This window comes from Chaetodon auriga, chromosome 1 (assembly GCF_051107435.1).
Source record: "Chaetodon auriga isolate fChaAug3 chromosome 1, fChaAug3.hap1, whole genome shotgun sequence".
Lineage (NCBI taxonomy): Eukaryota > Metazoa > Chordata > Actinopteri > Chaetodontiformes > Chaetodontidae > Chaetodon > Chaetodon auriga.
This window is the reverse complement of record NC_135074.1, coordinates 31,138,471-31,270,000: the sequence shown is the minus strand read 5'-3', so window position 1 is coordinate 31,270,000 and position 131,530 is coordinate 31,138,471. Positions and strand designations below refer to the sequence as shown.

The 131,530-nt window shown below is 43.4% G+C and overlaps 10 protein-coding genes across 14 annotated transcripts; 4 read left to right on the top strand and 6 right to left on the bottom strand.

Annotated features, from left to right (window-relative positions):
• Positions 1 to 12,872: 12,872 nt before the first annotated feature.
• Positions 12,873 to 17,007, top strand: LOC143325574 (interleukin-17C-like). Its single transcript, XM_076738748.1, has 3 exons — positions 12,873 to 12,977; positions 13,078 to 13,331; positions 16,210 to 17,007. Exons 1-3 carry the CDS (start codon positions 12,948 to 12,950, stop codon positions 16,445 to 16,447), a joined length of 522 nt encoding a protein of 173 aa, XP_076594863.1. The 5' UTR covers positions 12,873 to 12,947; the 3' UTR covers positions 16,448 to 17,007.
• Positions 17,008 to 21,147: 4,140 nt separating this feature from the next.
• On the top strand, positions 21,148 to 28,099 carry kiaa0895l. Of its 3 annotated transcripts, none has more exons than XM_076734791.1 (7): positions 21,148 to 21,332; positions 21,680 to 22,457; positions 22,543 to 22,686; positions 23,229 to 23,361; positions 24,278 to 24,583; positions 25,979 to 26,076; positions 26,501 to 28,099. In XM_076734791.1, the coding sequence occupies exons 2-7, from the start codon at positions 21,720 to 21,722 to the stop codon at positions 26,660 to 26,662; spliced, it is 1,581 nt and encodes a 526-aa protein (XP_076590906.1). In that variant the 5' UTR covers positions 21,148 to 21,332; positions 21,680 to 21,719; the 3' UTR covers positions 26,663 to 28,099. The 3 variants fall into 3 exon arrangements, with proteins under 3 accessions (XP_076590906.1, XP_076590915.1, XP_076590896.1); XM_076734800.1 differs by having other exon boundaries at positions 21,677 to 22,457; XM_076734781.1 differs by having other exon boundaries at positions 21,618 to 22,457.
• A 2,698-nt stretch (positions 28,100 to 30,797) lies between these two features.
• LOC143323121 (casein kinase II subunit alpha'-like) lies at positions 30,798 to 39,383 on the bottom strand. 2 transcript variants are annotated; one of them, XM_076734761.1, is made up of 13 exons: positions 39,130 to 39,383; positions 37,152 to 37,531; positions 36,468 to 36,579; positions 35,079 to 35,180; positions 34,845 to 34,895; positions 34,602 to 34,661; positions 34,240 to 34,323; positions 33,842 to 33,952; positions 33,620 to 33,721; positions 33,042 to 33,142; positions 32,480 to 32,628; positions 31,713 to 31,800; positions 30,798 to 31,511 (listed from the first exon to the last, which is right to left on the bottom strand). In XM_076734761.1, the coding sequence occupies exons 2-12, from the start codon at positions 37,256 to 37,258 to the stop codon at positions 31,727 to 31,729; spliced, it is 1,053 nt and encodes a 350-aa protein (XP_076590876.1). In that variant the 5' UTR covers positions 37,259 to 37,531; positions 39,130 to 39,383; the 3' UTR covers positions 30,798 to 31,511; positions 31,713 to 31,726. The 2 variants fall into 2 exon arrangements, with proteins under 2 accessions (XP_076590876.1, XP_076590883.1); XM_076734768.1 differs by lacking the exon at positions 34,845 to 34,895 and having other exon boundaries at positions 39,130 to 39,363.
• A 288-nt stretch (positions 39,384 to 39,671) lies between these two features.
• znf319a (zinc finger protein 319a) lies at positions 39,672 to 44,530 on the bottom strand. The gene is made up of 2 exons (XM_076734748.1): positions 44,189 to 44,530; positions 39,672 to 43,094 (listed from the first exon to the last, which is right to left on the bottom strand). The coding sequence occupies exon 2, from the start codon at positions 42,935 to 42,937 to the stop codon at positions 41,174 to 41,176; it is 1,764 nt and encodes a 587-aa protein (XP_076590863.1). The 5' UTR covers positions 42,938 to 43,094; positions 44,189 to 44,530; the 3' UTR covers positions 39,672 to 41,173.
• Positions 44,531 to 47,413: 2,883 nt separating this feature from the next.
• Positions 47,414 to 64,274, bottom strand: jph3a (junctophilin 3a). Its single transcript, XM_076734864.1, has 5 exons — positions 62,925 to 64,274; positions 54,368 to 55,148; positions 53,660 to 53,784; positions 50,385 to 51,631; positions 47,414 to 49,202 (listed from the first exon to the last, which is right to left on the bottom strand). Exons 1-5 carry the CDS (start codon positions 63,304 to 63,306, stop codon positions 49,122 to 49,124), a joined length of 2,616 nt encoding a protein of 871 aa, XP_076590979.1. The 5' UTR covers positions 63,307 to 64,274; the 3' UTR covers positions 47,414 to 49,121.
• A 4,979-nt stretch (positions 64,275 to 69,253) lies between these two features.
• psmd13 (proteasome 26S subunit, non-ATPase 13) lies at positions 69,254 to 74,608 on the bottom strand. Its single transcript, XM_076734718.1, has 13 exons — positions 74,388 to 74,608; positions 73,329 to 73,407; positions 72,888 to 72,922; positions 72,736 to 72,791; positions 72,603 to 72,646; positions 72,305 to 72,391; positions 72,052 to 72,223; positions 71,868 to 71,947; positions 71,642 to 71,767; positions 71,242 to 71,304; positions 70,670 to 70,750; positions 70,308 to 70,424; positions 69,254 to 69,578 (listed from the first exon to the last, which is right to left on the bottom strand). The coding sequence occupies exons 1-13, from the start codon at positions 74,486 to 74,488 to the stop codon at positions 69,483 to 69,485; spliced, it is 1,137 nt and encodes a 378-aa protein (XP_076590833.1). The 5' UTR covers positions 74,489 to 74,608; the 3' UTR covers positions 69,254 to 69,482.
• On the top strand, positions 74,606 to 78,147 carry sirt3 (sirtuin 3). Of its 2 annotated transcripts, none has more exons than XM_076734730.1 (8): positions 74,606 to 75,154; positions 75,226 to 75,277; positions 75,591 to 75,764; positions 75,857 to 76,089; positions 76,182 to 76,282; positions 76,778 to 76,939; positions 77,043 to 77,252; positions 77,427 to 78,147. In XM_076734730.1, exons 1-8 carry the CDS (start codon positions 75,100 to 75,102, stop codon positions 77,448 to 77,450), a joined length of 1,011 nt encoding a protein of 336 aa, XP_076590845.1. In that variant the 5' UTR covers positions 74,606 to 75,099; the 3' UTR covers positions 77,451 to 78,147. The 2 variants fall into 2 exon arrangements, with proteins under 2 accessions (XP_076590845.1, XP_076590853.1); XM_076734738.1 differs by having other exon boundaries at positions 74,847 to 74,920; positions 77,427 to 77,901.
• Positions 78,148 to 79,699: 1,552 nt separating this feature from the next.
• Positions 79,700 to 91,276, bottom strand: drd4b (dopamine receptor D4b). The gene is made up of 4 exons (XM_076738735.1): positions 90,736 to 91,276; positions 89,289 to 89,401; positions 87,882 to 88,477; positions 79,700 to 82,329 (listed from the first exon to the last, which is right to left on the bottom strand). Exons 1-4 carry the CDS (start codon positions 90,982 to 90,984, stop codon positions 82,127 to 82,129), a joined length of 1,161 nt encoding a protein of 386 aa, XP_076594850.1. The 5' UTR covers positions 90,985 to 91,276; the 3' UTR covers positions 79,700 to 82,126.
• An 8,785-nt stretch (positions 91,277 to 100,061) lies between these two features.
• On the top strand, positions 100,062 to 109,573 carry cdhr5a (cadherin-related family member 5a). Its single transcript, XM_076734691.1, has 14 exons — positions 100,062 to 100,266; positions 101,468 to 101,640; positions 102,142 to 102,201; positions 102,293 to 102,382; positions 102,746 to 102,832; positions 103,420 to 103,524; positions 103,776 to 103,961; positions 104,384 to 104,474; positions 104,727 to 104,824; positions 104,948 to 105,154; positions 105,791 to 105,904; positions 105,990 to 106,056; positions 106,246 to 106,406; positions 107,394 to 109,573. Exons 1-14 carry the CDS (start codon positions 100,095 to 100,097, stop codon positions 107,988 to 107,990), a joined length of 2,208 nt encoding a protein of 735 aa, XP_076590806.1. The 5' UTR covers positions 100,062 to 100,094; the 3' UTR covers positions 107,991 to 109,573.
• Positions 109,574 to 110,411: 838 nt separating this feature from the next.
• On the bottom strand, positions 110,412 to 118,104 carry ctsd (cathepsin D). Its single transcript, XM_076734704.1, has 9 exons — positions 117,812 to 118,104; positions 115,248 to 115,404; positions 113,696 to 113,819; positions 113,475 to 113,593; positions 113,191 to 113,390; positions 112,235 to 112,357; positions 111,762 to 111,906; positions 111,222 to 111,320; positions 110,412 to 110,957 (listed from the first exon to the last, which is right to left on the bottom strand). Exons 1-9 carry the CDS (start codon positions 117,871 to 117,873, stop codon positions 110,796 to 110,798), a joined length of 1,191 nt encoding a protein of 396 aa, XP_076590819.1. The 5' UTR covers positions 117,874 to 118,104; the 3' UTR covers positions 110,412 to 110,795.
• Positions 118,105 to 131,530: the final 13,426 nt, after the last annotated feature.

Here is a 131,530-nt window from a genome sequence, read left to right as displayed (position 1 = left end):
TTAGATTCTTGGAGTAATCATTGAGGACAATCCTCATTTCTAATAATGTCGAGATGACACCGTGGAAAATACAAATACACAAAATCAACAGGTAAAATCATGTAGAGCAGCTACAGGCAGGTAATGGTAATTCCTCACAATGTAAGAGGTTTCAGAGGATTCAGTTTTAGGTCACACTGTGAGAGAGTCTGCTGCTCGAACACTAGAAGGAGTCCGTCCAGGGTCAGTCCCAGTACAAGGAACCTGATGAATCAGCCAGCCACTGGATTAAAATGGACCGGGGTTCCAACACGGCACAGATGTACTGTATGATCATTTTCCAACCACAACCATCACAGAGGACATGGTGTTGTATCTGTGACCAGCAATAAGCCTCAGGGCCGAAGGCTGAACACAATCCAGAGACCAGAACTGATGGAAGGTCGATTCAATCCTCCTGCTAATCGAAAGCTTTCTGAAAAGCTTCAAAGTGCCTAGCCCAAAAAATGAAGATGAGTCTAACAAAGAAACATGAAATAATCCAAACAGAAAACATGAGATTGAAATTTATAAAACAGAGCGAAATGAACAGTGGAGCTGTGAACAGTGTCGTCACTAATGATTTTAAACGTTCAGTGAAACAATATAACCAGCTCGTAATAATACGGTGGTCTGGGTACGACAGTGATTCATGGCAGGTGAACGTATTATATGTGTGAACCTGAACCTGAAGCACCTGAGGAAGAAACTCCTCCTCATCCTCTCTGTCGTGGCCTTCAGGCAGCAGTAAACAGCACGGAGACGAGTCTGCGCTCGTCCTGAACCCTCTGGTGTCCTGCAGGCCTGAGAGCTGAGGTCCGATGGTGCTGCTCGACCTGCAGCTGCTTCCACCAAAACAGCCCAACTGTGGTTTGGGTCAGGCCCCCCCACAGGGTCACAGGATAAATCTTAGGGGCGTGTACGAGGTAGACGTGACCAGTTCAGTGATTTTAATGGTATAAAGGAAACACAGCTCGCGGGCAAATCAAACAGAATCTGACAATCAGTGGAATTGGGGAACGAGGGACAGGTGAGCAGGTAGACGTAGGAGCCAAGCGGCTGGGACTGATGTCTGAGGCCATCTGGTGGAGGGATGGAGGATGGCAAGTGTGGAGAGCTCCTGTGTGATGAGTAGGCTGAAGACAATGAGAGGTGGACAAAAGAAGCAAAAACCCTGCATTTCTTACTTTTCTCAAATTTCAGTCTTTAACTGAAGCCATGTGAGGAGCTAACGGGGTCCTGCTCTCTGTGGTGGACCTGCTAACAGCTCGGAGACGCTCATAGAAGACGTGCCTCTCATCCAACAGCCTTCTTCAGTTCTGACCCACTGCTGGGGAGTCCCAGGCGTTTATCCTCCTGCATCGTTGAGTCACATGTGAGTCGTTGACCCACCCGGCCATCATGTGAGCTGTTAGGGTCCCATGATGGCCTTTGATGGACTTTTGACCACCCCAAGGACAAAACAGCCAGGCGCAAGCAGAGCAATGCAGCGATGAATTCACAGACTTGTATTTTGGGGAAACAAGACAACCGTTTGACAAGCGCCTGGTACACCTCAGGAGGACGACACCTCAGGTCAAGACTCAGCAGTCCACCTGCATCTGAGAAACTGAGCTTCTGCCCAATGATGACAGAGATTTTTTTAAACATTGTTTGTGTGGATGGGACTTTCAGAGAATGAAGGAGGAAAAACCTTGTTTTAAAAACAGGCCCGTGTCTTGTTTAATGGACAGATGTGCAACCCAGCTGAACAAAATGGGTTAAAATAGAAATGAATGAAATTCTAAACAGCTGAACTATTGACTTAAGTTTTAAGTTAATGCTTTTATTGCTCTTACCAGATATTACAGTTGTGACGACAAGGTCAAATGTTTTGTTTCATTCATTTCCACTCATGCAAAATTGTTTTGTAGTGCAGGAAAAAAAAGAAGAGAAGTCGCCAGGTTGAGTTGGAGGTAGTGGCTCCTTGTATCAACGTCAAGCTTCACAAAGAAAAAAAACTGAGAAACTGTAGGAAATAAGTCAAGATGGTTATTGAGGTCGAGCAGTTATCAGACGACAGTGAAAAGGCTGCAGTCCACATGTCTCCGTCAGGTCTCTTAGATCCACTGAAGAGGATCCAACGATCCCAGCAGGTGATGAGCCTCCCAGCTTGATTTCCAGGAACCCAGATCCGTACTGCCCCCCAGACTGGCAGATCAGACCTCGATCTGCTCTGAACTCAGATTTGACTTTGACCAAAGTCCTCAGTGATCATCAGACACTGACTTCAAACTGTGGAGAAGTTCCACATAGAGACAGCTGATACAGGTTTATTGTTCATATCCACGTTAATGTGATGCAACTGAATGCTGCTCATCTGTAAACTGAAGATGCAGTTAACTGGACTCACTTGCATTGCGTTTATGGTTATATCCCCAAAAACGCAGCTCCTCCTGAACCTCGAGCGAGGTGCACAAACTCGGAGGTGGGTTACATTTGACCTGATTGTTTCCTGTCATCACCTGCACAAAGATAAAAACAAGTGCGCCCAGGACTGAACAAATTATGCACAGCACTGTTTTCCAGAGCGTCCATGCAGCTCAGGCCGAACACGTGCGTCCGTCCTGCCTGTTTCCACTTCATGCGCCTCAGTTGTGACAGTTTTGTTTTGCTGTGTGCCCTGCAGGCCCAGCTGCTAATCCACACAAGCAGCAGCCTGAGAGACACGCCGGAGGGATTAAGACAAATCTTTCCCCGAGTACACAGCAGAGAGTCTGATCCTGTCGTGTTACTGGATCTCATTATTTCCCTCTAACATCATTTGCTTTTATTCAGAATGAAATCTGTGCCAACTTCACAGTCAGTGTTTCTCAGGACTTGTGTCACCTGTAGCCTAAATTTCTGGTTGGCTGCACCGTGAAGTAAAAGGAAATAACACACTCATACCTTCTCACTTCAGATGATGCATTTCTGTACAAATGCACTAATTAAAGGAGTATGTCGTAACTAAACATGTCAGATAAATGTAGTGAAGTACAAAGCACAAGTACAAGTACTTCACATTTGTAGTTAAGCACAGTCCTTGAGTAAGTGCACTTAATTACATCCCAGCACTCAGCGTGTTAACATCAGGTTGTGGAGTTAATTAGATGACTGAGTGTTCGTCCAGTATGTGTGATGTTTTCACTGTCGTTGCAGCACCAGAGGCCTGTAAACTCACTCTGACTTTTCCATGAAAAAACAAACGAATCCCTGATGAACTCTCAGAGGCTGCACAGCTGGTGCTGGTTGAATAATGTGTTTGTTAGCATGTTACAGAGGAGGGCTGTGCACAAAACAAGATGTTTTTATTGAAAACAGAATGGAGAGCGAGCTCAGCCATGAGATCTTCCTTCAGTGTTTCACAGGAAACTATTACAAAGGTGATCAGACAGACGTAAATAAACTGAAGCATCCGGCTCTAAAACCTGCTTCAAATAGACGGGGTAATTAAAATAATGCGCCCACTGCATCACTCTCCATTCGCTGAATGAATAAATTACAGACTACTTTTCCAGAGGAGTTCAGAAGACTGATAGACGACGATCACCTGAAGATCAATATCAGCTCAACCAATCAGCTTGTGGTGGACTGCAATGCTTCAAATATGGATGTTGCTACGAAGAAGCTACGAACTGTAAAACGCCGACGCTGCAGAACAGAAGATCTGAACCATCAGCACAGTTTGAACATGGACGCCAAAGACTAGAGTCACCAGGTCAGCGTCTGAGCAGAGGGGCAGTATGGTCCCAGTCTGCCTTCTGTTCCTGAGAGATGGTGCATACGAATGTTCGCTTCCACACGTACGTACGCGACCACGATCTGAGAAACCTTCAGAACGACAGTTTTTAAATGAGCTCGTGGGTTTTTCAGCCCCCTTCAGTATCTTCTAGACAAAGTGACGGTTATTTCTGTGACCTGAATGTTGAGAGAGAAGAGGCACAAACTGGGGTGCGACCCAGACCAGTTTGTCCATTGAACTCACTGAGAACAAACTGGTTTGAACTCAGGACTTCATCCTGTCTGCATTGACTTCGTGCTCACTGGAAGCTGAAAGCAGCTTCCTGATGTTTGCCTGATGAATTACGATTGCAGCGCATGTTCCTCACCTCGAACAACAGAAGAACAACAAACCGTAGGTGCCTGCTTCCCTCGCCGTTGTGTTTGGTTTTCCTTCTCATGCTTTCACTCCACCCTGCTGTAACTCGGTGTGTGAGTCATGTGAGGGGATTCTCCGTTTGTGATGATGACGCACACACACAGACGCCCCTGACAGCTCAGCTTCTGGTGGTCTCTGCGTGACCTCACTGGACCCACGCCTTAGCAACCAGGACGCTTGTTTCCAGCTTCCGTAACGCCCAAAGCTGAGGAATTTCATTTTGGCAAAAACGCTGTGACATCACACGTGACCTCAAACACAGTCAGGACAACTTCCTCAAATCAGCTGAGCTCCGTCCAGGGAGCGAGCGAGTGTGAGTCACTGTGCTTCCATGAATGTAAAACATCAGATACGACTGTTTCCTTTGGCACCGTCGTGTGATCCGTGCTGAGTGAATCGTCCTTCATTCGGTTTCTTTTTAGTCTGATCTCAACATTTCTAAAATGTTGCTTTTACGTGTCCTTCTTAATACGTGTGAACACCGTCTCTTTAACCAGTGCTGGAAGTACCTTTACTCAAAGATTGTGCTTGTTTTTTAGAAGATTTGTCATGCACCAACAAATTCCTGGAATGTGTAAAATCGTACTTGGCAATAAAGCTTTTTTCTGATTCTTTTTCTGATTCTGACCACATTAGACTGACAGCTTTAGTCAGTAGCAACATACAAAGAGCTTATTAAGTGAAAATTCAGTTAAAATACCAAACTGTATAGACAAGTAATGATGAAATGATTAGTCAATTAATTAACTGAATGACAGAAAATGATTTATATTGATCAGAATTGGCTTTATTGGCCAAGTATGTGCGCGCATGCAAGTTAAATATAGTACAGGTGTCACTATTTCAGTGATTCAGAGATTAAATCAACCTCTTAAACAACCTCTGTGTCAGTTAATCTACGTGCTGACAGACTGACTGACGCACTTTGTTATACACAAAAACACAGAAAAACACAGCTGCATCCATATTAATACACACCCTGTCATGCAGGAAGGATCATTCTGGATCTGTATTATTTTGCAAACAAGCCTTGAAGTATAAAAAAAAAAACAACCTCAGCAAGAAACTGCGATCAAAATCCCTGAAAGAATTAGAGATTTTTTAACTGAGATCAGACCTGCAGTGAATCCAAAGCATTTCATTGTCATTGTTGTGACATTAAGGAGGCGACAGGTGACATTCATTTTATGTTATAAAGTGCGCACATTTTACAAGTTACACAAGCACTTTATTAACGCGCACACACACGTTAGTACCATGCACACACATATCTGTTGAGGAACAATATGTAGGATTCAATAACATTTCAAAACGTTGTCTACCATTTTTAAATATCTTTAATTAATTACTGATTTATTGATTAGTAAATCACAGACTGTAAAAAAGTGCAGGTATTCAGCAGATATGTACAGGCAGTGTGACACACAGGTATACTGAGAAAAATGAATACCTTCCTGTACTTTTTTGTAAAAAGATAAACATGAGCTCCGTAAAAACTGTTGATCTGCACAGATTTGCTGTGGATATGACGGCTGGGTAGGGGTCCTGGGTTTGTCAGCCTCTGCCTCAGTCCTGTTATCCCAGTCTGCATCTCGCTCCCTTCAGCCACATTCCCTCCTCCACCCACCCACCAGCGCAGACCCTCACGCCTGTCCCAGTCACCTGACTCTCAGGTACACCTGCTCAGCTGTTTCCATCTGTGGACACAACCTGTTCCTACTTCTCCCCTCTGGTGGGCGCTACAGAGCTCTGTAAGCCAAAGCAACCACCTACAAGAACAGGGTCATCCTGCAGGCCGGTGAACAGTTAAATCAGGGTCACTGACAGTGTCGCACCAAACATGCACTTACCTCCATTATAGACTATATTTTATAATATTTTAACGTGCAGTTTTTAACCTGTACATATCAACACACTGCCATTGTCATGTAAATCCTGCACACTGTATATAATCTACATAGACATGTATTCATGCATGTACTGTACATGATCATCCCCGACATGTGCGTATATTCATTCAATGGTTATTTCTTTGGGCTATTTGTGTTGTTTGCTACTGCAGAACACTTCAGGCCGGAAGACAAAAGAAATCTGTCTGATGCATCTGCAAATATGTGTTTTCATTACATCCAAAAAATACATCTTAAAAGTCATGATTTTTTTTTGTTTAAAAATTAAGATTTTTTTGTAATTTATAGTCTGCGCTGTAGAGTCTGTGTGTCCAAACATGGCAAATAAACACCACGTTAGCTGATATCAGGATGTAAACATATGCTTGTTTTTCTTTTCATTTGTGTGAAGTGGCCCTTTAAGCACTTCGGGAGTCTAGTCTGGATACAAGACTGGAGGATTTGTAGGTTATCATGATATCATGAGTCACATGGGAGGGTGAGATTCTCACGCTCAGAGAGGAAACAACTAAACATGACTGACTGCACACTGCAGGTGTTCAGCACAATCACTAATAAATCTTTAACACTTTTCATTTCCTGCCAGCACAGGACGTGGAAATGTGTTGCATTCATTGACACCGTGTGCTGGTGATCATCTGCCTACATTTGATCAAACAGTTTTATAACTTAACCTGCAGCTTGAACTCTGAGCTCTGCGATCAGCTGCTCGTCTTACCGTTGACTTGTGTGAATGTGTTGGTATACGCTGTGTGCGACGGTACGATGTCATCAGAGAGTTCAATGATCGAACCAAATCTTTGCCACTCTCCATGTTTTCATCTCATACATCTGCACGAGGTTCACTCAATCACATATAAACATTACGATGACTTGGGCTCATTGTGTGTGCTTTGGATCAGCTGGTAGTTAGCACTGTCACTGTGAGCATGTTAGCATTTGCTACTTAGCATGTAGCTAAAAGCAGCTCTGTGCATCAGCTCTACAGGCCTAAAAAATCTGATGTTTCAATCACGTTTTACTCTTTCCTGCATTTTAACAGGAAAGAGAAAAAAAAGAAATGTAAATGTAAATTGAAATTTGTCATCGAGCTTGAAAAAAATCTGGATTTTATTTTTTTCCTTTTTCCTGGAAACACTGCAGTTTACAGATGACCTGTGACTTTGTGCAGGCTAGCTTGAAGATGCTATACATTACATTACATTTTTACCTGGTTGCATGTTGTGACCTGGTATTTTCCCTCTGGACCATTAAGATTATTATTTTATTGTTATCATTATCATAGGGTTGGCTACCCCGGTGGATAAATTCCAGTGGATGGAAAATTTCTCTCATCCAATCATGCTTGTGGACTGATACGCATTGTTGGGTGTGTTAGCACAGAAACAACAGAGGCTCTCCATAAACACCATTGTAATATTTCCTGTTTTTTTCTGATTTGAAGGTTCTTTCCCAAAAACCAAAGACCATTTAAAAGAAACCAAAGGTCCATGAACACCCAATTGCCTTGGAACAATGAAAGTAATTAGAGCCAACAGAAGTTAGTCACAGTGATATGAAGCGTCACTGTTTGAGAGGTTTGTGTATTGTTTCAGCCTGTTGCTGCTCCTCTTCCTCCTCCTCCTCCTGCTCCTCCTCTTCTTTCTCCTGTCTTGTGTTTTTTCCTTTGCAGCTTGCCTACAGGTAGAGATGGGTGGAGCCATTGGACCTGTTGTTGTGGCCTGGCTTCTATAGGTCAGGTTTTTTTTCTCTTTCTCCTCATTAAGCCTGTTGTTTCCTCAGTGTTTTGCCTTCATAGCACCTCACACACAGTACATTACAACCTCCGCTGACTACACATTCATGTATTCTGTTGCTTTTGTCCTCGTTTCAGATAATATATTGTTTAAATTACGTTAAGTCTTGCTGTTACTTTGCTGTTTGGTGCACAGTTTAAGAGCTGTGTCATGAATTAACAGCTGCCAAAAGTTCCAGGTTTCACATTTGTCTCTTTGAAATCACCGTAAATTCAAACAAGCAAATTCCACACCGACCACAGAATAAAGGAAATAAGTGATTAAACTTCAGTGTTGTTGACAACTGGAATTTCCTTTCTGAGCTCAGCTACAAGCTACAAGTTGATCTGCTTTACGTCCCAGGTTTCATAGTCAGTCTTTTCGGGGGAAAAACAAACTGTCACTGTTGTCACAGCAACATTACAGGTACAACATCCAGATAAAAATAGCACCACAGAGCAGATAGCAGTCAGCTAATGTTACATAGCCGTTGCATCAGACGAGTGAACACTTGACAAAGAAGCTGAGTCATCTGGTGAAATAAAGGAGTACGAGCCAGCTCTGCCAGTGATCTCACTCTGTGTGTCTAAATGCAGGCAACAAACATTTATACTGACGGGGAGGAGACTGCTGTGGCATTGCATCACACCACTGACTTGACTGATCTCTACTGAGAAACATGTCCAGGAATGTCAGCTATGCGAGCTAAAGTAAGAGCCGGTCAAGGTCTGCGAAACTGTAACTGTTTGCGGTCTGGCATCAAAAAGTCCTGGTGAATTTATGGTGAAACGGTTTCTGCTGCCTGTAACATCCTAATTTCCCCAACAGGGGATTAATAAAGTGTTTTCTTATCAGACCCTTTTCTTGAATGTAGGGCTCTTAATCACATTTCCTCAAACTTGCAGGGCTCCTGTTCGTGACCTCTGACTGCACAGCTGCCAAACCCAGATAGGAGAAGCTCTGTCAAAATGTAAAAATGCGGATCTGCGTCACCTTTTGTTCATGCTACTCAACTACTACTTAATCTTACAATCTGTGAGGCACAAGGTTCCCTTCCTCTGTGCAGAAACTACTCTGGGCTTTTAAAAAGTTTAAGTTAAAACACACGCTGAAGTCAAACCCACGGCCCCGACGGCACGAGGCATCAGACTGTTTCAGCTCGTATTAAAGGTGAAGGCAAGGAGCTGCAGAGAAAAACAGGCGGGATTCATTCGTCTTGGTGGGGGTCAGTATAGAGGAAACTCTTCCTCAGCTGGAAGATGCTGCCTCAGCACATGCTGCCACCTCTTGGGAGCAGGATGGCTGGAAATGTCCCCAGAAGTTACTCCACCTCGGGTATTTGACAAAAAGTTCCATGTCAGACGCATGCAGAAGTCACCGCAGACTGTTTGACTTGTGCTTGATCCAGCAGGTGTTTGTGTTTCAGGTTTGTATCAGTGCAAGAAATCAGTCTAGATAAAAGGTGTGTGTGTGTGTGTGTGTGCACGCGCGTGTGTGTGTGTGTGTGTGTGTGTGTATGTGTGCAGTACAGCAAACTGCATTGGACCTCAGGACATTTATAATACTGATGACAGTCAGTAGGCTGAGCTACTTCTCTGCCATAAAACCTTTACAGCAACCTCCAAAACTCATTATCGAGGTCAGTGTTGTGCATGAAGGCAGTAAAGTGCACGTTTGGCGAACTGAATATACTGAATACCCCCACAGCGCCGGTATGACTGCAGCAACTGGCACTTCAGTCACATGAGGCTGTGAGAGGCTGTTAAAGTGGATGAAATCCGGTGAAAGGACAGGACTGACGTTTGGATTTTACTGCTGTAGGTGTTTCAGGTGGAGCTCATTTGAATTACTTTACATCCTGTCGGCTGCTTTAATCTACAGCAATGGATCATATTCTAGAGAAGCACGTATCTCTAAAAAGTTTGATGAGCTCAGAACAAACAGTTCGTCTCGTGAGCTGTAAGAGTCTACAGCCTCACCAGCAGCTCCATGAGGCTGCACTTAGCCACAGTTCAAGCTAAATGCTAACGTCAAATCTAAACAACGCTGATGTGCATCATAATGTGCGATTGTTCATTCCGAAAGGAAAAATCTCAGATGGTAAATCATTGGTGAGGACTGCCATGGAGAGCTTCACCAGCTCAAAACTGCAACTTCATCATGTAGCTGTGGAAAGTCCCCTTCAACACCCGGCATCCAGCGAGCGGCCTACCTGACCTGAAGGCATTAAAAGACAGATCTGAGATCTAGACAGGAAGTCAGCTCACCTGTGAAGCTGAAATTATACTTTCTGTGTCAGTCTGCATAAATATTTCATCAGAGGGTCTCCGAGGACGTCGGAGACCACGCGCCATTATGGAACCTACGAAATCCACGTGCACATGTGTGGAGCATGTTGTCCGAGATGGGACTTCACTTGTTTAACAGACTGTTTGAAAAGTTGTGTTTTGGGGCTTGTGTTGGATATTCAGACGTTTACAGACTCAAAGAAGTGACAGTGCCAAAGGGCTAAGGGTTTCTAAATATAGGCTGCAAAACATATATATATGCACCAGGTTCAGAGGGGGAGGAGATAGTTTAGAGTATGGAAGCGCAGCACAGCAGAATTGGTGTGTGTGTCGTCACGCTGCGTGGGCCGCTCCAGCTCGGGGTCAAAGTCTGCAGAGTGCTTTGGTTTCATTTCTGCTGGAGCCGAGGCAGCAGGCGCACATATCACCAGCGAAAGCACCTCTGAATGTCCTCTGATAACAAAGGAGGGGGCACAAATATGAGATGACGCTCCTGATGACATCTTCAGTACGCAGGAAAAACACAAGAAATAAAAGCAGACGGGGAAGTGGAAAAATCCTGAAAGCATGCAATAAAGAGGAAACTGTAAATGTGTCCAGATGCTGATTTATTTATTTGTGGGTGTGAGCACATTTCTAGATCGACAGGTGGAGAAGTGGTACCACAGTGTAGAAATACTCTGTTACAAGTAAAAGTAATAATGAATATTTAAAAAAAAAAAAAAAACAAATATTAGCTTAAGAATATGCTGATTATGAGGTAAAGAGGATGGAAACTGCTGGCTCAATCGTAACAACACTATTTTATAAGATTATCATTTTTGTGTCTTTCATGGAAAATCTTAATCTTTCAGGTAACTTAATGTAATGGAGTAAAAGTGCAGTATTTCCGGGACGCCCCCCTGTGGAGGTCCTCCAGGCCGCAGCCCAACTCATCATCTACATTATAGATTCATTAGTGAATGCTGTGAGAGACAGAAAAGCAGTAAAAATTCCCATTGGAGAAGCATTTTTTGCTGAAAGAAAAATGATTAATCGATCATTAAAATTGTTGCCAATTAATTTTCTGGCAATTGACCCATAAAATGAAGTGACTTTCAGCTGCAGAGGGATTATATTGTATATCCCATCTGGCCTGTGAACACCTCGGGATCATGAACACCTCGTAATTTAAATAAACTCAATATCTTTAAGTACAACTTCATGCCACATGTAGTCAGCTAATAACAGACCATAATATGCATTATGTCCAAGATCAAAGGGAAAAAGGGTTTATTAATGTACGTGACTTTAACTCTTCCTGTGAAAAAGAAAACATCAGCGTCATCACAGAAGAAGCTACGACTGCTGGAACTATTATCAATCCTTTCATCTCTCTTCATGTCATTTTTGAAATCCTGTGGTTTTTAATTGATTTTATTCAGGTGTTTTTATTTCTTTTAGGTTTGAAATGTCATTCTCACACTTTGACTGTCTGAAGCGCTCTGGACTGCCTCAATAAAGCTGAGGATAAGGTGAGAATAATAATAATAAACTTCATTTTATTGCCCCATTCAGCCACAAACTCTTCACCCGGTTTACAAATGGACAAGCTGACCTCTTGTGTGCAATCACAGATGATAGTGGAGGAAGTATTCAGATCCTGTACTAGTAAAAGTACTAATACTTCACTGATGCCACACCAAAATCTCTAAATACATCAAGAACAACGAAAGAGTAAAGCCCAGCATGTCATTTATTCTCTGATTAGACTCTTGGGACATTACGGTGACAAAGTCCAAAGCTGCAACGATTAAAAGTGTCTGCAGAGAAAACATCGTCAGTATAGTTTTATTACAGCAGAATACGCCATCGTATACTCACACAGGCGGTATCTGTGCCACCGATTATGCAGAAAACATAAAGGAGAGCTCAAGCAGAGACAGCTGGAGGAAATATTCAGATGCTTCACTTCAGTACAAGTACTAATACCACTACAAGTAAAAGTCCCGCACTGAAAATGTTACTTCAGGAAAACTTTGTGAGTATAATCAGGAAAAAATGTTTCAAGTATTAAAAGAAAACCTTGTCAGTGCAGTAAAATGTCCTCTGTGACTGTTCTGTCTCATCGAAGTAGATTATTGTGACTCATGCCTTCGTGAAAAAGCAGAATTCTGTTTCACTTTGGACGAATCAGCTGATGATTTCCTCCATGAATCCATCGATCGTTTGCTTTGGAGACATCCTGAGACCAGTGAGAATGTTTGTTTTGTCACGATGTTTGTTTGGTCCAAACAATTAAAACACATCGAATATTTTAATCAGAACAGGTGTCTGCCAATCGATTAACTGATTAATCGACTCACCTCATCAGCTGCACTTCTGTTTTTTCACATTTTATAAACTCTAAATGATTAATATTCAAAGCTCCTATTTGTGAAGTAACTAAAGATGTCAAGTAATTGAAGTAAAAAGTACTGGATTCCCCTCTGAGATGTGGAGCAGAAGCAGAAAGTGGCCTAAAAACAAAAGTATAAGTAGTCTATCTCAAATGTGTACTTAAGTACAGCGTGAGTAAATGTACTTAGTTACAAGTCAGGTGTGATCGATGAAGGCACCTCCCGGAGGAGAGGGGCGGGGTCTCAAGCTCGCGTTTCTCTGTGATTCAGTCAAAGGAAATAGCGTTAGTGAGTTTAAGGATTTTCCAGCAGCTTCCATCAGCGTTCAGGTATGGATACTGTATATATACTGGATCCAGTGGAGCTGCTGGTCTCAGTCAAACCGGTCCGGGTTCAGGATGACGAGTCTCCGTCTGCAGATGGTGCCTGTGAGTGTGAACCAGAAGGAGCGCTGTCCGACAGAAACTGAACGGTTTCATCTGTCAGCGGAGTTTCCGCACAGTTTCACATGTTTCGTTGTGTTTGCAGATCTTCCTCTGGTCGCTGCTGATCCTCAACAGCCAGCCCTCTTCTTCATCTTCCTCTTCCTCTGGCGGCGGCTCCAGGTGCATGAGCGAAGACGAGATGAATAATCGTGTGGACAAGTTTCAGAGGCGCTACTGGGACAAACTGTTGGTTCATAAAAACCAGCAGCCGCTGCGGGACGCGAGGACATGCGCACAGACCGCCGCGGAAATGCACGGAGACATATGCAACCGCTCCGTGTCACCGTGGAGGTACAGGTGAGACAAGTACGGAGACCGCGGGGGGACAAAATGCGCAATGCTGTCACGAGTGAGCCCAAAAACTGTGTATCACAAGAGAGGTGGAGGAAGTACTCAGAATGTTACATTAGTAAAAGTACAAATGCTGCAGAGGTGAAGAAGTACTTAGACCAGTTACTTTAGTAGAAGTACTAATACTACAGAGGTGGAGGAAGTACTCAGACCAGTTATTTTTGTAAAAGTACTAATACTGCAGAAGTGGATGCAGTAGTCAGAATTCGGTTTCTGGCAAGTACTCACATCTTTAACTTAAGTGAAAGTACCAACACTATAATGGTGAAAGAAATACTCAGATCTTTTAGCTATGTAAAGTAGCAGTACCACAATGTAGTACTCTCCAGTGTGTAATACTCTTTTATAAGTAAAGGTCATTCCTTCAAAATTTTGCAGAGTAGTAGAAAAGTATCAGCATCAAAATATGCTTAAAATACCTCAAGTAAAAGTACACATTATGCAGAATAGCCAAGAAGTAGAACAATAAATACTACATCTCTATTTGATTTGTAGAGTACAAGTATCAAGTAGTAGAAAATGTAAATTCTCATGCACCTGAAGGTAGCAGTAAATGTACTTACCACTACTGCAATACTGTGAGTGAGCTTACTGTGATAACAGCAGTAGCTGTGGCTGCAGTAACCACTGTTTTGATTTATCAGCCGGTTTATTAAACGTCAGAATATCGGGAACAGTTCAAATCAGGATTTCTTAAAGCTGAAGTCATTAAATTTGGCCTTTTGTCCAAAACCTGAACACATCCAACCAAGACAAAGACGAGCGTCGATATCCAGAGATTTAACCGATTATTACACACTCAGATGGATTCTTTATTCCTGAATTTTCATCTCTCTGCTCTGATTAATTACTTAGTAATTGATTGATTGTGATCACTCAATCAGACAGATCCTAAAAGATGGGTCACGTGACAGTACAGGTCTTTAAAGGTCCACTTAGTCCCTGGTTACTGAGTCACTAACAGAGAGAGAGACAGACAGAGAGACTAGTGTTGTGTTGTTCGTGAACGATTCGTTCAAAAGAACGAGCCGCTGCAGGCAGGCAGGGAGGGAGGGACCGCGAAGCGCCGACTGCGCCGCGTCACCGACGCCTGAATCACTCAGTGAACTACACTCTCCTGAATCATTTTCCTCTGAGGGATACACTTTCATGGCGACCGTTATTCCCCGATGTTTTAACAGATTTAGTTTCCAGATAAACAAACTTAAAACGTTATGCTGGCAGTAATGAGAAGAGAGTGAGACTCAGCAGCTGTAGCAGGCACGAGGCAGGAGCGACGGAGGGAGATGGGGGTGTGTTGTGTTCTAGTGTACCTCGGAGAAAACTAACTTTTTTTTAAACTCTGCTAAATTTGCCACCGCAACAACTCACGTACAGTAGGACACAGCATGTAACAAATAGTGTATAAAACCCGCAGTCTGAGAAAACGCGTGACTGTCTGATCATCTCATTGCGACAATTTGCGAGGGAACGGTGCATATTCAGTATGAATCCTTCACTGAATGTACTGTGGAGGATACGTTCAGTGAACGGATCCTCACTGAGCCCAATTTGCCGAGTAGACCAGTTAAATAGCATACCATAGGATAGGACACTTAAAACATCATGATTTATAATATAGTTATATATAGTTTTATATTTACAAATGTGTTTGTCAAAGCAACACAGTCACAACACTCTCGTCTCCCGGTCCTGGAAGCTGTGCACTGAACTGAAACCTGAACTGTTCAGCCGTATATCAGTTCGGGAGTCGCAGGCTCCTCCTGCCAAGCAGAATGATTCGGTGATTCGGTGAACGAATCTTTTGAACGAATCTTTCTAGTGAACTGATTCTAGTGATTCAGTACATCTAAAAGAACTGGCGTGCCCATCACTAAGAGAGACAGAGGGACTGTCACCAGAGCAGCGTAACGTCAGTTAAAGGCTAATTTTCATCCAATATTAATATGTGGAAAAACAACAGACTGAACGTATCTGTGGTTTGGGAATTTCGGGTGACCTCATACAAGCCGGAGTTGTGTGCTCGGTGTGTGGTCGTGTCAGAGGCTGCAGAGCAGACCTCAAACCTCCCTCTCCACACCACAACGGTGACAGGGAGCTCAAACTGAAACCCAGTGACACCGAAAAAAGTCCAGCTGTCTTTTTCTTTGGGGACTCTTGCAGCAGCTTTCTGAATGTACGTGGAGGTTCAGGCAGGTCAGGTTTTATCTCCGTCGTGGTTTTATTCCGTCCTCCATGCAGCTTTCTGTTAAAAGAACAGTCAAGGCGTGTATTCTCTGCAGGGCAGAGCGCCCCCTCTGGAGGCCTCTGAAACCGGTGGAACCTGCACTGTCCGGCACGGCCGTGGTCGGCTCCGGCGGCTTGTGCTTCCTTGGAGAGACCTGAGAAAAGACCTTGACGGCAGTCTTGCCTGAGATGGAGGCAGTAGTTTTTCGTGTATCCTCAGTTTTATTTTTTAGGTGATGTTAGACTGTTACCGACTTGATATGGCTGTTAAAATCAACATAATGCCAACACTTATGACTTAGTTTCATAGAGCAGTTTATTCAAAATCCATATCTGTACCATTGACTGAAAACCATTTGTTTTTGTGGAGCAGGAGCATAAAACTGGATGATGCAATACAGCTAATTAATGACAGCTGGCTTCCTTAGGGTGGCAGTGGTTCAGTCCTTTAGGTCTTGGCTTGGGGACCGGAGGGTATCTGGTCTGAGTTCAACTGGCAGCTGGAGAGATGCCAGTTGACCTCCAGGACACCTCTGAAGTGCCCTGGAGCGACTTTGTGAGTTACTGATGTCTGTTCTGTCCAATTGTCTCCCATCAGCCTCGATAAAGAAGTCGACAGGATCCCTCTTGAGATCGCCGTCGCCGAGTGCCTTTGTCAGGGCTGCATCATCAACCTGCGTGAAGAGCTGAGCTACAACTCTGTGCCGGTGTTCGCTCAGCTGATGGTCCTGAGGAGGTATAAGTGCCAACGTGACCCTGGCAAATATGTGCTGAAAAGGGATTTTATCAAAGTGGCTGTGGCCTGCACTTGTGTTGTGCCCAACTATGCAAAATGATCAAAGAAACTATAGCAAACACACACTGACACCAGAGACCAGAGCTTTACTGTACCTCTTTATTAACCAAGTTAACCAAAACAAAATAATCCATCTTGTATCTTGTAGTCAAATTAATCTATTTCTACATCATCTAGTGTCAGTAAGTAGTTATTTGTTGCAGCTTAGTGTTTGATTGTGGAAAATGTCTATTTTTTTATCTGTCCAGCACTGATACCTGAAAGTCTAATGGCGTCAGCCTCACCTGCACTTTGTGTTTGGCAGTTAAACTAAAATGGTGCTCATTTATCTGCTGGAGTTCAGCGTGCTGCTCCCACTGTGGCCATGTTTATGTTAGCATTAGCATTTAGCTCAAAGCACTGCCTCACAGATCTGCTAGCATGGCTGTAGACTAGCTAGTTAGTCTAATTTGAATGTTAACAAATAATTACGAGGTAAATAACAAATATAATAATTTGATCTTTTGGATGAGTCTGGTCCAGATGACCTGTCAAACTGTCCAATAGCTAATGAAATCCTCCACACAGGCAGGACTGCAGCAAGTGATCGTTTTCATGATCAATTATTCTGTTTTTGAGATTAATCATTCACTCTGTAAAATGTTACAAATACTTTAGAAGGTCTGAAAATGCCCAGGTTCATGTTTCCGTCAACAGTAACTGACTGATGGTCCAAACACTCCCAAAGATCAAACAGATTTTTTAAACCTTTGAAATATTTATTTTAGAGCAATAGTTTGCACTTACTGATCAATGTGAAATTTAGCATCATGTTGTATCAAATGTTCATTTTACGCCACGAAGGCGCGCAGCTAGAAGTGAACAGTTAAAGGAACAGTTCAACGTTTTGGGAATGAGAAGATCAATGCTGTGCTCAGTCTGTACGGTAAATATGAAATATGAATGTAGCGGAGCAAAATAGCAAAGAAGCATAAAAAGGGAATACTTGAGTACAGAACTTGAGTAAATGTAGTTTGTTAAATCAGCCTCTGAAATCAGCATCATGTCTTTTGTTTAAGCTGTCTGTTTGACTCGAGCCCGCGTAAAAAGCTAAACTTACTGTAAACAGAGTTAGGCTAGCTGTGTCCCTTCCCTGTCTTTATGCTAAAATTAGCTAAGCTAACGGTCTCCGTAGCATCGCGGCGGATCGATCTTCTCATCTGACTCGCTGCAAAAGAGTGAATCAGCGTGTTGTTGAAAATGTGAAAATATTCCTTTAAAGTAGGACAGTGTTAGGAAAACACACATTATGTACAAGTTATACGCAAGTTACGTTAATCCTTAAACACACTTTAATGGATTACTTTGAAAAACACTGTTAAGCAGTGTGTGAAGTTTTGTGCTGTGTGTTTCATATGAAGTAAGCCTCATTCGGCTTTTTATTCTCCTCTCTGAGAGAACTTTTTATTATCATTGTTTTATTTAAATTGCATTTTTATTGTGATCAAAGGGAATTCGACAGCTGTGAATGACCTCCTGCCTCCTTTAAAACTCACCCATGAATGTCGGCCTCTGCTGGACAAAAGGTGTAAGACACCTCTGGAGGTTAAAATGTGACTGGATTTATGATGACGCTGCCTCACACCGAAGACATTTGATGATGTCCTGTCAAAGTTTTTGGGTTTTTTTTTTTTGTAACCTCTGATCAGAGGCATAAACGCAGACACGAGACAGAAAAATGCTGAGTTCCTCACATTTTTATGGCATGATTGTCACGTTTTGTTTTGTGTCGTGTGAATTTTGTATGCCACAGCTCGTCCCCTCTGAAATATTTGTTCAGTGCACTTTTAAACTATTTACCAGAAATAAAGGTTTCTTTGAGCCATTTGTTCTGTTATGTCTTTCGTACGGCCAGTCAGTTTCATTTAATTCTTTTTGAAGTAGAAAACAATCAGAAATGAATCTCTAAGCTATAAATTATTGTCATATACATACTTCATCACTGAGATAATATGTATGTAAACTCCCAAATATACAGATGAAAAAACTCATTCCTAAGGAAATGTTTTGTGTTTGATTATTTTTGACATATTGCATCACTGTTGAGTGGTAAGTAGTTATTGATCAGCCGGTGACGTTGTGGTCTTACCTGGTGGTTCCATGCTAATAGGTCAAAAGTTAGTGAATCAGAGGAAGGTTCTGTGTCAAGAAGAAGAATATAAAACTGTATTTTTAAACATTTTGAGACAGCTGCTAGTGACAGATTTTTCCTGACTGTAGTTTTTATTGAAAAGTATAATCCAAATAAAGAGTGACATTATATGATTGAATGATAGATGCAAAGACTTAAATATACAAGCATCTCCGTTAAAATCAATAACAACAGACACACAGACAAACAATTCCAGCATGGCTTCTGGTCTGATCGGCACAATGACGTCATTTGTTTGTTGTCAGAATATGTTCAGGCACAACAGCGCTTTGGTTGGATTTCAGGAAACATCGTAATTTTGGGTTAAAAACAACAAGAATCATCGTCTGTGGTCACACTTGAAAAAACCCACATTGACTGCAGCTGGAAACAAACAGGAAGCTTTGTGTCCACATCCATTGATCCTCGTCCAGCGGCTCTGTGCACTAATTAAAAATCTCTGATGAACCTGGAACACTCTCACAACTTCAGCTACTTTCTGCTTCTGCTCTCTGCATCTGTACTTTTACTTCAGTAAAGGATCTGATTACTTTCCCCACCGCTGAGGAAGTTAATGAATCCAACAAATCGAGCCCACATCGCTTCAACCAGGACAGCAGTACTTTAACATCTGCAGTAATTATACACATCCAGACACTTTAAGGTTTTAATTAAAGTGATTTTAGATTCTGTACAATGTGACAGCCTAAGTGAATAATTAACATAATGTTAAACCAACAAATATGACATCATGACATATCACATACACACTCAGTGTCATACACACACTCAGTCATACACACACTCAGTCATACACACACTCAGTCATGAATAACTGAACAAACCGCTGTGAGGTCTTCATCAAGCAGGTTTTGTCATGTTATTGGGTTGCAGTGCACAAAATGTCCACAGCAGTGTCTCTGCTGGACAACAAGAGCTAAACTTTCACGTCATCACAAGCTCACAGGAAGCAAAGTGGCTTTAAGCCTCCATCTAATTCAGACTGTCAACAAACCAACAAAACATCAACATAATGAAGCGTTATTGAGATTAATAACTAACGTAATCACTGGACTTCAAATTGTGATCCCTCATGCTCCTGTTATTGAAAAATTAATCACATTACTGTGAAACGTGTCATGAATATGCAGATTTTATTTTGAAGAGGTTATCGCTGGTTAAGTGTCTCCACAGACATTCAGTGAAAAGCTTGTGTTTCACCTGAAACGCGTCTCTCTGTCGGCCGATGATGAACACGTGAACACACCTGCAGAGGTACGTGAAGTGCACACGTCAGCCTTTTCATCACCGATTTCCAAACTCTTCTCAGCTTTGAGATGTTTGTTTTCTTCATACATGCACAGTCACCGACCCTGCAGCTGAGGACAGTTTCTCATCCTCTTATACGGAATAATATAATCTAAATATTCATAACTCATCTCTTGTCTCCTGTTTAACTTTAAAATCTGAGACAGGAGGTGAAAATGTTTTTTTCATATCGCAAAATCAGGATGAAACCACATGAAAAAACTGACTAAATTCAGTGACAAGCTGAGAAAATTCATCAGTAATTTCTCACATTTCATTACATTTATTGATATGGAATGTGGCCATTATAATAATACAACAACAGAGACACATTAAAAGTGTTTTGATGAGGAGCCAAAGTTCATCAGATCACACACATACTATCCAAGCCACAGACGTGATAAAAAGTTGTTGTGATAAAAAATCCATAAATAAAGTTCATTGACTGTCATGTCCAATCTGTGAGCTCCTCCTTCAGTGCAGCAGGTCTCTCAGATCAAAGGTCGACAAAAGCCAAAGAGCAGATCCTGATTTTTATCTAACGGTCTCCTCCCTCTGAGGTCAGTGATCACGTTTGATGACCACGTCGATCAGTCGGTTTGATGATCGTGGCACATCTGGTTTTCCACAGTTTAACACATACAGTACTAATGGTCAGCTGAAACACTTCTTTTGGTCTAGAAGGCATCTTTTCTCCGAGCCATCCACACGTGACAGAGCTGTAGTTCAAATCAGAAACCAGGCCGAGGCCTCGCAGTACAGACCAGACCTCCTGAGCTCTGCCACAGTCCATCAGATGGTGTTTCTGTGGCTCATCAGCATGACAGTAAATCATCCTGAACAGCTCCATGAGACAACAGCTGGAACCGAGAGGAAGAAGCTCTCTGAGCGCTTTTTATTTCTCAGTATTTTTATCCCCTCAGTGCTTTTTATTTCAGATACATTTTTATATTTAATTTACCCACCATGTGTAAAGTCACTTCTCTTTTTTCTTGCTGGCCCCAGCATTAAATCACATCTTTAAATTAATGGTTTAAAAAGTTTTTTTTCTCGTTGATCTGCTTTTATTTCTGCCTGAAAGCTGGCAAAACAGATTTTGTCTCAGCGAGTGTATAATGGAGACATGAAGACTGCTGGACATTAATCCCTGATTGAGATTTATAGGCTTCCGTCTCCCTTGCGTTTGTACGTCATGACGCAGGGGAGCGTCACTCACGTCGCACGCGGCGTATGGCGTCATATCTTCCAACACATCCGCCGCTTCCTTGCCGGCCCGGGCAGGCGCCTCAGGCCCCGCTCCACTGCGAACCGTTACCCGCATATTTTTACCGTCCTCCGCTAAAACACAGCTCCTCCGCGCGGACTGCGAGGAGCTGCGGCCGCTATGAGTGAATGAAACGGCTGAAATCGACGGAAGCTGAGCGGAAGTCCCGGGACTCGCTGCTCGGTGAGTATTTGCGGGAGTTGCTGTTGGTTCGGGGAGTTAAAGGGCTCCTGGTTCTTGTTTGTCTCCTTCAGAATGAATCACTGTGAACTTTCATGTCAGCCGTTTGTTCCAGTGTCTCTGTGGAGATTTCCACATTAAAGTGCCAGTTTTTCTTCTTTCATCATAAGTTAACGTCAGCTGGACGCTCAGTGGAGCCTGCAGACACTCAGATGTCCTGATGGTCTGATGTCTCTTTGTCCATCTGTCTGAGTCTTTCTGACCTGCTGCCGTTCATTGTCTCAGCAGCTCAGTCACATCACCTCCACCAGAGCGAGCAGTTTACATCCACCTGTCTGTTCTGTCAGCAGTGTTGGGGCTGGAGGTGGTGGAGGTGCGGCGGCGGCGGTGATGGTGTTGGACTCAGGTGAAGTCTTCATGGATCAGGTTGAGGGTGAAAGTGTTGGGAGCAGCAGGGACCTGTTGGTGCCAGACGTCCGGGCAGATCCGCCGAAAACCACCAGCAGCTCAGCGGCCAAAGCGGCGGCCAAGAGGAGTAATGTCGCCAAGAAGGGGAAGGTGTCCCACAACGGACTTCCAGCCCAGACGAACAGCAGCCAGGGCGTAGAGAGGCGGTCATCATCATCATCATCACGAGGCGGGGCCGCGTCCAGGCCGCCGCTCCGCCGGCCCCTCAGCCTGGAGATGACACCCCAGCGCCTGCGAGGGTCTCAGGAGCAGATGGCGGACAGGCGGATCGTGCAGCCTCCTTGGCGCAGCGGTTTTTCGGCCGCCCCCTCGCCCCCGGCTCGCAGCCTGACCAGCCCCAGCCTGGGCGCGGGCGGCTGGATGCGCCGCAGCGAGAGCACCTGCTCGGTCAACTACTCCCTGGGGCTCCGGGCCGGCAGGGGCCAGATGCGACCAGCCACCTCCATGCCACATATAGCGAAGGGGCCGGGGGCCGCGACGCCGCCCGCCCCCTCCAGGCCCTGCCTGCTGGTCGCCCTCAGGCCTCTGAACCTGGAGCAGGAGAAGCGGACTTTCTTCCAGTCCGATTACAAGTATGAGCCTCAGTTCGAGTACGCTCAGCCTGAGCCAAGGAGTGTGCTGGAGAAGTACAGGGAGGGCTCAGGCCTCTTCCTGGAGCAGGTACGGCACCTCACACACCTGAGTCACCTGTGAGCTCACGTGATGATGATGATGATGATGATAATGAGATTTCTGTTTTCTGCAGGCGGTTGGAATCATGGAGTGCGTCCTGAGGAAGTTTGGCTCCTACGAGAACTTTGAGGAGGTGACGGGTGGCAGCATCCTTCCTAAGAGTCAAGTCTGGGCGGCTGTACGCAAATACCTGCAGAAAGAAGGCTGTGTGGGAGAGGTGAGTGCAGAGCAGCACGCAGCACACACACGGTCGACTCACCTGTGCACCAGCTGTCCAATCACAGGCCTCTCAGACAGTTTGACATGTCTGAGCAGGAAAACTACTAAAAACATCAAGACAGTAAGTGATGACAGCGAGCCAGCATACGACCAGGACCCTGAAACTGAAGTGGAATTCAGCCACTGTCTGTGTCTGTGTCTGTGTCTGTGTGTGTGTGTGTGTGTGTGTGTGTGTGTGTGTGTGTGAGTGAGAGAGACAACATGGCAAAATGCCATTCTAGCAGTCTTACCTGTCTTAAGGCTCCATCTCACCTTAGCCCACATCAGTCATCAATATGCTCGGCAATAAGCAGCATATTTTAACTCTTTAACTCTCATTTTTTACTCATTTTGTATACTTATACTGCTTTTTATGGAAGTTGAACCTGGTGACTTTCACCAGAACATTCAATCCTAAAACATGGCATTATGGGAGTTGTTGTTTTTATTGTTAAGTAAATCTTTCTGTGTGTGCGTGTGTGTGTGTGTGTGCGTGTCCAGGTTGTGGTGCGTCTGTCTGACGAGCTGCTGTCTCAGGCGGTGATGGTGGTGGAGAGCTGTCGTCCCACTCTGACCATCAACCTGGCCGGAGCTCGACAGCACTGGCTGGAGGGGATGCTGAGACACGAGATCGGTAACCTTCATCACACGCGAGATGCAGATCAGACGTTAACACAAGCGTCAGATGTTGAATTCACACACGGTGAAGGGTGGAGGGTCCGTAGTATTTTATAAGATCTGAAGCTCAAAGATTCGGTCGAGTTCTGTGAGTTTACAAAGTGAAGTTTTCCTCTTAAACTCGTCTGATGTCTGACAGAGGTAATGAGGCTGAAGCAGAACTTGATGTTTCCTCTCCGTCAATCGATAACTCTCTTTATGAGTGTTGTATATTATTGCCTAACAGCAGCTCTTCGTAGAAGCTGCTGCTCTTTGATCCTGACGGGCTTCATAATTAAATCATGTCGCTCCTCTTCAGTCCATCACTCCGCTTCGTTCACCAAACGACTTCAGACAGTTTGGCTTCATCAGGATGCTGCCTGAGGCTGCTTCTTCATATACAAAGCATTGATCTGTCATGTGATCGATAAATCACCAGAGATGCAAAAGTTTCCAGTCATCATTTAAAAAATATTCACTATGAAATCTCTGCACTTCATACGAAAATGATCCTTAACCATAAATACAGAGTTTAACATTAAAATCAGCTTTTCCCATCTGAAGCCATCAATGAGAAAAAAATTTTAAACAAAAAGTTTGGTTTTCTTTCAACATAGTTATTTGTATTTAAATCATCACTTCAATATAAAAAATAAATATAATAATGAAAAGAAGTACATAACGATGGTCAGAAAAAATCAAAGTAAAATAAAGAATAATGATCAGTGAAAATGAATGTAAAATGAATAACGATCAGATAAAAGGAAAATAAACAAACAGATAAATTTAATAATGATCAGATAAAATAATAAATGAATGATGATAAATGAAATGTGAAATAAAATCATTCTGGTCATTTTGATTGGTTGTATTGATGTTTGTGCTCTCCTCAGGTACACATTATCTGCGAGGGGTGAACAACAACCTGCAGCCGTGGGCCACCTCTGAAGGCAGGAAGCAGTTTGGCCTCAAACCGGCCAATCCCACAGAGGAGGGCCTGGCCAGCCTGCACAGCGTGCTGCTACGGAAACAGCCCTACCTTTGGCGCGCCGCTCTGCTCTACTACACGGTGTACAACGCCACCAGCATGAGCTTCAGCCAGCTCTTCAGCCACATCGCTCGCTTCGTCCAGGACCCGGACGTCCGCTGGGAGTACTGCCTGCGAGCCAAGAGGGGACAGACGGACACCTCGAAGCCCGGTGAGCGCGCACACACACACACACACACACACACACACACACACACACACACACAAAACCTTACCCTAGCCTTAACCCAAGTCTTCATCCTAAAATTTAATGATTTTTTTTAATGTACATAAGGAAGGTAAGTCCCCACAGTGTATATCTTCCCAAGAGTAATACACACACACACACACACACACACACACACACACCGTGGGTTATAAAGCCTTACCTTAGCCGTAATCCAAGTCTTCATCGTAAAATCCAATGATTTACGTCCCTATAATGTACAACAGCAAGGCGAGTCCCCACAATGTATATAAACAGACCAGTTTCCCACATCAAGCGTAATACACACACACACACACACACACACACACACACAGGATGTAGCCTTACCTTAGCCTTAACCCAAGTCTTCATCCGAAAATTGAATGATTTATGTCCCTGTAACGTACAACAGGAAGGCAAGTCCCCACAATGTATATAAACAGATGTATTTTGCACATCAAGAGTAATATATACACACACACACACACACACACACACACACACACACACCACAGGATGTAAAGTCTTACATTACCCTTAACCCAAGTGTTCATCCTAAAATTCAATGATTTATGTCCCTGTAACGTTCAACAGGAAGGCAAGTCCCCACAATGTATGTAAACAGATATATCTCCCCACAACAATACTAATACACACTCACACCAGGGGATGTAAATCCTTACCTTAGCCTTAACCCAATTCTTCACCTTAAAATTCAATGACTTACGTCCTCATGACGTACAAAAGGAAGGCGAGTACCCACAATGTATGTAAACAGATTTATGTACCTACAACAGGAGCAGTACCTGTACACACACACAGCGCACGTGAAGTCAGGCATTCTTCAAAGAAGGGGAAAAAACTAAATAACATGAATATGCTTTCCTGATCCTTAAACTTTTTGCCTCACAGGCAACATAGCTCCTGTCCTGCCCTGTGATTGGTGGAGACTGTACCTGGAGTCTGAGAGTCTGCGGATACTGCTCAGAGCTCGAAAAAATACTGCCATAAATGAATAAATGAAAATAACTCATTCTGGTGTTCAATTAACATGATTAACATGGTTGTCCCATAATTTTAGCACGTATCGTCATCAACACACTGATCTTTCTTAAAACCACATTTAGTTTTCAGTGACAGAGTTCATACTTTATGACAGATAAAGATGGTATTTGTATCTTTAACCAGTGTCCTTTACTTGTGTGTCTTTGTTTGATGTTGAATTCTGGGGAGTTGGCAGTGTTTTAGTCAGGCCTGAATTACATCTGCAGGTACAACCTCATGGCAGAGGGTCGATGTAGCCTGAGAGTCCAAACCTGGGGTTTAAACCCTCCTGTCTGCTGCATGTTTTTGTCTCAGGCTGCTTCAGTAAAGATCAGGTTTATCTGGATGGGATCCTCCGAATCCTTCGGCATCGAAGGACCATTGACTTCAAGACGTTGACTTCTTTAGGCAAGGTCAGTGTAGACAGCATCAAATAACACAACACATCCAGACTTTTTTGGAATCAAAGTTTTATTATATTTTCAGTTAAGAGACAACTGTATAGAACTGTATTAATCCACAAACTACACAGCTTCATAGGAAGTCATTAAAATTAGTTCCACCTTCACAGCTGTAACATTAAAGTGATGCACACACTGATTCATTAGTAATTATAATGAATATTTATTTAAGTCTGACACGGGACATTCTGCATAATGAGAACTTTTTACTTTTTTTACTTTATACTAACTTGAGTAAAATGCAGTTTTACTCATAACAGAGTACTTCTACACGGTGGTGTTGATTCTTTGACATATGAGTGTTGCGGTAGACTTCTGTCAGGCCCTGGAGGAGTTTCCCCTGCGTGTCCAGGTAAACTCCTTCTTCCTGCTGCAGGTGTCTTATGAGGACGTGGAGAGGCTGAGGCAGCTGGCGGTCTTCCCACGGACCAGAATCCCACACTTCATGCGAGACCAGGAGCGGTACCTGCAACATCTGGATCACATCGTCGCCGTCAACGAACTGGACGACTCAGCGCTGCAACGTCTGCTCCCCTGACCATCCTGCCCCGCCCCCGACACCCCGCACCACCCGAGTCCAAGAGGTGAAGGATGCCAGTACACAGACTGTATAACGTGGTGCGCTGAATATCACTTAAAACATCCAGTGTTATTGATGCTTTATTCGGGCGATTTTTCTAAAACTTGAATGACGCGAACAAAAGGGACGTACACACTAACACCTCTATCTACATTTCACTTTTGTCCAGTGCATGTTTATGTGGCTTCTTCACAGAGCCGAGTACAGTTCAAGTGCCCCCCGCCCCCTTCGCCTTTACTCCTACTATGAAGTTACCTCAATACTACAACTCTACGATGTAACCAACATATATATGTAGACTCACACATAATCACCGCATCCAGCGCCTGTACAGGACTCTGCTAACATGTCGTGTACAAGCATTCATAATCACACGCTTTATTTATGCAATTATTTAAGATTCTTTTTTTACTTTAAGAGAACAAACTGAATGTCTCTGGTATTAGCTTTATACCTTTTTTTTAGACGACATTGTTTTATGCCTTAGATTGTTTGCATTTCAAAAAGGACACCAAGGACACGTCGTTTAAAACCCTGAGGAAGACAACTGAGACCATGAATCTTTAATATATCAAGTGCCAGTGGACTCAGTCAAGTATTACAAAATTCCCCAGGGTGGTTTTTAAAATATCAGTGTTATTAATTAGATAATCAGCTGTGTTGTTTCTGTCTTAACAGCGTCCTTGGTGGTCTTTTGATATCAATATGCTACTGTGATGTGACCCGTCCCCAAGCTCCCCCCTCTGCAGCAACCAAACTTTCTTTTGCAACGTTAAAGGAGAAGTTAAAAGCTAATTAGCTTTCTTGCATAAAGTTAGATGAGAAGATTGATGGATGTGTGTTCAGTATGTAGCTGAGGCCAACGTTGAGACTTTCAAAACCAAAAACTCCACGAGCGTAAGGAACAGATTAACAGTGTGATTGTCTGCTCTAACATTAGCATGTATGGCGAACAAGTTAATATTCACAGTAGCAACTGAGCATTACCTTCAAAGGCAAAGAGCAAGCTCTTAACTGATTAGTTTGAGATGTGTTCACGACCAGAACATCAACTAAAAGTGAGGTATTTCCTGAATGCTATCTGAGTTTATGCTAATGTTAGCAGCTCTGTCCTGCTCTTTGCTGGATTTAGGAAAGTTCACGCTCAGCAACCCAAGCCAAACTGGTAACCCAGGTTAGAGTTAATGTTTGCCAAACACATCAGTTAGTCCCTGTACTAAAAACCCTTTAACACGTCATCTTAAAAGTGACAACATCATGAACAAACTTTGTATTGTATACAAAGTATACAAAGCTTACATACTTTGTATACAAAGTATGTAAGCTAAGTGAACGAGGTTATCTTAGACTGAAATAAGAGTTTGATTTTATATTTTTCTTTCTTTATTTCCATGTTTTCTACATGGATGATCGGCTGGTGAGGATGCTGACTTTTGGCCTTGGACATGTAGCTTTAGCATCAGGCTATTAGCACAATATTGTGTATGCAGCCATCAAGTGCATTAACTCTTTTTACAGGGCTCCCATCTTAAAAAGATTCAGCTGGAGAAGGCGTATTAACCTATTTATGGAGCTAACATTTGCTAAATTAGTGATCTGATACAATCTGCTAATGACAGTTGTCTTTTCAGCCGTCACAATCAAAGGTCACTCGTTAAAAATGAAAAACTGTTTTTGTTTATCTGCCTGAAATCATAAATTTTCAAGAACTGCTATGGTAAACCTGCCACTGTTATCATTCTAAAGTGCAGGTGTGCAGAATGTGAAGCTCCACAGGCATAGCAACAGTCACTAAGGGGGGCGGGACTTAGCGTACAGTCAATCTGCCACTTTTTGACGGGTAATGTGCAGGACTGTTTCCCATCCAAGAAATAATCCCACATATAACCAGTTATGAACTGGACAACTGACTGTAGCTTTATATTTAATAGCCAGATGTGAGAATGCTATTGATCTTCTCATCTAACTCTATGCAAGAAAATGAATGATTGAATTTCCCAAGAAGTAGAACTGTTCCTTTAACATGTAGATGAAGTGCCAAAGTGGCATTTTTAACACTGTTGGGTTGTTTGAGAAGCAGCCAGTCTTTGTAGTTCCTCATCCAGACTGGCTGAAGAGGATGCGGGGCGTTGTGGGCGTGCCTTCGATGGGTGTAGAGCTCATCTGCTGTAGCTAGCCGTGTGTTTGTAGGCTGCTTTTTACTGTGTTTGACACTTAAAACTTCAGATGTCAGTCAGGGCATTCATTTTGGGCCAAGCCGTCTGTGAGCAGAATTAAAACCAGGTCACTACTTAAGGATGTGGGATAAACCGCATCAGTAGTCCCACTTTTTAACCTGGATAAAAACCACTTGACCAAAATGTGAATTCTACTTCTGTGATGCATTTTAAATACTTGGATTTGAAGATGAACATGTAATTGAAATTTCCTCTGCTGTGTTTACAATTTCAGCCATTTGGTAAGCAGATATGTTTTAAGTCTGAGCGGGTTGTCCTCAGCTGACCTCACCAACCTCGGCCTGGATTCGCCTAAACGAATGCACCTATTTGTAAAGCACGAATGTTGCACAAGTGTTTTATGTTCTGGAAAACACCTTAAATTTCCAGTTTATTTATTAAAAAGTACACACACTCAATGAGCTCTCTGGTCTGTTTCATGTGGCACCAAAACGAGGACCGGGGTCCTGTTTTTCAAATGTGCTTTAACTCACTAACTCTGGTGTTTTCAGGCTAAAACAACTTTTTTTTGTGCTGCGAACTCCAGATAGAGGGCAGGAAATGATTTTCTGCATAGGAAACACTATAACACACACTCAAAATGCAGATGTTTTGCATTGTTTACGGTTGCTCAGCTCAATCAAACCAAGGAACTATGAGGAGATTTTATTGAGTACCAAAAGTTGTCGTTCATAAGGGTCTTGTTAACTCGGGAGGGAGGAGCTGAGTCGGATAACGGTGGAAATGCTGTAACATTAGCTGTTGTTTTAAATCTATGGTGATAGATTTAAAGTCATAGCTACAAGCAACACGACTAACACTTATTAAATCAGTGTTAACGGTTTCACATGAGACAGCTGAACGTAAATAACGTACTCTTTTTTGTTTAGCAATGATTGACGTCTTTAGTGGTGTTTCACCCGACCTTTGCGAGTGGTTAGCCTAGCCAACAACCATAATGTAAGCGTCAAAGTTTGCTGCTCCATTAATCCACAGGGGAAAAAAAATCTTCACGCTCTTAAAAAAATCCATTGCAGTTTTCACTTCCTGCCCTCCATCTGAATTTAATGTCACGTGACTGCAAACAACCTATTGTCACTCCATAAAAAGTCCAATAGCATGCAGCTGTTTGAAAAGGGGCGGGGCAAGTGCAAAACCCACGACACAGACACAGGAAGTTACTTTTTAGATGCGTCGTCTCATTTCTGAACCATCTCCAACTGAATTCATCCTCTCACAGCAACTCGCCCTTTCTCAGGTGCGAATCACCGTTTCCTCTCGAAATTTTCGCTCAGCTTTTGTCCAGTTTGCCGCCTCATATTTCTCTCCTGTAAAGCTCGTTGTTTCATGGGAAGAATATCATGTGACTGATGACATCAGAGGCTTCAATGGTCTCTGGTCATTCGGAAAGCGTTTTAGTTTGGTCAGTTTATGTTTTACAGCTAAACTGTGGTCGGCACATACGAGGAGAATAATTAGAAAGACGTTCATGTGTGAGAACATTTCAACACGGTAACGAGTAATGATGTAAGAAAAGTTATTGGCTAATTTAATATCACTCTTCAATCATATCCTGTATTTAACGTCACCTAAATATTAACCATGACGTTAAACCCACGGAGGCACTCGTGTTTCATGTCAGCAAAGATTTTATATTTAGTCTTTTTGGACAACGTATAATTATTCTGCTGAAGCATTTTGCACAATAATATCTGTATTTGTTGCAAAACTTGAGATCACTGATGGAAAAGTTCAGTGTTTCTGCAGGTTTCACCAAGTTAAATGTAAGACTGATGAAGACCTTTTAATACCTCATAGAATATATTACTTGTTTCACAGCCAAACTATGAAAAGTGATGGAAAACCAGCAGCGATGATTTGATCTACAGTTATTTTTATTCTCATACAACATTTTTCAATACATCCCAGCTTAAATTCACTTGACTTGGGCCTGAAATATCAGTATATAAAATGAATGGATAGATTAAAGAAATTAAAATGATTATTTTTTAAGTTCGTTTGGCTGAAATCGACTCAAACTTCCGTCCGTCCATTTTCGTCCGTTGATATCAGAGGAGGCAGAGTTTCACCTTCTCCGATCAGTCCTGAGACAATAAAAGTCCAACACACACGTCTTTAAATAAAAATGGTTTATTCTCTTTCAATATAGCTTTTGTTCTATCCATAGCAGAAAAGAGCCTCCATGCCACTCAGTGCTAAAACCTGGAACTGGATCTCAGGTCGCCACAGCATCGTAATAACGGACAAACGTCTTTACAGCACAACACCGGCTTGATACTGATCCAACAACAGTCGATTTGCTCATTTCAAAAACAGGTTGAAGGGAGTGTTGGGGGGGCAGGAAGAAGGAGGAGGAGGAGGAGGAAGGGGGTTCAGGTCTGATTTCAGATCTGGTTTATCTGCGACACGGACCGAGCAGCGCAGATTCTCCGGGTTTTGTTGGGAGAAGTTGAATCCGTGCGTGTTTGTGTATGCTGCAAAATTGACATCTTGCTCCAGTATGGCTGTTGGTGTGGAGGCAGAAGTTTCTGCCACGAAAAGGTCACAAGTTGAGGTAACAAAGATTCTTCCTGATTGGACGGAGTAGAAAAACAAACAATCAGAGGTGAAACGCTGATCATCTGCTGGTTTTTAGACATGTTAGCAGGGTGAAAACAATAATCCAAGACCCACAAAAATGTGTGTGAAGACCGTTTTAGTTCTGGCCATCTGTACCTTCAACACCAGAAAACGAGCGTCTGTGTTTTAAAGGCGCGTGCTGTGTGCATTACCTGCTCTCTGGTTATCATGTTGCATTGGAGCTGCTTATGGCCTTTGTGCCGTCTGTGTTGGCGTTTGCGTGTTCCTTCACCACAGGATCTGAGGACAAAGACGAGCAGAAGGTAAATGACGTAAACACGGCGAAGTCTCGTGCTGGTGCCTGTTCTATGAGGCAGGATTCGGGGTTAACGAGGCAGCTTCAGAAGAAGCACGAACACCTTCTACTCATACGATATGAAAGGAGCCTACTTACTGCTTTGAATTATGTTTCTATATTTATTTTTCAGCAGCTGAGAATCAGGCTAAAGCTGTCACACACGTCACGAGAAGACGTCTAAGTAACTCCTGAATTGAACACACAGCTGTGCCTTCAGTCAGATCTACCTGTGCCCAGCGATGCTGCAGTCACACCATCATCCTGTTAACTTGCACTTTCACATTTTTGCCAGCTGTCCTTCCTGCGTTTGGCAGATGTGCTGCTTTTAGCCTGGATTCTGTGTTTAGCTTCCTCACCTGCTCCAAAAACACTCTAATATCAGTTCACTGCTGCTGCATGTTTTTCAGTTCAGTTCAAGTTTCCTGTAAATCTGTTGAAGTTCAATCCAGATTACTGACCCGACAATTAAGCTTCACTACATCCACGTCTCACTGTTTCAGCTCTCTGCTATTCTGTGGACGACTGTCGCACATCCTTTAACAGTAACTGCCTGCACCCCATTTTTCATGCTTTTGAACATGTTCCCGGTGGTTTGACAGCCAGTGTGTGTGTGGTGCTCACAGAAGTACGGGTGCTGCATGGCCTCAGCTGCCGTCAGCCTCTGCTGGTGGTCGTAGCGCAGCAGCTTGTCCAGCAGGTCCAGAGCCTCCGGACTCACCAGGTGCTGGTTCTCCGACTGGATGAACTGCTCCCAGCGCTTCCGTGTTTGCCTGCAAACAAACGACCCACACTTAACCTGACTGAGCTAATCATTATTTTTATATTAACAGTGGATCAACTGACTGTATGTCATGTGAAAGGAGTCGTTCATAGTGGCAAACAAACAGAGAATTATTAGCAGACTGCAGAACTGTTCAGCATCTTTCAGCTCATTGTTTTGGTTTTGCTGCCCACAACTTCACTGTTTCGGTTCAGGCTCATCAACTTCCTGTCCAAAAAGTTCCTGTTCAGCAGCAGAAAGCAGCTGTTCGAGCAAACAAGCTCTAAAGCCCAGTGAACACCGCCTGCTCAGCAGTTAGAGACCAAGTTACTGAAGACCAAAATATCTGAATGAGTTTCTGCTGAGTAGCTGTTCGATTTCAGTCTGAAAACGATCCCTTTTCCGCTCTCTGCTGATACTCACTGTCCCAGCAGGTCTTTGAAGCGAGTGTCCAGTTCTATGTGATATTTGTGAAGGTAACCGAAAAGCTCATCGGTGCCGAGAACCTTCGCAATGCGGACCAGCTGGAGGACAAGACACACGCACATTTAATACATTAGTTACAGACTCATGACAATTACAGTATTTTCACGTGCTGCAAGACGGGACGAGCCTGAAGTACTGAAAGAAACGAATGAATTCTCTCCACTAAGACTCCAGAGGCCTTTTAATTTGAAATGGATTTGTTTGTATTCACAGCAACATTCAGTAACTAACATTTAACAGCAAACAGGAGCAGATGAGAAAACAAGGAGACTCACACTGAACTATGACCAAATACACTCCTCAAATATCAAACAGAGGATGAGAAATAAAGCCCGTCTCTAAGATAAGCCTGCTTCACATGAACGCTTTGTATCCTCTGCAGTTGAGGTAAATAAAGGCCCCGGCCGCTATTTGAGAATGTGTGTCAATATGTCAAAGCAAATAAATTTCTGTCCTGATCTGTAGTCCCTGATTTTAGGTAGAAATGGCATCATAATCTTTGGAGGATACGTTACCTGGTCGTAGTTGTCCTGGCCATGAAAAAATGGTTCCTTCAGAAAGATCATGCTGGCCAACATGCAGCCTAGACTCCACATGTCCAGACTATAGTCATACATCTGGGGAGGGGGGACAAATCAGACACCGATGGAATTATTCAAAGGAAACCAGAGACTGTACAGAAAACAAACTCCTCATGGAGGGGTGTTCGGAGTAGAGCGATCTGTAGCAGCAGGTACCTGATAGTCCACTAGCAGCTCGGGGCCTTTGAAATAGCGCGAGGCCACCCTGACGTTGTATTCCTGAGCGGGATGGTAAAATTCTGCCAAACCCCAATCTATAAGACGCAGCTGTGACACAGAGGAAATACACATTAAAGTGGTTTACATGACACGTTAAACTGCTCCTGGCTGGAATCATAATATGAAACTCAAAGACTTCAAACAAATAGTAAGAATGAATACATCCTTTACTCTGGTGCCTTTATGAACTGTCCTCTAAAAAAACATCTGATACGGACAAAATCGTATATGTTACTCAAAGATAATGCAGACTTTTACTCTCTTCTAGCTCTGTTTTTGGTCTCCACAAATCCTGTGAGCAAACCCTGATTCATGTACTTCATAATTCTTGATACCTTTCTCAGCTGGTGGTCGATCATCACGTTGTGGGGCTTCACGTCCCGGTGCATGATCCCCATACTGTGACAGTAGTCCAGAGCCTTAGAGAAGAGACAGAGAGCGATTCAGCACTGCAGACGACAACCAGCATCTGAGCCACAGCTGCACTTTACTGATGCTGCTTTGAACAAAACGAGCATTACGTTACACTCTGCTTCCTGTCAATCACAGGAGGTCATTCCTCTGAACGACCCCGACGTACCAACTTCACTGTCACGTTCGCAGCAGGTTTGGCACCATGTTTGATTTTAAAAGTGGTCTTTAAACAGATCTATAAATAGCCATAAGACTGGGGGCGATGTAAACAAGATGTTCGTACCTTGAGCAGCTCATACATGTAGTAACGGATATCATAGTCTGTCAGCTTCTGGTAAAGCTCCTGTGGAACCACATGAAGACGTCAGTCAATAGTTTCATGGTGTCAGCAGTTCAAAGGCCTCTGTGCATGTACAACATTAACTGGAGGGTTATTTGTGTTATTAATAATGGATATCAATGGCTTTGCATGAATGGGAACTCTGCTGGTAGTTCAGCATGTATGATGTCGGCCAAACTTAAGTACCTTAAAATCTGTGTTATTGATGCACTCAAAGACAAGCGCTGGTGTTCTGGACTGCAAAGAGAGGACAACACAAGGCTTAACTGAGGAGAACAGCAGGTCGGTGGTGATCATTGTCACTGCATGGACACACACACACAATCACACACACACACACACACCAACACTCACACACAAGTGGATTACTACAGCTGGCATGCCGACATGCATTAAAGTGACGGCAGGACTCTGGCTCACCACCGGGTCTTTGACCGTGTCGACCAGGCGGATGATGTTGGTTCCTCCACGCAGGTTTTCAAGAATTTTGATTTCCCGTTTGATCTTCTTCTTCTTGACGGGCTGAAATAAAGACAAACATTCAATGTAACTAAAATAACCAAAAGATTAAATAAAGTACTGCAGAGGGAACCAAACGCTTGATGCCTAAACACACAGAAGGCAGAATATTTGAAGTGCAGTATTACAAATCCTTCTCAACAAATACAAAACTAGGTGTACTACGAAGTGAGCTGGCCACAGTCTGCTGATTAACATGATCTAAAACTCCAATCAGAGATAACGGGGTCACGACGGTGGTCATTAAGTGTCTCTGTTAACCCAGTTTTTCTTCATCGGGCTCTCTGGACCTTCCTGTGAAAAGAGGCGTTTGGTGACTCATTTGACTCCTTCAGCAAAGAGAACAGGTCGTTTTAACGGGGAGCTGAATGATTACAGCAAAAGCAGCGCTGCTCATCATTCTTTGGATGATCTGCTGCTTAAACTGTTCAAATCAAGTGAAGCAAACAGGATATAAGATTTTCTGCATCACCAGCTGAATGTGGCCGAAGACCTCAGCGCAGTGCTGTAATTACCCAGTGACATTACTCACGTACGCTTCAGTGGGTTTGCATATATAACTCTCAGCCCAGAGTGTGTCGCTCATAGAGAATATCATCAGGAAAAGAGTTAATGGTGATCTGAAGCTGTGAACTGGACCTCCAGGTTAAATGAGAGCCACCTGTGTGACATCGAAAACTCTGACTTCAGGCTCAACATACCTTTCTAAGCCATTAATCTCTCTTTGTAGGACACGCAAGAATTAAATGTTCCTTTTCCACTTGACCGGCAGGCGTCTCCACGGAGCGATGCGGAGCCTCAGAGCATCCTTTTTTTAAACTCACTGACAGTAAGTTTGTCTCAGACAGCGTCATCCATCAGTGCTTCTCAGTCTGTCAAATGCACAGACTTTGACCAGACTCGTTCCAGAAGAACGCTGTGCTGGAAAAAACGAGTATTTATACTGCAGAGATCTTCTGAAGCGCTGCTGGTGAGTCAACACCATCAGACCTGACGGAGCTCGACGGACGGATGAATGAAACTAACTTTTCTAAAACTGTGAGGGGCTGAACCTGCTGAGGGTGGGGGCACCGCCTGCCTGCAGGGAGAGTCTTAGTGCTAAGCCTAAAAATAAGTGCACTTCTAACAAGAGTCCTAGTCACATAAACTGTGAGAGGAAATAAAGAGCACAGTCCTCACTGACGTAACACATGGAGAACACCTCAAGAGGCACAAGCAGACACTGAAGAGAGGCTGTGGAAGCTCTGCCAGGTGGAGGAAAGGCGAGAAACTCTCAAATAAGGAGCTCACCTTGAGGATCTTCACCACCACCTTCTCATTGTTGGTCACATTTATGGCCTCAAACACTTCACTGTATTTCCCTCGACCCAGTTTACGCACCAGCTGATAGTTGTCTTGATTGCTGAGAAAGAGCAGAAACAAAGGAAGTGAACTTAAGACCATGACAACAAACATCTGCTTTTCTAAAACAGCTGATCAATCATCAGCGAGAAGATGAGCTAAAACTGTTAGCCAATTAGACAACAATTCTGATATCTGCCGACTCCTTTAAGACATGTATGAAGCAAAAAACACCAAATATTCTCTGCTTCCAGCTTCTCCAAAATCTGAAACTGATGGTGAAACAAAATCTGAAGACATCAAAAAACTAATCAAAACATTCATTGACAGTGAAAAGCATCACTACTTACAGCCCTAAGAAGATCCTGTTTGGGAATTTTAAGCCTTAAATTATTTTCATTATCACTATTCTCTCAGTTATTTTTCAGTGAATCTGTTTTTAGACGGTCAAATGTTTGCAGAGACTGATGTGATCTCTTCACGCTGCTTGTTTTGTCTGACCAACAGTTTAACACTAAACAGGATTAAATGTGTGATAATAAAGCATCCATTCAGTCTGCTTTGTAAAACGCTCGACTGTGACCTGAAGAGACGAAGGAGCCGAATGGCTTTAAGGCAGCGTAACAGCCGTACCTCCAGTTTGGCACGTGTGCATCATAATCCCAGTACTCTCGGTTCTTCTGTGTGTTGACGTCGGTGTACACCCGAGCCTTGCTGCTGGCCGGTGTGGATCCGGGCATCGCTAGCTTTGAGGCTCCGTGTCGAGGACCTTCACCTCCCTCTGAACACTTGTTGGCTCGATACCGGAAGGCAGCGCACCGACTCTCCAGAATATGCGGCTCTAAGACGCCTGTGCTGTGCTTACCATGGGCTTTGGCTGCTTGCGCCCTCTGATGAAAGGCGTCAGGCCGGTCTGACGCAGCTGCTGTGCAGACCGACAGAGCTACAATGACTGAGTGTGTGAAGCCCCTGAGCAGGATGTTGATGGGCAGGATGGGATGAAGACCCGCCAGCTGCATGACGACAGGAGAGAGGAGAGAGAAGAGGCTGAACGGAGGACAGAGGTGCAGTTAAAAAGGATGTAAAAACAATCAGGCTGACGATGGAGGGCTGCAAGTAACGAACAATTCCACGATTGATTCATCTGACGTGAATCATTTGGTCTGTAAAATGATAAAAACTCTCCCTCAGCCTGAGGTGAAGGAATCAAACTGCTTTAATTCAAGCATCAAACTAGACCCCAAAGATATTTACTTTCTGTTTATGTATGAGAACGTCTCTGAAGATGAAACAAGAGAAACTTTGACATTTTTGTTATAAAATCAATCAGAATAGTTACCAATTAATTTCCAGTCAATTAACTGTTCAATCAACTAATCTTTGCAGATCTGTTTGTTTGATTCTCTGTTGTCACGCTGCTTTGAGTCTTTTTTGTTTGGTTTTGTGTGGTTTGTCAAACTTGTTGTATTAGATTTTGCTGCCTTTTTCCTGTCAGGCCCACGTCAGACCAGGACGACCTGAAAAACCGCAGTGCTGTCAGACTTAAACCAGATACACATGGAGACGAGAAACTCTAAAAACCGTGTGACAGAGAACGAGCAGCCAGTCAGTCAGTGTGAGATACTGAATCCTGTCAGAGCCGGAGACCACACGCCACTTTATTCTGATCCCATTGTCACATTTTAGAAAACTCTACTCTGAAAAAGGACAGTATCACTGCTTTTCACCATCAAGAACAAACCTGAGACCTGTCAGACCTACACGTGACAAACATGGACCCTGAAGACGAGAAAAAAGGGGCCACCTGTGACCAAAATACAATCCACAAACCCTGAACCTGGACTAGATTAACAAAGAAACTCAAATCCACTTTCAGATTTCTAACGCATTTGTTCCATCCTCTTTTCAAACCTTTATTTAATGGCCATTTCACTGCATTTCCTCCACCCAGACCACGACAGTCCAGGTGGAGTCCAAACACTACAGTGCTCACAGATGACAAGCCTGAACCAGATTAACGTGGATCCTCTGCAGACCGTTTAAAACCCAGTTTCACGTTTGTAAAAACCAGTATAAACAGGAAAAATAGTGATTTCGGTTATGAGAGCAGACCAATCTGTCAGACCTGGACTAGATTAACAGAGAGACTCTCCTGGTTCGAGTCTAATTTTCTGTCTCAGGCGGGGATCACGTTTGTCTCCACAAAGCCCACAAACCGTTTTATTTCAGCCCAAAAAGCTGCATGTGGAGCCCGTCACGACACGGGCTCTTCTGGGCCTTTTTCACCAGCAGAGAGCTGCTGTTCACACTGAGACGAGACCAGTTAACAACAATCTCCGCGAGATATTTCCACATTCAAACAGACCTGAGAGGACCAGCATCATTCACGACCATCAAAGCACCAAGCTAGCACTTACTTACGGTGACCTAGCTTAACTTAATTTAGCTAAACATTAAATAATAAAAATGCAACCTTAAATGAAGAAATACAGATTCGTGTAGATTGTAAATTCCTGTATTACACAAAACAGTTATGAGCTACGGACTACTTATTAGTGCCGACATTTCTGAAATGTCAAAACAATAATGGGGCTAAAGTTAGCCGGCTAACCTCGTCGCAGAAATATCCGAGCTCAGAGGAAGTCCGCCCGACATGAACGTTAGCTCGTTAGCACCTCGTTAGCGGAACGTTGCTCTCCGTAAAACGATGCAGCACCATCAGGGTTGAAGTTATTAATAATGTATGAAATATCAGCAGAATCTGTGACTTAATAATTTCATCAGATGGGTGGTGGTGGTGGTGCATCTAGCAGCGGTTCGTTAGCAGGATGGGCTTCCTTTTTGCGGTAAACATCACCCGGAAGTAAATCAAGTGTGTCAGTGACCTGCAACCTGCCAGTGACCGAAAATATAGAGAATAAAATATAAATCCGGGTACGAATATATGAATGTACTGTATTAAAAAATAATTCATATAATATATATGCAATTTCAATATTGGTTTGACTTGATTGACACGACAGATAACCAGCAGTGAGAGCAGAACTTAAACAAAAATCCTGCATTGTAAAATGAGTGAGAACATGAAATTAATCCTAAGTTAACAGGACAAAACACCTGCAGCAGAGTTAGAAACGATGAAACCTTTGTTTTCATAAGGGTGGTTTATTTTAATTGTCTGTATACAGTATGAACAGGAGTCTATATTGATTTGTGTAAATCCAACGCTTCGTTCCACTCGTTTTGAAGCAGACTCACCGGACTTAAACCATGGCACAACCACACGGCCCCCGTCCCGTCCCGTCCCACCCCGACTCTAATCCCCTCTGCCTGACGTCTTTAAACTCCAAAACCCTTCTTTTAAATATACTGCAAAGATTGTACAGAATATAGAAACCCACACAGTTAACTAAAGTACACAAATATTTTACTTTATGCCCGGCATAAACCAACACATAAATCGCAACTTTGAGGCTACTTGGATTCACCTGCCGGACGTCTGCGTGGACCAGACGCAGGCCAGAATCCTGTGAGGATGTTACAAGGCCAATTCTTCAAAATAAAATAAAAATAATATTACATTTGTTAGATCTATCGCACAGTAACTACTGCAGCTAGTTTGTGGCAAGTGAGCATATGTTTAGGAGTCTTATCTGGTTAAACCTCACGATCCAACTGGAACTGAAACTAAAGTGCTTGCAAAATACCGCAAGCTCATTCGTGGTGAATACAAAAGCAGGTAACAGAAGCACTATACAGTTTTCAATGTTTACATAAGCGTATACACACAATCTATAATATAACAGAGTAGACTATGCCATGAATCAGTAGTCATAAATATTACATTGTGCATGTTCTATTGCACATGCCAAGTGTTTGTATGACATGATAGGTATGGGTTAGTTACCTAGATGTCATTTGTTTTAATACAAAGATGCAACAACACAGATTTCATAGGACACAGGCTATACATTTTCACAAATCCACTTTTTTCTTCTTCTTCATCTTCTTAGGATGTTTTCCTAAATGAACCAAACCTATAATACAACAGTGATATTAAAGTGTGATAAATATTCATGCACAAACAGATGATACTACCTAAGATCTAGCATGTGAAAAGATACTGCTGCACAAGCCAGCCGCTGTGAACGGATGGGAGGTTTCATCTATACTGGACATGAAGACGAACAGAACACAGAATGAGTGGTGGGTAAAAAAGGCACATGGATTTCAGAGGAGCTTACACATGAGCACACACATCTGACAACTGTCTGCAACTTCTTTGCATCTTTCTCAACAGAATCAACAGTTACAAAACAGACAATCACATGCAACCACACAACGAGGTCCCACACTCGGTACTAAACAAAACCAAGATCTTCCCACATTTTACATTAAACGCCTTTTTCACGCTGTTCAAGTTTTTTTCCACGCGTTCCAAAGTAAGTCGAGGGGTCCTGATCGATCGCCTGTTGATTTGAGGTGTTTTGCCATTTACTCAACAAAGGATGAGGATGAGTCTTAACATTACTAAAAACCATTAAACATAATTAGCAGGTGCGTGTTATAAACTACAAATGGGCGAGCGGAGGCTGGCACGCTTGCTTTGAGGGCGAGCGTCACGTTTGCTGCCCAGGATTGAAGAGCTGTTCAGTTCACGGGATGCAGGGAGCTTCAGGGAAACTCTCCCCCTCCGCAGTGTGCTGGACCGTGTGCTCCTGCAGAGCCGTGAGGTCAACAAAACGCTCGCCGCACCACACACACTTAAACTGCGTCTCCCGCGAGTGCACGCTCTGGTGCTTGGCGAGGTGCTCGCGTTGCTTGAAGCTCTTGTCGCAGCTGGCGCACTTGAAAGGTTTCTCCCCGGTGTGAACTCGCCGATGGCGCTGCAGCTCGGACGAGTACCGGAAGCGCTTTTCACAGTCGGGACATTTCAGCGGCTTCTCGCGGGTCGGGTCGCAGCGGTGCTGGACGAACTCGGAGGACGACACAAAGCGCTTGTCGCACAGCGAGCATTTCAGCGGCTTCTCTGTGCAGTGAGAGTTTTGGTGGCGCTGCAGCGTCGAATTCTTTTTGTAACCTTTGCCACACACGTCACACTTGTAGGGCTTCTCCACTTCCCCGCCACATTTGTGCCTCAGCAGTTCTCCTGATTGGCTGAAAGACTTCTGGCAGGACGCACACTTGAACAGACTTTCCATACCGTGAACCTGCTGGTGGTAAAGTAGGTGGGATGGCTGAAGAAAGCCCTTATCGCAGAGATTGCACTTGAAGGGTCGATCAGCTGGATTTTTGTGAGTGCGACGGTGGCGTACGAGAGCGTACTGTTGTTTGAAGCTCATCTGGCACTCCTCGCACTGGAAAGGTCGCTCCTCCGAGTGGGTGCGTTCGTGCTGCCGCAGGTCGGACGGGCGCTTGAAGCTCTTCCCGCAGGAACCGCAGCGGAAAGGTCTCTCCCCTTCAGGCTGGCACTGATGGTGCAGGAGCTCAGACGACTCCTTAAAGTGCATCTCACACAAATTGCACTTGAACAGGTGCTCGCCAGAATGAGCGTACATGTGCCGCACGAGGTGAGAGCGGTGTTTGAAGCTCTTCTCGCACACGGCACATTTGTACGGCCGCTCGGAGCTGTGTGTGCGCTGGTGGTGCGCCAAGTGTGACGACTGGCTGAAGCTTTTGTCACACGTGTCACATTTGTATGGCTTCTCACCAGTGTGTACTCTCTCGTGGCGGGTCAGCTCTGACAAATGCCGGAAGGACTTATGGCACACCGAGCACTTATATGGCCTGTCTGGTGCAGAGGCCTCAAATGCAGGGGGAGATGAGGCACTGATCGCCGCGCCGCCACTGGACGTCTCGCCAGTGGAGGGCTGCTGAGGATTGGCCGCTGACGAGGTCGGGGTGACGTTTCCGGAACCCGGCCGGTACGTTTTTTCGCAGATGGAGCACTTCATGGGGTTGTTTCCGTTGCCGTGCGAATTGTGATGCTGCGCCAAAGAGGTGAGCAGAGAGAAGCCCATCTTACAAACACCACACACAAAAGGTTTCTGCTCCACCTGCACACACTGATGCTCCAGAAGGTCCGTCGCCTGGCTGAAGATCTTCATACACTGTGTACACTGGAACGATCGGTCCTGGTTCACCATGCACTGGTGTTCGTGAGGGTTGGCCAGGTGAGAGATGTCATGGCCGCAGGCCCCACACTTGTGCCCCCTCTCGCCCCCTACCTGCAAGGAGGCCTGCTGTGCTTGAACCGAGAGCTGCTGGCCATGCTGGGGCTGCTGCAGGGACGCATCTGGCTGCAAGACAACTCCGTACACGGCGCATCCCAGAGGGTTGTCAGTTCCCTGGGGGAGCGTGTGCACAACAGAGGGTGGAGCCACCGCATGTTGCTGCTGCTGCTGCCACGCCTCTGTCATCCTTCCACATGCAGGGACTCAGCGCTCAGCAGATGATTTGGGCTTCAGTGCCAAACTGAGAGGGTGGATGTGGCTTTAGAAAAGGTGAGCAGCACACCAAGAGTGGCTGTGTGCTGTATGTGTGTTCACACAGGTCCTTTGAGACAGGTGAGAAAACCTGAAGGAATAAACACAAACAACATCTTACTAAATAAACTTCAAATGCACAGAATGTTACTTCAATGAGCGCACACAGTGCAGGCTGTTAATATTAAAGCACACTGCTGATGAGCTGTCAGACACGATCCATCATAAATAACGAAAGAGACAGCAGCGCTGGCTTGAAGGGCTGTGTGGTTTACTGAGGTTTGTGTTTCAGGAGGGAAAGACGCTGATCGGTCAGACTGATGTGTGAGTGACTGCTGGCTGTCAGGTCCTGTTTGCGGTGAGAGAACTGAAACAAACCACCAAACTAACGTTAGCTCCGCGGGCCTAAAGCTTGGTCCTGGGTTATTCAGGAAACGAATCTAAAAAGTACTCTATAAACAGTATTACTTGGCAGGCAGATACTGTGGTGACATGCACAGACCCAAGGCACTTTCCTAAATGGATACCCGCAAAAATAACCCCAGAGAAAGCTCCATCAACACCAGAATTTAGGATCAGTCTATTTCCTGAAACGCTAAACGGGCACGTAATGGCTCCATCTTTACAAAACGCGTATTTTACACTTTGCGTGATGCAAATGGCTTCGTGATATCGACTCTGCTCTCTCTGACTTTGGCTGTAGATAAATATCATTTCCTTCGGGTTTTTAATTGATAGTGTCTCTTCCAGGATGCAACTACCCGACGTTAGCTTGTCAGCTGCGGCGGCGTAGCTAGCAGCTAACGGCTAGCAGCTAGCTTCAGCTAACGTTGCTACACACTGGACTTCCTTTGAGATTATAACCATCCATGTCTCATAAAAAAAACATAAAAACCGGCGGTTTTGTTGCGCTAAAAACTGCAGATATTAACTTAAGTTCATCAAGGCAAAAGCGACAGAAGCACCGCAGCCTGCAAGCAACCGTCGCTTCGCCTGAGACGCCGCTTTATGAAAGGCCACAATAACGTCGACTGGTCTAATGTTTGATACGAGCCTCCACTGAAAACGGACCCCAAATCAAACTAGGCCTCCCCGCAGCTGCGGGGGAAAATTCAGCTTCTGGAGCGGAGCCCCGCACATCTGCAAAAACGATCCTTCACAAAAAACACAACCGCGGTAACTTACTCAAGCAGCTTAGCGATGGTTTTCACTGCCGTCTTCAGGCGGAGGTCGACAACCTTCAGGATATTTGGGACTCGGAGGACCGGCGGTGGAGGGGATGCGGTGGAAGCCGGACGCCATCCTCCTGCAGACGGACGGACACCGGAAACCGCCTCGCAGTGAGCTGTCGCAGCGGAGCCGCTGCCGCTACAGCCGCCCCACGCAGGAGGTCAGACCAGAAGCTCCAGACAGACCGAAGAGGAGATAAACTGCTATCCGAGTTCGTTTCAAGATAATTCAGATAAACACAAAGGCCAAACGAGCCTGTGAGATATTAGCAAATACATTTCCTGAGTGGGACAGTAGGGGGCGGTGTTTCACTCCTTCAAGTCAACAGTCTCACCTGTAACCATCATTTTCAGCCATTTACAGGTAAAACACATCAGACTGAAGAGGTGGAAAGCACTCAGATCTTTTAGTTAAGCAAAAATAACGATACCACAAATTGTACTTAAATATCAAAAGTACAAGTACTCATTATGCAAAATGACTCCAGTCAAAGTTACACTGATGATGTATTCAGGACTGATTCATTCTAAACAGCGTCTACTAAGGTGAACATATGCTGTTGGGTTGTGCCGTTTATAACAATATATTTTTATTAAACTGATCATATGTTTCAACATATAAAATATTAATCTGAGAAGTAAGTAGTAACTGAAACTGTCACATAAATGTAATGGAGTAAAAAGTACAATATTTCCAATGCACTTACCTTAATACATAATAAATGTGTTTTCTTCTCAGAAATGGGATAATATGGAAATACTCATGTACAAATACCTCTGTAGTCTTACTAGCTGAGTCCACATGAGGCCTGAACCTGGATCTGTCAGACTGTAACCCACATGAGTCGAACTGCAGCCAAGTGAAGACTGTGGTTGAGTCTTCCCTGATGAAGACATTTATTTATATTTAATTTTTAATCTATATTAAATTATTAAATATCTAATTCTATAGAACATTTACAGTGTTTGCTACCATTACTCCACTACTTTTCAGGGGTAAATATTGTGCTTACATGATAATTAGTTGACAGATTTCATTATGACTTACGTTGCAGATTTCAGACTTAAAAAAAAAAACCTATAATTAGAAAAGAAAATCTCATTGTTTTCCAGTGCATCAAACAACACCTGCTTCAACACATTAGCGTTTTTCTCATCCACACATTTCATTGAACCGTTGACACTGTTAACCTACATATGAATAGTAAAACAAACTCTTATCACTCACAGTCGGCATTTTATCTGTTTAATGGGTATTTTTACTTTTCTGCTTTAAGTACATTTAATTGATAGTAATTAAACGCAGGACTTGTACTGGAATTGTAGTATTTCAAATATTTTTGGTATATTTTTACTTAACAGATTTTTTCCAGCACTGTATAAAAAGTCATGGATTAAAATCGTGCAATGCAGCTCAACAGACAAATGGTTTTCCCAGTTTGGTGTGGAACAACCTGACAGACCTCAACCCCATCCAGCACCTTTGGGATGAGCTGGAACACCGACTGTGAGCCAGACCTGATCCCCCAAGACGAGTGCTGGACCTCAGTACGGCTTCTTGTGTCAGAATGGGAGAAAATCGTGCAGCAGGCTCTAAAATCTGGTTTAAAGGCTGAAATCAGAGGAGCGGAGGCTGTTTGAACAGCACATATGGGTGTAATGGCCGGGGTGTCCACATACTTCTGTCCATGTTGGAAGTTTAAAGACAAAACAATATTTTGTCTCTGTTGCTCTGTGCCTTCACTCACCTTGTCAAGTGTTCTGATTTTATTCAGCGTTAGTGTGGACACAGTAAAAGTACAGCTGTTGAATATTGAAGTATTCCTGTGAACAGTAAATGGTTGACATTGTGTCATCATGCCTGGTTGGATCTCTGTTTATTTCAGCTCATCTGGACGGAGCACAGACGTCCTCGCCCTTCCCACAGTGCTTTGCAGTATTTTGAGAGCGGATGATATTGTGGTTAAGGTTCATGTAACCATCATGCTGTATTCATGTATTCACCACCTCCTGTACTGCAGAGAACCAGGTGTCCAGATACTTTCTCCAAGGTCCCGTATTACACTCATTTTCAGGCTCATATTTTAATTTTGGGTATCTGCTATAAAATGTTTACTTGCTTTGATGTTAAAAAAATACATTATTTTTCTCATACTGCTTCTTTCTGCAGCACCTCTGTTCACCCTTTGTCTGAAACGCTCCACTGGAGTGCCTGTCTCTTTAAGGCCCCCCCTTCTCAAAAAGTTTAGTCTGCTCTGATTGGTCAGCTCTCACAGGCCTGAGAAGGCACCGCCCACCATGTTTCCATCCTGCGGTGCAGGGGGCGTGGCCAACTGCACATCTGTGACATCACAACCTTGACGGCTCGTTTAAAGGCACAGTTTCTGAAGATGGGCAGTGTGTCAGTGTACTGAGCTTTTTGATATTTTCACAGTATTTATACATCGTATTGACCTACTTTATGATCAGAAAACAAATGGAAATCTCACCTTCTGCAATACGGGACTTATACTTACCCAGTGTTTACATATCGCTGAAAGTTCTGAAGAGACAGAAACACTTCAGATTTAACCTGATTTGAGAATGACACGTTTGTCTTTAACCTTTTGACTTTTCAGCCATCACTCAACTGTCTGTTGAATATTAAGGCTACAGCCAGTAGACCGTTAGCTTAGCTTAGCATAAAGACCGGGAACAGGGGGAAACAGCTAGCCTGGTTCTGTCCAGGCAGACACCATGCATTTCCCAAAAATGTTGAATTAATCCTTTAGCATCAACGTGGTAACGTTCCCACTATGATCACACTCCTGAAGACTCCTTTTCTTCCTCCAATCGTTTGAAAGCTGAGAAACTTGCACCTGCTGGAACCCCGAATAACATGACATTCATTTTTTTCATTTCCTTTTTCAGAAATGTAGTTTGCTGACTCTTTGGCCGTGCGACGCGCATAAAATCCTCAGTGTGTGTGATCTTATGTCATGCTAATGTTATGTATTGTGATGTAGTGCATTTTCTGCAACATGGATGGAGAAACTGTCGATAAAATAACCAGACTGGAATGGACTCAAAAATCACTAAAAATCCCTCCTGCTCATCGATTTGTTCGTCACCACTTTTTTGAAAACTGCCTGGTTTGATGGAACGGGCGAGACGACAGCAATAACCACACAGAACTCGTTAATTTCAAACATCTCATTATTTTCTCCACATTAACTTCGAAACAACCTCATAAACCAAAGAGTAAGAAAGAGCATGCTCGGGCATGCAATGATGTCACAACATGATGATGCCACTGGGTGCGAAGTATAAAACAGACAGTAGCAGAGTTTCTTTTTATATCATTCATAAACTCAGGACATTTCGGTATCCACTGAGAGTTAAAAGCTAGCGTTTATTTTACACTGCTCTCCACGTCTCACGTAGCCTTGTGTTGCTGGATAAAAGAGACGAGAGGGAGAAACTCACAAACTGACACCAGATTGAGCAGGCTGAACAAACATGCTGAAAAAAATCTCATCCGGCCCAAAAAGTGTCTGGAAATGACACCGTAGAAACCCCATTTTTCCCTTTTTGACTGGTCCAAAAGGGGGACTGGGAGAGAGACAAAACAGTGCATGCCATTTCAGGGTGGAGGGAGGTTTGTGGGGTGGGTGGAGGGGCTGGTGGAGGGGCGGAGGGTCACCTTTCTTAGTGTTGAAGGCTACTCGTCTCCTCTTAGCCTGCCCACGCGGGGCGTTTCGTTTGGGGGTCGGGGGTTTAAATAAATCAGAGACGAGAAATGAATAAATACGAGGCACTCAGCATTCTCTCTGTCTTGCAAACTGCAAAAAGTAACAAACTTGAATAATAATAATGACACATACACATATATAGTAGAATTAGTGGTTATAACATAACAGTCTCAAGGCTGTACAAAGGGGCAAGGCTGAATCCTCCTCAGTGTGTCAGCAGTGTGTGTGTGTGTGTGTGTGTGTGTGTGTGTGAATGCGTGTGTTTGTGTGCGTTCTCTTAACAGTAAATTCAGAAAAGCTCCTCGAGGTTTAGACTCAGGGGTCGCCGACTTTTGATCGAACGTGAATCCGATGCGGTCAGATTCTGTGATTTGATTTGGACGTGAGGTGGCGCCGCCGATTTCCAAATCTGTGCCGATAGGAAGTGACGACCGGGGCGGAGTGCGTACGAATGAGGACAGAAACAGTGATGTTAAAGGGATAGAAAATGCACTTTTAAAACCCCACACAGCCTCATGCAATGGTTGTGTGCGTTCGTGTAGTTCGTAGTGGAAAAAAGAAAAGAAGGATGACGGAGCCCTTTAAAATGGATCTACTCTTGCAGCATAGTTCTGTATGTAGCGCATAGTGCGAATAGGAGTTAGAGACTCGGGGGTGGGGCCACGGGGGGGAGGGGGGAAAGGCAGAAGGGGTTATTGTCTGCAGGGGTTAGGATGGACTGTGTGCACCGTGCTCTTGGTTAGCATGTTCCTCATGATAACCAGGAAACAAGGGTTGCCATATTCTCGTCTAGAGTGATGGAAAAATGGGCAAAACTGTCTGTGCCATCTCCAGTCCAGTTAACAGTAGCTGACGGACACCCATGCACGTGTGTCCCGATACACCGCGCTAGTTTAAAGCTGCACTCTTTACTTTCTTACTTTCTTTTCTATGGTTGCAAGCTCAAAATAAGCATCTGAAAAGGAACGGTGCTTTCATAGAAACTCGAATGGGCTTCGACACAGGTGAAAAGACCGGGAGCAACGATAGAAAGGCTCTGCTGTGTCCGTCACTCGGGCTGCGGGCTCCAGTCGAATAGGCAGAACGTCCGTCTCAGGAAGTAATAATATAATATACCGTAGTTACCAATAAGTCTTAGTAGATCATACCTGTATAAGCTTAAATAAAGAAGTGAATGAAAAGAATGGCTACTCCAATATTGAGTAAAATGACCATAACCACCAGGATAGAGCTGGAGCCCTGAAAGACAAGAGAGCAGAGAAGAAGAGGCGGTTAGTTCACGCACGCCGTCTGTCCGTGGACGCAAACATCCAACACGAAACACAGAACCAACGGCAGTAACAAAGTGAAAAAAAGTTTCTATAGTAACAACAACAACAACAATAAAACCTGCAGGCGAGCAGAACTTCTGATCTGTCTGTTTCTGAGTACATTTACTCAACTACTGTACATAAGTATAATTTTGATGTACTCTGAGTTTACTTGAGTATTTAAATTTTATGCTGCTTAATACTTTTACTTGTACTACATTATCGGACTTTACAAATAAAACACAGGATCAGTTTATGAAAAATGAGCTCTGGATTAAACTCGAGCAGTACTTGAAGAGGTTAAACTGTTCTCTAACTCCAACTCGCTGGTTCGTCTGAGGGTTCAGTCAAAAGTTTCACGATGATCCAAACCTGCTGACTAAGTACATCTACTCAAATACTGCACTTACTTCCTTGTACTTTACCTGAATCCATTTTATGTTATGTTATACTTCTACTTCACTACATTTCAGAGGCAAATACTGCAGTTTTTACTGCACTACATTTATTTACTATTTATTTATTTAACTGAGCTGCAACATTAAAATAGACACATTAATGCACCAATCAGTCATATCTGTTATTGTGAATTTTACTGAAGTAAAATGTGTAACATGTTGATTGCAGGATTTTTTCTGGTATGTCTACAGTCAACTCTTTCCATCAATGATCGATTGGTATTTGGTTTTGGTGTTTATTTCTGTCTTTGTAAAACAGCCAGAAGCTACATTTCCTTTAGTTTGATGGTTGTAAACTTTGTTTATGCTTTCAGTTTATGACATATCGCCTCTTGCATAAGCACACTTACAATAGTGTGCAATAATTGAATTGTCTTAAAGGGAAAGTTGTAAATTTTGGAAATGTGGTTATTTAAGGTTGCATGAGAAGACTGACGTTGGTCTCATGTCTGTATGTGAAGTACCACGCGGTTAGCTTAGCTTAGCATAAAGAGTGGCAGCAGAGGGAAACTGCTAGCAGCAGTCTCACAGTTATTCCTCGATGATTCAGTTGTTATAATGAATTAAAATCCTCACTGGTCCAAACAAACAGACAGACAGACAGACAGACAGTATCGGTCAAACACACTGTGACTGTGACTGTGACGACTCACTGAGTTTGATTTGAGGGTGAGATGCTCTCCTTCCTGCTCCAGAGTGATGGGCTGAGACTTGAGGGGTGGGGAGAGGGTGAGGTCCCTGTGCAGCGGCCACTCCTCCAGCTCTGCCCCCACATTCAGGTTGTCCAGCATCTGTACAGAGTCCATGGATCCCTCTCTGACCGGCCGAAGGCCTCGGGATCGCAGCCTGTTGTTTTTGGGGGCCGGGGACTCCGGGCCCAGCCCCCGAGACGCCTGCGAGTCCGGACACTGCAGCCTCATGTCGACCGTGTAGTCGTTCATTCGCTCCTCGTCCTGCTCCGTGAGGCGCGAGTGGGCGGGGCTCCACCGGAGGGCGCTCTCAGCAGTCCAGCCCCCGGTGAGGCCGTCTAGCCTTTGGTCGATTACAGCATGCTCGTTAAGCTTGTGGTTGGACGGGTTGTGCTGCTTTGGGTGGTGGTTGGAGTAGACATGCTCTCGAGGGTTGTAACTAGAAGAGACGTGGTCCTTCGCATTGTGATTAGAGGAGATATAATCTTGGGACTTGTGATTGGAAGAAGCATGCTCAGAAGTCTTGTGATTGGACATGTTATGTTCCAAGGCCTTGTGATTGGATAAAATGTGCACCTGCGGCTTGTAGTTGGAAGAGGCATGCTCGCAGGCCTTGTGATTGGTGGAAGAATGATCCCATGTTTTGTGATTGGAGGACGAGTACTCCCTTGACTTGTGATTGGAAGAGGCATGCTTGGAGGACTTTTGGTTGGACAAGGAGTGCTCCCACGCTCTGTAGGAGGAAGCGTGCTCCCGGGACTTGTGATTGGACAAGGATTTCTCCCGCGGTTTGTGGTTGGACAAAGGGGCTTGCTCGTGGCCGTTAATCTGGCCCTCCTGCTCCTCCAGGAGGGACGGCGTGGTGGAGCGGCTGCTGCCTCCTCGGTCCGGATACATGTCGTCAGTCCAATTGTTAGCCCCTCCCCTCGGCAGATCCATCCCCCGCCCCTCCACCAGCACCTGGATCTCGGCCCCGCCCTGATCGTCCACGGCGCTCTGGCGCATGAAGCAGGCGTTTCTGGGACGATGGGCGTGCTTGGGTGGGCTGTGGGGGGGCGAGGTGGGCACGCTTAGCACGGGGCTGAGATCAGGTGTTATTACAGGTGGCGTGGTGTCCGGCGTGCACAGCTCCGGACTGTCTGTTCCCGTGGAGATCACCTCGTGGTCTTTGTCCTTGGCGTCCTGGTGCTTGGGCCTCTGACATTCAAGCCCTATGAAAACAGTTGGTGAACAGCACCGATGAAGCGATTTGGCACCAATCCACCGCGAGCCCATCAGACCAACGGTGTGTGTGTCAGCGTGTGTGTGTCAGCGTGTGTTATTAGCATGCAGGGTAACAAAAAGCGAGAAAAGCTGCATTCAAACTGGATCTTGTGCTGAGAATCACTGCTGGCTTACAGAGGATCAGGGACGAGAACACGTTCAGTCTATCAATGTCAACGTAAACACTGAGCCCCGCACACGCTGTAAATCCACCTATTTGATGTTTTCTCTATTAATTATTTAACAGTCCAAGTTCTCACTCATGTTTTTATGGAGATTTTAAACAAAGACAATGAGTGAAATTCAGTCATTTGCATAATTTGCTGCCTTTTTTATTCAGTCACGACTTGTGACTAATTTCTGACACCCGGGTCTCTGGGCAAGACTGAAGCAACAACAAGTGGATAAATTTGGCAATAAATCAATTTATTGTTACTGCTGCTCGTTAAGAAGCTTAAACTGAGCAAAAGAAGAAATACATAATCAATGCAGTAAATGTATTTCTATGTATATTTTTAGACTAAATGTAGCATAGTATTACACAAACAGTATTGTAACAGTATGAAGGCACCACATTCGTATTAGAAAGAGTCCCGCTCAGTGGAGGAATGTAACTAAGTACATTTTCTCAAGTATTGTACTAAAGTACAATTTTGTACTTTAAGTATTTGTATTTTCTGCTACTTTCTACTTCGATTCATTTCAGAGAAACATCATATTTTTTACTTCATTACATTTATTTGATAACTTTAGTTACTATTTAAAATGTAATCAGCACATAAATGATGTATTATTACGTATATTTCCTTTTTTAGTGCAGGACTTTTACTTGGAACAGAGTATTTCTACATTGAGGTATTACTAAATATTTGAGTACTTCTTCCACTGGTGAAACAGTATTATTTAGATTTCATTTTCACATAAATTTGAGCTTAATTGTGAAATAAACATACTCAACATCTACGTCAGGCATGTCAAACTCATTCCACAAAGGGCCGAGTGGCTGGTTTTCTTTCCAACCAAGCAGCAGCACACCAGACTTGACTCATTTCATTGGCTGAGCTCAGTCTTCAGACAGCCGATTGGTCAGACTGCGTGCTCTTGATTGGTTGGAGGAAAACCCTGCAGCCACACGGCCCTCTGTGGAATGAGTCTGACATGCCTGATCTACGACTTGGTGAAGTTTAAAGCTGCGTTTGAAATGGATCAGATGTGAGTCTCTTCTAGTGACGAACACACACAGTTATCAGCCGACTCAGCTCTGCAGACCATTTCAACGTTTTTCCGGATGGAAACTTTTCTGTTGTGGTTGAGTCTCACGGCTCTCATCATGGTTGTCGTCTTGTTTTGTTTTTAGTGAAAAAGCTGTACGTATGGACTTCTGTTTAAGGGTTTAATATAACCTACAGATTTCCCTCCCATTGACTGATTTGTATGAAAACAGTCACTGCTTTATGACTGCACCTACTGATTATCGTCATCATCCATTCACCTGCTGACTATGGTCTCGACTCCAGCGAATCATCGCTTTGTTTCCCGCAGACCAAAGTGATGAATTCGGATTGTTTCATTCAGCCAGCAGCCCAAACCCCAAAGATAATCAATTTAATATCACACCGGACAAAGAAAAGCATCAAATCCTCACATTTAAGAAGCAAATGTGACTAGAATGATTAACCGATGATCAAAACAGTAGCTCTCAGTATCAGCTAATTGATTAATGGATTCAGCGTGGCAGCTACACAGTGATTACATCATCAGTATGTAATAATATTCAGCAGTGTCCCTGTAATAATATCAGCGCTGGTACTGTTTGTATGTTTATTCTAAATGTATTTTTACATCATATCACACATCAAAGCCAGCAGTAAAAAATCTCCATATAACACACGAATGTGTCTGATGGTGCAAGAAGCAGCATGTGCTGAAACTGACCGGATTAAAATCGGACACTTGCGTGCTTGTCGTCCACTCACCGTTCCCGTAGATGTGGAAGGAGGGAGAGAGCTCTTTGGCAGCGATGCGGGCCAGTCGACACTCCTCCATGGCCTTCTGCGCCACTCCTTCAGCTGCCTCCGCCTTCCCACGAGCGTGGCTCATCCTGAGCAGGACAGGTAGAAACACTGCAGTCAAACGGGCTCGAGCTATAAAAGTCACTATTGATTCTGCATCTATGAAGATCCAGAATCAATATGAAGATTTAAGCCAAATCTGCTCTCAGCTTTTCTTTTAAAAACATCACACCCAGGAAATATATTTAGCTTATTGAAGCTTAGATATTCTGTAATATCCAGCATTTATTCTACTGACTGGGTTGTGTTATTTTTTCTGACATAAAAACATGAAGACATTTAATTGAGAGGTCATTTTTAACGACCGTGACTTCCTCATTTTAACCTCTAAACCAAACATGTCAGTGTTTGCTTTGTGTTCAATTATCTGACTTTATGTTAGAGACTTTATGTTCAGGGTCAGATGCTTAAAACAGCTTTTGGATCCAGACGTATGGAAAACTCTGTACCACAAATAAATGTTTCTGCCTTTAATAGATGTTTATTGATTATATCTGAGGGTTTTTTATTGGTTTGTTTGGTGATGCATGCTGAGATTTAAGTGACTTCTCCTGAATTTTGGTACCAAAATGATTCCATACTTGGTGTCCACTGCCTACATGTTTTCCTGACCTTGACATGGCGATCTCCGCCTTCTGCTTGGCGATGTCTGCGGCCTTCTCGGCAGCTTCGACGGCCCGGTCCACCTTCTCTCTGATTTTACTGGCCCTCAGTGGGATCAGGTTCTTGCGTTTGCCGCTCACCAACACATTCTGTTTGTACTTTCCTTCCTCCTTGGTGCCATCGGGGAAGGTGGTGCATCCATATCCGTGCCTCTTGTTCCCCGCCCATTCACCTTCGTAATGCAGGCCGTCCGAGCGCCGGCTCACGCCCCAGCCGGCCCTCTGGTCGCTCCGCCACTCGCCGGCGTACATTTCTGTGACAGTGGCGTCTACGGGAGCGCCCTGTTCGCTCTCACTGGTGTTGGAGTGGATGTCAGATGCAGCAGAGCTGACGGTGCTCATGCCGGCCTCGCTGCAGAAGGAGCTCTGCTTGCTGAGCTGACTGGCCAGGGAGCTTTTGGACTCAGAGCGCCGCAGCTTCAGTCCGCTCAGGATGGACTGGCGGAAGCGGCCTTTCCTCTTCCTCTGGCGTTCGGCTTCACTTGGAGCCGTCAGCGCGAACCCGCCTCGTCCCACAGGGCTCCCGGCCAGCCCGGCCACCACCCCGTCCGTGGGCGTGTTGGCGGTGCCGTCCTCCAGCACAGCCGGAGGGCCGTGGCTGTGCTCGGAGCGGAGGGAGTTTATGGATGTTCGCAGAGGGAAGAGGATGACGGCCGCCATGCCGTACGGTACGCTCTGCCGCACGCCATAGCCATGACGCATCCCGCCGAGCCACTGGCCCTGGTAGGTTCCTGAGAGACAAACAGGGACACAGTGAGAGTCAGGATGGGAATCTTTCCTTGTTTCCATCCTTGAGAGCTGCATGAAATATCTCAACAACTCCTGGACAGACGTCATGAAACATACAGGTATTCACGGTGCCCAAAGTTTTCATGTAGCACCACCACCAGGCCTAAATCTTAATTTTCCCAGTACTTTGACTTCTGACTAAATATCAGTAAAACCAATGAAGTTCCCATCAGCCTCAGCTGTGTTTAGTGCTAACTACAAAATGTTATCCTGTAAACACACTAAACTAAGATGTGGAAAACTTCATCCGTGACATGACGATCCATCCAGAGGAAAAGCACGATTCATGCTCTGGGGATTGTTTCTACTGAATTTCGTGGCAATCCATCTGATAGTTGGGATATTTCAGTCTGAACCAAAGTGGTGGAGCAACACTGCCGTCCCCAGAGAGCATGCTGATAGCATGCAGCTAGCACGACTAAAAAGTACTAAGAGAGCCAACAGTGTCTGCTGACGAGGACTGACAAAAGGATTACAGACGAATATTCACCGAATGTTCTGCAGTGAGAGGTTCCTGTGTTACATGTATAGACCACAGGCGTCTGTCTGTCCGTGTTCTGTAAAAGTTGATGTGGTTCCTCGCAGGAATAAAGTCTTTGAAATAATTCAGAGCCACACTGAGGCTCAGTATTGGCACAACATGTTAGGCTGTGAAAAGAAATCAAAGAAACGCTCGAAATAAACCCAGAATAACAGCAGATATTTGGCTTTTCCTCGACTCCAGAAAAGTACATATGTACTTTCTTAAAACTGTCCAAGTGCTAGTATTTACCCGGACCTACGTAACCTAAACCCCAACCTGACGTCTGTGTGACCGAGCTGCTTCAGGTTTGACACATTAGACAGAGTGGGAGTACAGAGAGAGATGACTACTGCGTGCACAGTGGAGAAGTATTCAGATCCTTCACTGAAGAAAAAGTACTAATACCACAGTGTAAACTCGACTGCTCTGTTACAAATAAAAGTCCTGAAGTATAATCAGGAAAATGTACTTCATGCATTGAAAGTAACAGTATTCATTAGGCAGTAAAGTGTCCCCTGTGTCTGTTGTCCTCTTGTCTCTGGTCTCATTAGATTTCTGTGTCTCCTCATTCATGTCAAAGCAGGATTTTCCTGTTGGAGTTGGTTGAGGTGGAGCTCATCTTCAACTGTTCTGTAAAGGACCCAAACTAATGATTCTTTTCATTCTGGATCAATCTGCTGATTATCATCAATCGATTGATCGTTTGGTTTGGAAACATCGTTAAAATAGTGAAAAATGTGGTCACAGTGCCCAAAGTGACGCCTGCACCATGTTTGTTTAGTCTGAAGCTCAACGTTATGACAAATACGCTCAAATCATTCAAAGGAAAAGCAGCAAATCTTCATATTTGAGAAGCTGGAACATGAAATGTTTTTACCATGAATGATTATCAGAGTACTCGTCAATTTTCTAGTTAATTTTCTATCAATCCACTGATTGTTTCAGCTGTGCTCGCATAAACTGGCTGCTAGTTTAATTTATAACGAAACATCTTATTTTAGGAACTCTTCATATGTTTTTGTATTCATACATTTTATTTGTAACGTAACTAAAACTGTCAGATAAATATTGAGGAGTAAAAAGAACAATTTTCCTCTCGAAAGTATAAAGTGGCATGAAAAGAAAAGACTCAAATAAAGTACAAGTACCTCAGATCAGTTCTTAAGTACAGAGGTGAGTAAATGTACCTTCTTATGTTATATTCCACCCCTGGGTGTGCTGAAGTGTGAGCCAACAGTTTGTAAAACAAAGGAAAAGTTGCTCTAAAATGTGAATTTTCACCAAAAACCAAAATAAACCTTTTCTTGTATTCAAACATTAAAATCAATCAGTCCAGTTTAGACCACAGAGGTTCCCACAAGTCCCGTCCTCCATCTATCAATGAAGGAATAAATGTCAGCCGACACCCAGACCTCCTGCAGGGAGGAGCAGAGCCTCCTGCGGGGAGGAGCAGAGCCTCCTGCGGGGAGGAGCAGAGCCTCCTGCGGGGAGGAGCAGAGCCTCCTGGAGAGACTTTGACACAGAGCAGATCTGCTGCAGGGGGAGGTCAACATCTTCCACCCTCCATCCTCGGCTCACATCCCAGAGGTGGTCAGAGCAGGAGGCGAAGAGCGTTTCACGTTTCTGGGCAGGAAACCCGACAGCCTCCTGTGCGACTCGCAGCTCGTCAGTTTCATTTACAGGAGCTGACGAAGCCGCGGAGCTTCACCTCATTTCAACAGCTGTCTACACTTCATACGATCTGGACTCCTCGCGTCCTGAGAGGGACCCACAGATCCAAACCCAAAGACGTTCACTTCACAATGACAGAAAACAGAGACGAGCAGCACAACGTTTCCTGTTTCTCCTGCGATTATCCAGATAGTTTTTAACATTTCAGATTAACTTATTGAGTAATCGACTAATCGTTTCGGCACAAACTGAAACTACAAATGTCTTAAGGTTTGAAAACATGAAGCTACAAACATTAAACATGAAACAGATCAGTATTTGTAGACGTGCACAATAAGACTTGGCTAAATGTTACCATCGAAGGTAAAAATCAGTCTCCATGTGGATGTGCTCTGTGACGACGAAACACACCAATTTTAATCTTCTGTCTCACTTTCAAATGTTTTCATGTCTTTATTTGTCCTCTCTCTGATCACTGCACACCTTGGCTCATTCTTATAATTAGGAGCCATACGTTGAACATAACTACATGCATTTGGCTTCATATATCTAATGCCTGTTTCCTATGAGGCCTGGCAGGTTTCATGAAGAAAATACAGCCAAGGCTGATGAGAAAAGATCAATGATTTATTCACTTATATTAGAAATCTTTTCTAATACTAGAAGTCAAAGTAGCATCTAGTCAGGTAAATGGTGTGTTGACATAACTGAAACAAAACTGAGTGCTTCATTTACTGTAGAAGTATTTTTCTTCCCATAAAAGCAGCACAAACACATTTTTTGGCAGCAGAACAAGCTGTAAACACAATATTTACATGTTATCACCATTTTAAGTTATGGTGAACATCCACGGAGCAACATCAGCGTTCACGTTTGTGGCCACATGACGAATTTCAGTCCAGCAGTCACTGTTTTTGGCCTCCACCAAATTGAGGGAAATATGTGGCTCTTAGCTGCTAAATGCTCCACTATGTTCAACCAGCTAGTCTCTACTGTGTCCGTCTGCTGTTCGCTGCTGAGCAGGTCGTGGATAGAAAGTTCATCAGAAGTTTGATGAGCGCGCGAAACGGAAACAGGAAATGTGCCGTAAAACTGAGGGAGCTAAAGGACGCTGAAGCCTCCATCCGTTGATGTTTCACCAGATGACTGTCATCTTTCATCATGTAAACATTAGCATGAAGTTTGTCTGATGCAGCCGAGTCAACAGAATATTCCAGCTATCAGTTCATTTAACACCAGAACAGGTGACTGGTAAGTCTTTATATTAAGGTCCAACGGCTCCAACAGCACACCGGCTTTGTATTAGTCATCACAAAGTACTTATTAATGCTTTGTTCTGCACAACCATATTCTACAACTACTAGGCCATTAACTAAGAGCTTTCCCTCAATAACCTCCTAATTTCTCTTTAGTAGTCATAATAAGTGAGGAAGTTGTTGTACATGAATTGTGGGCCAAAATGATACTACTGCATGCTAATGAGCAACTCGTTTATGGTGAATACACGTACCTTAATATAAAGTGTATAAAGTAAATTTCAGTTACACAGGAGCCTCATTCAGCTTCTTGTTGGCTCTTCTGTGATGCAGCACGACTGCTGCTGTATAATAACTGATTTCTATCATTTTCCTTGCCTGAGCTCACTGTTCGAGGCTTTTCCTCCTCATTTACAATTAAACCTCACATGCGACGTTACTGACGTTTGCAGTGTTTCTGCTATGTTGGAGGGTCGGGAACTCACAGCTTTCTAACTGCATAATTACAGCTTTTTAATAAACGTGGTGGTTAGTTTGTAGGAAAAGCTAACTTTGGAGGTTTGCTCCCTCACACTGCTAAACGTCCGACGCTGCAGTATCAGCAGATATAGAAGTCTTAGCAGTGAGCAGAAAACATGAAGGACGTGTGAAATCTTTGGAGAAACATTCTGGTGTCTGCTTGTTAAGTTTAACTGGCTGTAGCTTTCTAAATTAGCATTTTGTTTGACCTCAGTCAGCACGTCTTACATCACTTCCTGTTAGTTCAGAATAGTAAAGTGGATGGATTTCTCTTCTCCAAAAACTGTGAACTATTAATAGCAGAAAGTGTGTTAGCATGTAAGTGGACCTGGAGCTGACCGAGGTGCTGAAAGAAAACCTGGGCAGACGCACTCAAAGGTCTCAAAGGTTGGAGTTTTTCCAGGCCATTCTCCGAGTTTTCGACAAATCTTTTTTCCTGACGTGTAACATCTCAGGCTGACGTGTGTTATTGTTGTAAATGCATCGTTTCATTCCCTCATTACCAACATTTATCTGTCAGAAACCTTTTCAAGGTCCCCAAAACCCTAAAACAAGAGTTCACCTTCAAAGACATGAATAATAATGTATTTATGTGTTTATGGAGCACGTGTTAGCAAACAAAGGCTTATTTCCACATCCAGAAGACATGGAGTAACAGCTACCTCACCAGCTAGCTGCTAACAGTAAGTAAACAGCAATACCACAGCGTAGAAATACTCGGTAACGAGTACTGCCTTTAAAATGTTACCTTTTGGTTCAGTGTGCAGGATTCTAGGATGTTTTCCTTTGTGTAAAATCACCTGATTAGAATTATTGATGCATTTAAGATAACATTTTATTAATTCCCCATCGGAGAAATGGGTAGGAATTGCTTTAATGCTGGTAGAGATAATTTTAATATTTTTATTTACTAATAAGTTATGAATTTCCTCCCATGATCAATTAAGTCTTAACTTAATTAACTTAATATAACCTATACTACAATTTGTCTAATAAATCTGAATCTGTCAAGTAACTGCTAACTAAAGTTATCAAATAACTGTAGTGGAGTAAAAAGTACATTATTTTCTTTTGAATAATTGTGGAGCAGAAGTATGAAGTAGAAGCAAATGGACATATTGGTTTACAGGTAAAAGCACCTCCAAATTTTACTTGAGTACAGTACTTGAGTAAATGTATTTAGTTACTTTCCACCACTGGTAGTGTACAGTGGGTTGATGAGAGCCGTGAGAGTCAACCAAAACATGAAACGAGCTGAAAGACGTTAAAACAAACAAAGTAACTGCAGACAGATAAACACACAGTGTTTGTCTCTACTGAACTTTTCACATCACACATCGCCTTCTGATCCATCACTAACATAGAAATATTGATCAGAGCAGCTTTAAGGTGACACATGTCTGTTACCACCTCTGCTTGTGGACCCAGCTGTGTCGAATCTAGTTTTTAGAGTGGACCAAGAAGTAGTACTAAACCGCAGTATAGAAATACCCTGTGACAAGTAAAAGTCTGAGATTCAAAGAACCCAAAGTAAAAGTACACATGCAGAGTATTTCAGAATCATAGATATATTATTGGATTCTAATCAGTGTTTCTCTTTAATGTTGCAGCTGGTAAAGTTGGGATTAATTTAAACTATGTTATAAACTGGTGGGTAACTTAATCTACAGTAAGACATCGTCACTCATTAGCTGATTAAATTTTGTATCAACAGTTTTAATCTGCAGAGTAACCAGTGACTGAAGTAATCAAGTAAATATCATGAAGTAAAAACTACAACATTTCCCTCTGACATGTGGTGGAGTAGAAGTATAAACCTGCGTAAAATGGAATTACTCCAGTAAAATACAAGTACCTCAAAACTGTACTGAAGCAGGCTACAGTATTTGTACTTGACGAACCAAACTCCAGCCACAAAATGACTGATTTTGTTTTTCCAATGTTTCTCTGGATTTTCTCAAATAAGTATTTTCATTTCTGTGTTTTTATGTAATTTTAGTTATGATTATCTTCCTGAACCCTTTAAAATCTTCTCAGGCTAAAAACGTGATTCTCTCTGTCGGCCGGGAGCTGTCCGCGGTGCTGAAACCAGAACCGGACTGCCTCGCGCTCGGAAGACTTGAAGCCCCATGCGGTCTACAGGTGATCTGGTTTATTATTTTAATAAGCACTTGCTCTGTTGACAGGTATGAGGTTACCGTGTGTGTGTGTGTGTGTGTGTGTGTGTGTGTGTGTGTGTGAAACAGCGTCCTGCACATTTACTGGGTTGTGGAAAATGTGTCAGCTCGTGCGTGCTATATTCATCTGTCGGCGGTCCTCCACGTGAGCGGAAGAGAGGAGCAGAGCTGTCGCGTGACGCAGTCTTTTTTGTGTTTTCTTCTCCTCACCATCTTTGTTTTGCACTTACAGTCGCGTGCTAAAACGGCAGGTATGAGGCTGCAGCCTTGACGCTCGCGCAGGGAGCGGCCGCCTTCCGGTATACGGCCTCCACCTTCACTAGCACCGACACGCGCCGTGTTTTCATTCCACCTGCATCACTTATTGACCTCGCTTTCATCATCCGGGTCCTGCGCGGTGCTCGGGGGGAGGCGGCGCGGGCCGGGCAGCATCGGTTATCAAACGGCCTAGATTACAAGCCCCCGAAGTCAGAGAAAAAACGAGACTGACGGAAGCTGAGAGCCAATCAGGGAGCAGAAGAGCCGCGAGCTGGTCTCTAGTGACACGCTGACCTGCTGTCTCCGCGTTACCATGGCGACAGAGGGTGTGATGCAGAGGGGAGAGGGGTGAAGGTGTGTTTTTATAAATCTGTGTCTCTAAACACAAGTGATGAGATTCAACATGATTTCGTTTCTAATATTAGACACACGTCCTCCTTAACGTCCACAGCCTGTGTCTGTCTCCCTCTCTGATCGTCTAATAATGAAGGCTGGTCAGCAGGACGCAGTGAAGGTGATGCTGACACCACAGACGTCCTCATGTGTGCATGTGGACACGGATGGATTACGTGACAATGAGCCCCTGGGCTCAGACATATAAAGGCCCCCCCACCCCTCCTACACTGGAGCAAGACCCCCAGACACAACGAGACATGGCCGACGTCCTTGTAGTCACTCTGTGTCTCTTTGTAGTCGTTCAGCAGCTCGTTGTAGTTGTTTTGGATCTGTTTCTAGTTGTTGTGTGTCTCTTTGTGGTTGTTGTTGTCTGTCTGGTCAATTTGTGTCTCTTAGTAGTCCCTTTGTGTCTCTTTGTAGTCCCTTTGTGTCTCTTTCAGTGTCCTTGTGCAGGTGAGGCAGAGCTCTCAGGTGCTGCTGGTGGTTAAAGATGAAGATGAAGAGATGCTGTCTGACTCCTGTTTAAAGCTTCCGGCCACAACAGATCCACACTCCTCTCAATAAATATTATACTAAATATTAAAGAACACCATACAAATATTGGCCCTGAGGGGCCCCTGAACTGCTGTGTGTCCGGGCCTGTGCCTGGAGGACCTGCTCAGTAATCCATCGATGCATGTGGATGTGACCTACATGTTATTTATGTAGCCTACATTGGAGAAGTGTTACAGTGGGTTTGAGCAGCAGGCTAAGTAAGCAAGTCGTTCCACTTGCAGCCTGAAAATCTTTTTGCGGAGGAAGAGTTGAAATGTTTTCTTCAGAGAAGTCAAACTGGATGAAAATTGATCTGTAAACTGGTGTCTGTGGGAGGACACGGGGGGCCAAAGTGGTCCTGAAAATGAGTTTTAGCAGCCTTACCTCCATCAGAGTAGGTTTCAGTGCCGTATCCATCCTGCAGCCCGTTGCTCCACGTCCCCTCGTACCGGGCCCCGCTGGCCGTGCTCTCCAGCTGCCCGTAGCGACCTTTGAACCCCTGCGTCCACTCCCCTCTGTACTCCCAGCGGCCCTTGCTCTCCACTCCGATGCCGTGCCGCTTGCCCTGTGCCCAGGTGCCCTGGTAGCTGTTCCCGCTGGGCCACGTGTACACGCCCAGGACCTCGAAGCCATGGCTCCAGGCACCCGCGTACTCGCCCTGACCCTGGGGCCCCGTGCAAACCCCTCGGCCATGGGCCTTACCCTGCTCCCACCCCCCGCAGTACGACCCCCCGTCATCAAAGTCAAACCTGCCTCCAGTGGACATGCATGAAACAGGTTTAGGCAAATCCTTAGAACGTCAAGAAAAGAAAAAACAAGGGCCTGGTTCACTCAGAAGGAGCAAAGAGGGAGGAGGCCTCGTTTGAATCTGGTAGCATGGAGGTGCAGGGCCTCGACGCCTGTTCTCCTGTTAGTTCAGGACGTGAAACAGCAGCTCCTCATTTTAAAATCAACAAGACGCGGCCCGAAGAGCATCACCTTACGATGGAGAAGCAGTCTAAGCCTCAGCGACGGGTCTGGAGTGACGAACGCAGCTGCTGTGCATGCTGCTTCCCATGGGCATGCAGGCTCAGAGTGCTTCTCATCCTCCTCCACTTCCTCCTCCACCTTCCTGCTCCACGCAGCCTCGCGGCCGGCCCGTCGCCTCAGCCGTGCGGCGGGGCGCTCCAGACGAGCGAGGCCTAGGCTTTTCCAGCAGTCCCAGAGGCCCACGGAGCGGCGGAAGCAGCGACCGAGCTCAGCTCAATCAGACATTACAGCATCCCCACATCCCTGCCGCACCGGCACACAGAGAGGCATCCAGGACAGGGATGCTGCTGCACCCGTACGCCATTAAAGGAAAAATCTGAGAAGTTGGAGGTATTTCTCTATAGCATGGCCTGGAAACGAGCGATCCGGGCTAACGCTCAGAGACACACATCCATAAACACACAGCCTCAGCCTCACGCACACACCTCGGCAGACATAACGGAGAGTGAAAAATATCTCCTCTTATTTCTTCCCTCTTCCTCCTCTCTGCTCTGCTGTGATCTACAGATGAGGCTCTCTGCTCTCCTGAAGATGTGAAGAGAAAAAGCAGAAGAAGAAAAATGAATTATTCCTCTCCTTTTCCCTTTGTCCTCTCCATTTCGGCGCTCGCCTAAACCTGGATTGTTGTTGTATCCCAATTCCACCAAGTCATCTGTCCTCTCTTGTTTTTCGGCCTCGCTCTTTCTCTTTCTATCTCTCTCTCTCTAAAATCTGCTCATTACAGGACTGTTCCACCCCAGCCAATACCCCTCCCCCACACACACACTCACACACACACACAGTGAACACACACTCCTTCTCTGGGCTCTTAAAGAGATAGAGACGGAGGGATGGTACAAATAGCTGCATGTATGGCGCTCGCTGCTTTCCCTTTGGGGATTCAGCCTGCTTTTCCTAATTATCCAGCCTCATTTCACTCTCTCCCTCGCTGGAATCTGGTCAGTCAGCAATCTGTTTTCCTGATAACTGGACGTTTGCGAGCTCATTGATCTCGGGCCACTTTCCCCTAAGCTAATTGTTGTCAGTCTTTTTCACTGTTGTCTCACGGGCGAACCGATGGACTGCAGCTGTCACTTGGAGAAGCTTTACTGAGACCCAGACTGACCTTTTTTAAACGGCCACAAACCTACAAATAATCCTGTCTGTGTGTCGCTGTGGTGCAGGAGCTTCATCACAGCCATCGCTCTAATCGATAACTGGAGCATGATGGCATTGGAAATCGTTGTGTCATTGAACACACCATCTGCTGGTTTGTATGGTGACCAGAAAACGGTGTCATAGAAAGACCTGATGAGATTTTTTAGAAACTGTCTAATAACTGAAAGAGTAAACTGAACACAAGCTGCGTCACACATTTTCTGTGTCTGCAGTTTGATAAGCACAGACGCTTCCTCAGTGACACGCAGTCCGACCTCTTTCACACAGGTGAGAGGAGGCAGGTGAGCATGATTAGAATAAATCAAGCACGGCCATAGAAACAGAATTCATAGATCAGACTAAAGAGAAAGTGGGAATGTATACTGACTGAGACATATGTTTAAACAATCAACAAACATTTTGATAAATGTTTAAAAATTGAATTTATTTGCATATTTTTCAATTGCTATTGATTTTTTTACACATTGTTTTTAATTCATTTTATTATTAATGTATTAAATTATTGATGATCTCTCCTCGTCTGTGACAGGGTTTGAATTTCTATCTTTAAAACAATAAAACATTTAAATGTAAAATCATTTTGTCATTTTATTTAAAATTATTTGATTTCTAATAGATTTGTTGTTGTTGTTTTAAATTGATTTTCAGATTGTTTATTAATTTGAAATTAGCATTTTTTTCTCTATTTTGTTTATTAATTTAATTTCTGTTTAAAAACAGAATTATTTCTTAATTTAAACATATTACATGTTTGTGTGTTTTTATGTATTTACATAATGTATATATTTTTATATTTTGTCAATTTTTTCCATTTTGTTGTTTTAAAAAGACATATGTTGATCTACAATCAATTAATTGGATAAATTATTAAACTAGCAAAGTTTCTAAATATCCGCTGGCATTCACTTCCCAAATTTTAGGATTTGCTTTTATGGAAGACAAAATGAGCAGATCAAGTGTATAAAAGTAATCAACAGCCTAACTGAAAACAAAAATAATGGTTTCGTGCAGTCAGACACCTGAGCAGAAGCTGACAGGTGAGGAGGAGAGCAGAGTGGACAGCAGACACAGCGTCTGCATTCAGAGAGGAGGTTCATTACTGAGACCTCAGCAGGCGACGAACCTTTGTTTATACGTGACGATGCCTCAGTTCTCCTTTAATAGTTTGACATTTTGGTAAATGCACTTATTTGCTTTTATGCTGCAAGTTAAATGACAAAATCAATTAGAGTCGCTGGTAGGTCAGTTTTATTACTGCTGGATGGAGCCAGGCTAACTGTTTCCCCTTGTTTTCAGTCTTTATGTGAAGCTAAGCTAACTAGCCTGCTGGCTGTAGCTTCTAGCATACAGCCATGAGAGTGCTGTCAATCTTCTCATCTACAACTCTCAGCAGGGAAGAAAATAAGCATATTTTTAATGTAATGTCTTTGTATAGTAATAATATGTCTGCAGTAGACATGTTGTTATGTTCAGGTATACTGATGTGGATGTTTATTATCTGGTCTATAATGTAATTTTGTTTTTTAAGATTTTAATGTTTAGTTTGATGTTGCATGTTTAACGTTTGTATCCTAAGACGTGTCTGCATTTTAACACGTTTGGACTGATGTGTCTCACAGCAGCGCATTCATTCATTTCTATAAAAGCACAGTCGTAACAACTGTGTATTCAACGAACTGCTGTGTCTTTGGGTCGAACATGACCGAAGTGTTCACTGAAGCACATCAATCATCCACAGAACACAGAACCGTCCTCTGTTAAGTTCTTTTGTATCGATCAACAATGAAAGCAAACGTGGCGTCTGCACACTTCTTCATGGAAGAAAAGACTTTAAATGAGGCAGAAAAAATCCTCTTCAGGGCATTTACTGGAGCCTCCTCAGCTCCCTCTTCATGCTAAAGAGCAGATACGAGCAGACATGTTTCAACTCTTCATACTGAATATCTTCATTTCCGTCTGATCGTGATGTTTTTCTGCTTTCTGCACTTTTTTTGCATAAATAAATGTTCTTCTCCTCTTCCTCTCGGTCTGCTGGACTTAGTTCTTATGCACATTATCACGCCGTGACCTTTGCACTACTCTCATTCCCACTACTCAAGTTTTTTTGTAGCATAACTTGCATATTACACTGATACTGCCCCTATTTATACACACACTATATACATATATACACACTAGAAATATACATATTTCTTCCTTTAGTGATACTTTTACATGTGTTGTTCTATTTTATTGTTTTATTCTAATCTATATAATATTTGAATACAGATTTATTTTCAGATGTTAGTAGAGAAAAAGAGATAAACCCCTGAGGATGTGGACAAAGAAGCTGTACAGAACACTTTGCATGTTTGAAAATCTCAGAGCAGAAATGAATGAACGCCTCCGTTTGACATCTCTGTGGAGACCTTTCAACATGTTGTAATGTGATTCAAACCTTCCCAATCACCAAATGTCTGAAGTGCTGTCCTTACATAAGTACTATTCTGAGGTATGTGTACTTGATTTCTGAAAAAAGTGAGAAAGGCCAAAGTGACCTCAAATTATTGAAAGTAACTGAAAATTATTACAAAGAAAAGCAGCAAATCCTCACATTTGATAAGCGATGGATTGATCTACTAATCATTTTGTCTTTAGGTTTTTTTATGTTTTGGTGCAAAAATCTTATTCTGTATCTAGTAACTAAAGCTGTAAGATAATCACCGTGAAGTAAAAAGTACAATATTTCCCTCAAAAATGTAGTGGAGTAGAAGTAGGAAGTAGCATGAGAAGAAAATACTTCACAAAAAAAGTACCTCAAATTTATACTGTATTTGACTAAATGTACTTTGAGTGCATGTTACAGGAAAGTTAAGTTTCATATATGGGCCTGTAATCACTTCATGTTACTAAAGAAAAGTTGTACAAATGTGTCATCAACGGTTGAGTTAAAGTAATTTGTGTAATGTGTTGTTTAAACTCACAGAATACATAAAAATTTTATGTAAATCCAGAGAAAACTGTCTCAGTGGTTTCTGTCTGGTGGATCAAAAGCTGTTTCATGCTCACTGTACTTCCTGCCATGTAAACTCATAATCTCAGAGAACTCTTCATATATTATTCAGTGGTTTCACATTTTATAAGCTTCACACATGTTTTACATCTGGAATCCCTTTCTGCAAAGCAGCAACATCACCATCGAATAAACGTAGAAGAATATAAAGAAATATTCCCTTTGACATGAAATGAACTGTAAATCTCACAAAATACTTAAGGTACAATCTGATCCAAATACAGACAAAAGGGTCAAAAAAAAGCAGCTACATCCAATTTTTAGATGTTTGATGACACTTACACCAGGAAACAAATCAGTAACAAACAGGCTGAAATGTATTTTCAGTGAATACAATAAGCCATATATTCCATTTGCAACTCACTAAATACATAAACAACGGTATGTAAATACAGGCTATCTCAAATTTATGTGATGAAGAAGAAAATTATTAAATGCACTTACTTTAAAAGTAGAAGTACAAGCAGTACAAGTCTAAAAACAGTAGTTGAGTAAAATTAAAATACTGTATGGCTACTTTAGTCTGAACAGACAAAGTTAGCAGCTAGCTAGCGGATAAACATAGCATAGCATTTAGCAGCTAACTAAGAAACCATAAAGTAACATACAATTGTTTGCTAGCACTAGCCATTACAACATAATGAGATGTTCATGTAAAATAAATAGCTAAATTCACTCAGCCAAAGCTGAAACACTGTGTAATGTCATGGTCAGTGGCTAACATCACTCACATTTTACTATTTTAGGTTAAAAATGGCCTTGTGATGATCAAAATTACAAGCTAATATTGCTAATTCGATTTGATCCTTGTGGTACAATATTGTAGTAGCTACAGCTGTCAGCCTGTTGATTCAGCCACTAATTACTTTGTGGTAAAGCTAGTTAGCATATGTCAGCATGCTAGTTCAGTGAACTGGGATGGTGAACATAGTAAACATCTTACCTGTTACATATCACCATGACAGCATCCTGCCCGGAGTACCACGGCACCTTTTTACAGTCTTTAGCCGCTAGCTGTTAGCCTTTCACCGCGGCGCTTCATGGAGCTATTAGCCGTTATCTGCTAGCCTTTTATCATTTTAGCAGGCAGCGCAGCTAAATGTTTGTTGTGGATAGCTTTAGCAGCTAACACTCCTGACATGTAACAGTTACCTTGACTTCAGTCTTGTCATTGCCAGAGTATATATTTCAGTTTTTTTCTCTCCATTAATCAAGTGCTTGGTTCTAAAAACTCTGAAAATTCAGATGAAGAGTCATAATTACCCAGAGGCCAAGGTGACTCCTTCATAATGCTTTTTTTTTTTTTTTTTTTTTTTAATACACCTTTTCAAACCTCAAAATCATGTTAAAATCTGTAAAGTAACTTGCAACTAAAGTTGTCAGATATGTTCAGTGAGAGAAAAAAAGTACAATATTTCTCTGAAATGCAGTGGAGTAGCTGAAAGACACAAATAATCATTTGTAGGGATGAATATGATGTTTTTTTGGTAGTTTTTATTTGTGTTTCAGACAATATTTTTTGTCCATATGTTGAGGATTATAATGTCACAACCAGATGTTTATTTTGTAAAACTCCACAGTGTAATTTACAGGCTGTAATAAACAGTGACAACAGAAGAATGAACATCTGATAGAAAGAAAAACAATACAAAACAGAAATGGTGAAGAAGTGAGGTTTTCCTGTGGACTGAAGGGGAGCTGGTTCAGGTGAGGATGTCGTGGGCTTGCTGCTCCACCAGCATGGCCATGTTCTTCACATCACCGCACCAGGAGTCCAAACGCTCCTTCATACCTTTGATCTAAAACCATCAACAACAGGTGAGCATAAAACCAGCAGGTCAAGTCCAAACTGCTGGTGACTTTTACCTCTGGTCTGACTCTGATGTTTTACTGGTGTAGTTTACTGCTAAGTCACTGCTGACATCGTTGGCTTTCTCCTTCAGAAACTGAAACCTGTCCTGCAGCTGCTTTAAGTTCTGATCGACTTCATGCTGCTGTCGGTGTTGAAACTGGTCTCTGTGCAGGTTTGGGTTCCACAGTATTTTAGAAAAATCTACCTTTGCAAAAACTACCTTTATAAATTAACCAAATCTCTAAAAATTCAGCTTAGATCAGAACTCAGCTTTTGTTGCTGCATTTTAATGTGGTAACTAATATTGAAAATATATCTTAAATGTGTTGTGGGAATAAGAAAGAAAAAATAAACGAAAGGTTTGTGAAGCTGTTCGTCACTGAGATGACTCCTCCTGTGATGGATTTCTCCTGCATGATTGTTTAGCATCGGTGTGAAATAGCTGCTCTGGCTTTGACCAGGACATGATGACACATCCACTACATTTAGCCAGTTACTTCCAGGAGTGACAAAAGTATCCCAAAAACATTTAGAGTTGTGAAAAGATTGTATTTGTTTTCCTCTGCTGTGATATCAGCATGATTCATGTTGAGATGAACAACACTATGCTGATAAAAATCTGTTCCAGAGCAAATTTCTCTTTTGATGCAATGTATAGAAGAAAATGAAGACTCACCTGCTGCAGGTCCAGCACTCTGGGCTGCACCCAGGTCATCTGCACCTTCTGGTCCACCTCATCAATGTTACCTTTGATCAGGCCCACAGACAGAGCCTTCATCACCAGAAGCTCCACCTGCAGGAGACAAACATACAGAGCATCAGACACTAATACCATCACTTCATTTTCATACGTGATACATCAAAACTTGAAGCGATTTGACAAATAAAACGTAAAAATAATTTGAAGATCTGCTCTGTACAGGCATTAAAACAGCAAGTTGAACTCTCTGGTAATCAAAGTCGATCATGCTAATCACGGTCAGGGTTTTATTGACATTTATGAATAGGCTGATTAAATACACTTGTCATCCAACTGACCTCATTAACAGGGATTTTGGCACTCTGAGCGATCTCAGTGAAGGTGAGCTGTCTGTGGTTTGCAGGACGAGTGAAAGTCATCTGGAAAGAAAGGAGACATTTTAAGTGATTTAATATTCTTATTTTTTAACCTTCACGGTGACATCATCAGTGTCACATGTGAGGGGTCAGAAAATAATCAACATCAGACAGATTTGGTTTGTTGGTGTGGACTATCTGTGTGGTTATAGGCCAGAAAGTGGCTCTGCAAGATTCGTCTAAGACTGCTTATAAAATAGCTGATGAATTCTTGGTGACATTGTGTGGGGACAGTTATCTTCATCGCTAACCAGTCAGTAAGTTAACACAGGTCATTCAAGAGACGTATTTCTATTGACTGCCCTCACAGGTGTGTCAAAGTTGAGTTCCAAAGATGAATTCTGGACAAAAACTGCAGGGATTTACTTCACTTCTTAGAGTGAATGCAGTGATTCCACTACAATGAACTGATTTTACTTTAGCTTAACGCGGGTGTGACTGGGCCTTTAGTCTTAAAGTTCCTGTTTGGAGTCTCACTGTCTTTTGAATCTCACCTCCATCACACAGAGCAGCTGGATCTTCTGCATCAGTTTAGCTTCATGTGTTGCAAGATCAGGCTACAACCAAGAGAGAAAAATAAATTAGACAGTTGCCAAACAAAAGTAATCACATGCAAGTGACAATCCTCTGAGGAGGTTCCACATATTCAGGTCTTTAAGCTGAAGTTTTACTCATCAGAGCGAGGTTTCTATTCCAAATGTTACACACTCAAATACATGAATCAACACTCATGTCAAACAAATGATCAAATTATTAGGCTTGACCTCACTGCATGGCACCTGTTTTAGTCCTTATATGCTGATCAAAGTTGATCCATTCAACCCTTACTGTTTAAGTACATGTTGAACTGTTACAATGCAAATAGAAATGATCAATACACATGTTGTTAATCACCTGTTGGCCCCAGGCAGACTTGAAGCTCTGGAATTTCTCCACATTGCCTCCATTGAAGGCATAAAGTGTATCAATGAGCCACTGTTTGTCTGTGTTCCTCAGCGACTCCAGCACAGGATGCATCAGCTGCAAAGACACAGCAGATGTGGTCATTGTCAACGTGCTTGAGCTGAAAGAATGGCAGTGATAAACACATGATGACTACAGAGTTCAGTGAAAATCCCACCAGCTCGCCGAAGTTGTAAACTCCTTCTCCTAAGAGTCCAGCCAGTCCCAGTGTGAATGCCCTCTCCTGCTTCTCTGTCTCTGCAGTAAAAACATTCAATCATTCAGCTGTTAATATGAATGATGTTCTGTGCTCCACTCACCTGAAATCAAGTACAAATGTTTCCCATCATGTCTTTGCTCACCTGGAAGGTCTTTAATGTCCACACATCCGAGATAGCGCAGAGCATCCTTGTAGTAGGAGGCGTGGTTCCCAATGATGCGATAATATTTGCTAGAGAGGTCATAAAACCGGCCGTGGACTGACGTCACCCCGGGCAAGTTATTCAGCATTTCCTCAACCTCTTCAATGAGTTTCTGGAAGTGAACAGACGAAGAAGCAAAGGTGTGAGGCGTGTTTTTTGCGTCAGCAGCTTGAGACAGATTAGGAGCCTTTACCTTTGTGGCGGGAAGATCATTGATCTCCAGTTTAAGGTTGCCGATGGACGTCTTGCAGAGAATGACGGCTTCTTCGCTGCTTTTCACCTGAACCAATCAGAGGCACATCAAAGTTTGATCAGAAATACAGTTTGCAAAATTCCATCATTTACACTTGTCAGTTTATTAGGTACACCCGCCTAAAGCTAATGCAGTCAAACAGAATTTTCCCTTCGTGAAGGTTATTATGTTCAGTTTGTGTTTAAACTGTTTCACTGTGATAATTCAAAATCTGTGACGTTGGTATCGTTCATCGTACCTTTTCCTTGGTCTTCTCGAGAAAAGTGATGGCTTCTTTTGGATCTACAAATAAAAACATATCATATCATATAAAACGTGAAGGAAGTGTATTGTGTGAAGAATTATTCCCTGCTGTATCATCTCATTCTTACCTTGCATCTGTCTCGCAACATACAGTATGATCTCCATGAGGGACAATGGGTTGATTCTAATTAGGGAGCAAAAATAATAAATTAGCATCTAAACAGGCAAAGAAGCAGAAGATACTGAACTGGCAGATATAACATGGGTTGACTCATCTCACCTGTGTTCAAAGTCACTGAGGAAATTGTCATAGAGCTTTAAGAAAAGGGGGGAAAAAAGGTTAGATCACAGAAAACAGCAAAATGTTACATTTCTATCTCACTGAAAACAAATTCTGAAAAACAAATAGATTTAAAGGCAAAAATCGTGTGTTTGAGTATTTCAAAGCATCTCAGAGTTCAAGTATTTATGATGGTATGTTCAGTGCTTGTGTAATATGAGTGGTGTTGCCAATTTCTGATATGACTGGGCTAAGAAGAGTCCTCAAAGAAATTTAGATGCAGCGACTAAATTCCCCTTAAAAAGTTACATAAGTTTATTACAGACCAGTCACAACATGGTGGAAAACTTTGGCAACACACATACAAATATGTGAATCATATTTCATCCTCTCTCATCCATTGTGGCACAAGCACACAACGTGTGACTGTCATGCATTTACCTGTATGAGGCCATCTCCTGTTTTGAAGCAAGGATCTTTGACAAAGTCTGTCAGCTTCAGAGTCAACTGATGCCACAATCTGTCAATACAAAACACACAGTGTCAGTTTTAGTCATCTGCTCATCTAAACCACAAGCCATCACTGCAACTATCTACCAAAAACTACATGAAGATATAAGTGGTTCAGGCCAGGACATCAGCTAACAAGCACATCGAGCTCTCAGATGCAGGTGAAACTGACTTTTCATATCTTGATTACACACATCTCTATTCAACTTAAACTTATAAAAACAGATGGTGAGTGGCACTGATTGATCGTGTTGGTTGGCGAGTCACTGGTGATGATTTAGGTGATGTAAACAGATAACTAAACCTTAAATGACACCTTTTCTGCCCCAGTGTTGTTAAAACAAAACATGGAAGGTCCAAAAGAGGTAAAAATATTTTAATTAGGAACTGTTTATTCTATAAGGTGTTTATGTTAACGTGTCTAACCTATGTATATTGAGTACTCTGAGTCTCTATGCTTTTTATCAAGTCATTTAAGCTTTTTTTTTGTTGTTGTTTACTTTGAACACAGCTAACAAATGATAGACATTTAAATTTTGATACATACACAACTCTTTTCAGAGTCAGTATAAACCTTCACAATGACAACGCCTTACAAATCTGCACTTAATTAAACTAATAAAACTATTCTTATGGTGCACTGCCTCATCCATAGCGTTCACGATAGCAAACAGCTACGAAAACTTGTGACAGACTGTTAAACTTTGCCTTCCACATCGACATTTCTGGTGCTTGAGTCAAAGCTTCAACTCACTAAATGATTTTGTAATGGCGTGGATGATTTATATGTTCAAAAAAGAATATTTAAAGACAAGTTTCCGCTCTGATCTTTAAGAAAAAACTTGCGGCTAACATTAGCCAAACCTCAGCTAACGCTAGCTTTGTGCATGACTCAGCGTGCATTTCCAATGAATGAGCTAGCTAACGTTAGCTAGCTTAGCGCCAGCAAGGCATTAGAACATTAGCTAGCTGACTTTAACTGCTTTTTACCTTTTGTTGTAAAACTCCTCCAACGTGTGCCACTCTGCCGCCATCTCCGGCGTGGAGCTGTTGCTCTGCTGTTGCTTGAGGTACCCAGTAACATCTTTCATCGTAGCGACAACCTGAAGTTAAATTTTATTAGGGACCGAAAAGTGTAGTTGAATTCTCAGCTAACGTCAACCAGCCTGCTGTGTTGTGGGTCTGCCCTGCTGCTGGACGCAAAGGATGATGGGAAATAAAGGAGGCGTGTCTAAAATCTAGCTCGCTATTTAGCCAAATGTTAGTCAAGATTTTCTTTTTCATTATTGATTTCTTGTCTGCTGTACGCTTTAAGATTATTGCCCCGTTTTTTAATGAATAAACGACGGACAACAGAAAACAGAAAGAAATAAGTGACCTAAGCTTGATAGCTGAAAAACCGGGCTGCTTTGTGTAGCTAGCTAAAATTAGGCTAGTTATTTCATATATTACGGTACTCGTTACGGTTCGCGTCATAAGGAGGTCAAAGGACGACAACAGAACATTTCAGCAGGCAAACATAGGTCATTAGTTAGCTATTTTATCCGATTGTAGGTGGAGAAAATGTGTTAAGAGCTCGTGTCCGTGTTTAAAAATCTGCTTGTGCCAGACGGTGTCAGTTGGAGTCATGCGCTAAAACTCTGCGGGTAGTTCAGTTTGCTGTGACTGTTGTGTTGTGACTCCTTCAGTGAGCTCCTCAGTCATGTCACCTGTCAGACTTTGCTGTTTGTATCGCAGCCTGTGCTGGAGAACAAACGGTCAGTAGACAGCAGAGAGCTGAAATGAAGAAGAAGTATTTTATAAGTGACTTATGTCTTGTTTTTTGTAGGCTTGGGCCAAAAGAGTTTGTGTCCAGCTCCGGGTTCAGCAGCTTTGTGCAGGTACAGTCCTAGTCCTAACGAGACAGCAAGACCCAGACATTTTACCAGCCCTCTCCATGTTTGGCATTTAAATAAGGATTACAGTCTACATGCAGGGTTATGACACGAGTTAATAAAGCTGCAGTTATACAGCTGTGTGCAAGCGGTGTGTTTTTACAGGCATGTTAATTAAAGATGTCAAGTAATAGTTAGAAATGTCCATCACAGTTTCCTTAACAGTCCAAAATCCAAAGATATTAGTTGTACAGTTTCTGTGCATGTCTGTGCAGACAAACATCACAAACTCCTTCACCCCCAGTTTGCTTCTTCACAGACAAACAAACTCTCCCAGATGGACTCGAGGGTTATTCTCCCGTGGCGGCGGTGCCGGCGAGGAGCAGCACACCCTGGAGGACATCGGCAAGAACATCAAAGAGCAGCAGTACAGGAGGGTGGTGGTGATGGCCGGAGCTGGGATCAGCACGCCGAGTGGCATCCCGGATTTCAGGTAAAAAACCTAGATGTGGTTTCTGGAATTTCTAAAAACCTGTAAATATCAGAAGTGTTCTGGGGGTCTATCAGCACATTGTTCCCTCACAGGTCTCCAGGCAGCGGCCTCTACGACAACCTGCAGCAGTATGACCTGCCTTACGCCGAGGCCATATTCGAGATCAGCTTTTTCCATCAAAACCCTCAACCCTTCTTCGCCCTGGCCAAAGAGCTGTATCCAGGAACCTATCAGCCCAATCTGACCCATTATTTTGTCCAGCTGCTTCACAAGAAGGGTCAGCTCCTCAGGATGTACACGCAGAACATCGACGGGCTGGAGAGACGTATGGACTCGTTTCTTTGCTTGTCTTTGCATTGTTTTTGAAGCACTACACTGTCATCATGCTTGTTTACCTGTATGTGTGTCTGTATTAAGTGGCAGGGATTCCTCCTGAGATGTTGGTGGAGGCTCATGGGACATTTGCCACCGCCACCTGCACTGTGTGCCGCAGGAAATACGAGGGAGAGGAGCTGCGAGTGAGTGAGAACCAAATACCATCTGCAGCCCCAGACTGAACACAGTATTTCAAACATGGTTTATCGTGTCGTCCAGTTGCAGCCATTTCTGTTATTTTAATGAGAGACGTTTCATAGATTTTCCTGTGGAGAAATACCCTGCCCTGCAGTCAGTAAGATTTTATCAAGAACTTTATCGTAATACTGAACATTTATTTGCACTTTCTGAAACAGGTCTCACATCAGATAAGCTCGTTATGTCCAACTGCAATGAATGTCTTCCATTGAATCTTGATGGGAGCAGCTGCTTCTGGTCATTTTAAGAGAAGTTTTTGACCCCAGCAGCAAACAGATGTCAGCTGACTTCCACACACAGTATTTCTGACTGAATTTTGAAAAATTGTCCTGTGCCTTTATATTTAAGGTCTTTTTATTATGTTTTCTGGTCGTCCATCTGTCCCGTTCTCATGATTGAGATAGATGGTAAATCTACGTTCTGTTTCCATGTCTCATCAGCCGGACGTGATGAGAGGGACGGTCCCCAAGTGTCCCACCTGTAAGGGCGTGGTCAAGCCCGACATCGTGTTTTTCGGGGAGGAGCTTCCCCATCACTTCCTCAAGTACCTGACAGACTTCCCACTGGCGGACCTCCTGATCATCATGGGTACCTCACTGGAGGTGAGCGCCACCGGCGTCAGACCACATCATGTCTCTGATGTTTTCTCCAGCTGAAATTCCACCTGCTTTGGAAACTTGATGTCATTGGGTCTTTGCCTTGCAGGTGGAGCCCTTCGCCAGTCTGTCAGGAGCTGTGCGCAGCTCTGTGCCCCGTCTGCTCATCAACAGGGACGTGGTGGGGCCGTTCACCTGGCGCCGCCGGCCTCAGGACGTGGTGCAGCTGGGTGACGTGGTCAGCGGCGTGCAAGCCCTGGTGGATGCAATCGGCTGGACTCAGGAGCTGGACGCCCTGATGGCGGCCGGTGCTGAGAGAGTGAGTGTGTGTTTTGGCTGTAGGTTCAAGTGAGTTCTAGTTAGTAACTTTGTGTACTGTTTGACGGCGGGCAGCGAGTCTATCACAGCTCGCCCTCGTTCTTGCTCAGTTAGTCCAACAGACCGGAGCAGGAGATGAGTTCACTTATGTTATCGTGTGTGCTTTTATCTGCAGGCTGCAACAAAGACAGAAGAGTGACCAACATGAAGATGGAGGTTTGACCTTTTCACTGCACTCAGTCATGAAAACACCAACACTGCAAGAATAAACCCAGCTGACTTGTGCCCATGGTTTTACTGAGGTTCATGTGCTAATACTGGGATTATTGGTTTTATCAATGGAAGCTCACAGAACGGAAAATAATGAACTGCTACACTGGAAATGCAGTAAAACTGAAATGTTGTCAAATATCACTAAAGCACAGGTAAGTGACACAGTGACGAAAAAATCCAAACAGGTGCTTTTCTGTCACAACAGAAAGTAAAAATAGTTGCAAAATTTTCTATTTGTGAAGTGATATGTACAATAAATGAGCTCAGCTGATTGACCATGTTGACCAAATAAGATGAACAATAATTTATTTTGTTTATTCTTCGTTTTATTTACTCTCATCAACAAAAATCTTTGACTGTATGAATTAAAAGTCTTTAAAAAATTAACATTTAAGGCACAAGACTCATGAAGTGGAACCTTCACATCAAGACTGAGTATATTTGTAACCAGCAGAGGGAGCCAGAGGACAACCTGTCCTCAGACGAAGGTCTCTGAATGGCTCGTCAAGCTAGAACAGAGTGAAGGATGTGGAGGAGACACAAAGCTGCACAGAGTTCGTCTCTAATGTGTTTTATAACGTCTCATTAAAACTGAATCAGAGCAATAAACGTCAGGGGAACTGAAATGTGTCGTGAAAAGTCAGATATTTCACTCTCACGTTAAACTACATTAATATTACAAACTCAGAAGTGGTTTACACATGTATTCACATGTATTACATATCTGAACGTATGAAGAACCGACTGTTCATGGTTTTGTTTGACATCCTAAAAGTGTAATTTTAGAAGTGATACTCTGGCTTCTTTTGTACATACTTGGTAGATTTTGATTAGTCAGTGCTGCAGATGTTCCCCGGAAACAGATTTACACATCACTGAAGTCCAGAGGTGGAGGAAGTATTCAGGTACTTCAGGAAAAACACTAACTGGTAACTAAAGCTGTTAGAATAATGTAATGGAGTGAAAGTGGAGTAGAAGTTGAAGAGAGTTGAAGAGCTGAAGTCTTTATTAGACACTTCTTCAGTTTTAATGGTGCAACTGATCAAGCAAATCTCAATCTGAGACTCATGTCAGTTTGAGTTACTAAGACCTGAGCTGCAGCGTGTGAACGCCTCGTCCAGGCGTGTGGTCGTCAGTGGCTTGTCGTGTCCACCGGTGCTTCCTCAGCACGAGCTTTGTTGCAGTTAAAACCCTCCATCATAAACGTAGTCCCATGAAGTCCACCATTCCCAGATGTCTGTCTTACACCAGTGTGACCTGAATTCGTGTGAGTTCCTCCAGCTGAGTTCGTCTTCGCTGAGAGATCAACGAGCCTCGTGGTGTTTGCGGTTTGTAGTTCTGAAGCTCGTTACAGATTTGATCAGATTCAACACCTGCTTCACTTTTTTCTCACACCTCCATCCAATTTTCACCTCGGCTTCGTCTCGGTCCTGGAGAAAAGGGTGTTTTTAAGGTGCTGCTGACGTCTCTTCTTAAAGAGACTTCAGTGCTTAAACAAAGTCTTCTCGCTGCTTTACCGTCGCTCCCCCAGTTTTAAATATGTTCTCAGGATTATTAATGTTAATTACCACACTGCTGAGTTCATTGTGTTTGTTTCTGGTCATGCATTCAAACAGGGTGACCATGATTCATCCAGATGTGTATTTTTAGTCACTGTAGTGGTGTGATGGTGTGATGTCGACTCTTCGGTTGGTCCTAACTGAAATATATCAGCTACTATTGGATTGAATGGAAATTTTGTACAGACCTTGATCCGTCCATCCACCCCGACTTCGTCCTGATGCACACTTTGTTCTTTGTACTACGTCACCTTTCTCTGTCCCCTACAGTCCCGGTGGGTTTGCAGTGGAGTTAAATGAAAGGGTACCGTGAGCATCTATATGAGGGTGTAACCACGTGTTCTTTCATGTCCCACCAATACTTAAAAAATACCGACCTGTTGCCCCTAATATACAAGGATACCTTTGACATACATGTGCTCAGAGGCCCATTGTCTCATAATCGGTCTATCCGTGAACAGTTTTAAAACTGGCATCGAACTGTGGCTCTGTAGTTTTGTTTTCAGTGAAAGGTTTCTAAAATCACGTCTGGTATTCAGTCTGTTTGCTCAGCGGAGGCGTTCGACCACACTGACCTCAAACTGAGCTGATTAAGATTTCAGCTCAAGGCCGCTGGAACATTTAGATTGATGACACACTTTATTAGAAAGGTTTCCACATGAAACGTGGATATGGCATACAGTAGGCACAGGCAGTAACAAACACTGTGGTGACAGGAAGTCATGGCTGAAAGGACAATATCAGCGAGTGAAGCCGTCCGGCAGTCCAGAATACTTTCAGTTTCAGATCATAAAACGACTTTTCACAAATCTTTACACAGGATACAAACAGACACTCTGGAAATGCATCATTAAGCTGAGCTTCCTATTATTCAACATCATACACACAGAACATTTTTGACAGCATTACTCAGTTAAAAATAAAATGACTCTAATATAATTGATCAATCCAAGCAGGTGTCCTGCTGAGTGTTTCAAGTAACAAAAATAAAAGTTTTAGAAGGAAATGAGATGATTCAGAGCTGGAAATGACAAACAAGTCCGGACACCGTGTAAAACGCAAATAAAGCCAGAATCACTCGGTGTTTGAGCCTTTCCAGGATGCCCCCAATCATGATGCTCTCACCTGTTAATGAGCCTGTTTACCTGTGGAATGTTCCAAACAGGTGTTTTTGGAGCGTTCCACAACTTTCCCAGTCGGTGAAACGTGTTGCTGCATCAGATTCAGAATAAGCAGATATTTACAGAAATCAGTGAAGCTGATGAGGAAAAACATTAAATATATTGACTTTGAGCTGTTTTCAGGTGAGTTTATGTAAAAAAAAAAGATCAGCAAATTCTGTTTTACTGACGTTTTACACACCTTTTTTGGAATTGTGTATGAGATAAAGTGATTTGTTTATTAGATAAAGTACGGAATAATTTGGCATGTGGCAGTAACGAGAACAGTCACCTACTTGAAAAATAAGTTATTTCAACATGTAAAGGATCTTGTTGAGACAAGAAAAGAGAACAGGCAGGAAAACACGGCTGTAGTAACATAATTAACTCCAGAGAAGCAGAGGAGAGCTTTTACCATGAAAGTGGAACTGTCAGGAAGAAGATGTTCACCCTGTCCTCCTCGGCCTCGCAGCTCAAGAATTAATCACATTAGTCCTCAGCCTCGTGCAGTAGTCGAAGGGTGTCGATGAGTGTTAGCTCTCATATGTTTTTGACTTTCAGAGATCTCACGAAGTCGGCGCTGCTGTAATGCCCTCAGTATTTTGAAGGTTTCGGTGCTTTGAGTTCAATCACAACAGACAGGACATCCTTTGAATTTAAGGCAGATCGCTCCTCAGTACTGTGTGAATGTTTTCTGTCTGCACACATGCTAAATCCACTGAAACAGCTGTGGGTTCCACTGTGCCGTGTTGGTCTTTAGTGAATGTTTGTAGTGATTCACGCTCAGTTCAGAGAGCGAGCGTCTGGATGATCTTCCTTGTTCTGCTCCTCCGGTTGCTTTGACAGCAAATCCGACTGTCTGGTTTCCTTTGAACAGCCTCTTCATCCTCAGTCCATTGATCAGTTGGAGATTTTGGGTGATTCCCACAAGAACTTTCATGTTTTTATGACTTCCGACAGCTTCGTGACAACTGCTGTAAATGTTAATGTTTTGCATTAAAGGAAGAGTTCAACATTTAGGGAGATACTCTGAGATTTATATGAAATGATTTATACCACTCACATACAGCCAGGAGCCTTAGCTTAGCTCAGCTTAGCATAAAGACCTGTTGGTTGGTTGGTTTTTGTATGAACTGAAAAAACAAATGTGTTGGTACACAGGTGTTGTTATCTTTAGTCAGAACCAGGCTAGCTGTTTCCCCCTGTTTCCAGTCTTTGTGCTAAGCTAAGATAAGCTAACCAGCAGGTGATTATTTCATTTTTAGCGCACAGACATGAGAGTGGTATTGATCTTATCATCGAACTGTTTGCAACAAAGTAAATAAGCGTATTTCCCAAAATGTCAAACTGTTCCTTTAAGCTCGTAGAAGAAAGTGAAGATTAACGTCTGATCTAGAGGATTTTCATTTTCGTCATGAAGCTGCTTTGACGTTCTGCTCTGTTGAAGCTTTTTCCCTCTTTCTGCATTTTTGCCCTGAGTCGATCCTTTCGGGCAGAGCAGGCTCTGGACAAATCCCACATCATTCACTGGAACCTGCAGACCGTAACTTCAGCCGAGGCTGATGCACAGCACAGGAGGTGCGGTACAGACCACCTGAAGGTGGAGAGAAGCTCCGCTCCATCAGGGAAGTTTGTGGTTAGCTGTTTTCTGGAGCTTTCAAGAAAGTACATCATTAAACGGCAAAATGGACCCAGAAGTGCAACATATATCACCAGAAACTGTGCATTTGTCCTGTCGGCCAGATACCACCAACCATCCACATCCTGCTCGAGTGAAACTGGAGTCTCAGCTCAGGCTCGTGTGCTGTTAATCCGACCAAACCGGGCTGAGCTTCATCATCTCCCAGCTCCTTCCGTTAGTGTCCGTGGAGGGAAGTCTGGTGTCAGCAGCAGCTGCGGAAACATTTCTTGAAGAACTTCTTGAACTCCGTGTTGAAGATGGTGTAGATGATGGGGTTGAGGGCGCTGTTGACGTAGCCCAGCCAGGTGACGGTGCTCATCAGACCGGGAGGGATGTCGCAGGTCAAACACACGGCTCGCGTCGTGTGGACCACGAAGAACGGAGTCCAGCAGAACAAGAAGCAGCCTGCACGAGAAAATGAAAAAGAGTCAGTCATCGAGTTTTTTCTCTTTGAGCCAGAACTTCAGACCCAGACCTGGTCTCTGAGTCAAAGAGACACAGTCTGCATGGAGCCTTGTTTCATCCTGCCGGGTGGAACAAAATACTGTGACAGGATATTTTAGAGCGTCACAAAAATGTGACAGCATACATCTGGAGGTTTTCTTTTACCAATTATTCCTTTTTTCTGACAGTCCTGCTTGTTTTTGTTTAAAGGACCAGTAAAATGACATCAGTCAACACGGTGAACTGTCAGAGGGCCCAAAGCGATCGAACATCAGCGCAGTAACTTCCTTTAAAGTGTTGTGGAAAACGTCACTCCAGCTAAGTTCAGACATTTTAATGATTTATTGTTCATTTTAATTGCACATCGATAAGAAACAGCCCACCAGAAAAAAGCACAAAAAAGGTTTTTCCCTTTTATTTCATTGATTATGTTCATTTTTAAACCAAAATCTATAAGTTCTGCCTCATGTATGACAGCAAACTGTAAACCTTCTGTCAGTGAAATACTCATATCTCATACTGCAGTAAAAGTAGTAATATCAGTGTAGAAATACTCAGTTACGAGTTAAAGTCCTGCAATCAAAAATTTGATGTATATAGCAATACATAATTACAGTAGTAGCATCAAAATGTACTTTACGTACGAAAAATAAAGGTAGTTCTTCTGCAGAATGGCCCATTTCAGAGTAATACATGAATTATATTGCTGCATTATAATTATTGATGCATTAATCTCTTTGCAGCTGGTAAAGGTGGAGCTCACGTTGATTCCTTTATATACCACTGGGTAGTGGTGACACCCCCCCCCCCCATGGGATTAATGAAGCTTTATCTTAACTGATAATGTTACATCATAATTTATTTATTATAAATGAATCTGTGGAGTAACTGAAGGTATCAGATGAATGTGGTGCAGCAAATAGAGCACTGATCTCCTCTGAAACGTGGTGGAGTTGAGGAATAAAGTAGCATAAAATTTAAGTACTCGTGTAAACTACACATACCTCAAACTGTGTTTAAGTACAGCGCTTGTACTCAGTTACTTTCCACCACAGCTTACTGTATCATTACTCTCCTGAGTGAGTAACTACAAAAGCCACCGTTTTTTCAAACTGTAAAAACGTCTCGTAGAAGCTGGAAATAAATATTTGTCTGAAGGCTTTTCTGTTGATGCTGCTGTTGAATGCAGAGATCAGACCGCACGACATCTTTTGTTCAGTTAAAGTCTGAAGATCTGAGTTTCTGGCTGTAAACTCTGTTTTCTAAGTCTGTGCTGTCAGTTTCAGGCCTGAAGGCTTTCACGTTTCCTAAAGTAACATTAAAGGTTCAAAACGCATCTCTTTGAATGACTGACAGTTTTTCTTCATGACTTACACGCCATAACTGAGCTTATTAACAAACATCCCAAACCATGACACCATCTACCAAAAGACAGACACGTTTCCCAAAGCTATAAACTCTGTTCCCCGTCTTCACGCAGGATTCAGGTCAAACTGTGAGTGAAAAACTCCCCCACAGCTCGCTTCATACATCACTGACTGTGCTCGTTTAGAGAGCACCAGCATTCAATATCATTAACTCAAGTCATCACAGCTGGAACCCAATTAACACACAATTTCCCAGGTGGAAACGCTAAGAATCAAAATTATTCACACCAATCAGAGCATCACGACCGATAAATCAAAGGGCCACAGGTCAAATCACTTGATTTGGAATAATGATCCACTAAGACCTGAAGGTAGACCAAGATGAAGGAGACAAACAGTTTCAGATGAGATTCAGACAACTCAGGTTGACCAAGTCCTCGTCCAGGAGATGTCCATGAGGGAAAGTGGACGAAGAGAACAGCTGAACCTGAGTCACAGCGGCCTCGTTCATCCAGACCTGGACGGTTTACTGTGCTTCTGCTGTTGTGGAAGTGACAGACGGCCACATAATGGAGGCAGAGGACGGCTCATTTCCAGAAGACCAAGAGATGGAGATCATCAACATGGACATAGCAACAATATCATCCGCTTGTTTGAGACACAAAGGAGAGTCAGCATCTCAACCACTGACCATGTTCTACAGAACAGGTTGAGGATGAAACGGTTCCTTTTGAAAGGAACTCCGTAAGTCAAAGACTGTTTGTTCCTGCGGTTTGCTGGCCTGCTTTCATGTATCAGAGTGGTCGTTTACTGTGCTGTGTTCATCTCTTCTGTAGAGAATCGTTGATATTGATGCCAGAGACTCTCCTCATGACTCCTCTTTGTTGATGAAACAGGATTTAAGTGATGCACCGTTGTCTCGTGGAACAATCTCAGTTTCCATCAGGCCTCTCTGGATCGTGACTGCTTCACCAGCAGGAACAGAACCATTATCCACTCGTGTTCTCATGACTCATGTTCTGTGGTGAACGTGTTTGACGGCTTTCGTGTGATAGCTGGAGGCAAACTTTGGTTTGGATGTAAAACTATATGGTTTTTAGTGGAGAGTTTGGTTTCACGTCATGAAAAATAGCCCTGACTTTAAAGGACGACCTCGTGCTGTAACTCCAGGCGGGAAATAAAAACTCACATCCATAAAACTATCCCAGAGTCTATTTTAAAAACTCCATCCTCCACCCCTCGTTCCTCCAAACTGATCCCCCATTAATTTCTACTTTTCAGCGTTTTGTCCTGCCTGAAGATCCAGCCTTAACAGGAAGTGCGTCAGATGAAGACGGTGACGATGAAGACGGCGTGTTTCACCGCGACTTGACAGTGTGACTCTAAATGATTCACGACCACACTGAGCTCATTAGAGACAAAGAGATATACGACCCTGCCGTCTCATAATTCTCACTCAAGACATTGCAGCTCGGGGGTATTCAATACATTTTTGGATTTCGTGACTTTTTTTTTTCTCAACTTCATTGCAAGAAACGTGTGCATCTCAGTGCCAGAGTTCACAGAGAGGATGAAGGAGGCGATGACCTCTATATGCTTTTATACGCTAAGTGGCCACACAAGGACAGACCGGAAGGTACTTTTGCTTTTGTTGGTCCACTTAGAGACCGAGTGTGAAGACGTGATTTACGGCCTCTCCTGGAAGTGAACGTGATGTCGCTCCCTGGTGAACAAACACTGACGAGCTCCCTGTTCAAGCTGCAGCGGTGGGAATGATAACCCGCCTTAATAAACTGAGTTTCCTTGACCAGAAGGATTATGAATAACTATGTCACTGAATCAAAAGGAGGCCATTTGTCTCAGGTGTCGTCTCATGTTGGCGATAAAACAGATCCCAGTGATTTATGAGCTCTGAGTTGAGAGGCTGATGGATGGGATTTACATCTTTCCTTCCAGGAGACTGGAGGACTTTGCATAATACGACACAGCTCTATTGTCCCTGCACTCTTCCTGTTCATTAGAAGCATTCACGACAGCTCTGGTACTACTACGTTAAATGTAGGAATCCGTGTGAGCGACCTGTGCTGTACCTGTAGTCCTGTCCCACTATTTCTGGCACAAAAACATGACAGAAATAGTGACAATTAACAGTTACAGTACGTTTGATTCATACTGGACCTGACACTCACGTGATAACAGTGCAGGTTCATCACTATGAGCCACTTTTTTCACGTTGACATTTCATACATTGTTATTAGAAAAATATCAGTTAGAGCTGCTTTAAGCCAAAAATGGGAATATTTAATTGTGTTTACCTTCGTATTCAACATTTTTAACATCATATATCAAATTACAACTCTTACATGAGATGATTTACAGTCTTACAAGGTGATATCTTTATTAACAAGCCACTTTTTGTGCTTCTCTGCCTGAAACCCAAACAAAGGGTAAATGTTAAAGACCCCCTGAGGTGAAAAATGTGCTTGGCTTCTTGTTGCTTCACTTCTTGGAGCTTCACTGTGCAGATTGTGCAGCTTCTCAGTGCATGTTCAAACTCTTTACTGTTGCCATAAATCAACATGGATGGTTTCACCGTCTCCTGCTGCCAGTTTTACGCACAAATGTGGCAGCAGTGAACGTACAGTAAGATGATCAGCACAGAGTCGGTCTGTGTTCAGGAGAGATGGGGTGACTGTAAGAGCGTGTGTTGCATAATAATTGGATTGAGGGCTTGAAGCTATAATGGCGCTGCTTGTTGAGAGACGGCGAGTTGGAGGTGACGCTTTTATCCCGGCACTCAGAGTGATCTGCGTGACCGGCGGCGGCCTCACACCTACCTGAGCTGCAACACAAACGCTCATTTGACTGTAACGACCAAGTGCAAACCCTAATTAGCTGCTGTGATCAACATCCACGAGCAACAGGTAAACACTCAGAATCCTCAAACACGGGAGAGAAAATTCAGATCGTGTGTTTAGAATTCATCTTCTGTTTGATCGATAAGGACCGCACGCAAGCAAATCTGATGCAACTGAACAAACACAAAGGAATCGTTAAATCAGGCGGTTTTAGCCCTCTGAAGGGCAACTGTACAAACATATTACAAAGAATGTCTGTCTGCATCCTCCGTCCACATGTGACCACAAGGCTGAAGTCACAGTCTTCATGTCTGATCTCAGCAGAGCTCCACACCTTCTACATTCCACATAACCAACTCATGTATTTTCTGGACCAACGACCAAACTGAAAATCCTCCATATCATCATTCCCTGCTCACTAAAGGAACTTGAACGCACCATGTTCAGTGGGCTGTGGGCTCAGGTCGGGTATCCACGCTCTCATGTCACGACCACTCCATCATTAAAATGCAAACAAACGTGCAGTAAGTTGCTTCAAACGACAGTCAGATCATCTTTTGCAGCGATGTGACATCGTGAGAGCTTTCCGTGCTTAAAATACTCTTGTTAAAGACACTCTGACACGTCTGCCGAGGCTGCTGTGAATGTGTTGCTTTCACAACAGAAGCAGTTTAGATAATTTGCATCTGGATGAAGAATGAAGACAAACTGCACACACATTTATTTTTGTAAGCGATGAAGTTCGTGTGAAAACAACACAAAAACACGTCACCTTGCAGTGCATCTAATCACCCACAACCTAATGTTCCACCCTCCAACAACTTTCATTAACATCTCAACAAACTCATTAGATACCAGCTAACAAACACACAGTCGACCAATCACAGGTGACATCAAACTGCTGTCATGGCGAACAAGCAGCAAGATGCAGAAATGACACAGCTGAGAAGAAACATCCAGAAAGAAAAGAAGTAAGACATAAAAATAATCATGAAAGCATGAATAATAGGTTTTTCTTATTATTCCTTCTGAGGAGGAGCTTTAAGTCTGATAACCCTGATGATGTCATGGTGATGTCATCAGGGTCAGTTTGTATTTGGAGACGTTTTAACAGAAAGCGTTACAATTTGTTTCGTGGTTTGTTTTCACCGTCGCTGCAGTGATTTCTTAGTTTTCTTAATGTTGCAGTTTGCAGTGTGTGACAGTGCTGTGTCAGAGGTTTGTCTTTGAGCTGTCGTATGAGCCCTGAGAGTGTCTGATTGGAGGAGAGGGACACATGAACACTCACCTACGACGACAGGCAGCACCTTCATAGCTTTCCTCTCCCTGTTGTTGATCTTGGCTCTCTTCTTCCTGTGCAGCTGCTGGCTGAACGTCACCGTGGGCACTGAGTTCTCTCTGTACTGCCGAGGATAAGGAATCTCCTGCTGGATGTAGTCGTCCGTGTCGTCCAGCCGAGACTGGGCCAAGTCCCTCTCGATGATCCGGGGCAGAGGCATGGGCAGGGGCCCGGGGATGGTGCCTGTCAGCGGGGGGAGGGCGGTGGCGACGGCCGCGTGCTGCAGCTTCCTGCAGGCCTCGATGCTGCTGCGCAGTTTGACCTTACGAGCCTCCTCCCAGCGCTGCAGCCCACGGAAAACTCCAAAGTAGAGCAGGACCATGATGGGACAGGGGATGAAAAAGGAGCAGACGGAGGAGTAAACCACATAGTTGTTGTCCTCCAGCTTGCACTCGCTCGGGTCGCGGTTTGGCACGTTGTTGATGCCAAAGATGACAGGTGAGGCCACGGCCAGGGCCAGCAGCCAGGTGGCCGACAGCAGGATGAGCTGACGGTGGTCCACGTGCTTACGGTTGTAATTTAGGGGAATGGACACTGCGATGAACCTGCACAACAAGAGAAGAAGAGCCAGAACTTCAAAGAACGTGTTGAATAGACTACAACACCACACTTCTTATAAAACAAGTGCTGAACACTTAATTAATCTTTCTCATTCTTTTAATTACTGAATATTTATCAGACACTAATCTGCAATTATGAGTCTTTCCAAAGAAATTGTTTGTGATTAATTAGATTGTTCGTGATTATTATTATTCCAGCGATTCCTGTGATTTAACGGGCTACTTTAAAAAGACATAAAAATAACATAAAATTACAAAAAACCTCATTCTGAACGAGGCGAAAAGTTTTTCTATGTTGTTGAGCATTAGAAGAAACGCAGGAAGCGTTCAGGCGTCATCCTGCTGCTGCAGACAGGAAGTCAACAGCAGTCACTGATACTTATTACTCTCTATAGTTTTAACATGTTTGAAAGCGACACGTTTGTCCTGCTGTTGTGCAGAGACGCTCTGCAGCTGCCATCTGCGCTGTTTTCCATTCATACTGAGTTCTATTCTTCCTTTAGCATCAGATTTTTCCGTGTCTGGTCAGATTTGTAGTCTTGTTTACTCATTCTTGGAAAAGGGTAACGAAAAGCAAAACATGGCAGAAGCACCTTGATCTCACCGCTCGATCACTTGGTGAATTTTAATTTCACCTCATTTGTGGATAAAATCTGAATCTTGTCCCTAAACTCTGAGATAAATATGGATCTTCACCCCCCCACCACTGCTTTTCTTATTTCCTTCCCCCATTGGCTGAAACGGCAGAGGGACTTAAACCTGTATCTGAACCTTGACCCGACCGGCGCACACGTACCTGTCCACGCTGATGGCACACAGGTTGAATATGGATGCGGTGCACAGCATCACATCCATGGTCATCAGGCCATCACACATCAGCATATTCAGGGACCAAACTCCACCCTGAAACTACACCCACACACAGAAGGAAACACACACCAGCTCATTAGCTGCCCCAAATCTGAGTGTAAATACGTCTAATCCTCTTGTGTTTTCACCAGCGCGGTGCTGAGACCGACATTCCTCCAGTGAAACACAACTCTGTCTGTCCACTCTCTCCTCTGCTGACTTCTTTTAAGGTCAACATAGAAAGGTTTTAACTTTCAGACTGACTTTTCTAATCCACCGAGTGCATGCAGACAAACCAGCAGTGTGACAGTAGGCTGGTTAACGGGCTGCAACCTTCGGCTCAGGTAACGAGATCACAGATGAGGCTAATTACGGAGGACTTAAGGAGAAGTCTCAGCAGGGCATCTCTGAGCCACAGAGGTATTCAGACAGACAGGCGAGCAAGCAGGTGGCTTATAATCCTTTAATAAGGCTAGATGACACCATTTAGACCTTTCTATTGCCTGGAAATATTGTGATTCATGGATCATACCTCTCCTAAATGGTATGAACCTCCAGACTCCTCAATCATGAATTAATCCTGATTAAAGAAGTGAGAGACACAGCACGGCTCACTGGTCTTTCCTCCATGTTGTGTCATGATGAACTGGCTCTGGTGGGTTTAGTGGGTAACCTTCCCTCATCAGATTATTCCAGGTGTTGGTCCTTTTTATATATTTAATCAGGGTTTCTAAAATACTTCCTTTCACATGAGAATTGTGAGAATGATCGAAACCTTGCGGACGTAAATGTGTGCGCTTTACACACCAAAAAGTTCCCTCCGCTGGTGTAAAGTGTGGTACACGCTATTGGATTATGAGACCCTTGACAGACATGTAAAAGGCCCCCAGCCCACCTTACAGGAGCAAAACACCCAGATACAAAGAGACCAGAAAAGGCAGCAGCTGGTGCATCATTGTCATTTGGAGTGGCTTTGCATGTCATTGTAGTCATTGTGCCAGCGTCTGGGGTCATTTTACATCGCTTAGTCGTCTCTGTGGTCATTTAATGTTTCTTTGTAGTGATGTTGTGAGTCGGTGGTCATCTTGCTTGTCTTTGTAGTCATTTTACAGCTCTGTAGTCGTTTTATGTCTCTTTGTTGTCATTTTTGTGTCTCTGCCTCACCTGCAGAATGTAACTGCTGGTGGCTGAAACACTAAAATATGTAGTTCAGACTGGAAGTGAAGAGAAGCTGTCCAAAGCTTCCTGCCACAGCAGCTCAGCACTCACAGTCACAGACATTAAATACTACAGCACACTTTAAGATACGACTCCCGGGGGCCTCTGACTCTTGGGCCCCTGGCTTTGAACTCGGTTGGCCCTTTCAGCAATCCACCTGGGCTACTGTAGCTTACCTCTGCGTAAACGAAGAGCGGCAGAACCAGCACCGCCAGCAGCAAGTCTGCAAACGCCAAACTGACTATGAAGTAGTTTGTGGTCGTTTTTAAAGCCTTCTCCAAATACACGCTGAGGCACACAAGCACGTTTCCACCGGTGATGATCACAATCAGCAAAATCCCAAATATCAGCGCCGGGAAGTTGTAGTCTGTGACCGCAGCCTCCGGCAGCGTGTCGTTGTTGAAGTCAGTGGAGAAGTCCGACATGGTGGCCGGTGTTCGGCCGTGCGCCGCAGACTGACGGGCTCCTTGTCCGACGGAGAACGACTGTCTCCGCGGCAGTTTTCATCTATGAGCCGTGTCCAGCACCCCTGGGATGAGTCGGAGCGTTACAGATGAAGTCTGTGTGACTTTTCCCCTGATGACGCTCATCGGTATCCGCAGCGCTCCGTGCGCTCCGCTCTCCAAACGCAAAGCTCCGCCGCGCACAGTATCCAGATTCCACTTCATCCGCCGTATCCACAACCGCCTCACTTTTATTTTACACTGCACCGATTCTCCCGAATTCTTGCGGAATTATGTGGATCAGTTTCCCCGCCGACTTCTCAGCCTGTTCCTGAAGGAATAAGTTCGCACAGTTGACGAATCAGGAGGCGACAGTTTAAATCCATCCGCACAAATCTGCTTACTGAGGCGCTGCGCTTCGCTTTGTGCAAACAGTCACAACAGGATACGGAATCAGATGTTTGACCAGAGAAACAATCAGCTGCACTTCCATAAAGTCACCTCAAAGTATTTCTGCTGTTAAAATCATATAATCTCTCTCTATATAATACCATCTGAAGTATGTCTTATGTGGCCCCTTCCAGTCAGGCGTCTGCTGGATTTAAGTAAAGATGGAGAAAATCTCACAGATTATATTTTGCTTTAATAATATAAATAGTAATTAAAGTTATCAAATAAATATGGTGGAGTAAAAAGTATGAAATTTGCCTCTGACATGTAGTTGAGTAAAAGTCTAAAGTAGCATAAAATAGAAGTACTCTGCCTCCAAATTGTACTGAAGTACAGTACTTGAGAACGCACGTAGTTACTTTCCATCACTGCCTTCAGGTTCCAGAGGAAACTGCAGTTTCGGCTTCAACTTGAGTGTGAAGCAGATTTACACACTGACATTATTTCAAACCTGCAGTTACATGTAATTTACTGTATATCCTCATCTAAAACATGTCGCAGCAGCCTGGTTTTTAGATGTAGAAATGAGATACCTCTCTCTTATACTACATCAATTATGGTCTGAGTGGAAGAAGTATTCAGTTATCTTAGCAAAGCAATTAATACCACCCTGTACAAGTACTTAATTAAGGCAAAGATCATGCATTCAGACACAAAACACACAAGTCAAAGGAAAACTTGTTTGAAAAGAAAAGACTTATTACCAGCATGGTCTCAAGATGTAAAAAAAAACAGACATAAAACATGAAATTGAACAATTTAAGACCCTAAACGCATGAGCTCCTCAAAAGTGCAGTATCTGAGTGAATGTACTTTCTTTCCAACCGACGGTATGTTGCAGTTTTTGTCTGCTGTTCAGATGCAGTTTTGCAGTCGCACAGATTTCAGCACAGACAGCAGATTTGAGCTCTTCCTGCTCTGTGTTTTCAGGCTTTTTTCAGCACAAATGTGATGCAGCTGTGGGCTCGTTGGCTGTGGGTGAGCATGCAGAGGTTCAAAGATTTTGACTTGACAAGCCGTATGAAATCACACATAAATACATTTTCAGACTGTGTCACAAAATCGACTTGTGAGAGGCAGAGTGAGCTGACAGAGCTGGAGGAGGACTGCAAACAAAAACTAAACTAAGAACTCAATGCAGTATTAAGATAGCAACTGTGGATACTGCACTTCTGTTCATTCTACTAGTCTACTAATGCTGCTGCTGCTAACCAGTAAATATACTCAGGTATAAACAAGTTATAAACAGCAAGTAATTAGGTAAATAAGCAGGTGGAACCAGTGCAGTAGAATGAGTATTTACTGTACCAGAAAGTATAGTATAAGAGGAATAGTGCAGGAAGTTCAGGATCCAGTCTGGGGCAGTTCTGAGTCCAAGGTCTCTGAGCTGGACGAGCCTGGAGGACACAGTGGTTTTGAGTACTGAACTGTAGTTAATGAACAGTCAATGGTGGACTTCTTGCACTAAAGACTGGACCTGTGAGAGACTGAAAATGTCTGTGAAGACATCCACCTGTTGATCTGCACTACTCTACTGCTGCTACTATTATTCTACTGCCATTAGTAGTACTATTTTAATACCTCTGCTACTTTTACTACTACTATTCGTCTACTAATATTACTGCTGTCCAAGGACTGTCAAATCTGTGTGTGAAATCTGTGGTCAATGATTGAGATTCATGAGCCAGAGAGTAGTTTAAGAGCCTGTCCTCATAGAATATGGGGTTATGGTATGTAACTAACATTCCCTTTGATCACAATACGTTCGCCTGTTCATCCTTGTTGCTGTCACTCTGTTTGCTGAGGCAGCGTGAGACTGACGTGAGAGTTGGCAACAACAGGCCGACATTTTTTCAGGAATCCTGCAGCTCACAGGATTCCTGTGGGATTCCCGTGGGATGGGGGTCAATTTCACTGTGACTGGGACGGGACAGGAAAAAAGGTCAGAGGGAGTAGGCAGGACAGGATTTGTATAGAAAAATATACAGTTTTAACATGAATAAACACTATTTTTTTGTCTGTTCTGGTGGCTGCTTGCTGGTTGGTTGCAGCCACCTGACCAGTGCTGGACTGTGGATTGACCGAACCTGGGAAGGGGATGGGACGGAAGTCATTGTTGCCGGACTGGGACAAGACAGGAGTATTTTTGTGGGAGGGGAATGAGACAGGAGTGAAAATTACCCTCTATTGGCAACCTTGATGATGCTAGTAGAATTTATTGGTTGTAGATAGCAAAGTAATTAAGATATTAGCTTAACAGCGGGGCATGGATGCTAATGTTAGCCCGAATCCTGATAGCATCCAGCCCCGACTTTCACACAGTAAGTTAATGGTGACCCAGTAGTGTTGGAGGTAATGTTGGGTCACGTACTGTACTAATGGAGATGAGCAAGTTAGCTGGACATGCTAATATTAGCTTGTTGTGTTAGACAACACTTTTTCTTGCTTATTCTTCCAGCCTCACGAAGCCAAAACTTCAATGAGGAAATATTTTAAACTTCTGGAAAAATAATCTTAGAAATGTGTTATCAACTGGGGCAGAAAGGCTTTTAATTCCAGGTCGACTTTTCACAGCCACAATTCTATAATCAGACATCACATGCAGCAAACAGCTGATGACTTTTCTAGCATCAGTTACTTTTGATCTTGCTGTAAAGGTGTTCGTGCCGCGGCAGCTCCTGTGGCATGAATATCATTTGAATATAGTCAGCAGCAATTAGCCTTTCACACATTGTCACAAAGCCTCAGGAGGAACAGGAGAATAGCACACATGCCTAGAAAAGCACAACACAGATGTTTAACTTGCCTTAAGTCCTTTGGGCAGAAAATACATAAAGAGAAGAAAGTCACTGTGAAATATCGTCTCACTAATGGAAAAAATGGAAACTATTTGAGCTTATCTTCATTTCCTCCTCTTGATTTCGGTGATTAAATGAGAGCAGGATGGTAAACTGAACAGAGTCTGCTCTTTCCATGCACAGAATTACTTCTGAAGCGAGTATGAATCACACTGAGACAAAGCTACAGGCTCCATTAATGAAGGAAATGCAGTGTTTAAAGATTTCCTGGTAGAAACTGGATGTTAACCTACAGACATAACTGGAGCATTTTACTGTTGGAGCTGCTTGAGGTGGAGCTCGTCAAAGTCGCCTGTGTTTGTATGTGAACATGTGATTGCAGCTCTAAGTCGGAGGTGAGAGAACGAGAACAAGAGTTCACTTTAACTGGAATATTAATTTAATGATAAAATGCATGAGGTTCCAAAGTGGATCGTAGAGCGTGCACATCTTAACTTAAACAGTGACTAAAGGCCTGTGTATGCCTGAAACAATGGGCACATCCATAGCCTCAGTAGCCTCGGTTCATTTTGCCTTCTTTACTGTGCTATAACGTATCTCAAATAGTGACAGTTTATACATAGTGATCATCAGAGTGAACAAATGAAACTGTGACTGAATCAGATTTAAAACGTTACCAACCAGCGAGCAGCTTCTTTCACCTGAAGCGCAGCTGGATCCTCTTTTACTGTGTTCCTGCCACTTGACCAAGGTTTTCACAGGTCAGTCTGCCCCTAAAGGAGCCTCTGATGGCTTCGTACCTTATAGGTAACACACACACACACACACACACACACACACACACACACAGATGTATTTCTATGACTTCAGAGGACACTACATTGTCTTAATATCCTGGAGACTTACCCTAAACATAACCATAACCACTATTTACTATAACCTAACCCTTACCCTAAATATGTGTGTGTGTGTGTGTGTGTGTGTGTGTGTGTGTTTGTGTGGCCTTGTGTCACTCATGTTGACACAAGTCCCATAATATAAAAATTTTATGATTTACATTATAGGACTTGCATTTTGTCCCTTAAAGGAAGGTGAGTCCCCTCATGTGACAAAGAGATTTATGTCCCCACAATGTGAGTTATACACACAGACACACATACACACATTAGGTTTTCATCACTTTTGGGGGACATTACATAGTCAGTCATTTCCTGGAGTGTTACCATAACCATAACCCCTACTTGCCCAACCCTAACCTTAACCCCAGTCTCACCTTAAAATATGATTTACATTATGGGGACCTACATTTTGTCCCCACAAGGAAGGTGGGTCCCCACAATGTGCCAAACAGATTTATGTCCCCACAACATGAGTGGTACATGGCCACACACACTAACTCATACACACATAAATCAAAGATAAACCTCGCACACAGCAGACATATTTGAAGAAGGTGGGAGCTCCTTGTTTCGTCTGGGAGGGAAACATTTTCGAGTTGGTCTGAGAAATTCATAAGACGCCGAGCACGCTGAGACAGGGCTGATTGGGGGGATAAGGCTAATTACTGAGGGACAGTGCATATTTATGTGTGTGTATGTGTGTGTGTGTGTGTGTGTGTGTGTGAGGAGAGAGAGGAAAGTGGTGATCCTTCCCAGCGTAAAAAAGGAGTGATGAAACCTGATCACCTAATTAAGATTAATGTCCCGCAGTGGCTGCAGAGAGAGGGAAGATGAAGATAAATAAAGGCAAAAGAGAGATGGCTAAAAACACTAATAGACAAAGTCAAAAATAATGTCAGACTGATGGCGCAGGGCAGAGAAAGACCAACAGAGTTGAGCAGAGGAAGATTAAGACTCCGACGGAGGCAGATAAGAGGTGAGTGGAGGCGGTTAAAGACAGATAGCTGCTTCGCCTCAACGCCAAACCCTGTTTAAGATTTCAGCTTCTTATGTTTCTTCTCAACACTCTGACAGATAAACATATTTCCTGCTGTGGGCTGGGAGCTCAGAGCTGAGAAAACCCACCAAAGTTCACTCTCACGTGGTTTTATTAATATGGTTTTAAAAAAGAAACCATTACTTATTAATGTATTCTGCTTTATGACTCAGTCTGTGTTTTAGAAGTCCACTCTGTTAATTCCTTTATATGAAATTAAGTGCAGTAGATGTACTGCTACACACATTTATTTTCCAATTAGAAAGTATCTTTAGAGTGATTGTGTCATCAATTATATATCTCAGCAGCTCATCACAAAAACTCACTGACTTCACTCCTTTTCACGTCAGCTCTATCAGAGCAGCCGCGCCAATCATGTGCCAATCATTCTGAATCGTGTTGTGTAATTTCCCATGTATTTAATTACACTTTTGCATAGATGGGAGAACATGACACTGAATATATTATTCTGTAGCATCTCCTGAGCAAGTATTCACTTACAACCAATGCTATTACTCCACACACACACACACACACACACACACACACAATAATAATAATTAACTAATGAAGGCCTGTCTTAATTTAAAGCCTACTCACCACAGCAGGGTGCAGGCAGAGAGACAATCCCTGACGAGACCACAATTTGACTTTTCTGAGAACAAATACAAGCATTATTACAATAAAGACACTTTAATCCAATTTTTACATAATTTGTTTTATTGTATAGAATACTGCTTTCAACTGAATACAGATACACAAATACAGGAATTAACCACGATTTGAGCTACTTTAGCCTTTGATACTGTCTTATGATGTGGAACATTATCTTCACTGTTGCTTCCTGTTTCCTTTAAGTAAAGTCCTGGTTTCAAACAAGGCCCTTAGACATCTGTTAGCATAGCATTCATGAACACACAGGCACCAGATCACGTAGCCTAAGTGGGCCAGAGGCATGATGGGATTGATGCTTTTGTGCATATTCAGCCGGCTGCGTACCTCCAGAAGTAACCCGGAAGCTATTTGTTTGCATATGCGCCAGGCGGGCCATTCTTATTGGACAGACGCCATCTTCGGTCCAGCATCCAGGTATAATACATCCATGGCTAAAGCTCCTCAGACTGTCCCAGCAGCCACTCTGTCATTCACGTGTCATCCATGTGACTGACCTGCGTCCCATAATCCTGAGCTGTGATGTCACAGGGTCGACCAAAGGTCAGACCATGTGACTTATCCTCGCTCCCAATGCTGATGCAGGTCAGGCAGGAAGACGGTGCATCACTTGTCTGTGTATCATCAGAGCTGGACAGACTTCACATGGAAAGGTTAATTAGCATCAGGCCAGTCAGAGGAGCAGCGGGCCTTCAATGGAAAGTGTGTCTCCGTTATTGTATCAGCACATTGTGAAGTTATCAATTATGAATGTGAGGTTTGTTGACAGACACGGACACTTTAACAAAAACAATAAAAACGTAAATGGACTTCTGAGAGTGGACAATCCATGAGATCCATTTATGAGGCTCGGCAGCATGTGATCATCTGTTTGTGTGCAGTGCATTGAGCTCTCAGGGCCTCCGTAGTATCGATAAGATTTGCTCCAACACAACCAACTTCAAAATACTACTTAGACATTGAAGTATCGGCAATAATGATCCAGGAATGAAAAACATGAGAGCAGTGGGTCTTATATTAGGAGTTTTGCACAAGAACTACTTTTGATGTATTGAGTACATTTTGCAGATTATTCTTCTGTACTTTTACTTGAGTAATTTTACTTGGAGGTACTGCAGTCTTTATTTCAGGACTTATTTAATTTGTTCCACCACTGCTCTTCAGCGTAGAAGATCTCCTCTCATGGGTGGAGGGTGAGTCTAATTAATAAGTAAAGTTTAGACTTTTTCTTTATGTCATTTTAAAATTAGATGTCCACTTCGTCTCAGAAAAGCAGCATTTACACCAGTAATTTGAATAAAAAACACTGTAAACTAACATTTGTGTGTCTTTCTCTGCTTTGGGCAGAACAAGAATTCTGCTAAGTAGGTCTCTAATGAGATTAGCTTCTCTGCTAAACCCACCAACCCCAAGTTACAGTTACATCACCAGCACTGCTCAAATTATTATATAAAAATGGGTCAGTTAAAAGTCCAAAGGTTTGTATTACAGACCCTAAATACAGACCAGAACAGACTGCAGGGTTACAGACACACTCGCAGCTCTGTGAGGCTGAAATACTGACAAAAAACTGCTGTGTATAAAAAACTTTGCATTACATTTTGAAGCTTTTTTTTTTTTTTTTTAGGTGAACCTGAATTCTACATGTTGCTATAATCCTCTTTGAGTCTTGACTGCAGATAGTCGCTTCAAATGAATCTTCATTTTCAAACAGTCCTGATTATTCTAAGAAAATGTGCAAAGCGACTGAACTGGCAGCGGAAAAGCAAATAATAATAATAATGGGACTGAAAGGGTTCAGTGCTTTGTACCCTCCAGCTCTTCAAAGGTCAATTTTTGTTCATCACGTTGTGTTTTGTTTTGATATATTTCAATATTTGGATATTGATTTAAGAAGTGTTTGATGTATAATAGTGTTTAAACTTTCAGTCTGTTTCCTGTTTATTTTGAGTGTATTTCACTTGATCTCGGCAGGATAAATGAAGTTGAATGGAATTGAAGGGCTGACAGTCGTTGATCTGAAGGCTCCTCCTGGTGGTCAGATGGGAAAACAGCACTCTGTGTGTGTGTGTGTGTGTGTGTGTGTGTGTGTGTGTGTGTGTGTGTGTGTGTGTGTGTGAGGAGCATCTCTGTATGGAGGCATAATGTATGAGCTTCATCATGACACTGTGAGCTTGTTGTTCCCACACAGAGGGTGGGACAGCGGTGTGTGTGTGTGTGTGTGTGTGTGTGTGTGTGTGTGTGTGTGTGTGTGTGTGTGCGCAGTGTATTGCAGCCTGCCGTCTTGTCCACATGTGAAACCTTTATGTTTGTGCTAACGTTCTGTCATGGTCAGTGTCTGAGGGTTCAGACAGGATGGAGACGAAAGCATGTTGGGGACTACTTTCAGCGGCGGATGAATCCACATTTGGTGCTCTAGTGAATATTTGTGGCACAGGATGGTGTATGTGGGATTGAGTCAAAATAAAGTACAGTGTGTGTGTTTGTGAGCTACAAATACAAAAATAATTTATTTTTGGATTTTAGTATTGTATCATGACCTAAATTGATCATTTTGGTCAACTTTGAACATAACTAACAAGTAGTTGCGGAGGAAGTACACAATGAAAAAATACTCTGTGGTCCAAATCTTAATTAAGTAAAATACAGAAATATTTGCAGCAAATTGTACTAGAAGTATCAAAGGTAAAAGTACTCATTCTACAGTATTTCTCCATTCAAAGAGTGAAGGTGGATTTTATTTGTTTCAGTTTCAGTTTGTTCCATTTCACATGTTTAGTTTCCCTCTTTATGCCTCCTTAAGAGGCTTTAAGGTAGTTAAACTCTTATTCTGTCTGACTGACAGGATCATGAAACATCAGCACGACAGTTATTTGACATTTACACTGTGAAATATTCAAACCCAAGACTTCACGTATGTTTATGGCACTTATTTGTGTCCTCTATGTGCAGTATGTATTTTATACATACACACACACACACACACACACACATATAGAAATGTTAATCTTAGAAATATTCCAGCTGTCAACATTCCTCTGCTGGATTCTTCCCAGAATGCATCAGGGCCACTGATACAGAATGACCCGTCCAGCTAAAACAGATGCAAGTATTTTAGTAGGAGGCTGCGAGTCCTCTGCTGGCAGGCGCTTAATGCAATATGTGCCCGTAAGATGAAGTCACAAACATTGCAACTGTAGTCGACTCCCACTCGCCGGGCAGCACAGACGGGGCATTATGTGGACGAGTACCAGCTGGTACCACGGGCTCCTCATCCTCCTCCGGGACTTCATTTGTTGGTGCCTCTGGAATCAGGACATGGATCTGAAATCGAAGAGCAAACCTGTGAACGTTGTCCTCGGATGCATCGTGGCCGCCTGCTTTTGTACAGTTTGTCCGGCTGAAAGACGTGAGTAGAGCTCTGAGGGCTCGTCTGTGGCTGCTGATGAGGATGAGGATGAGGATGAGGCTGCAGACAGGCAGCTGATGTTTCCTGGTCTTAATCTAAAGCAGTGACTCTCTACCTTTATGGCTTGTTGACCCTAAAAAAGAAGCTGCATTTATGAGCAATTGCTCATGAAAAGAAGTGAAGAGGGATTTTTTCCTTTTCTGATTTCTATTTTGAAAGATTTTTAGGGGCCTGCAGAGTTCAAAGAATCCAGATTTTAAAAAGAAAAATGCAGAAATGAGACAAAAGTCAGAAAAAATGAACAGAACTGTGAAATCATCGGGTAACCCCTCAGATTTGATTAGGAACATGATTTAGGTCTGATGTTTGTGTGATATAAAGTGTTAATGAGCTTTACAGGTGCTGGTCTCTTCAGACAGAGCCAGGCTAGCTGTTTCCCCCTGTTTCCAGTCTTTATGCTAAGCTAAGCTCACAGGCTGATTGTGGTAGTCGTATTTACCGTACAGACATGACGGTGTTTTCCTCTGACGCTCCACCAGAAAGTGAATGTTTCTCCAAATGTTGAACTAATTTTGTCAGAATCTGGTTTTAAAATCTTAATTATTTCAGTTTATGTTTGGTTGTTAGTTTCTTTAAACCATCACAATCTGATTGGCTGCTGTGTGTATACAGTCAGAGGGGCCCTAACAGGTTAATCCAGGCATACGAGTACTGCAGTTAGTACAGTTTTTAGGTTTGATGTTCTAATGCTGGTACAGTACATCACCAGGAAATATCCAGATCCTGTAAAATCCTACACTGTAAACATATTTGATTACAATGACATTTAATGATAATGACAACGATTATCTGTCAATCGACCAATCGATTGATCAACTAATCTCTTCAGTTTGTGTATTTTTTATGTTTTGTGTGCAAAAATCTGAATTTGTAATTAATAAGTAATTACTGACTAAAGGGCTCAATTGTAATCGAGTAAAAGTACATGCACTGGTGTAGAAGTATGAAGTTGCATGAAAAGGAGTCCCTCAGATTTATACTGAAGTACTACAGTACTTCAGTAAATGTACTTGAATGTCTGACGAACACACCTGATAATCATCACATCTGCAGGTTTTTCCTCAAACAGCTCGAATGTTTCAGGCCTGATGTTGATGTCTCTCTAAACTCTGATTGGCCCGCTGCCTCTCACCTGTCTCAGTGTGCACGGTTCCTCCGGGCCCCGTGACGGTCCCAGAAAACAACACGGCTGACGTCCAGCTGGTGAAGATCAGCTCCGGCAGCGATGTGACGCTGAAGGTCTCCGTGAACCCTGAAGATCTGTTTTACCTGAAGGGAAACGCCCTGATGGCCAAGAAAGGCCTCGACTACGAGGTGACTGTACCCGACTGATGCTGGATCAGCTCGTCATCTTAACTCTGTTATTGAGTGAAATTTGACCTCAAACATGCGAGTCTTTGTCTTTTCTGTACGTGATTTCTCGATACGCATCAGGAAAAATACACACCGATACGCAATATAATCATATAACAACGATAAAATAATAACTGGCCAATTAATCTGTAATCCACTTTAATCCCATGCGATGTGAGTCATGTCCAAACAGGACAAATGGGGATTATAATTCTGTTTTAAAGGTATTGTTTGGACACGTCTCAGGATTAGAAAGTGTTTCAACAGCATGTCGTTCAGATTAAAAGGTCTGTTACACAATAAAATAAAATGGCCGACAGCAGCAGCTGTAAAATAATCCTGCTGAATCTGAATTTGAAATAATTCAGTCAGGGCCCAGTCCAGCTGTAAATCTGTGAAATGTGACTTCCTTCAACATTGAGTTGTGGTGTGTCATCAGCTGAGTGTCTGTGTGTCTGTTAGTCGCTGTCCAGTGCAGCTCTGACGGTGTGGGTGCAGTGCAGCAGAGCTGGCTCCAGATCAGTGAGTAAAACACAACCTCTGCTTGATGAAACATGTCTGAAACCTGTTTCTGAACACAAACTGATCCGGTTGCTGCTTCGCTCTCTTCCAGGTCAACGAGTCTGTGGAGGTTTTGGTGGAAAACGTGAACGATAACCCGCCGAACTTCGCACAAAACCACTTCGTGCTCGAGGTGAATGAGGTGAGTGTGTCTGTAACGGTGGAAAGTAACTGAGTACATTTACCCAAGTACAGTTTTCAGGTACCTTTGATATGACTGTATACTTCCACCTTTTACTCATCGATATTTAACTGATGATCATTCAGATCTCAAAGTCATTGAACTCATCAGCTGTAACATCAAAGTGATGAACACATGAATACATCAAAGATTAGAATCAAATCTATTATTATTGATTTACTTTACTTATTTTGGGGACTTTTAATACTTTCGTACTTTTACCTGAATCAAAGTTGTAAAGCAGGACATGTAGTATTTGTACACTGTGGTACTTTTACTTGAGTCCATGTGTTTTCTGCTGACGGTGTGTTTTGTCTCCTGCAGCTCACTCCGGTGAACTCCAGCGTTGGACTGATCGAAGCCTCTGACGTGGACTCAGAGCCGCTGTTCTACCGCTTAGAGTCTGCGACGGTAAGAACGATGGAGTCACACTGAACTCTGTGGCTCCTTAACAGCAAAGTATAAGAACTGCATGCTCGTGTGTTAATTTACAGAAGACGATGCTCATTAACGATCAGTGTAAAGAGCTCCGTGCCTTCAGACAGGTGAGGACAGACGGGTTCCTCACCTGAGGGTCATGACCCCTCATGAGGTCTTGAGAGACGTCTTAGAGGGTCACAAGACGAGAGAACAAACGTTTATTGTGTTTCTGATGTCTGAGCTTCACTCTCAGCGCTCACATGTGTGACGTGTTGCTGATGAAGTTCAGGAGACGCAGTCGAAAGCTCCCTCAGAGACAAACCAGTGAATTTAGAATATTTTATCTGAAGATCCAGTTTGTCGTGGACTTTTATTTGTTCATTGTCTTATTTTGTTGCTGTGTATTTTATTACTTTTCATTTTCTGTATTTTATTTAAAATGTGCAGTTTAAATATCTTAATCTTTTTTTCATGTGAATCATTTTGCAGCTTGTTTTTAAAGGCGTATAAATATAGTTTATCATATTTAACGTTACTTCATGTTAAAAATCGGTTTCTTTTCTCTCTCTGTTGAACAGGATAAATATTTCCGCCTGGAAAACATCAACAGCCCAAAGATTCTTGTGAAAAGCATCCTGGACTACGACGTGGTGCAGAAGATCTCTCTGGTTTTACATGTGCAGGTAATCGTTGATCACAAAGCTCCTTCAAATCTCTACATGTGATCTTAAACCTCCCAAACCTGTTTGATATATTTTCTTATTTTATTTTACATTTTCATTATTTTAATGATCTGCTCAAATTGCCAAGTTAAACATTATTTTATTTATTTTAATAGATGGTTTCATTGTCTTTTTTCTGGGTGTCATTGCCTGTGCATGAGTTTCACCCCTCGATGAACGAATGAATGAATGAAACGTGTCACCCGCTCCAGGACACGTTCAACGGCTCGGCCTCCAACGAGCCCTTCTTCACGTCGGTGGCCTCCATCACGGTGCACGTGAAGGACGTGGATAACCGGCCGCCGTGGTTTCAGCCGTGTGTCAGGACAAATTTAGGAATCTCCAAACTGTGCGTGAGCGGCGGCTACAGAGGCAAAGTCAATCTCACCGAGAAGGAGGTGAGCGTGTGAATGTGAATGTGTGTTAATCCTCCTCACTGCGTCACTTTCATCAGTCCACCGACGCTCTCAGTGTCAAACGCTGATGTGATTAAAAGTGAAGCTTCACTCAGAGATCAGCCTTCAGAGAAACAGAGAAAAGTGTCACCTCGTCTATGACGACATGAGAGCTCCACACGTTCACTGTGTACCTGTGAGACACCAATATCACAGGCTGAAAGTACACTCCCCAAGTACTGCCATTAAGTACAAATCTGAGGTACTTGTACTGGACTTGAGTCTTTTCATTCCACTTCCTTTCCTGGTCATCTGACAGCTTTAGTTACTTTCCAGATGAAGATTTAATAATAAAGCAACTTCCTCCACCACTGATGACACAGATGTGGTCCACAGAATCAGTTCATGATGATCTGAATCCACAGGAGGGGCCGTTAGTGCTGGAACCTGGTCCGGTGTTCGCCAAGGACGGAGACAAGAACAGGAGCGAGCAGATCAGCTACAGGATACTTCGAGGTCTGGACCAACTACGTTACTGAAAGTGTTTCTGCATTCAGCTTCATGTCTTTGTCTGTTTCACACCACAGATTTCTGGGTTTGTTTGATCAATGTTTTTCTTCCACGTTGTAGAAAACACTGAAAAAATTCAGGTTTTCAAGCTCAAAAACATAATAATTTGTTGTTATTATCAGCAGAGGGACGTGCTGCTCGTATGAAAGTCCAAAGAAAACTGTCATTTTTGTTTTCGTTGTCGTTCTCTTTCATCAGGAAACGAGGGAAACATTTTCCAGATCGACGAGGAAACAGGAAACATCACCATGACCAAAGCTGCTGACATCATCGGCCCGATAGCGCTCACTGTTCTGGTAAACAGCCTGTTTCTGACGGGTGATCTGTGGAGGCTCTGAATGGAAGAATGTCATTATTACAAAGCAGGGACATCAGCTGTAACTCTGGTTTACATCTTCTCATCCTCACCTGGGCGTCAGGCGTCACAGGTGACCAACAGGGATCAGTTTGCGGTGACGCAGGTGATCATCGAGGTGATGAAGAAGAGCAGGAACCCTCCTCGCTTCGAGAAGGAGCGATACGAAGGATTCATCTACAGCAACTCTGTCCCCGAGAGCATGATCCTCCGAGACCGGAGCACCAACCGGCCCTTCAGGGTCCGAGCTCGGGACGAGGACTTCGCCACCGTCAGTCCTCTTTATGTCCAACTAATCACTCATAATTACTGAAATTCAGTCTTCGGGCTTTTGTTTTCAAATTGTTCTCGTTGTCAATCTGCTGCTCCAAATAGTTTAAGGCATTAGAGACCAGCTGGTGGAGCAGTTCTGCTTAGAGGCAGATGTTTCCCACTGGAGGAGACCAAAAACAGAGCTGAAAGAGGATGAATATGGGACTCAGGTGGACACACACCATGCTGCTCTGGAATTGGTGGATGTCTCATTAGCAGCTGTTTGCTAACAAGTTCACCATCGTTATAAGCTGACATCTATGTTATGGCTGCAGCTTTAACGCAGCTCCTGAGTGGTCTAAACAATTAATGTAGGCTTAAATCTGCATTCAATGGCACTAAAAACACTGTGCAATCATAAGCAAAATGAAAAATAATGTCTTTTAATGTGGGTTTGTGTTATGGTTTGCCAACCCAGAAGCTAACAAGTGAATAATCGGATGGCACATCAGTGCTGCACCTCTGTGGGTTTCTTCCTGTGTCTGTCTGCCCTCTAGTGGTCAGAACTCATTAAACACAGCTTTAAATTAAATACATGACCTGAAATGCTTCAGTTATTTTCTTTTGAGCGTTTTTATTTGTCTTTTTGTGTCAGGGTGTGAATCCAGATGTGAAGTACGAGGTTCAGTACAGCAGCTACGTCAACGTGACCTCGGACGGCTTTGTGATCCTGAAGAGGGTTGTGAAGACCGAGTCCTTCGCGCTGCAGGTGATGCGCTAACTTTTTAAAACCAGGCGCAAAAAAACATCTTTGTGCAGTTTATTTAAAGCGTGTTTTTGTTTTCTGAATGCAGCTCAGAGCCGTGGACACAACGACAGGAGAGTTTGGAACAGCTGCGCTCTCTGTTCAGGTCATACCAGGTGAGGCCGTCTTTTCTCTGTGATACTGACTGATCAAAGTGAAATAACATTGGTACTAGCAGGAAATAGCCTCTGAAGCGGTGTGTATTCACTGTTTGTACGCTGTACTGTGAGCTCTGCCTGAAATGTTTAACATCCTGTTTAAATACTTTCTATCATACCTTCACCTTCACCTGTCTCCACCTGCAGCCGTGGCCATCCCGTCTCCCTCAAACGTGGGCTACCGTCCGGGCGACATGGCGCTCCTGGGCCTGGTCATGGCAGCTCTGCTGGTCCTCTGCCTCATTGTGATTGGCTTCCTGATTTCCCGCTTGTGGAAGGGAAACGGCAGCATGGACAAAATCTGTGAGGTCCGTCAGTGTTTTACTGCGTCTTGAGGGAAACATTTTGTTTTGGGTTTAGTGTTTTTGTATTTTAGGTTCTTTTTGTAATGTCCCAAATTAAAGGAAAACGTTGGCTCTATTGTCGAGAGTTGGATGAGCAGATTGATGCCACTGTGGTATGACTACCTTAAGTCTGGAGCTCAAGGCAGGAGGCAATTAGCGTAGCTTAGCATAAAGACTGTGAACAGAGGGAAACAGCCAGCGTGGCTCTGTCCAATGTGTGAAAAAAACAACAGTGCTGCAACTTTTTCTTGATGAGTGTTTTTATCCCTTCAGTCATTATTTCTCCCCCTAAAATCACAAGTTTTATTTTTGTGTTTCAGCTTTTGTACAGGTGAACGAACGAGATCAAACTTGTCAATTACTGAGCTTCACAGATGTTGGTAGACATTGAACTTTGCTTTCACCGTTTATGCTAAGCTAAGCTAATCGCCTCCTGGCACCAGCTCCATACTTAATGCACAGACATGAACGGTATCGATTTTCTCATTTAATGCAGCAGGAAAGCAGATAGAATAAGATGTAATCACACATTACTGCATTTAAGTAGGTGGTATGGAGTCATGGAAGTGAACGAAGCTCCTCATTATTTTTAACTTCCTTTGTGTGAAATAAAATGAGTGTTTTCCATAGAAACTATGAATGTTTTGGCCGCGGTCAAACGGTGGTGAAGCCTTTCTTCTGTCTGTGTTGCAGACGCGTCCATCCTGTGATGGTTTAGATGTGAGCGTCAGAATCAGCTGTTTAATGCTGCACATGCAGAACTCCTCCTGTGTGGCTTCGATGAATATTTATCAGCTGAAATCCACAGAAGGGCTCTGTGTTAAAACAGAGCAAATGAACCTAGCTCACACTCGGGAACCAGGGTGGCATCTGTAACATTGAACAATGCCTCAATATCCTCCATGCTTCATTAACTGCTGTGTTAATGAGGGGCCTCTCTCCTGCCTGCAGTGCCTGGGCCCCTGCCTGAAGTCCGAGCATCCCCGGTCCGGCCACAGGGACTCCCTGCAATACACCAACGACGGCTTCCAGAACGAGGGCGACCCGAGCCGTGGGGGTGCCAGGCGCTGGAACAACGCCGTCCCCAGACGGAGCACCTTCCCCCAGCCACGAGGCCGGGTCATCCCCCTGGAGAGACGGAGCCGCCACTGCTCCTCCTGCGGCGTCTACACCAACCACGTCCCCAAGGGGAGCCCCTCAGCGAGGCCGTCCAGGAGGGGCAGAGGAGACGGGGACGAGTACAGCGCAAGGTCCATCCTGACCAGGCAGAGGAGGAAGGAGGGCCAGAAGACGGTGTGGTTCAAGGAGAGCGAGGACTCCTCTGACATCGAGGTGGAGATTATCCCAGACACTGTGGGCCGGGTGGAGGAGGAGACTGAGGAGGAGCTGGAGGGGGAGGTGGAGATGGAGGGGGTTGTCAGAGACCCAGCAGCCCCAGTCAGAGAGCCGGATGGCGGGCAGGAGAGCCAGAACACAGAGCCCAGTGAGCAGGACCATGAAAATACCAGCTCAGAAACAAAGAAGGGCAGCCAGGAGCAGGAGGGCTGATGGCAGAGGTCAGAGGTCAAACTCCATGAAATGAAACTCAGCTGTTTGTTTTCTTTGCACTTTTTGGAGCCGGCAGCCTGAAGCGGAGGTCTGAACGGTCCACACGTCTGGACACCTGCAAGACCTGCAGAGTCAAGGACCCACGAAGTGTTAATGTTCTACTGTGAGTGAGTATCTTAGAAAACAGTGACTGAGGAAATAACTTCATCCAGAGTTTAAAAACACACGTCTGTCTGTTGGCCAAGGAAACATGACTGTCTGTAACTTGGTGACTGCAGCTTCGGTTCAGTTTGGTGGTTTTGGTTGTCGCGTTCATCGGTAACGTTGTCTTTAACGCCCTGCAGGGAAACTAAAGACATAAAGCTGCTCCGTGTTTTCGGTGAGGGATTATCAGCAGCCCTTCAGGTGTGAAACTACAGCCAAAACTACTGAAATAAGATCCGAGCTGAAACGAAGCCGCCTTCATTTCTTGATCCCACCGTCTAATAAGGCATCGTTCATAAATGGTTTAGGAGTCGTAACGAGAGCTGCGACTAACTTCTCATCATCATCAGATTTTCTCAATTAACTGACTAATTGTTTGGTCTGTAAAACATCAGAAAACATATCTTATCTCACATTTACTACACTGATAGATCAGGAAGTGCAGCTCATTCTCAGTTCAGAAGCTCGAACCACCGAAAGGTTTTATGTAATCTTTCAATTTTATAGTCATCATTGCAGCTCATAGCTTTATTAGTTTGTTAATGTATAATTTATGAATAATATAATGGAAAAATTGACTCCTGCTGTCTAAGATCATCTGTAATTATGACTGTTAATAATTAATGAAGAGCTGTTAATTGAATACATTTTCAGTTCTAAATGTTAATAAGTTGTTAGAAATGAGTATTGGTTCAGATGCTCTGCAGCTCTTTTACCTGATGAACTCAAAGGTAAAAAGACACAGATTGTTCTTATTAACTTACGAAGGATCTATAAAACATTAGAAAAAGATTAATGAACCGTCAGTAAACCTGTTATAAAGGATGCCTTATCATCAGGATTTCAGTCACTCGAGCGTTAAGGACAAACTTTCCCTTCTTTTTATTTTCTTTACGAATAGTTTCTTCACTGGATTTTAAGGAAATGTAGTTTACAGTTTATCAATTCTCAATATCAAATTACCATGAGACTTTTGAGATTTGACCCATATCCCCCCACCCTGCTCGTCGCCCGTGGTCAGGGGTCAGGGGTCAGGGGTCAGGGGTCCGGGCTCGACCCCGGGCCCAGAAGCCGGTGGTTCGTCCCTGTGGTGCTGTGATGGTTTCAGTCTCGTCCCTCTCTGCACGCTCTGTCCGAGCTTTACTAAACTGAACCACACGTCTGTGGATTTTACAGTGAAAAATCTCCGTGAAGACGAAGTTCATCTACTGAATACTAAACAGCTGAGAGGATGTTTTTATGTGGACTGTGTTTATGGAGCATGTTAAGTTAAATAACTACTTTAGTGGATAAATCTGTGGTTAATGTTTAGCTGACTTTTTGTACCTCGTAGTGATTGTGTCGAGTGCTGGAGGGAATAATAAAGTTTGAAGGATGTGAAGGGATCGCCTCACTGGTTAATGTCTCACACAGGCGTCCGGTGGGAAACTGACATTTAGAGGAACAGTTCGACCTTTTGGGAAAGATGGATTTATAGCTCACGTTAGAAAAACTTCAACCACAATCATGTTCACACGTTAGTTTCCAGGAGCTGGCAGGTAGAGCTGGGCTAGTGGTTTCCTTCTCTTTTCAGTCTAAATGCTAAGCTAAGCTAAGTGGCTGCTGGCCTTAGCTTTACCTTGAGTTCACAGATGTAACGCTGGTATCAAGGAACAACGCGAACGTTTCCCAAATGATCAAACTGCTCGTTTAAAGGAGAGCTCCTTCAGTTTTATACACAAAGTCTGTTTACAGTTTAAAGTCTGTTTATCTTCAAAAAGTTGTAGAAAGCTTTTTGTGGCTGCAGATGGAGCTGCGCAAAGTCTGAGAAAGTGCCTCAAGTGATGTCACTCGAGTCTGTGTCAGCTGTGTCTGAAGACAAGTTTGAAAAAGAGGAAAATCTGGAGGTGTGGAGTTAGAAAGAACCGATCTGAGCAGACCTCTGCAGCAGCTCCAGGATACAGTAAGTGCTACTAGCATAACACACCTGAATCTCTAATGGCACCATTGCATTGTGGGTAATGTACTCACCAGTTTTCACAAGGAAGAACTAGAGGAACACAAAGGATCTGCTGCATCGATTTGGATCCTTTTTGTTTTAAACTGAGTCTAAGATGTTGCAGGAGTGCTGAGTCAGTGAAGTACTTCAAGTCCAAGGAGAAACACCGACCATGTGACTCGTTAGCTTTTAGCCACACTAACCAAGATTTAGCCATTATTAAAACTACGAAACACAGATTCTTTTAAAAACTTTTTATTCATGCCAATCACATTAAGATACTCTCAAGTCAGTAGAAGAGGAACAACTTCCTCCTAAAACGCAAATTAAAAGTGTTTAAAACAAATCCCTGATTTAAAAAAAAAAATCATGTGTATGTTAAAAAGGGCAACACCAACACAACCAGCTGATCCCTGATCACACACACCGTCACTCATCCAATCTGCTCACAGACACAAATCGTACGAATCCCTCAGATCAGTGCATTTAGGCTCTACACAACATCTATTGCTAAATACTGTTTGATTGCAAAGCAACAGAAAACGTGTGCTGCACATTTCTCCCCCAAAACTTGGATGTTTAGCTTTGCACTTGATGTGTAGTTGCTGTAACGCAGGATGTGCTTATTTGGACTTGGCAAAGCCCACCCTGTTGTTGTCTCGATCGAAGACGGTGTAGTACTGGCCGATGAATACGTCTCCCAGAATCCACAGGGGCCCGGCGGGGGGAGGGATGTCCAGACCCATGAAGCCGCTCAGACACATGGTCTTTCCAGCCTGGCTTACCTGGACGACGGGAGGAGAGAGACACCCGGTCAGAAACAGGGCTGCAGCAACGTTTGACAACAAATGTGAGGAAACAAGTGGATCAGTGTGTCATCGCCGCTCAGACGACACGCCGGCCTCCTCCTGCCTTCACAGCACAAACAGAGCTGCACTTGTTCCATTTGTTATGACGCAACGCGCAGCCACAGTGTTGTATTGTTGGTGCGGGAGCTGCCTCGCTGTCGCCCCCTGCTGGATGACCACATGTCCCGCAGGCCGTCTCACCTTGAGGATGTACTGCTCTCCGGTCAGGGTGTAGGACTGTCCGCCCAGGTTGAAGGTGATGACGGGCAGCGATGGGATCTTATCACAGTTCACCATGTACTGAAACAAGCACCAGACACCATTCTTTGGTTAGCTGCACACTGGAAAGGTCACTGTATGCTGTTCATTTTATACTTTTATACTTCTGTCTGCAACGCTCAAACTGGACTCAAATTCCTCGAATGTGCACACGTACCTGGACAATAAAGCTACATCTGACTAATAATGTATTTTCTTCAACACACTCAACAAAATTACTTCACTGGGCTGCAACTAACAATTAGATGGTTATTTTCTAGACTAGCTGATTAATTCTTTGCTCTATTTGCTCGGAAAAAATATTAACAGAACAGAAAAAGTTACTCAAACTTCTGGTCTTCTGCTGTCATGACGGAAAATACTGAATATTATCAGACTTCCTTCCTTTAAAGGAAACCAGATCATGTCGTAAGTGTGTTATCTTCACTACTCAGAGTGTGTGGCCGGGTCGGTTTCACTCACCTCCCCCTGAATGAGCGGAGTCGCTCCGATGGCCTTCTGCAGGGACCGGACCTCCGCCGAGGGGCCGGTGATCAGAGACGTCCCTGTGTCCACGATGGCCTCGCAGCCGCTCTTACACAGACTCAGCTGGGTGCCCACAGTCATCCTGTGATGCACGCGCACACACATACACACACACATACACAAACACATCAGTTTTCAAAGTGCAGCATCAGCGTCTGAGCTCAAACTGACGTTTACACTCTGCTTGTTCTGTCCAACAAACAGCCAAAAATCTAAATATATTCAGTCTATAATTATATAAACCAAAGAAAAGCAGAAAAAGCAGATAAATGTTGATTTAAACAACATTTTTGTCACATGACCAGTCGACACATCGTCACTTGCAGCCATTTTTAACTGTTTTCTGGTGAATCGTCAGCAGCTGCTGAAGCCTCAGGCCCGCTGTGTTTGGAGTACAGTGTGATGCTCACCCGGCCATGTGGATCTGCCAGTACGCCTGACGGGTGACGTTGATGTAGTTGAAGTCTCCGCTGTAGTATTTGGGGTCGGTTCCTCCCAGCAGCAGCTCGCCACCGGGCTCGGTGTCCGGGTTCCTGAAACATTTCTGTAGTTAAAGCACTGATGAAGCAGCAAACAGCCTTTCTGTCACCTGATGAACGTTAGTCCACCGTCTGGATCTGCTGCTGATCTCAGCGGCCTGCAGACACTCTGACACCTGCTTGTGTTGGCAGGATGGAGGTTTGAGGGACTTCGCCCTGACTGACAAACATCAGCTCAGGCCAGAGAATAACGCAGCTTTTAAACTCAACATTTGTCCTTTTCACTGATGTGACGAACTGGAGCGGCTGTCACAGGTCTGCTGGCGGAGCTGATGACCGATTGGTCAAGCAGCTGTTTCATCACATCTCAGCAGCAACGGCTACACAAGACACAATAAGAGAAACCTCCATTTCACTTCTGCATCGTCTTCAGCGATCTGTCAGTCCAGACACTCGTTAGTGTTTGGGGAGAGGAGGTTGTTAAACTTTCACCTCAGTCTTTCCTGCACTGTTGATTACAGAAGGATAAAGGACCACGACGCAGGCAGCAGAGCAGAGAAACCATGAAGTGGTTTGATGCTCTGGATGCTGTTTTGGGCCCCAGCAGGGACCCAGGACCCGGAACCAGCTCCATACAGACTTCAGTCGGCCACCAAACTGCACGTGAAATGACCCTCTGTTGCCTTTTTAATGACATGAATCACACGAGCAAAGCGGAAACACAAAGAGGAACCTCATCAGATCAGAGTTTCAGTTAAGGGAAGTTCCAGATTACAGCTCGTTGGTTCCTGCAGTGGCAGCAGGTTTATGTGAACCACGTCACCTCGCTGTAACACAGTGTGATGGTCAAAAAGCAATAACACAACACAACCTGTGTGCTTCCCCACCTGTTCAGGTAGAAGGAGAAGACGTTCTTCTCCACCTTCTTCTGCCTCATGATGTTGTCGAACACTGGAGCCACCCCGTCCACAGAGATGCGGGGGTAGGCCATGCCGAGGATGCCGTCGAACTTGGCCGCGATGAAGGCCACGCCGGGCTGCTTGATGGCTTCTCCAAAGAGCTGATTTTCCACCGAAAGGTCTCCGATCTAGAAAAACAAAGACCAAGTAGAGTTAGAGGATTTCACCGAAGCTACAGCTCACTGCGATGCTAACGTGCGAGCCAAGTTTACCGAGCACGTGTCCTGGCTGAGATATCCAGACAAGCTGCCGGTTCCATACTGGATGGCGAAGGCAGTGCCGTTCTTCACGTACGTGCTGGACTTGGCAGAGTTATATTTGTGGTGCAAAACTGTGAAAAAGAGGAAACAGTGGAGAGACGTTTTATTTAAAGCTTCGTCATTTCACCTGGACCACTGAGATGATCTCACATGCAGAGCTGTGTGTCACTTACGGCACGCGATGTCTAACAAGGAGCAGTGAACGGAGGGCACCCACAGGTTGGAGGAGCCCGTGTCGAACACCACCGTAAAGGTCTGAGGGGGGGTTCCCAGGCTAATCTCTCCGTAATACTGGGCCTGGTGACAGAAAGGCAGCGGCAGAACAACAACCATCAGTATCCTGAAAGCCTGAGGAGATTTTCAGTCTTTCTGGGATCTTTAAGAACGCACCAGTAAACGGCTGATCTCATGTTTTCAGGAGATTACAATAATCCCTGGAAGCAGCAAAGCAACTAAAGCTAATGATGCAAACAACAACAACCAGGATCAGGCTGTTCTCAGCGCTGAGCACGACTCGCAGCTGTTGGTGTCAGCGAATGCTATCGGGACGCAGGTCAGATAGTTACTGAGTCACGGCGATAAATCACTCGTCATCGCTTCAGAGTTACAGCGACACATGATCGACTGCGTGAAAGTAAGTCATGTGACTGGAAGCAGTCAGACCATGTCAGAGTCCTGTCGAGTCATCCAGACCTCGAGCAGCTTCCTGTTTCTGAGCTGCACGACCTTTTGATCCATTCTGATTTTTGGATGCTTTAGGTTGGTTCAGATTACACAAACAAAAACTGATTTTTCTTTCTGGCTGTTTGGGAAGTTATGCTTGTATTTGTGCAGATTTTGAAGCATCTGTCTTTGAGATTTCTGCCTCCAAACCATCACCATCATCATGATTTGTGGTGCTCAGATTTGACTGATACTCTGTCGTCAAACTGTCCAGACTGTCTCAGCTGCATCACAGAAGATCATTTTACAACATGAAAGCAATTAATTTTAACCAATTACTCGTTAAGTTCAGCAACACAGCTTGAAACTTAGAGGTTTCATAGTTTACACGACGCATGTGTTACATCAGTATTATGAGCGAGTTAAAGGTGATTTAAGGTGAACTCTGGATTGTTCACAGTTAGTGAGCTAACGTTTTTAATATAAAGTGAAGAAACTGGAGTTCATTAAGTATAATTATTGATCGCCGAAGCAAAGCTCAGTTAACGTGTACGTCCAGCATCGTGACGTTCTTCTTCTACCAAATCCAACTGTCTGACCAATAACAGCTGACAGGTCGAGATTTTCAGTTTTATCTAGGCGACATGTTGAACCTTCACATGTTGACAAACTCGAGGAGCTGGCTGATCTCATTATTGATGGGACTGGTTATGTTCAATAAAACTGAAAGCAAACAAACAAACTTTGTGTCAGCTGATGAGGATCAAGAGGCTTAAAGATCAGGTGGCAGCGCTGAGTCAGCAGTCATGTGGTTCCTCTTCTGCCACTCACACAGTCCCATCAGTCAACGCTGATATCAGCCTTCACCAGAATGACTCAGCCTGTCTGAAACAGGACCGGCTGCTCATTTTCCACTCAGCTGGGAGGATTTACAGCAAGAGGCAGAGCCGGACACAGCAGCAGCTTTGTTCTGTGCCCCCCCAGCTTGGCTTTTTAGCAGTACATTAGGGAAAGTGAGGGCCTGAGAGTCCACAGGTCAGTGGTTTGGACAGTGATACTTACATCAAGGTAGTTCTTCAGGGTTTCTGGAGTGGGCTCCTTTGAGGAGGGGAAGCCAAAGTTGTACTTAAGGGAGTGTGTGTTGGACAGAAGCTCCTCTGCTCTTCTGCCCGAGTCCGTCAGCTCACGTCTGATGGAACGGAATTTCTTTAAGGGAATTCTGAGCGGGAAGAAACGGGAAAGAGGTGATTTAAGGAGACGATTCACAGCCTGGTTCCAAATCTCTGAACCACCACCCACACCTGAGTCCTCATGTAGAGTCTGAATCTTATAATGAAGCACACACGCAGCAGAGATGAACACATGTGCTGGCCTTGCAGATAAGGTTTGACCCACATTTCGGCCGTATCTGCACAGCGATATCATGCAAGGTGTTGTAAAATACTCTGAGTGCAATGCCTGTGGAAAAAAACTCCCATATACATCAGAGAGAGAAGGCTGAAAACAGACACTCATCTGTTTCAACGCAGTTCAGCAGCACCACAAACACCTTCCTGAAACAAACACACTGAACATTACAGCCTCCACAAAGGGAGGATTTACTGCAGCACTGTTGTGTTGGACTGCATTAGTTTTAGCTGCGTGTCCCAAATAAACTGGAGCACAGCCAACATGTATACGTGTCATGAGTTCATGAAGAGTAAACCAAGTGTTTCTGGGCATCGTCACGGTTTCCCCTGAAGAAATGAAACAAAAAACCTTCTTTAAAAGCACTTCCATTAACACTGGAGTCACATTGCTGATACAATAAACTTCAGCGCCTGCAAAGGTTCACTGTCTGTGAATGGACCCTAACAGGCTTTAACAAGACTCAAACATGTGACCGAACAGCTCTGAATACCAGACCACCCTGCCGCCAAAAAGTAGGGTGCAAGATGCCTTTAAGGGAATAATTTTCCATACAGAGTCTTGCAGCACATTAGTGCTTTATCCTCAATATGTTCAGTAGTGATGACAGAAGAGTTTACTCGAGGACAAGAGGTCACTTTATTTACAGAAGCAAAAACAAACGGCGCTTATCTTAAAGCGGCTCACACGTACAGTATGTTTGTTATTCGAGAGGCATCTAAACTGCATGACGGCGATGAAGGACGGGCGGCCGAAAACATTTTGTCTTCTGATGGGTAATAAAGACAAGTTCACTGTGAGCTGATGGAAAGAGGACAACACCAGAGAAAACTCTGCGTTTAGACGCCGGGCGGCGACCCGGCTGACGAGGAATGAACCGAGTATAGTGGGTTACAGCTGTTCACTGTTATTTTCCAACTCTTCCAAACGACACAGCGCTTGTATTTGGCTTGGTTTGTCACTAAATACATTATTTAAATGGGAACTTCCTGTGCTAAAGAACATGCCTCAGGAGTGACAGGTTGCGTGAGGGCAGCGGTTTACCTGGTGTGAACAGGCCTCACCCATTATTTCCCTTCAAAGCTCAATGTTTGGACTCTGCAGACGATCTCACACCCTGCAGAGAACCCAAAGGCTGTACAACAGCCAAACTGGCCATTTGGTGGAAACCAGTGGAAAGTAACTAAGTACATTTTACTTCTATTTTACAATACTTTATATGTGTACTTTGCTACATTTCAGAGGGAAATATTTTACTCCACTACATGCATTTAAACAGATATTGTTACGAGTGCCAGATAAAGATTTTGACTACAAAACATATGAACCAGTTTGATGTTTTTTTCTCATTACAGGTTAAACAGCCCAACAGTGCATGAAGCAGCTCCACATACTGCTTACATATTTAATATAGATCGTTAATAATGGTCCGGTAACAAATACAACACTGAGAAAGACTACTTTTATTTTCCATGTTGATAATACTTTTATTTGAACGCAGACCTTTATTTTATGATTAAACCTTAATTTAACCAGGTGAGTCTCACTGGGATGATGAAACCTCTTTTCCGTGCAGCCCTGGCCAAGATTACACAGACATAAAAGCCTTAAAAACACATGAAACAGGACATTAGAAGTTCTTGTTTACATTGGAGTATTTCAACGATGTGGTTTTTCTACTTTTACTTCAATAAATGATTTGTATACTTCTGTCATCTCTGCTTGGTTCCCGAGTTTCCCTCGGCGGATTAATAAAGTAGTTCCTCCTGTTTTCCCGTCATGACTCAAGTCTCAGCAGCTCGGTTGACCTCTTTTAAAGCCTTTAATGACAGTGAAGTTTGACATAAACCAGCAGTACGAGGGAAAGTCCTCTATTATCAGCCCACGGAGGCGTGTCGGGATCACAGCAGCCATAACCTGAATCACAAGACCAACTGAGCTCGCCAGCGCAGACTAATACAAAGGAGCAGACGACACTGGCTAGCTGCTAGCTAACGTTAGCTCCCTGCTTATCTGCACGAGCTGAGGTAGCCGTTAGCCGTCGCAACCTTGCAGATATTTTGTATTTTGAATGCGCCACCAGGCCCCTCTGTCGTAAGGTGTTAGGTAACAGAGTTAACGTTGAGTAAGGTGCTAGCTAGCGTTACTGTCAGTCCACATTATTCGTGTTCATGTTGCTCAAAAACACTCGACATTTGCACATAAATGCTTTTTCTTACCGAATAAGCGCCTCGGTCGTCAGCGCCAACGCCGCCAAAACGAACAGGTGGAAGATCCTCATTGTTCCAGCCGGAGAGTTACAGAAACATGGACCCAACAATGACTGAGCACTTCGACTTGTTGTCGTTCAACCACCGACTTTTATCAGCTGACAGCAGGAGCGGAGTCACAGTCACGTGAGGCCCAATCCGGTCAGGAATTACGACACTTCCGGCGGTTGTTGAAGCGTAACCATGGATGCGAGCTGTGAGCAGGTCGCAGTGCTGGAGAAGTAATCAGTTTTCCTGCACTGAAAATATCACTTAAATAAAAGTATCCGAGTGTTAGTAGTAAAATATACTTTGAAGTATCATTAAAGGTAAAAGTAGTCAAAGTGCAGTAAAATGTCTCCTGTCCTTCGACCGACTCAATCCTTTTTTTGCATTGAGGAAAGGAGGCCGGTGCTCGGTGCCCACACTGACTTGTCTCAGGACGCTTTCCATGCAGAGCTCGTACAGACCAAACTCTTCATCTACAGAGACCGACAACTCCCTCATGAGCGAGCACTTGGCGACAGTGACGAGGAAAAACTTCCTTTTAACAGACAGAAACCTCAGGCAGAGCCAGGCTGTGGGTGGGCGGCCATCTGCCTGGACCGGACGGGTTAGACCAGTGTTTCTCAATTCCGATCCTCGGGCCCCCCTGCCCTGCATGTTTTAGATGTTTCCCTCCTCCACCACACCTGATTCAAATGATCGGCTCGTCATCAAACTCTGCAGTGGCTTGATAACGAGCCACTCATTTGAATTGGAGCAGGAAATATCTAAAACATGCAGGGCAGGGGGGCCCGACGACCGGAATTGAGAAACACTGTGCTAGACAGAGACAGGGAGCCAGACTCTGAACTACGTGTAGTATATGTAACATAGTACACACATATGATATATTTATGTGTGTGATATATGTAGGTATTAGTAACAGATAGTATATGTATGTAGTAATAATGGAAGTGTGACTAATAGTGGTAGCAGCTGCGGTGGATGTCATGCAGGGCCATGGCATTTCGTCCTTGTTTGTTTGTTTTGTGCATGTTTCATGTCAAGTTAAATAAACTGTTGGACAGTTTAATTATAACATAACACAATACTTTACAAGCTCGTCATATTTTCTGTATGTAAAAATCTTGATCTTTAGAGTAGCAGTAACTAAAGCTGTCAGCTGTAAGTACAAGTACCTGAAATCTCTACTGTACTACTTGAGTAAATGTATTCTGATGGGTAATAATGACAAGTTCACTGTGAGCTGATGGACAGAGATCAACACCAGAGAAAGCTCTGCGTTTAGAGGCCGGGCGGCGACCCAGCTGAGGAGGAATGAACCGAGTATAGTGGGTTACAGCTGTTCACTGTTATTTTCCAACTCTTCCAAACGACACAGCGCTTGTATTTGCCTTGGTTTGTCACTAAATACATTATTTAAATGGGAACTTCCAGTGCTAAAGAACATGCCTCAGGAGTGACAGGTTGTGTGAGGCAGCGGTTTACCTGTGCGGCCGCAGTTACAGGTGTGAACAGGCCTCACCCATTATTTCCTTTCAAAGCTCAATGTTCGGACTCTGCAGACGATCTCACACCCTGCAGAGAACCCAGAGGCTGTACAACAGCAATACACAATACTTTACAAGCTCGTCATACTTTCCGTATGTAAGAATCTTGATCTTTAGAGTAGCAGTAACTAAAGCTGTCAGCTGTAAGTACAAGTACCTCGAATCTCTACTGTAGTACTTGAGTAAATGTACTTAGTTGCATTCCACCACTGGTGCTTTCACAAATACATTTTGCATATATTAATAATGATACTACTACTACTACTACTAATGATAATGATAATAACCACCTCTGCTGAAGGTTCCTGGTGCTGCACCAGTAATTTTTACCTGCTGTGGGATTTTTGCTTTCCAGTAATGACGAGGACTGAACAGCTGGTGGCGTCCACAGACCAGAGAGCAGCATCCAGGATTCTCCCTCAGAGTACAATCAAACCTTTCTCCTGTTAACCCTCAAGTGGAAACTCTGAGCTTCTCAAAGATGACAGGCTCCTCCCTCCTTTATCACATATTTAAAACATATAGAGATAATGATTACATTTAACAGCGCGTTTGAAGTCTGAGAGCTCGACTGCTTGGAGAAAGAACTTCAACAAACAAAGGCCAAATATGATGCAAGATCCAAGAAAACTAAACATCTGCTGACCTGCTACAGTAAAATCTACAGTAAAGGAAATAACGACACTGATGGAGCGTGACTGAACTGAAGATGATGAACGAAAAGCACAATCCATCATTTATTGTCCATATCAATGACAGGTTTGTTCACATTCAGCAGAAAATGAGCATTTTTGTTTGTGAGTGGTTCAGAATTCAACCTAAAGCTTGAGTCAGTAAACATATCGCAGAGAAGACAGTAAATTTAGATTTTGTAACCCACTAAAAGCTTTAAATGTGAAAAGTCTCACCTAGCTTAGCATTAATACTGGAAGCGTAGTTAGCCTGGCTCTGCACAAAATCAGCTCTAATTAACTCTTTGAATCTTGTTTATTTCACACACAAACAGAAATGGACCGGGCCCGGCTAGCTGCTCCCCCTGCTTCCAGGATTTATGCTAAGCTAGGCTAATCAGCTCCTCTTCATCCATATTTAACGCACAGACATGAGAGTGGTATTGACTTCCTCATTTATCAAACCAAATTTAAATGATAAATACAATAAAAACAAACAGAGCTGAAAAAACAATTTCAGGTTCGGGGGTTTTAATATAACCAGATAAAAATGGGAAATAAGCACATTCATTCATTTATGGGGTTCAGCTCCCCAAAGTGAGGACCATTTACAGATTTAAATGTTTGATTTCAAAGCTTTCTTCTCTTAATCTCACTATATAATTTAAGAGAAACACATCTCATGAAAGCTGTAGACTATCTATAATTTATTTCCATATTTACTGAGAAAATCAGATTGTGTCAGTGACACTCACTCATGTGAGAGCTCAGCACGCACAGAGCTACAGTAAATTCCTGCTGTCACCTTCATGGTTACTGTTACTGCTGAGTATGAGTAAGGAATATTAAAAACATGGAGATTTAACTTAATCCAGTCTGGATTCACAGCGTGTAGCGGCGCAGTAGTGGTGCTGATTTCATGCCAGCAGCGTCACGTTTCATTAGGCTGCTGTCGTAGGAACGAATGCTGCGCTCACAAATGACTGAGTCATGTTTAGGAGCTGACGACGACGCTCGACACAGCTGGATTAGAGCCTCGTCTGCAGCCCCGTGCGGTGACGTGCAGCATCACTACTGCGTTTTGGCTAATTCAGCACCATAATCTAATGTGCCTGAAACCCTCCAGCGACGCTTTAACAACTCCATTCAGCTGTTTGTGCATCAGCCAGCGATGGTGACACATTAAACAGGACTGATACCAGCTGTGAATGGAAGAGTAGATCTGTGTACCTGAGCCGTAAACAATAACTGTGAAACAAACACTCTGGTGTTTAATTCTTAGTCATGCTGGGCAGCCGGTCCACCACTGTGGACCAGACTGAAATATTTCAGCAGAAGAAGGAGGATGATTTTCTCAAGACATGAAGGAACTTTTCATCCTTCAGTTCAGCACAAACATTCAACAGCAACACATCTGGAGATACAAGCTTTTCACTGGACAGGAAGGCCATGGAAAAAACTGGAATCTGAAAAGTAATTAGTAACTAAGACAAACGTGATGGAGAAAGAAGTACATATTAAACTCGGAGATGTAGTAGAGCAGAATTCTGAAGTTGCACCAAATACACTAAGATACACGACGTGAGTAAATGTACTCAGCTACATTTCACCACACTTAAATGGTTAACATGATCAGCAACACATTAGCATTGTCGTTGTGCTCTTGTTAGCCTCCTGACATTAACATTTAGCTCTTAGCATTGCTAAGTAAACTTGGTGTCATTATTTGTCTACATGAGGCAGACACAGTTACACATGAAGCTACAGCAAAAGGACAAATTCAACGTATTCATCATGACAAACCGAGCTGTGTGCAGTTTGAGGCTGACTGGCATCCGTCAGTCTGGGGAATCAGCAGTTTGGTGTGAATTTTTAAAGCAGCGCGAGGCGACAGAGCTGCAGACAGAACAAATCACATGAGCTCAAACTGCAAGAGCAGCAGCCTGAAAAACAAAAGTACTTACTGTGCTGAGGGGAAAGGTGAAAATTATGAGAACATTTGATGACAGAAAGAGGAACGTGGGTCACAAGTTGAAACCACCCAACAATGGACGTGACTCATGTTTACAGCAACAGGAGGCTGACAGACACTGATTACAACAGAAAATGACTTTGCCTCATCATTATTTCTCCTGATCTGAGTTTGACTCGGCCAGAAAACAGAGAACGACCAATTCAATGACTTCAACTTTCACCTCACACCAAAATTGATGGTTCAGCCCTGAACACTTTGACTGGTTTTGGAGGACATTCAAGCAGCGATCGGAAAAGAAATTATTACGATCACTCGTCACCTTTACTCTGGGGCTGTTTTTCATGGTTTTCATGGTTCTGATGCGACAGGATTCGTGTTCATTTAGAAAACAATGCGCTTCCAGCTGTGTGCCAGCAGTTTGCCTCTTTCCTGTTTCAACATGATGGCGTCTCTGTGCATAAAGAGGCTGCATGGAGGCTCGTGTTCAGTACGATTAAGACCAGCTGGTTTGTGCAAACGTGCCTAAAGGTAAAGGTGGTGAATGGTCACGCTTTAAGGACAGCCTGTCCTCATGGAGACGGGGATGCAATAATCGGAGGGATAGCTTCTGCACAGTTTCTCCTCAAAGGCTTTCGCGGTGTTGCACCTGGTGGTGAGAGAGTGGTCGTGAGGGATGAAAAGTGAGACCTGAGAGAGAAGTTCAGTCCTGTTGACGAGGCTCCGCTGCAGTCAAAGTTAAACCAACCATGAACGTTTGAGTCTGGCCTGGAACTTTGTCTCTCACTTCTGTCATCGCGCTCTGCTGCCTCAAACTAAGGCATAACTAATCTTGACTTCCTCACCTCTGCAGACCTGAGCAGTCGCTGTGTGAGGTGGGCGTGAACGTCAAATTATCAGTTTTCAGAGGCTGTTCGACGATCCAACGAGCAGTCCATCTGAAGCAGGCTGATTCCTAAATGAAGGGAACAAATCTCTGCAGCCAGTTTCCAAAACATGCTGGAAAGGCTGAAACCAGGAGAGAGGAGGCTGTTCTCGTGGCAGATTAACGTCTGATTCATATTTTCAGCTCTCACATATGGGATCTTTGTAAAATGGCTAAAAGAACACATTTTTAAACATTGTCAGTACTTTATATTCCACGTTGCTGAACTTCTGTTTGCTCCTCTCTCCTTTAACAAAGCATACTGCAATAATTGCATCAATCTGTCTGAATTCTGAATAACTTACTCTTTAGATAAAGAAAGCCACTCGTGAATTATTCATGATGAGCTGTAAACACTGGAAGGCAAACTTAAGACACCCCTGCAGAGCTTTGCAGCATTGCATTAACCTCTCGCTGGTGTTGTGAAGGGCCTGGAAGCAGGTGCCAGAGCATTTTGAGTGGAACGACGGGAAACGGTAACAGATGATCCAGCGTGTGCAGCCATTGATGACGCTTCAAGCACAAACATGAGAGCAAAAAAATCATTCAAACACTCGAACTGGATTGTAGTCGTTCCCGGTATTGATCTTTTTATAGAAAACAGAGCAGCCTTTGTGCGACTTCTGCCTGTTTAGACGGCTATAAAAAGACCACCTGCACCAGAAATAGTTCAAAGTCAGATGCTGTCACTCATGCACTCGGGCTTAAAATTGCCAAATGCTTTGTAGTTAAATTCTGTTATCTCGTCAAATCTGATGAATCACAAATCGAGCGCTCAACTTCCTCTCTTATGCACACAATCTCACCGCCTCACCTCACATGACAGACGCTCCTTTGTCCTCCTCAGTTCCACTCTTTGGTTGGCTCTTTCGGCTGTTAAGCACCTGAGCGCTGAAACTTTTAATTAGCACAACATTTTCCTGATGATAATTGTAATGGTAATTTGCAGTTTTTCTGCCTCTCACAGAGCTCGCTCAGGAAATTGCCTAAAAACCTCTCCACAAGTCCTTGTTAGCTCTGCCTCATGTCATTAGGAAAACGAGTCATACATACAAACTGCCACCTAATACACTGAGTTCTATTAAAGGAAGCAGATCTGAGGCTGGGGGATAATTAGCCTGCCAAACACGCCCAATTAAAAATCTATTATATAAATCCAGAAATCCTCATTTCGGCACTTCCTTCAGTCCTCGCTCTGAATGTCTTGTTGAGCAGTACCTGTTTGTTCCACATCCAGCTGCAGGGATCTCTCGCTTCATGAGGAGGCGACTCAGCAGAGGAGCGAGTGACTCCCATTTTGGATTCTGACCCACACTGAGGAGAAACATTTGGTCCTCTATATTAGCCGACCGACTGTGTCCAACGTTCATTTTAAATTCATTGGATTGCGAAGGGGGTTGGACGTGTCATTATGTGAAAGTGCCCTTTCTTTCTCGCTCTTCTGTTTTCTCTCATTTTGCTCTAACTCCTCATTTTCTCTCCTCCCTGTAAGAACTTCAATGGTGACTCATCGTACCTTTTCGGTTACTCTCTCAAAAAGCCAAAACAAACACCCGTAGCTAAATATCGTCAGAAAGCAGGAGGCCTGTCATTCAAACCTGCAGTAAATTGATATGATTTCTTACTGTGTGTGGCTGAGATTTGATGAAAGGATGCGATCTGTTCACTGAGACGTTTCTTTCACTTCCTGTGTGAATGTAGCCCAACAGTGACTCAAACATGAGGTGACTCTGCAGGGCTCATTTGCTTTCATCAAATATTCCACAACCACCTCGGTGCATGTAAGAGGGCTCCTTCAAAAATCAGCGTCTTTGAGGGGACCTGCACCGGCGCTTCCATTCAGAGCTCATTCACCGCTGAAAAGTTCATTTACTTACTTGTTACTTGTAATGAAAGCAGCCAGCGGGAGCATCCTGTGTTTCTGTTTTTAATCATGAAACCTGCATGTAAAGACTTCACACTTCACCAAAATGCCCAAAGAGATTAATTCACAATTTGGATCTCCTTCTGAAAGTGAGCTGCTTGATTTCCTGGTTTACTCTTTAACACCAGCAGTGTTTCAAATGAAGCTGAGAGCTGTTTCTTACCGTGAAAAGAGCAGGAAACACAGTCAGATCCGTCGATAGCCAGACCAGCAGCTCTGTGAGGCCGCGATGCTAACGTCAGCATGCTAACCATGAGAATGCTAACACACAGAGTGTTAGTATAGTTTGGAATGTTAGCATGCTAACATTTAAATTACCGCTAACACAATGTACCGCTGAGGCTGATGGAAACGCATTAGTTTGCAGGTAGTTGGTCATAAATCAAAAATACTGGATAAATCTAGAATTTGACCTGATGGTGGCGCTGCATGAAGTTTCAGGACAGTTCATCCAACATTTGTTAAGAAATTTCAGCCAGAATCACAGATGTGAGCTTGATGGTGGAGCTGGAGGAAAAGTCAGCGAATCAGTCGGTTCAGTTCATCCTCTGGGAAACACGAATGTCTTCATGACGATTCATCCAGCAGTTGTCCTACATCAGTTTGGACCAAAGTGTTGGACATTTAGACGACATTTCCACACCTATAGTAATGCTCCTTATGTGGCTAAAAAGCGCTGAGGAAGAGAATGAAAAAGTACATTAAAGGTATCCTGCAACAAGCCTTTAAACAACAGTTTTATATATGTTGTAAAGCTCTTTGGATCAAATGGATGAAAAACTGTTTAACACCTCTGCAGACTCTCACTGTGAGTGAACATCATATCAAAAACAATGAGGAGACGCTGTAAATATGTTGTTGTGCAGCTCGAGACTGAGTGAAGTGGCCAAAGACTGAACAGAAGGCTGAGAGCACGCAGGTAGAATTCATATTGACCATATTCTCTGTCTCATATCAGATCTTTAATAACCAGAAACAAACGCTGGACGATAACGTCCATTCAGTCGATCATGAAGTCTGTCACTTTGTCAGGGTCTGAGGCTTCGGCGCGTCCTTGAGCAGTAACACTCAAAGTTCTGCCAAAGGCCCCAGAGATATTATTCAGGATGTGTCGATTAGCACACAGATCAAATTAAACCAAATCAAAAGTTCTGTTACCACGTGAGGCCTCCAGAGTCAACAAGTGGACCGTCTGAGACTCAGGTTGTGCACCTCCACAGTTATTTTCGGGGGGCTTCTCCTCTTTATTAATGCGCCTCCCCCTCGTGTTAGCCTCTCTTCAATCACGTTTATAGTTTAGTTAAACTTATCATGAAATATGCTAACGTGTTCCTGTGTCATTATTCTGTGCAGGAGCTCAAAATGGTCAAAACTGACTGGAGGATTTTGTTTTTTTGTTTTTTTGTTTTGGCTTTAACCCAACGCAGAATACTCTTAACACTTACCGGTCACACAAGTACACAACTGAACATAATACACACCACAGGTGTAGTCGCTTTTAGACATTTTAATGCAGAAATGTTACATATTAAAACCTTTAAAACTGCATGAGAAGGATCAACAGTGAGAATCTTGGAAAAACTGGATTAAACTAATCTGATTTATCCAGAAATTTCCAATGTAAAATTCAACTTACTTCCATTCATCAATGTTTTCTTCCACTTATTTCAACTGTGACGTGTTTTCAGTTCATTAAAATCAAAAGTATTTCCACGACCGTGAGAAAGCCAACTGACCATCGACTGGTGGAAAAACATCTTGTTTTTTTCTTTGGAATCCTTTTTTCTGCTTCCAAGGCTTTTTGTACAAAGTACAGGACATTCAGATGTTGTTTTCATGTTATTTAAATGTTCTCAGCTTCCTGCAGGTGAGCTCATAACCCTCACAGTGTACAGGTGTGAATCAGACTTTAATGTTGAAGTCAATTAGTGTCATGGCTCTGAAATGACTGACGTGCTGCCATAGGGTCCAGCTGCCCGGACCCTCAATCCAAAATGCATGAATTTCAAGAAGTTCCATTAAAAATCCAATTAGTGGTGTTGGGATTACGGTGCGTGACAGATGGGAAGGAGGACAGACTGTGGCCAAACACACAGACCTCCCCCTGTCATCTCGAAGAAAGAGATAAATCAACAGTCAGTTTCCTCTTTCATCCCCAAATTCACAAGTCACAGCCTGCAGCCGACGGCATCACGGACCAGACTCTGTTCTCAGATTCCTCTTTGAGATTAAGACGTTTTTCTGCGCCAACATTAACAGGATACGACCGATCGGGACCACAGGCACAATGTGAGGCTCATAAACTAAGTGGGATTTTCCTACGACTGCAAAGATGTGACAGCCGAGTGTGAAAAATTAGAGCTAATTGGTCTCCATGCCAGCACCCCGAGTCATGGCAACGTGATAATTGACTCCATAAAGTTGGTGGATTGAGAAACACACACACACACACACACACACACACACACAAACACACACACAGCAGGTTGCAGAACTACCTTGCAACAGATATTTATGTCGTAGAGTTACAGCTTGTGTTCAGCTCAGACGCAGACAGAGACACTAAATGAGCGTCAGCTGTGAGTAAATCAAACAAACTCAGGTTTTATTCATCCATTTATCGTCACCAGATTTCCACCCGCTGCTCCTCTTCATCTCCACAGGAGGCGTCAGGTGAAGAGTGAAAAGTGTTCAGCAAACAGACGGTCGGACAGACGGCGGATTCTTCAGGATGTGAAGAGACGATAACCCGAAAAGTGATTGGCAGGCAGAAAGGCAGTGACACACACACACAGCACAAACACATGCAGGTACACACACCTGCAGGCAGACAGGTAGACACTCTAAAAATTCACATCTTGTTTCCATGACGACCAAGTGAACAGGAATCCTTGCTCAGATCAAATATTTTCCAGTGCAAACCAGTCGGCTCTTCTGAATCGACCGGTGTGTGTGTGAGTGTGTGTAGTGCTTTGAAACACACTCCATATCAAATCATAATCGCAGAAAGCGAAAAGTTTTCAGGTCTGAGTGGAAACTAGTTCAGCAGATCTCCGTCCAGGTGGTTCTCAGGACGATGATGGCGCTCCGCTGGTCAGAAATCTGTGATAAATATTCATGTCACCGCAGAGATGATGTAAGTTTGAGTTACTTTGGGAAAGAAAAGGACAAACCAGCTGCTACAAACAAGTTTACATGTGGAGATACGATGTGTGGATGAAACGTTAAGCTGATTAAACATGAACATGATTCATTCTGACTGACTAATAGAACATTTATTGCTTAAACCTGCACTGATCAATACTTTTAATGAGGATGAACTGAAATAACTTCGGTGATCTCGCACATCATCTGGTTAAATTTTCATTTGTCCAATACTTTCACAGCTACATGGCCGCAAAGCAATGACATTCCCATGAGCCTCAGTGCGCTTGTTAGCAAATGCTAGCATGCTAAATTAAGGCTAGCTGCAAAGCTATGGTGGTGTTGAACGTGGTAAATGAGAGCATTTTAGCACTGTAATGGAATAAAGAATCACTCTGGTTGGTCTCTGCTTAACTTACATGAATGTATTATTATACTGCTTTTCAATATGCAGAGTGGTGCGTGTCGCTCATCATATCTAATATTTCTTCTTCTGAAGCAAAAAAAAAAAAGTCCGATCATACCCAGTTTTCATCTGCATATCTCAAGAACTGAGGCACCTGAAGGTTTTCTAATCTTAACGAGGGGATGGTTTTTCAGTGAAAACGGTCCGATAAACCTCCTGTATGCTTCCCGCCCAGCACCAAAATTAGCATCTTCTGCTAGCTGATGAACATAGCGGAGCATTTAGCAGCTAAAGAGACTGAGAGGAGGACTGATGTTGGATTTATCTTCATGAGACGGCGAAACGAAACACAGCTCCAAATGAACGATAATGCAGCTCAACATCTTGATAAAGACACAATACGTCAGATATTCAGCGTGTTCTGTTGCCCTCCAAAGGAAAACAACCCAAACAACTAATGAAGCTTAAACTGTTGATTAATCTGAAATTGAAATTGATTTCTTTCCCGTTTTGCTTTGTGTCTGAAACAGTTTCAGACTTGTGTTAATGTGCTGTTCACATACACACAGTCCAGCTGTCTGTTCATCTGTGGGTTATAAATAAATGATGCCGCACATGTTTGTGTACAGTCTGCTGCCATTGTGTAGCCTGCTGTGAAGATACACAGTAAAACTTCATTATAATGTGTATTCTTCCGTGTTCAGTGAAGTTAGAGACACACGCGACATACTTAGTGATGAAGTATAGTTCACATGGGTTCACATTACAATACTTAGATTAAAGTAATAATACTGCTGCTGTGCTTTAACTCTCCAGGACAAAGTGTTGTGTTTTTTTTTCTTTTTCAGATGTTAAGCTTTGACTCAAAGTGTTTCTGGCCCTGAGATAAAGACGTTCACTGTGTTAGCTGCCTTTCATCTTTGTACTCCAGGAAAAGAAACAGTATGTGTGCCTTTCATTCCTCCTCTCCCGTCTCTTATTGAATACTTCATTGTTGCCAGAGGTGGAAGAAGTACTCAGATCTTTTACCAAAGTAAAACACCACAGTGTAGAAACACTAAATATACATAAATACATATACAATGTAATAAAACTATACTTACAGGAGCAAAAGTAAAAGTACTCACTGTGCAGAACGGCCCATTTCAGAATACTGTATATTATATCACTGGATTATAATTGGTAATGTTTTCATGTGTTCATCACTTTAATGTAATCTTAATTACTTTATATACTGCTTTTTTTTAACCTCATGCATCATCTGCTGTCTGTGGATTCATGTTCCTGCTGCATTCATGTGTATTTTACTGCTGTAGATGTTTCAGCTCATTGAACTCCTTTATATCCTGTCGGCTGCTTTAATCTACAGCAATGCGTCTTATTCTATCAGATCATCACGTTTGCAGCGTGGCCGTCCTGTGAGAACCACGTATCTCCAAAACATTCGATGAGCTCAGAAAAACAGGCTGTTTTCAGCTTTGTGACGATGCATTTTCAGCTGATCCAAGAGGCTTTTTAAAGAGTTTATTGAGCTGAAGAAGAGGAGAATTTTCTCCAGACATGAAGGAACTCTTCATCCTTCAGTTCAGCACAAACATTCAGCATCAACACATCTGGAGATACGAGCTTTTCACTGGACAGGAGATGTAGTGGAGTAGAAGTAAATGTACTTAGTTACACTCCACCACTCCCTGCTGCTCACAACGTTCCTCCACGTCTGGATTTCACGGTGAAAAGCTGAATTTGAGCTTGTGGAGTTAAATAAAGGAGGAAGGCACAGAGCAGTCAGTATGCTGTAAATAAAGCAGAGTCTCATGTTGACGGTTTCAGGTGGATGCAGGCGTCCCTTTAGTCCCCGAGCTCGCAGGTAATGCCGAGCTAAGCAGCCCGTAAGCCTCTTTGGCTCACCTTGGCAGCCGGCTCTCAGCTGTGTAATGTGTCTTACTAATGAGGTTGTGATTTCTCTGACGGCATCATTACCGCCCTGAAAAATAGCCTTAAATGGGAAATTCCATTAAATCTGGGCCAGCTGGCTTGATGTATGGTGAAATATGAAGCTGTGACACTGTAGCATTATGATGCCAGTCTCATAAATATTTTAAAATAAATTAAGGCTGCAGAGATTTATTACCAGTGTCCTTTGCTTGTTTTGGTTTATGTGTTTGCAATATTAAGTTGTATATTTTGGAGGAGGCTGGAGCGTGTTAAGATTTTACTGAACAGCCATTTGTTTGTTTGTTTGTTTATCTTTTCCTGGCAGACAGTGGACAGCGTTACTGATGACTCAAAATAAATCTAAATCTTCATCCATCTATTTTCTATACCAGTCTCTATTTTCAGCATTGAGGTTGTTGCAGCCTCTCCCAGCATGCATCAGGTGTAAAGCACATTACAGACTGCCATGTTTTCAGAAGGTCCACTTCTTCTGAATTGGATTTTGTGGCTTTATTTCGGTGTGTTTTACCTTGAGTAAACTCAGCTGACAGCAGCAGACTGAGTGGGCAGACTGTGCTTATTGTGCTCACAGCCTGCGGTGTTGGAGTTGCAGCAGCAGTGCTTGGATGCAGCACCACTGCCTTTCTGCCTGCATCCAGCACTGCATTTATACACACCTAAAGGATTTAGAATTGTATCAGAACAGCTCTTATGTGCTTCTTAAATCCACCAAACGGTGCACAGCCACTGCAGAATGAGGAAGCATTTTACTGGACTTCACATCGCCTTTGGTACCTTTAAAGTATACGTCAGGGGAATGTCGCAAAAGGGCAGAAATAATTTGAATGACTTTTACTCAGAGGACACAAAAGGGTGCAGACTTCACCCTGCCTCCACCTTTTTGAGCTTTCCAGGTGTCGTCCAGTGAAGCGCTTCTGCATTCTGGAAAAACTGGACGTTTCAGATGATTAAAATATGAGATAAACATCGGCCGGATTAACTTCTTAACCTCGCTGACTGGTACAAAACAAATAGCGATATTCATGTTTACTACAGCCTCGAAAACAAACAGTACAATATAAATAAAGCTGAATTAAAACTTCCTACTCTGCTTTTCTGTATGTCAGTTTGCTTGTCGTACATTGATTACGTACAG

Bases quoted from the DNA above. Each gene is read 5' to 3' on its own strand.
- LOC143323121 (XM_076734761.1), bottom strand. From the start codon at position 37,258: ATGCCCGGATCCACACCGGCCAGCAGCAAGGCTCGGGTGTACACCGAC. The intron at 34,896-35,078 runs GTGAGCCAGAGT...CTCTCTTTGCAG, and splicing joins ACACGGTCAAAGACCCGGTG to TCCAGAACACCAGCGCTTGT. The intron at 33,953-34,239 runs GTATCAAGAATT...TCTGTGTCACAG, and splicing joins TCGACCACCAGCTGAGAAAG to CTGCGTCTTATAGATTGGGG.
- drd4b (XM_076738735.1), bottom strand. From the start codon at position 90,984: ATGTCGGACTTCTCCACTGACTTCAACAACGACACGCTGCCGGAGGCT. The intron at 89,402-90,735 runs GTAAGCTACAGT...GTGTGGGTGTAG, and splicing joins CGCTCTTCGTTTACGCAGAG to TTTCAGGGTGGAGTTTGGTC. The intron at 82,330-87,881 runs GTGAGTGTTCAT...TTTCTCGTGCAG, and splicing joins GGTGCTGCCTGTCGTCGTAG to GCTGCTTCTTGTTCTGCTGG.
- jph3a (XM_076734864.1), bottom strand. From the start codon at position 63,306: ATGTCCACTGGAGGCAGGTTTGACTTTGATGACGGGGGGTCGTACTGC. The intron at 53,785-54,367 runs GTCAGGAAAACA...TGTCCTGCTCAG, and splicing joins GCGGAGATCGCCATGTCAAG to GATGAGCCACGCTCGTGGGA. The intron at 49,203-50,384 runs GTGAGTCGTCAC...CTTGTCTTTCAG, and splicing joins TCACCCTCAAATCAAACTCA to GGCTCCAGCTCTATCCTGGT.
- ctsd (XM_076734704.1), bottom strand. From the start codon at position 117,873: ATGAGGATCTTCCACCTGTTCGTTTTGGCGGCGTTGGCGCTGACGACC. The intron at 111,321-111,761 runs GTGAGTGAAACC...TGCTTGTTTCAG, and splicing joins CTCCGCTCATTCAGGGGGAG to TACATGGTGAACTGTGATAA. The intron at 110,958-111,221 runs GTGAGACGGCCT...CCCGTCGTCCAG, and splicing joins GAGAGCAGTACATCCTCAAG to GTAAGCCAGGCTGGAAAGAC.
- sirt3 (XM_076734730.1), top strand. From the start codon at position 75,100: ATGTCACCTGTCAGACTTTGCTGTTTGTATCGCAGCCTGTGCTGGAGA. The intron at 76,090-76,181 runs GTATGGACTCGT...GTCTGTATTAAG, and splicing joins CATCGACGGGCTGGAGAGAC to TGGCAGGGATTCCTCCTGAG. The intron at 76,283-76,777 runs GTGAGTGAGAAC...ATGTCTCATCAG, and splicing joins ACGAGGGAGAGGAGCTGCGA to CCGGACGTGATGAGAGGGAC.
- kiaa0895l (XM_076734791.1), top strand. From the start codon at position 21,720: ATGGTGTTGGACTCAGGTGAAGTCTTCATGGATCAGGTTGAGGGTGAA. The intron at 23,362-24,277 runs GTAACCTTCATC...TGCTCTCCTCAG, and splicing joins GATGCTGAGACACGAGATCG to GTACACATTATCTGCGAGGG. The intron at 24,584-25,978 runs GTGAGCGCGCAC...TTTTTGTCTCAG, and splicing joins GACGGACACCTCGAAGCCCG to GCTGCTTCAGTAAAGATCAG.
- znf319a (XM_076734748.1), bottom strand. From the start codon at position 42,937: ATGACAGAGGCGTGGCAGCAGCAGCAGCAACATGCGGTGGCTCCACCC.
- psmd13 (XM_076734718.1), bottom strand. From the start codon at position 74,488: ATGAAAGATGTTACTGGGTACCTCAAGCAACAGCAGAGCAACAGCTCC. The intron at 72,792-72,887 runs GTGAGATGAGTC...CTCCCTAATTAG, and splicing joins CTCAGTGACTTTGAACACAG to AATCAACCCATTGTCCCTCA. The intron at 71,948-72,051 runs GTGAGCAAAGAC...TTTTTACTGCAG, and splicing joins GGACATTAAAGACCTTCCAG to AGACAGAGAAGCAGGAGAGG.
- LOC143325574 (XM_076738748.1), top strand. From the start codon at position 12,948: ATGACGAGTCTCCGTCTGCAGATGGTGCCT. The intron at 12,978-13,077 runs GTGAGTGTGAAC...TTGTGTTTGCAG, and splicing joins TCCGTCTGCAGATGGTGCCT to ATCTTCCTCTGGTCGCTGCT. The intron at 13,332-16,209 runs GTGAGACAAGTA...GTCTCCCATCAG, and splicing joins GTGTCACCGTGGAGGTACAG to CCTCGATAAAGAAGTCGACA.
- cdhr5a (XM_076734691.1), top strand. From the start codon at position 100,095: ATGTGGACGAGTACCAGCTGGTACCACGGGCTCCTCATCCTCCTCCGG. The intron at 105,905-105,989 runs GTGATGCGCTAA...TTCTGAATGCAG, and splicing joins CCGAGTCCTTCGCGCTGCAG to CTCAGAGCCGTGGACACAAC. The intron at 106,407-107,393 runs GTCCGTCAGTGT...TCCTGCCTGCAG, and splicing joins GCATGGACAAAATCTGTGAG to TGCCTGGGCCCCTGCCTGAA.